At 43.6% G+C, this 142,550-nt stretch overlaps 7 protein-coding genes, 1 long non-coding RNA gene and 1 pseudogene across 10 annotated transcripts; 3 read left to right on the top strand and 6 right to left on the bottom strand.

The window, feature by feature from the left end:
• The first annotated feature begins 19,700 nt into the window (after positions 1 to 19,700).
• Positions 19,701 to 32,160, top strand: LOC127033586 (NXPE family member 1-like; annotated as a pseudogene).
• Positions 32,161 to 32,813: 653 nt separating this feature from the next.
• On the bottom strand, positions 32,814 to 40,134 carry REXO2 (RNA exonuclease 2). Its single transcript, XM_050921847.1, has 7 exons — positions 39,973 to 40,134; positions 39,160 to 39,243; positions 38,089 to 38,166; positions 37,013 to 37,124; positions 36,088 to 36,196; positions 35,660 to 35,713; positions 32,814 to 33,243 (listed from the first exon to the last, which is right to left on the bottom strand). The coding sequence occupies exons 1-7, from the start codon at positions 40,096 to 40,098 to the stop codon at positions 33,114 to 33,116; spliced, it is 693 nt and encodes a 230-aa protein (XP_050777804.1). The 5' UTR covers positions 40,099 to 40,134; the 3' UTR covers positions 32,814 to 33,113.
• An 8,745-nt stretch (positions 40,135 to 48,879) lies between these two features.
• On the bottom strand, positions 48,880 to 57,091 carry RBM7 (RNA binding motif protein 7). Of its 3 annotated transcripts, none has more exons than XM_050921838.1 (5): positions 56,909 to 57,083; positions 54,828 to 54,990; positions 52,252 to 52,354; positions 51,271 to 51,370; positions 48,880 to 50,347 (listed from the first exon to the last, which is right to left on the bottom strand). In XM_050921838.1, the coding sequence occupies exons 1-5, from the start codon at positions 57,002 to 57,004 to the stop codon at positions 49,907 to 49,909; spliced, it is 903 nt and encodes a 300-aa protein (XP_050777795.1). In that variant the 5' UTR covers positions 57,005 to 57,083; the 3' UTR covers positions 48,880 to 49,906. The 3 variants fall into 3 exon arrangements, with proteins under 3 accessions (XP_050777795.1, XP_050777794.1, XP_050777796.1); XM_050921837.1 differs by having other exon boundaries at positions 51,271 to 51,373; positions 56,909 to 57,081; XM_050921839.1 differs by lacking the exon at positions 54,828 to 54,990 and having other exon boundaries at positions 51,271 to 51,373; positions 56,909 to 57,091.
• A 23,967-nt stretch (positions 57,092 to 81,058) lies between these two features.
• LOC127033734 (uncharacterized) lies at positions 81,059 to 94,556 on the top strand. Its single transcript, XR_007769194.1, has 3 exons — positions 81,059 to 81,358; positions 89,691 to 89,881; positions 94,101 to 94,556. It is a non-coding gene; the product is annotated as an uncharacterized LOC127033734 (long non-coding RNA).
• A 5,767-nt stretch (positions 94,557 to 100,323) lies between these two features.
• LOC127033722 (nicotinamide N-methyltransferase-like) lies at positions 100,324 to 109,959 on the bottom strand. The gene is made up of 3 exons (XM_050921845.1): positions 109,776 to 109,959; positions 106,665 to 106,872; positions 100,324 to 101,702 (listed from the first exon to the last, which is right to left on the bottom strand). Exons 1-3 carry the CDS (start codon positions 109,933 to 109,935, stop codon positions 101,276 to 101,278), a joined length of 795 nt encoding a protein of 264 aa, XP_050777802.1. The 5' UTR covers positions 109,936 to 109,959; the 3' UTR covers positions 100,324 to 101,275.
• Positions 109,960 to 113,973: 4,014 nt separating this feature from the next.
• Positions 113,974 to 117,810, bottom strand: LOC127033721 (nicotinamide N-methyltransferase-like). Its single transcript, XM_050921844.1, has 3 exons — positions 117,585 to 117,810; positions 115,603 to 115,810; positions 113,974 to 114,684 (listed from the first exon to the last, which is right to left on the bottom strand). The coding sequence occupies exons 1-3, from the start codon at positions 117,736 to 117,738 to the stop codon at positions 114,249 to 114,251; spliced, it is 798 nt and encodes a 265-aa protein (XP_050777801.1). The 5' UTR covers positions 117,739 to 117,810; the 3' UTR covers positions 113,974 to 114,248.
• Positions 117,811 to 123,578: 5,768 nt separating this feature from the next.
• On the bottom strand, positions 123,579 to 125,805 carry LOC127033585 (nicotinamide N-methyltransferase-like). The gene is made up of 3 exons (XM_050921509.1): positions 125,517 to 125,805; positions 124,495 to 124,702; positions 123,579 to 123,873 (listed from the first exon to the last, which is right to left on the bottom strand). Exons 1-3 carry the CDS (start codon positions 125,803 to 125,805, stop codon positions 123,579 to 123,581), a joined length of 792 nt encoding a protein of 263 aa, XP_050777466.1.
• Positions 125,806 to 126,986: 1,181 nt separating this feature from the next.
• On the top strand, positions 126,987 to 131,407 carry LOC127033723 (nicotinamide N-methyltransferase-like). Its single transcript, XM_050921846.1, has 3 exons — positions 126,987 to 127,140; positions 128,904 to 129,111; positions 130,029 to 131,407. The coding sequence occupies exons 1-3, from the start codon at positions 126,987 to 126,989 to the stop codon at positions 130,462 to 130,464; spliced, it is 798 nt and encodes a 265-aa protein (XP_050777803.1). The 3' UTR covers positions 130,465 to 131,407.
• A 5,918-nt stretch (positions 131,408 to 137,325) lies between these two features.
• Positions 137,326 to 140,258, bottom strand: LOC127033584 (nicotinamide N-methyltransferase-like). The gene is made up of 3 exons (XM_050921508.1): positions 140,090 to 140,258; positions 138,452 to 138,659; positions 137,326 to 137,758 (listed from the first exon to the last, which is right to left on the bottom strand). The coding sequence occupies exons 1-3, from the start codon at positions 140,256 to 140,258 to the stop codon at positions 137,326 to 137,328; spliced, it is 810 nt and encodes a 269-aa protein (XP_050777465.1).
• Positions 140,259 to 142,550: the final 2,292 nt, after the last annotated feature.

Below are 142,550 nucleotides of genomic sequence, written 5' to 3'. Positions count from 1 at the left end.
TCATTTTCCAATGGGAAAATACTTCATTCAGACTTTTCTGATCTTATTACATTTTCAGCAAGCTGCCTAGGCACTAACTCACTAATCTAACAACATAGTACTGATATTCTATTTTAGTGAGAATACCAGCTTAAAATTAAGAAGCTTTGTTTATAAATTTTGGGCCAGGGGTGTGGGGGGGGGGGAGAGACTGACTTATATTCACTTAATACTTCTATCAAAGTATTTAAAAAGATTTAAATGCTGCTGTATCTGAGGTCAAGCCAGGTAAGTTCAGTATCTATAACTGCTCATTCCATCACTACCAGAGATTTTTGTCTCTAGCAGCCATATCATCATCTGCCGAGGTGTAGTACTTACTGTAATTTCATACAGTTCTTTAGACAGATATTGAAAAGGCATCTGGAAAAATTGATAGCATATCAAGCCAAAGATTTCATAAAAGTCATTTTCAGAATGCCCAGCTATAGGCACTGGTGTCTGCTTCAGAAAAACAGGGCCAAGGGTATTTCTTCTGATCTTAGAGCTCCCCTGCTAGAAATGCTTTGGGTACTACATCCAGGCTTAGAAATAGTCACCTACTGGGCTGGCCTGAAGGTTCTGGTACAAAGGAAGGGGCAAGAATACTATGTGTGTGAGTATGTGTATGTGTACACAGGACCTTGATATCTTGGCTCCTCCAGCTGCTGTTGCAATACAAATGAAGAAGAAGATCGCTAAACAATTCTATTTATTACTGTTTATTTTATCAATTTGTATTGTGGGAGCATCTAGGAGCTTCAGTCATGGACTGGACCCCGATTGTACGAGGTGCTGCACAAATAGACAACAAAGAGACAGGTCTGATCCCAAACTTCTGCCCTTGCAGAGGACAAATTTGGCCCAGCTGAAATACCCAAGAGCCGTATAGCATTTGCTGGTTTAACATGGGATGATTTAGGAAAGAAGAGAAATTCCATGGTGTATAAAATAGAACAAATGAAATCACATCTTTTATCCTTCTTCAGAGGCAAAATAAACAAACAAACAAACAAAAAACCCAGCACCCGACTGATTTTTTCCACCTGAATCTCTTGAATTGATTTGTAAGTTATTTTGGGTACCATTCTCCCCTGTGCAGGGGACCCATGCAATAGCTGTGTGATACTTATTAGTGTCTAGTCTCTACTGAAACATCCTTCAGTTCTATTATTTCATCCTTTCCTTCACCCTGCCCACTTCTCACACCCACCTGATCTGTCTATCTGTTTAGACTGTAAGCTGTCTGGGGCAGGGGATGACCCTTTACCCTGTACAGTGGGATCCCCAACTTAGTTAAGGCATCTAAGTGCTTAGCTCTGGTCCTCCTGTACCACTGACATATCCAGCAGTCCAGCTCCTCCATTGGTTACGGTCACGTGATAATTGTGGTACTTATTCCCATATGATACCAGTACATTCAATACCCTCCCTCACTGGCCTTGCCTTTCTCTTTCCTCCATTGGGTACCCAGTTCAGTGCTTGCTTAAACATCTTCCCTGTGGTGTACTTGTCTCAGTGACCTGAGCCTTCTTCCCTTGATGATATCAAATGATATCAGCTCCCTGACTCTCACATTTGTTATTTTCTTTCCCTGAAATAGGTCGTATCTTCCTCAGCCATCTGCAGTAGGCAGCCTCCAATCTCTTTTGGTTAACCGCTATCATCGGCCAACTCAGTTGCTCAGTACAGTAGCACACTTAGTACATTAGCATGGAATAATCTGACCTTTAGTTTGGTGTGGAGACCTCTTTTTGACCAGGTCTTTGTCTGAAAGTGGTGTGTGCTTTTCCTAATATCATGAAAATGTCCTTATTGCAGCCACCTTCAAATGCCATCACGCTTTCCAGATCGCAAGGTGCTCCTGCAGTAGAAATGCAATAGAAATAACTAAAGCCCTTGGGTCTTCAGTAGTGCTTTGCACTGGTGCTAGCCCCCTCTGCATGGGAGTGAACTTCCTCCTTATTACTTAAATGCTGCAACATGCTCTGGTGTGCTAAACAGCCAGGAGAACACGAGAAACATAATGAAAGAAAGAAAGATATTGGGCCGAGTGGCAAAATTGCTTTCATTTTATTAAGCTCCTAATACACTTTTCCTAACTTAAAAAAAAGAAAAAAAAGCTTTTAAAAGTGCATTTTGGCCCGTTCAGGATTTTGTGACTAGGATGCTAGCTAGGTTGCCCTTGAGCTGGCCCGCCTGCTTGCCAAGGCCAGGGTGATCTGTTGTTGCCTGTCTCACAGTTACGTGCTCTCTGGAGCACTGTCTCCGCCATGCCCTGGGCTCATCACTGGGTTAGTGAGTGTGCATCTACATGGCTGGCACAGCTGATTCTGCTGAGCTAGTGCCACTTTCTTTTGTGACTCTGCGTGACATGCCTAAGAATTTTGTCCCTACCTCCAGCAAAGGAGTGTGTGTTTACTCACTGCCTCCACCTTTTCCCTCAAGCTGCAGCAGGGCCTAATCTGCAGCTGTCCTCCTGGTCACAGCTTCTTTCCACTTGTTGCTGACCCTCCTCACCTCCTCCTTCATGGTGTCACTTGACATTTGCTTGTCATTCGGTAGCATGTATGCAGCATGGAACACCCGTGCAGCTCCTTCAGTGCAGCAGATAAAGCACTGCTTCAGCACCTAGCAATTTATACCCATCTCGTTCACATCCATCACTCAACAGCCAGCCTCAAGATGCAGAGTTGCCAAGAGTGAATGATCCTTTCCGTTCGAAGGAAGCACCATCTCCCCCACACTTTATGAAAAGCTCTTCCCCCCACATTTAAATTGATCCCTGGTTCTTTCCACCATAGCTATATGCTTGGGGCATTTGCTTCTCCTCTATAGCTCAATTTGTGGAAGAGGAGAGCTCCCTTCACTCTCCTTTGCAGGATTCTGGCATGAGGGAGTGTGTGCATGTCCATGTGTCCATCTGTCCATCCAAAAGTAGGTGCACAACACCTGGCCAAAACAGCAGCAGAACTATGCTTCATGCAGGCATTGTTCTAACAGCTTTCCAGGTAGGGTGACTATCATTGACCTTGTGAAAACCGAGGGGCAGATGCAAGTATCATAATGCGCAACTACAGAGATGATTCTGATATCATGACGGTCACCCCCAGGATACACTGCACAGCTGAGCAATACGCAAGCTCAGGTCTCTCTCTCTAGGCACCCAGGGTGTTTCCCAGTCCTTGAGGTTTTCTCAGCTGGTTCCATGGTGTTGAATTGTGACATCATGGATGACTGTGGCATCCTTGAATGTCTCGAGCCAAAGGAGCAGACAGAGCATGCAGGAGGCCAAGGAAGCGATTGTGCACACAGGGCATCGCTGTGCAGTAATGATGGGATGTGCAGAGAGAGAGACTGAGGGTTTAGTGGTGCTTGTGTCATGTGAAATATGTTTTCTTCTGTTTAATTATTGAAAGAGTATGTGATGCATTAGAAAACACCTGGAAAGACCAACTCCCAGCCCAGAGCAGCTGAGACTCTAACTCAGACAAATGTAATACACAGGCCACAGGTCAGATAGGATGAGCAGCAGTGGCAAGGTCCAAGGGAAGCTAGTTTGCAAGAGAAGCCGGGGGTAAGGAGAAGAAAGGGGATGCTCTGTAGTAGACTTTTTCCAGTAGGTGTTTTGAAGTCCTTCAGAGCACAGCTTTGGCTCTCCAGCGCAATGGACTAAATTCAGAGGACATGCCCTATGCTACTCCCATGTACTTGACAAGTTTATATGGAGGCAGAGGCCTTCTACTGGTGGGTATTTGGGCTTAGGAAGACAAACAGTGGGCAGAGAGGACAGGAAGATCTGATGTTCCAGGAGAGACAGCAGTGAATGTATCAGTTCAAGCATCGCTTCCTGCCACTGATTCGTCCACGAGGCTGACTCACCTATGACTTCTGATCCTGTGGTCAACTCACCTGTGCTACCCACTCTTGCTGCCTGCTGGCCTACAACCCTATCAGTTATTTATATTGCACTGTATATATCCACAGCATGGTGCTAATTGGTCGTTGAGAGGAGGCCCCTGTCTCAAAAGGCTGATAGTCTAAAGGCACGAGCCATGGCAAACGGTACAAGGCATAACAGGAACCTACACAGACCACAAAATGGACAACAGAGCTTGAGTGCTTCCCAGAATGCTGGTGAGTTAGTGGACTCGTGGAGGAGATCGAGGGAGCTTCACATATAGCAGTGAGCTATTCCAGGCATATGGAGCAACATGATTAAAAAGGCATGAAGAAGACAAAGAAATAGGAAGCCTCCTATTTGAGTAGATGCTTCAAACAGCAAGGCTCAGTACATGCTGCTGCAGTCCAAGTGGTGGAAGGAAAAGCCACAGACAGGGAGAGCTCTATGCTCCCCATGTTGCAGCCATATGAAAAAAGTCACAAACATCCCTCTGAGGAGCAAATGTATACATACTGATAACCATTTCATTAGAACTGAGTGTGGTTACACCCTGGATTTTGTACGCTAGAGCTACATTCTTGCCTTGGAAGGACGTCTGTCCGTTGGCCATTAAGCAGAATTTGAGGGCTGAGACTTGGACTAAAATGCTGCAGAATGGGATAAACAGCCCATGACTCATCCTCTAAGCCAGGAAACCTTTCCTACTGTACTTATTTATGTAACTCTCCCACGTATTTGTAGGAGTTTAATCCAGTGCTTAATTTGTGCCAGGGCTGAGCTCTACGACCTCTGGGCTTGGCAGGTCAGAGCCCCGGCACCTCTGGGCTTGCTGCACCAATTATGAATGTAAAGAAATTGTTTGAGCCCCGACACCTCTTTCATTACAAATTAAGCACTGGTTTAATCATTGCAAAACCTGAGCATCAAGAACAAAGTGTACAAAGCAAGTAGTTATTTGCAATGGATTGTGCTCTTGTCATCCTAGGGTTTAGCTACTCCCTTATCTCATGCATTTTCCCCTTCTTTCTTTTCTTCCTCTATTCTCTACCCCATCACCTCCCTTCCTTGCTTTCTTCTTCAGCATCTGTTCTGCCTTCCCCCCTTTCACAGCTAACCATGGCAAGGACAAAGCATTGATGGCACTTTTCAATCTCTTCTATTTTAACTGGTGAGGAAAAGGGATACCATTCATCAGTGCTCCATGTCTTTGGAATTTAATTAGATCTAATAACCAGATAAATGGAGAAGTTTGAATTGGGAGCAATGTGAAGAGGATTACGTGGTGTTATTTCTTTAGTCTTGCCTCTCACTTCCATCTCTGGCGCTGCAGTTCAAGGGAAAAGCACCTGATGAAGGATGAACCATCGTCTCAGGGGCGAGAGCCAGAGAGGGAGCCCAGGTTGAAGTCACCTCAGAATTCTACTTCCTGAGATTGAGGGAGAAGACGTCCTGGGAGGGGACAGGAGGTGCCAGTCTCTGAAAAGCCTTTTGCAGGTGGTCCCTTGGCAGTGCTGACAATAGTTTTTGAGGAAATAATAGCCCCACAGAGAGGGTGGGTAGCTGGCCCATCATTAGCAGGAGCTGCGATTCTCAAACAGCACATACAGTTTTGACAAGTGTGCTTTATCAAGTGTGTGCAGGATAATTTTGCATGTCCTTGTATTGTCATTTAGGGCACTTAAGGTGTCACTGAGATTTCACTATCCTAAAAGCTGATCTGTTAGTGTCAGAGTTATTCCAGTAAAAGGATATCATCAACAGCAACAACAGGAAAAAAAAAGATTCTGAAAGTTTCATATTCCAGATTCTCTGTGGCCCATTTTAAGTCCTTAAGGATGCACCCCTCCACCCACCAGATAGATAGACCCCTCCAGAGAATGGGGAGCAGGCTAGGGGCTAGTAATGGGTTGCCAGGAAAATACAAGCAACTCTCTTACCATTTTGAAATTCTGCCAAAATTAATTGATCTAGGGATTTTCACCCAGAGGCTCTGTCATTTCTCCTCCTGCCTTAACAAGTAGGGTGTCATTCAAGTGCTGGCAGGCTGTAGATGTGCAGTGAGGTCTTTTTAAAATCATTATTAAGCTAGCTGTTGAGCTGGAGAGTCTGGACAAATAAAGGTTGCAAAGATTTTCCAGAGGGGAAATGAAAACATTGAAACTAACTAGTCTAAAGCTAACCAAGAGTGGGAAATCTGAGGATCTACTTCTCCCATCACCTGCTCCCCTTTTACCAAGGATGACACAGCTGGGGTTATGATTTCTCATTTACACTGCTGTGAGTGGGGTGACTAGGGCAGATTGTACCCCCTTGAGGAGCCCCTATCTCTCTAGCCACATCCCAAATCTTGGACACCCCTTTGTGCAGTCTGGAACCTGGAGAAAGGGGTAGAGAAAGGGTAGGGTTGGCGGCACATCACCCCCCGCTGGCCCCAAAGACGGGAAAGGATAATACAATTCCAGGCTGCACCATCTTTACCACGTAGCCTCACCTCAGGCTGGGGAACCTACCAGGCCCCTGAGCAGGTATAGAGGCATAGGTTCTCCACACACCGAGTTTTGGGGGAGGCCTCTGCTGCCTTTATCTTGTGTGGGAAGAAGGCAGAAGCTGTCCCCTCCCAGACATTCAGTGTTGGAAACTTAGCCAGGCGAAGCTCTTCCTTATGGCTTTCTCCTTTATGTTTTTCCTCAAGAGGGCCAGAACCACAACCAGTAAATGTTCCCTGAAACTCCTCTTGGCTAGATGGAAGTGAACAAAATTAAGTACCTATAACACCTGGATACCACGGTGACTGGAAGATAGATAGATATGCATGTGGACTGCATGGGCTCGGAGGGAGGAATGGATAACCATACCTATCCATCTGCCCATCCTGTACACAATAAGAAAGATGCTTTCAAGCAAAAAGTCACCCAGTCTGAGGTTACATTTAGCCGCAGGGCCTCTTTTCTAAACAGTGAGCTGGAAAACAAACCTGCTTTGTGTGGTAAACAGATTTAATGTGCTGTTAACTATATTTATATGACTTTCTGTCCAAGGAGATGGAATATGTATTAAATGAGTTTCACCCTGGTACATGACTGCCCTGCCATATTTCATTTACATTGGGGATCCAGTGGCAGCCCCGGTCATTAAAAAAACATTGTATAAACATGCATAAAATATTTGTTGCAAGCACAGAAGTGAATAAACAGGAAACAAGATGCATTGGAAGCCCAGGGGCATAATGATCCGGGGAATTCAGAGGCAGATCACTCAAGTGCCATTTGCAACTTGCAGTTAATATAAATATATTTTATTTTCCTCCCCGATTACACCACGTGCTATTTCTCACTTGGACCAAGGACTTTGACCACCTGTTTATCAAATTGTGTCATCCTTGCGACCAAAGTAGCTTTTGGAAGCAAAATGAGGTTCTAGTTTCTTTCTGTGGCGTGAACAATAAATCTTTTGGAATAGGTTCTAAGATGGTGAGAACTGATGTTGTTCCAGTGGAGCAATTTCAGCTTACGCCAGCCAAAGATCCAGCTCATCATTTTTATTGCAAACTTGGGAAAACCTTGAGGTATTTTCCCCACTGAATCAGGCCTACACTGACCTTTCCTCTTCTCAGCACAGGAATTTCCCTGTCTTTCACCAGCTGGGAAACCTAAATAGCAGAGCGATCTGGAGGGTAATCGACAAGTAAAGAAAGAACTTGTCTGAATATAGGAATGGGATATTAGCTTAGCAGTGACCCTGTATGGGACCCCTGCCTGCTGCACAGTGACCTGACACTTACAATGATTGATGTACTGTCTGACTGTGTTCTAAGTCTTTGGGAGCGATGAAGTGACCTCTTACTGTTCACACTCTGTCTCCAGTTATCTGCCAGGGGCGAGTGCTAGATTTGTGCCAGTTTGAATCTTTACATCATCTAGCAAAAGCTCTATGTGAGCTGACAGTGGGTTTTCCTGGTTAAGAGCATTGGAAGTTTCTTTAGGTTTGCAGCACAGAGATGGTGTGATGTTGTTTCAAACCAAGGTGATAACAGCAGGAGTGGCACTGAAGGATACAGAGCACAAATGTCTTCTTACTTTTATTCTGTAAAATGTCATCCACATCTATTGGTCAGAAAGTGCTTTTAGTACTAGAGCTGGCAAAAAATTAGTTTGAAGCTTTTTATTTCATGAAAAATTACACTTTTTCCAAATTTATTTTAAAAAATATCTTTTGGGGAGAAATAGTCTGATTTTTTTTAATTTAAAAAATACCCACAAAACAAACCCCCTGCCCAAATTTTGAGTTTTCAAACATGCAAGTTATTTTTTTCAGATTTTTTGTTTAGATCCCATTTTTCATTTCTTCCTCCTTTTTTTTTCCAGGGGCAAAATGGAAAATGTTTAAAAAATAGAGAAAGAGAAGAGGCAATAAAGGGAGAAAGGGGAAGGGAAAAAACACCCCCCCAAAATTCAAATTTTTGAAAATTTTGGAAAAAATGTTGAAAAAGATTTCTCCCCCCCAAAAAAATTTGTCATGAAACACACCATGTTTTTCAACTAGCTCCAATTATGACATTATGGGTCCTCCAGAGCATGTTGGGAGTTCGTTATAAGTATGTAGATATACATGTGAAAAGGTACACTTGGCAGGGCTGCCCGGGGGAGGGCAAGTGGGGCAATTTGCCCCAGGCCCTGGGCCCCACAGGGGTCCCCATGAGAATATAGTATTCTATAGTATTGCAACTTTTTTTTAATGGAAGGTGGCCCTGAAATTGCTTTGCCCTGGGCCCCCTGAATCCTTTGGGCAGCCCTGACACTTGGGGACATTGAAAATGACCTGGGAGAGTTTCCTGAGCACTGATGAGATATATGGGCCTTTAGAGGTACATTGAAGATATGAAAATGCTGTGCCATGAGAATGCAGGAAGAGCATGTCAAGAGACATGTAGGTGTATGGATGGAGTGGGGCCAACATCGGAAACACCGAGAGGTTTAATTAATTATTATAATGTCAGTTCCTCACCCTTAACCCAAACTATATGCCTCCCACAAAAGAAAATGGCCCAGAACCCAGATGGAATGGTGTAAACCTTACCATCCCCCATGCCACTTCTTATGATAAGACAAAGGTGTGTCTGTGATGAGAAAAAACATCGCAGCAGAGAGAGAGAGAAATTCCATTTGGATGCTAGGATCCATTACTGCAAGTTCCTTCCATGGCTTCCCAAGCTCTTGTGTGTTTTCATTTGGGGAAGCCAGCAGAGGTCACTCCAGTACAGAGATCCCTCATGGAAGTGTTCCTAGAAAACATACAAACAGACCTGAATTGCTATTAATTAAAAACACATTTTAAAAAATTTAATAGCAAATTAGCTTATGACGGGAGCTTTTACAAGCACTTTGCAATGAGAGTACAGAGAAAACAATTATTCCCTAGTAAAGTCCTCCTTTTAATCTCCATTTTATTTGTCCTGTATTGCATCTTAAATCCCTCTCCTTCCTTCACATTCTCTGTTTGTTGCATGTGTGCACACATACGCACTCCTAAGTCCTCCAGACACTTAAACAGCCCTTCCCACACACTTAACCAGGGTATTTGGTTGGTGGGGTGTAGAACAATTGAAGAGTGAAATTACACCAATTTACACCAGCTAAACATCTGGTCCAATTCATACACACTCCCCTGTGGAGGCTAAAGGTAAAAATGGTTAAAAATAGAGCTGGTTGAAAACCCCCAAAACTTTTCAAGGCCTTTTTTTAAAAATCAATATTTTTATGACGATATTCGTGGAAAATTTCTCCCACCTCTATAGCTGGTCAAATACTATGAATTTTTTCAGTGACACTTGTAACTGCAGCCATGCCCTTAGTCTTTTCCAGTCTCCCTAGAGGGCTCGGACTCCCCAGGCATTTTGGATCAGAACCACAGAGAGTCTGTCTGAATACTACAGCTTGCATAGCCCCTACCCCCTTGAGTCTCTCCTGTAATTTGGACCACACTTATATTCCCCAGCAGGGTCTGAGTCACATGCTCCCATTATGTGATCCCTGGACGCATTCACCCAGACAAGCTAAACCTGGCACAGATGAAGTTGAGCCCCCAACTCTCTTACAGGGCCATGCCCGTAGAGCGCTTTGAGTTAAACCCGCCTTCAGAGAGTGCATTAGGGAAAACGCTGCCATCTGCCCACACTGACAGCTACAAGCACACTGGTGTGGCCACATGAGCAACTCTTGCAATGGCCACAGAGAGCAGTGCATTGTGATAGCTATCCCAGCATGCAAGTAGCTGCAACGTGCTTTTCAAATGGGGGCGATGGGGTGGAGTGTCACAGAGAGTGTGTTGTGTTTATGTGGGGGGAGAGAGCATGTCAGCATGCTGTCCCATAAGTTCAGACAGCAGCATGCAGCGATTCCAAAACAATGACAAGAGTGGCCACTTGACTTAAGAGGATTATGGGACGCTTCCGGAGGCCAATCAGAGCGCAGTAACGCAACACCTCGTTCACACTGACACCCGGGCATTTCAGCCAATGTGCACCAAGCATTCGTCTTCTCACCGAGGTGGAGTACCAGGAGCGCTCTAGCCCTGGAGTCAGAGCGCACTATGTGCCTTGCAAGGGTGGACAGGGAGTGAGCTAAGGCGCCTGGGTCTGCTTTAATGAGCTCTAACTCGAAAATGTAGCCAAGCTCTGCGCCGAGGGTTGTAAGCCAGCTAGCAATGGTGAGTGGGAGTTCTTGTAGTATTTTAACCAAACACTCAAAATGGGGGAGTTATTGAGAAAACACCTGGAGTGTGGATTTGGATTAGCTGTGGAAGAAGGGGAAACTGCAGCACCAGTGGGGCGCAAGGCAGGCTGGGTCAGCCCTGCTATGGTTACATGCACACAATTGTGGCAGCCCATAATATACTGACACAACAAAGCATGAGTTGCCATGTGGAATCTGGAAAGTAACAACAATGGGAAAACTTTCACTGCCTAGAAAAGAGGTAGACTAGCTACCCAGTCCTCTTCCTATAAACATATTCACAAAGATAATACAGATATCGCAAAAATGTACCTCACTGCACAATTGAACACAGATGTATCCCGAAGTCTGTTGTTCCTTTGTATCCATGGCATAGAAAGAGGGAACTGTTGGGAAAATAATGGTAACAGATATTCCCTGCCTAAAGAAAAAATCAAATGGAAACCAGTAAAAACATGCCATACAGTTATCGTCGGTTAAAATGTACATGTAGTAAAAAAAAGGAGAATGCTGGCGTAAGCAGAATGTAAATTTCACTGATGAATCAATAGCTGCTGGTGTGTTTAAGACTTTGTTTTTCCCCCTCTTTATTGATATAGCTGGCAAAGTTACCTGATATGAGAAGATATATGTAAGGCAAATAATATAGTTAAAGCTGGAGGATTCTTTTGTAACTTGATTAGCAGTAAGAGTTCTATAAAGCTTTGTTTGGTTAGTTGAAATATGTAATAAAACATTCTAAATAAAACAAGACAGATGTGTTGGGGTTTGGATGAAGGCTAGATTTGATTATTTTATGCTAAGGGGGAGTAGGGAGTTATGGTTAAAGGGTTAGAGCAGCACTGGCTTGGGACTTCAGAGGTGTGTGATCAAATCCAGGTTCTGTTTTAAACTTCCGCTGTGACCTCAAGCAAGTAAATGACTCTCTCTGTGCTTCAGTTACCCATATGTAAAATGGGCATATACTTAGGGCTATTAAAAAAAAACAATTAGAGCTTGTAAGGAAAACAAATTTCCCTATGGAAAAATTTGATGAAAATAAAAAATATATAATTTTCAGTAGTAATTTTTTACTTTTCACTGAAAAGCAGAAACATTTCTGCAGACTGTCTGATACGAAAATTTTAATGTAACTGAAAACCTCTTTTGTTGAGGAAAAGTTGGTTTTGGTTCTGATACAGCCCAACATGGTGAAAATCACATGAGGACCATTCCATGTAAAAGTCGTGAACATTTTCTTGTGAGGCTTCTCGTGATTTGAGATTTCCATGACCTGTATGACAAACCTAAACCTGAGCCCTCATCCTGATTAGATCTTGAACTCCCAACCAGGAATTTCAGCCTAATCCTAATCCAGATCCAAACAATGTCTCATTGGACCATCTCCGGTAATTATGTAACTTTGCAAATTAGAGTGACTTAAATTAGGGTTCGTAGCAGAGTGTGCCAAGCCCCACATGCAGGATAGTGACATCTGTGTGTAAAGAGTCCACCATGGTCTGCTACAGAGACAAAAAGGAACTGGCCTGAACCTCCAACCAGACCAATGGCCAAACCTTTCACTGAGTGAATTTCACCAATTCCTCTTTAAAACACCGTTGTCCTGCAGAGTGGAACACTACAAACAGTGTGCACTAATAAACGGATATCTTCATTGCTGGCATCCTGGAAATCTGCCCTGCTTGTGGCTAATTTAGACCATGAATACTTTGGGGCAGGGATCACGTCTGCCTCTTTCTCTGTTCGGGTCCTCAAAGGGCCAGGCACAGGGTATCTAAAAGATGGACTAAAGCTCTGGGATGAAGTTACCGTGGTTGGTAACTTTGCTCCTCAGACACAATGGAACTTTCTACAATAAGGGCAGGAGACAAACCTTTCCTGGGAGTTGGTCTGAGATGGTAGAATGAACTCCCCCAGGATCTAAGGTCCATCCAAAACCTTGCCTCCTTCTGCTCCAAGCGAAATGTGCTTTTTTTTTTAACTTGACTTCTCTAACGTTTGTAGATATTTCATGCAAAAAAAAAAATCCCAAGCAAAAGACTTCACTGCAAGTGCTTCCTCCCTTGGGGAGAAGATGAGAAAACAAATGTGTGACAGATGTTAGTCACATTGCTTAATGCATCCCTGGAAAGTCTCAGATATGACCATCATGGGCGCAGTATAGGAACCTAGATAGAACAGAAGTCAGTGACTAACACCCTGATGGCACTCAGTCAATAATGATAATAAATCACCCTGGAAAATGAGGAAGTTTCTTACTATCAGATAAAAAGCCGTGAGAAGTTTCTGTCAGCTCTGTTACAATGGTTATCCCCTGACAAGAACAGGGTGTCGTGCATGGGATGTTCATGAGAAGTGACAGGGCTTTGGCTCTTAGCTCGACAAAGCAGAAGTAATGTACCTATGTTGGCCATTTGATGGAATTTTTTGGCAACGGCTTAGGTAATTTTGCTGCCCCAGCTGCGCCCCAAGGCAGGCGATTCACACAAGCAGTTCCCTGTAGAGGGGTGCTGGAACACTGAACCACTGCCTTTCAACAGCTCAGAATTAATTCATCTGGAAACCAACTCGTTCAAGCCCACGGAACACTCCTGAGTGCAGGGACCAACAGCTCAGGTGCTGATAATGTGTGAGAGCCTTTCTGGGCTTGTACCAACCAAATGCTTTTCCGATCTAGTGGCTGCTCAGGGAACTTTGTGAAGAGACTAATTTTCTACTGGACAGGTGTCATCGGGAAAAAACACACTTGTGATTTGCATTAATTGTCCCCAGGTTTGGAATCTCACCTGAAGGTTCGTGAATGCATTAGACCATGGAGATGGAGGACTAATTCTGATCTCTCTGGTGTAAATCCATTGACTTCAGTGGAATTACTCCTGATCTACACCAGTGTAAATGAGATAAGCCTCAAGCCCTGAATTCCCCTTCCCCACCAGAAGGTGAGTCTCTCCAGGTCTGGACATTGATGGAATGGTGAAGAGACACTGACATGGCTGCAGCTCAGGCTGAAACAGATCTAGGGAGAAGCAGAAGACTGAGCTGCCAGTACAGCATTGATCTCACTACACAAGAGATTTCCAAGAGAGAAATGAAGTTGCGAAGAGAGTGAGACACCAAGCAGGGATGATGCACCTTTGGTCAAAAAATCATTATTTTTTTGCACATGAAGTCGAAGTGGCAGGAGCCAGAGACGCAGAGAGAAATGTGAGAAAGAATGTTTAATATGGGAATTTCAATCTTCACCACAAAGGAGTCTCCCTCATAAACAGTTGAGCTTCCTAAAGCAACACCATGAAAGACCTGGCTGAAGAAGAGGGGAAAGAAGATATTTTCCTCACATGAGCTTGTTCCACGCCTGCTATTTGTACCAAGCTCGTTTAATACTAAAACAGGTCCCTGGTGATGAAGCTACTCAAAGCAGTGCAAAAGAGACAAATTTTACCATCAGGGTATGTAAATATGTAGATGACTATTTATATGGTGATTTGGTTACATCTCATTTGTTAGTAACTTATGTGTGTCTATTTAAATCAAGATGTTAAAATCAGTGTGTGTATAGATAATTTTTCACAAAGTACCTTGAAGATTACAAATCATAAGAAGACTATGTAAGGGCTAACAGTTATTTTATTACCAGGAAACTATGTGACCCATTATTATTGCACTGGGAACTTTCAAACTCTTATACGTGTGAATAACTTTATTCCTGTGGATAATACCGTTGAAATGAATGGGGTCATTTAGATGAGTAAAGTTACTCACTTGCATGTGTCTGTGCAGGAATGGAGCCTTAGTCAGTTTCCTTTCCTTGCTATTTATGTGGAGCTTTCACACAGTCACAAGAGATGTATTTTTTTTAAAATAGGAAAATATGTCTGTAAAAACCCCACAGAAATGATCCAAGGGGACTCCAGAGTAACTATACTTGAACTGTTTTTTACCTCATTGTTTGAAGCTGATAAGTTTGATGTTTAACGTTTTCAAATTCACACAAATAAAAGTACTATCTGAGGAGACAATCCTACAGTGTATGCAGGCACAAAACTCTCACTGATGTCGATAGGACTTACAGGCTACAAGACTGGGCCCTCAGTGAAAAGATAATGTATAGCTTTGGTGGTTTTATCTGCCTTTTGCCAAGATGCATGACAAATTTGTACTAAATCAGAACCTCAAAAGATTCCAACACATAAAAACAGGCACTCTATTGCATAACTCAGGAAAAACTAGACAAAATTCACCATACAACAAAATTGCTTCAGAAGCAAGAACAAACATTATTTAAAAATGTATAAAAAGAGATGGAATATTTTTAAATGTTCTAAGAAAAAAGCCAATTAAGAAAGAATAATATATAAAAAGGAGAGAAACTAGGACAGTTCATAATTATTTTTTGCAGATTAGGAGGATAAAAGTAAAAATAAACTAGTAAAACAAAATGAAAACTCATTGAGACTGTATATTCCAACAGTAAATGCATGTGAGGTTTGTGCTGTTCTATGTTAGCATCTGCTGGTGCTGCAATGAATTGCAGTCTTCAAGTGTAGATAAACATTTCTTTCCATGCTCCTGATCCAAGTCCATTGAGATCAGTGGTGTTCTCTGTGTGGTGCACTGGCATGGGTCAACTTGCCAGATCCAGGCCCAAGACTGGACACTCTTTATGGCCCCAGTCCTGCCATTGAGTCCATGTGGGTTCCGGGGGTGTTCTCATTTGCAGGGTTGAAGCCTTAGGAGGGATTTGTCTCTTTACGACAAACGTCAGTTTCACTCCTCTTAAACACACCCACAAGTGGGTTTTTTTTTTTTTTGCTTATAAAAACAATGAGGAGTCCGGTGGCACCTTAAAGACTAAACAGATTTATTTGGGCAACAGCTTTTGTGGGTTAAAAAACCACTTTCTCTTTCATGGGTAAAAAACCCACTTCTTCAGATGTGTCTGAAGAAGTGGTTTTTTTTACCCACGAAAGCTTATGCCCAAATAAATCTGTTAGTCTTTAAGGTGCCACCAGACTCCTCATGGTTTTTGTGAATACAGACTAACAGGGCTACCCCTCTGATACCATGTTTGCTTATCTTACTCCATCAACTTTCAATTATCTTAATCTGGCTACGCAGAGGTCCCTTTTATGAAAAGACAGGAATTCTGCTTGCTCGGGCTGGTTTTCCCAGAATTCCCCTTTCTGGTATCTGCATCTTAGCCATTGCTACAACCAGGTAATGCACAAACTGCAAGATCACAAAGGTTTCTGGGACTGATAAGCAAGAAGAATTCAGAATCCTTTGAAATTCAATTGAGAAATAAACTTTAAAAAGTTGGGGCTGAATCTACAAAAAAGTGTTTTTAGTTGTTTTGTTTTGTTTTTTGCTAAGTTACTATTTGAAATCTTTACCTATGAAATTAACCTTTCTTTGAGAGACTCAGTGATAAGGAGATGAATTAAATCTTATATCTCAAAGGAAGTGAAGAAACATGTAAATCTTCTACTGACCTTGATTTTGTTTCATCTGGAAATAACAGCACACAGCTAAGGTTTTCGAAAGTGACTAGGGATTTCAGATGCCTCAATTTTCAGGAGCTCAGCTTAAGACATTTTCAAAGAGCCTGATTTTCAGGGGATGGATGTTCAGCACCTTTTGAAAATCAGGCCCTTTTAGGTTCTCATAGATTCATGAGGTCAGAAGGGACCATTATGATCATCTAGTCCGACCTCCTGTATAATCCAGGCCAGAGAACTTCACCCAGTGATTTCTTCATCAAGGCCAGAAATGCTCTCAGATCTTTTAGAAAGGCATCCAGCCTTGATTTAAAGACTTCAAGTGATGAAGAATCCATCATATCCCCAGCTTAATTATTCCAATGGCCTGAATTTGTCCCACTTCAGATTCCAGCCAACGAGTCTCAAGTTGGGAACCCCAAACTGCTAATCACTTCTCAAGATTTTGGCAAGCATTTATACAGCACCTTTATAATTATGTTTACGCCACACTGTGCAGCCTTAGCCACCGGCCACATATGCTGTTCTGCCCAACGGTGGCAGGAGGTGAAATGTTAAGCCAAAAATATCAGGGCAAGTCACCGCCCTTACAAAAATTCACCCCAAGAACCAAGTGAACATGTGCTTTGCTCAGCTCATCTTTAGCCAATAGAGTTAGGGTGCTGGGGGAGAGCAGAAGAGCAGCATTCTGGAACACTGTATGAACCCCAACACAAAAGAAGGGAAGAAAGGGGAAAGAGAAGTTGGTGTCTCCCTGGAAATAATTATGGAAGGAAGGACAGGAGCTCCAGAACCTAGTTCCCTACAGCTTGTTGAGTGCTAGGTTGTCAGGGCAGAGGACCTCATCATATGACAAAAAACTTAGCAACAGAGTTCCCCAAGGAGTTTGGGCAAGAGAAAGCCGTTACAGAGCCTCACTTTGCACCTGTCCTGTAAAACCCTTTCCTGCAGTTTTTAGGTTGGGTCAAGAGATTCCCATTTGGAGGCGCTAACCTCGTTCAGAATGAACTGTATAGCAGAGCTCACCCTTCCTCCTTGCAATTACCAGCACCCCTAGATCACGTCCCTTCCCCTCTCGCCATGACTCCAATCCAAACCCCCTCCCTGCTGCAGAATCCTTCTGCTCCCTCAGGGATGCCCTTCCAGCTCTGGAACATGACATGCTCATCTTCCCCACTCCTACAGCAATAAACTCCTCACTCTACCCTAGGCACTCAGGCACCAAGGCACAGTTGTGAAAACCTAGTTGAGATTAGTTAGAGTCAATTAATCAGACCATTATATATATAAATAAATGTGTGTAGTTTTGTTATTCTGAGTGAGAGAAGGAGCCATGTGTCATTAGAATGGTAAATATCCTAACAAGTTGCAATACAAACTATACATAATGATCAGTTTACCGTCCACTGAAATGCTGCCGCATCTGGAATGAAAGACAGCAGCTTGTTAAAAGCAAGTAGGAACAATATACAGCATGTTAAGATAGGAGTGGAAGTCTATTGAAACACCAGGAAGTTACATTACAGAATATAATGACCAGTTTGTGAACTGGAATTTGAAACAGACCCTGGGATTAATGTGTCTGGTTTTGATGAAAAATTTAAGAAGTGCTTTGAAATTACTTAGGTGCTTATGAAAATTTTACCCATTGTGCTGATAGAAAAGCCTGTCTTCACAACCTTAGTTTTACATGCCGAGTGAATTCCCCATAGCACAGTGCCCCTGTACCACCCTGTGTTATTGAGTCAGGACTAGCACAGAAGGAAGAAGACCCTCACCATTGCCCACTGTAGCACCACGGTGTTCCCTGGTACTCCACCCACACCTCAGGTGAGATATCCCACAATTGGAGTACTACAAGAACCAGTCAAGGTTTAGCTTTGATTGCTCCTCGTGTTACTCGGCAGGATATTTGCACACCATGAAAACATTTTTAGCGCTTCAAAATATTTACATTGGCTTAATCATGTTAATGATGTGCTGTGATCACAACAATCCCTATGCAGGTCATTTCTCCGAGAGAAAAGTGAGCTTGAAGGCTTTATGTGCCTTCTTCTTCAGTACATGATAAATAACGTGCTTTCTGGTCAATTATCTCACAGTGGAACCTCTGTGGTGAGAGCCTATGGCTTAATTAATTCCAGTGATTCCTTTTGGTGATGTTGATTTAAAACCATTACTGTTTTTCAGGAAAGAATAAATGGGGGCATAACTCATAAAAGCAATGAGGACTCCATCGCATTTACTCTTTTTTTTAGCAAGGTGAACTGATCACACAGTTTAGAAGCCCCTAAACAGGGAGAACATATCTGATATGAAGGGAGTCTTTAAGCTAGAAGACAATGGTGTAGCAAGATCCTGGAACTGGAAGATTAAATTAGAAAAAAATCAAATTGGAAAAAGATAGAAGTGAGAGCAATTAAACCCAGAAACAACTTATCCAGGGAAGTAGTAAAGTCACCGTCATTTGGAGTCTTTAAATAGATACCACATATCTTCCTAAGAGAGATGTTCTAGTTCAACCAGAAGTTATTGGGCTCAACAGTATTTACTGCTGGAGCAGAAGGAGAAATTCCCTCCACTGCAGGAATCACTGAATGAAGGACTCTGGCCTGGGCTATCCAGGAGGTCAGACTAGATAATCAGCATGGCACCTTCTGACCCTGAGACCTCCAAATATAATTTCTCGTTTTAATTATTTTTCCTGTTACACACCTGAGTTTACCAACTTTAGAGGTCAACATGCAGCATAAGAAGAACATAAGAATGGCCCTACTGGGTCAGACCAAAGGTCCATCTAGCCCAGTATCCTGTCTATCCACAGGGGCCAGGTGCCCCAGAGGGAATGAACAGAACAGATGATCATCAAGTGATCCATCCCCTGTCGCCCATTCCCAGCTTCTGGCAAACAGACTCTAGGGACACCATCCCTGCCCATCCTGGCTAATAGCTATTGATGGACCTCTCCTCCATGAATTTATCTAGTTCTTTTTTGCACCCTGTTATGGTCTTGGCCTTCATAAATCCTCTGGGAAGGAGTTTCACAGGTTGACTGTGCATTGTGTAAAGAAATACTTTTGTTTTAAACCTGCTGCCTATTAATTTCATTTGGTGATCCCCTAGTTCTTGTGTTATGAGAAGTAGTTATGTCACAGGGAAGCTTGGCAGTAAATCTTGCTGCCATTTAAGTTAATAGAGGTTTTTGCCATCAAGTTCAATGGGAATCTGAGCTGGCCATGGAAGTATGATGCATTGTGCATTGCAGTCTTCAATCTGACTGATGGAAACAGAACAGGAACTAAAGGATGTCCTCAAGAAAATGGATGGACTAATATCTCATCTCTCTTTCCCTGACATGCTAAGCAGAGCATGGCTGTTGTATTAAACCACATCACCGCCTACTGTGTTGGAAACCTCTTAATTATTGACTTAATCTGTATGATTGCTTAGGCAAAAGGAAGAAATATGGAGCAGATTGGTTGTGAGCAAGAATATATTTCTCCAGGCCAGAGTGTCTGAACACACTGACAATTATAACAATTGGTTAATTTCACTTGATTTTGGGAGGGCAGAGTTGCAGTTTCCCTCTTGCTCATCCACCCCCAGGAAAGGACAATTTCTGTCCTGCAGAGAGCATGGATGAAAGGGTATGAAAAAAATACCTTTCGTGGTCCTGATTGCCGGTAGAACTTTGGCTGTTCACACTGAATGTGGTCTTAATCTAACTACAAAGACTGTATTATGTCAATGGCTAGACCCAAGAGATCCAGAGGGGTTCTCCTGTATTAAACCTAACAATGAGTCTTATGAGGCTTTTACCTACCTGAAGACAGCAAAAAGCCAGATTCATATCTCAGCGTCTTGAAAAAGGGCCTCTAACAGGTATTTATATTAGAAAATAATTCACTGCATTTTCAAAGGCTTGGAGAGGGTTTAGGAGTTGGTGAGATCAGCGCAGCTAATCCTTTGAAACGCTTTGCAAATGGAGGCGGTAAGTAATGCCTGAGTGGGGCTAGGAGATCTTGTTTTAGATTCTGTGGGAATGAGGCTTTTGACAGTGCAGGAGATACTGATGGGGGAAACCTCAAAGGGTTTTGAGAGCCAGTTCAGATATTGAAAACTTATTCAAAGTTTGAAACCATTTTGTTCTGGAAATCCTGCTGAAGAGCTCATGTGGTCAAGCTATTTGCATTCTCTTCTGGTTCCTGAGATCACAGACTGTCCCTTCATCAAGGCTGAGAAACTATTTGTGAACCTTAAAGCCAGTAACTTGGCCACAGTGAGTACAATTTTCAAAAGAGCCCTCAGCTGATTCAGGAGCCTAAGTCCCATTTCCAACAGTGCCTTGGGGCCAGATTTACAGGTACTTAAGCATTTAAATCTAAATGTATCAAATTAGGATTCATACCTTTGGGGTATATTGTAGTCAAAATGTGTATGTGGGGTTGGGGCATTGTATGTACCTTTTCCAGCAGGGACGAGGGATGCTAATGAACCTCCCCCATTATCAGCCTCTGAGACCACTTCCTAGAGAGAGATGCGTATACTAGTTCAACCTGAATTCTCCAGCAGAGACTCTAGGATAAATAACCTGTGTTTAGACTGGCTTAGGGCCCTCTTCCTGACCCAGCCAATGGACAAGACTGCTGATCCATGGTGGGTCCCAATCCTTAGGCCAGGGCCCACTGAGGCTCCAGACTGGTTGCTTGTTCTGAACTGAAGCTGTGATTAACTTGTTACCACAAGGAAACCCCTAAGATGGAGGGAGCTGTTGAAGGATTTATCCTGCCAGATCCCCTGTCTGAGCTGGGCTGAAGTCTGGTAAGAGTATTAGCCTGCATGTAGGTTCTTAGTGTTTTCTCTGTTCTTAAGATGAAAAGCATTGTAAAGTAGGCTTGCTTAGAAAGAACTGTGTAGTAACTTATATCTGCCCAAACCCCCTGTGCTCAGTCTCTGAAGAGAAAGCAAGCAGGCCTGTTTAGGCAGACTGTCTTCATAGGGAAATACATAGTGAAGGCAGGGACCTGTACAGCCTGGGAATTGACTGCTCAGAAGGAAGAGAGACACAGGTCAGCCCCAGAAAGGCAACAGCTGTAGGTACCCTGAACTACAAAGGGGAATGTCACCTGCAGTAGCCCCACCCAGCAACTGAATGGCTCATTCAGAGCTCCTCTCCCTTTAATGAGCACCAGAAGACTGGCTCATCCAGACAATCCTGCTGCTGCAGTGTGATGGTTCTGTAGCCATCAAACATCTCCTATCCCCTCAGATTCTGCCTACTGCCCTGCCAGGGATGTGCCTAGTCATAAGAACCCTCCCCAGTTTTCATCCGGCCACCCCGTACTGTTAAGCAGGGTTACTTCTGAATTAAGTTCTTCCTCACCTAAGCTGTGATAGCTTCTCCAGTACATGTGTGTCTATGCCACTCCTCAGCCTACACTGCTTTCCTCACCCACATGGAGGAGCCATCTTGCATCCCTACTCTCACTGCACAGTAGCCTCTCAGATACCTGCTCTCTGCTAGCTATTCTCTCCCAGTCACAGCCATTCTGAGAGGCACCTGTTCCCATGCCCAGACCCACAGTATCCTTGGCCCTAAAGAAGGAAGCAGGCTCACTGGATTTGCTCCCAAAGAGGTAGGTTTTCCCTCTTAAGAGCAGTTTCTCCAGGGTCTGTTCAGCTCACTGAGTTGTGGGGGAGTCATACCTTTCCCTGCACCTTCCTAAATTTTTAAGAGCTGGGGAAAGGGGTTCTGTAGCTCACCAGACTCACAATACCTGCAAAGGTCTAGTATTTCAATCAGCCCTCAGCCAACCTGGAATAAGTAATCTAAGCTGGACTGGTTACTAACATGGCCAGAACTATATAGCCTACTCTAACCAGCCCTGCCCCCTTCTGATAGACCCACTGGTTTCGGAGGGAAATTAGTCTATAAATAGACTGCCTTCCACACACACTTTTTGTTTGGTGGTGTGGGGTGGGTAAAATGAACACAGTTCTTGCAATTGAAAAATTGTACCAGTTAAAGAAAGGGATCTAGGCAAGAAAGAACAGCTGGGGATAAGGGCTCTTAAATGCTGGGAAAAAGAAGTCTGTACCCTCTCTCTCTCTCTCTCTTTAACCAGCCTAACCAGTTAGGGTGTGTGGTGGAGAAACATAGGAGGGGGGGGGAAATGAAAGCATTCTAGCTTGTTCCTTCAGATAAGAAAGGTTTCAGATCTTGCTTCATCTTGCAAGGTGCCTCATGGTCATAGACCAATTTTCAGGATTAGAACTTTTGTATCTTTGGCTCTTTATTTAGCATAATAGGTAGAAACTGCAGGGAAACACAGGGGTTCCAAATCACCACATTTACTTAATACATGCAAGCTACTGAGGCCTAGCCACATAAACACACTGGTGCTTTGCCTGGTTTCTAAAACCTAGAACACAGAGGTCTCATAAACCATTTAAAGAAATATTATCCAACTCTTACATGCCCTAGGACTATTGTAAGGCTCTTGAGAGATTAACACAAGATTCTTCCTTCCTCCCATCCACCATGATTGTTCCCCAATTATACAGAGAACAGACCTGAATATACAACTAGGAGAGGAGTTTCTCCGGAGTACTGCTGCTTTCAATGGCCAAAAAAGGAAAATTGCCTGAGAAACACATGCAGGAACGTGGAGTAAAAAGTCAAATATTAGATTGTTTCTAAAGGAACTATCACAGCAGCTCTAGCTCTACCATATTGCCTGTAGTTAAACTGCCTAATGATGCCAGTCAGGTGTGGCTTGTTGGAGAGCCATTTAAAAATCTCCTGCTCAGTTCATACAGAAATCAAACAAGCAAGAATAAAAACTAAAGCCAGCTAATCTATGCACCCTTGTTTTTAACCAGCCCTCTTGGCATGGCACTCCCAGAGCCATGGCTTGACCTTATTTAGACCATAAGCTCTTTGAGGCAGATACTGTCTTATATGTTTGTATGGTACCTAGAAAAATGGGGGCCTGCTCCAAACTGGGGCCTCTGGATGCTACCATATTGCCCATAATAGGCTTGCCTGGCCCTTTACAGAGAAGTGCAAAAGATGAGCCCCTGCTCTGAGGAATTTACTGTGCTAAGGGGCGAGTGAAATGCATTGACACCAGATTTTGCCTTCCTGCAGGGTAAAAGGAAGCAAACACTCACGGGGGCTGATTCTGATCTCATTTACATTAGTGTAGACCCAGGGGAACTCCACTGAAACCAATAAGATAATACTAGAGTAAATGTAGGTTGGATGAGAGCAGCTTTTGGTCCATTAAGATGGATTCAGTTATATCCCCTCCAGGAGGGTGAGCAATGGAACCGTTTACTCAGATTCTCTGGTAGGAGAAGCAGGGCTCTTTGTCAAAGCTTATTATGTGACTAGGAGATTCATTAAAATGAGGGACTGAGTGATGACACTGCCTAGGGCTATGTATCAAGTAAGCAGCTGATGTGAAAGCCACTTCACTTAGCCAGAGCACCTCAATCCTGACCTCAGCTTTCTAATTCCAGGCCTGGGTCCTTCCTAAGGTAGCTCTGAAAGTGTATCTTAGTCTGATCCCTTGTTCTTCCAGGCCTTAATTACCACGAAGCAGCTCCAATACAGGTTACTCCTAAACCATAGCCCTGTTATTCCAGTAGACCTGTGTATCAGTGGATCTTCTTAAACAGAGACCAGACTTCAGTGATGCTTAGATCCCCGCTAATCCTGCAAAGCTGACCAATTAGGAGAATTTGCGCTTGACTTTTCGCCACTCTTCGCAGCAGAACATCAGTCATATGGGAGGTTTCCTTTCCAGATTTGCCTCTTCAGCGCAGGAAGCAGCTACGGACGACTGCCTTGAACACTGCACACACCTGCCTCCTTTTCATGTGTGGTAGATTTAGAGGAAGAACTGAAGGGCTAGAGACTTACCACTGTTTCCCAGCCCTTCAGATAGTTTTTGAAGCTGTATTGCCTGCAAAGGGTGGCTGATTTGGACCTTAAGATTTGTGTGATAGATTGAAAAGACAAGACTTGTGGCGGACAGATTGTGTTTGGTCAGGGGACTCAGAAGAGTCATTCCAGCTACCTTCAGAAATGAAATGCTTCATAACAGCCACTTAGCATGGTCTATATTGAACAAAGCTTCTTAGATCCCAAATTCTGGTCTGATGTAGATTTCCTAGTAGCAGCACCGGCTGTCCAGTCAGTGTCTGTATAAATGTTAATGGGAATTGTGCAGGCAGGGGAATAATCCCAGATGTCTCATTAAAATGAAGAATATCACCCAGATAGAAATAATCTGACTTTTGCTTCCTGTGCTTAGCAGATTACATTTATATGTTGTATTACAGATTCATGAGGACAGTGATATGTGAAAAGCCATTTTTAGATTAATTCATGTAAGTCAATACATGATCTCATAAAAGTTCAGTATGTAAAACGTATGCTGCTTATGCAGCATTAGCATATAAGTGACAGGTTTTTGTTCTGCATGGGAAGTTAAGGTTGACAATCTTTCCCTGTTCTTGTAATTCCAGGAGTCTCAAATCAGCACCTCGTGTTACAATAGTGCGTGTTGCAACACTCTAAAGTGCTGATTTCCTCTGAAAAATAACAGGATGGGGTTCCGCATATATTTTCTTTCAGTGATTTTCACATATTTACTCTGTTCACACGTCAAAAATAATTTTTTTTTCTGACCAGCTCTGTGAGCTGAGCCTGAGATTTACAAAGCTACCTTGCTCATCACCAGTGATAGATTCTTCACTTAGAACTTAGCTGACAGCTCTGATGATGTGAAAGGTAGTGCAGGTCTTGATAGTGCTAGTAAAAGCTTGTTTTTGTCGGTAACATAAGAGACATGTGGCACAGATGTGCTGAAAAAGGTACAAACATTTTTATAATGTCACTTTTCTGACCCAATCCAACATTGTTCTAGCACAAAGATCAGGTCTGCCGCTGGTGTAAATAAGTGTAGCTCACTGAGGCCAGTCTAGAAGTGGAGGATTGTTATAATTATTATTCGTGTTGAGGTAGCACCTACGAGCCCTGGTCACAGAGTGTTCTAGGAGTGACAGACTGGCCATATGCTGCAATGTCCGGGACAAAGGTTACAGAATTAAGATAAAATTTGTTGAATTAAGTTAAACCTAGTGAACTAGGTATAATAACTTTGGGTCCAGTGTGTTAAAAATACAATTGTTTGAGCTGTTGTAGGATTGTATGTAACTTGACTAATGTAAACGTTAGGAACCGCAAAGGACTCTTTGGGGAAATGCATATAAGGTAGATTCCCTAGGAAATATCTGGAGGTGAGAGGAATGCAAATGACTCACTTCAAATGCATCCTTTTTTAAGCTATGCCCTGGAGAGGAAAACCAATTGCATGCTAATTATCTGTTCTTGGAAGCCCTAGCTGAAAGTCCCCAGAACCTTAGGAAGGGGAGGCTAAACCTGTGAGGCTGCTTGTTCAGCGCTGAAGCTGTGAGGACTTTGAACCCACAAGGAAGCCCCTTGAGTGGGGCTTAGAAGGACTGCTCATGCCAGAGCCCAGGTTAGAGGTAGGTGAGCTCTAGAAAACTTATGAGCTAGTGTGTACTGTGTTCTTTGATGTTTTTGTGTGTTTTCTCTGTAGTGCTTTTACCTAAGAATAAAATAGGCTTGCATGGGAAATGCTTTGTGGTACCTTATAATATGGGTGATTACTCTGTTAGTCTCTGACAGGAAGGGAAGTAGGCCTCCTGAAGTGGAGTCGGGAGGGTGATTGATGTTCACAAAGCCATCCCACGCCTTCTACTTAGATCCCTGACCCAAAAGCAATCATCAAAGCAGAAAATACCAGGGAGACGCACATAGACATGGAGCAATACAGTGACATTCATGAATATGTCCAATATATGGCAATGACAGACATTTCTCAGCAGGGCCGGTGCAAGAAAGTTTCGCGCCCTAGGCGAAACTTCCACCTTGCGCCACCCCCCCAGCCAGCTAACCTTGCCCCACCGTGGCAGCTAACCCAGCCCCCCACCCAGAGGGGCCTGCCACCCCCTGCTGCCCAGGGAGCCTTCCCCCCCACAGCAGCTACCCCTACGCGGCAGCTAACCCCACCCAGAGAGACCCTGCCTCCACAGCAGCTAACCCCGCCCAGAGAGACCCTGCCTCCACAGCAGCTAACCCCGCCCGGGGAGACTCCCCCCATAGCAGCTAACCCCGCCCGGGGAGACCCTGCCTCCGTGGCAGCTAAACTTGCCTGGGGAGACTCACCCCCTCTGCGGCAGCTAACCCCTCCCAGGGAGACTCCCCCCTCCCCCGGTGACAGCTAACCCCGCCCGGGGAGACTCAACCCTGCCCCCACCCCCCGCATAGCAGCTAACCTTGCCCGGGGAGACTCCCCTCACCGCGACAGCTAACCCCGCCTGGGGAGCCCCACATCTGCAGCAGCTAACCCCACCCGGGGAGCCTCCCCCTCGCAGCAGCTAACCCCGCCCAGGGAGCCCACCCCGGCTCTCCTCCGCTGAGCACGCCGGCATGGCTCTAATTCTCCCCTCCCAGGCTTGTGGCGCCGACTGGAGGAGACCTAGAGTGGGGGCTGTGTGCTCAGCAGAGGAGGCAGAGCGGATGTGATCTTGGTTGGATAGTGGTTCCCCTGTGTGCCCCTCTGTTATTGCAGGCGGCTCTCCCTGCGACCCCCGCCCCAGCTCACCTCCACTCCACCTCCTCACCTGAGCAGGCTTTTAGGTGCCCTCAACCACTAGGTGCCCTAGGTGGCCGCCTAGTTTGCCTACATGGCTACACCGGCCGTTTTTCAGGGTCTTAAGGTGGGTATCATTGATGCCTGGTCTATGACTACAGCATATGCCACAAATTTCACCCACCAGATCATGTGGTTGGGAACCAAATCAATGTGTTTTAATGTACATGTGGTATCTGATATTTATCTAAAATGAAAAACAGGCCTAACTTGAGAATGGAGCACTTGATTCGAGCTGGTTGGGAGGACAAAGGGAAATTTCACCAAACCCCTTCAGCCCCCCCTAAATAATCTCCCCCCCCCAAAAAAGTTGATACTTTGAAAGTTAATCAAAAAATATGGAAAAGTTTGAAATTTGTGTAAAAACAAAAACAAAAAAAATAAAAATCATCACAATTTCAAAGATTTAATAATGATTAGCAATGACGCAATTTACTCACTACAAAAAGAATCAGATTAAAGATATCACTGTAATATACTGGAGTTTTTTCCCCCCAGCTTCTGTTAAGCCAATGTCTTCACCAGTTCTAAGATTCAGACTGGCTGGAAGAATTAGTGGTTATTATCTTCTCTTTCTAGCTTTAGTGGTGGTTATTATCTTCTCTTTCTAGCTTTAGTGGCAGTCTTTGAAAGAGAGGAGATCGGTGAAAAAATGTATAAGCAAGCATCCTCGCAGCCTTTCTATGGTAGTGAATAAATAGATCCGATCCAGGACAAAGTACATTAATTCCCCTCTGTTGTGCTGAAAACCTGAAATATTGCCATTCTAAACATATGTACCATATTTATCCTCACCACACCCGACAGGAAAAGGAAGTGCTAGTGTCCTTGTTTACAGATGGGGAACAGAGACTAAATGATTTGGCCAAACTTGCACGGAAAGTCTGTGGTGAACTCGAAAGTGGGTCTCCTGTATCCCAGACTAAAGCTAGGCTGCCGAGGTGGGGGGGGGGCAAGTGGGGCAATTTGCCCCGGGGCCCCACAGGGGCCCCCACGAGAGTTTTTTGGGGGCCCTGGAGCAGGGTCCTTCACTTGCTCCGGGGGCCCCGGAAAACTCTCTCAGGGCCCACGCCCCCAGAGCTTCTTCCACTCCGGGTCTTTGGCGGTAATTCGGCAGCAGGGGGTCCTTCCACTCCGGGACCTACCGCTGAAATGCCCAGAAGACCCGTGGTGGTGGGTCCTTCCGCCCCAGGACTCGCAGCCAAAGTGCCGGGTCTTCGGTGGCAATTTGGTGGCTGGGAAGACCCCAGGCCCCTTGAATCTTCTGGGCAGCCCTGGACTAACAGCTGGACACACCCCCCTTCCTCTGAGTCGTCTCAAATATTAGCAGCTAGTGGTATGCCACTAACAGAATCTGTTTGGTCTTTAGTTTAGTGCTGTTTATGCTGCCAAATTGACTAACAAAGCTCTGGACAAGAAGTTCAAGTAGCAGCATGCTTTTCAGCCCTTAACGCTTGTCCTTATTTCACTTCTATTGTTTTATGGATTTGGAAAGGAAGAGAAACAGTTCCCTAACGGCCCAGGAATGCTGCACTCCAAACAAACTGATGTCATGTGGTAACGTGCAGCTTCGCTTCCGTGGAATGTGTTCCAGGAACAACTCTAAACACTGTACAGCAAATGCAATAAACAGATGAGTGAGCTGTCGGCTTACACTGTCAGTGCATATTTGGAGGTGTATATTGCAGTGCCAGAGTACTGTCAGGGGAATCAAGGTGGAACATGACCATCCTTCAGATTAACCATGTGGTAGAACAGGCGTCACGCAAGACTCTGCCAATCAACTGCTGCACTGTTGTGCTAAGAGCCTAAAGACTTGTTCTGTATGAAATGGAGATGGCTGCAAGTTGACCCATCTTCTATACTGAGTAGGGTGACCAGATAGCAAGCATGAAAAATTGGGACAGGCGGTGGGTGGTAATAGGCACCTATATAAGATAAAGCCCAAAATATCGGCACTGTCCCGATAAAATCAGGGTATCTGGTGACCCTAATACTGAGGCATGGCTGGTAGAGGCTCCAAGTCCCTGCATACAATGTCCCATTTTGATTCAAGCAGCCAGTCTACTTGCCATAAGGCAGTCTGTTGAACCTTGAGCCAAACCTGCGAAAAGGGTGCGTGGGTCAGTTGGACGTCTCCGTGGGGCTGATTGATATGAGTACTAAGAGTTAATACAAATAATTTGATCGTGCAATTCCTTCAGAGTTTAGGTGTGACCATCCCTTTTACTCACTAAGTGGCTTGTCTTGTTAACAACAGACCTCCCAGAGACAGATCATAACACATGCTAGGGCCTACAATTCCACTAGCCCAGTCTGCATAAGACAACTTTTAGTCATAGTCATCGATTAACATTACAGCAGTTTTCCTGGAACAGTTTTTCTTCTTTTCACAGTTTAGTCTTTCCTTACTAAGTGCATAGCAACTTCCCAGAGCCAATGACCATACTAATCCCCCAAATGTTCATATTAAAGGGGGACGATATATTATTTTGAAAACAAGTTACTTGATTCCTGAGGGTTTGAGTAAATTAAACAAATACTCAGATTAACCAGTGCTTAAATTATCAAATAAATATGACCATATGGTGCACATATAGGGTTTTTAAAATTATTTTATCTTTGTAGAGTAGTGAACCTACTGCTTTCTAAGCACTTGATCCTTAAAACAAAAAACCTTTAGGCAATAAATAATCCCTTTGAAGTCTGGTAAGCATGTGCATACATTTTTGGAGGGTTGGGGCCTAAGCCATCCATTTGCATATGCCAGGAGTAATGGCAAAAATCACATTCAATAAATGGAATTGGAAAAGGGGGTGGGAAATCTAAGTGTGCAAGTGGAAACCATGCATGTAGATAAGGGAATACAGAAAGCCACTCTCAGCTTCCTATTCTGCACGTGACTAGCAATCTAGCTAGCCTGCATGTCCTACCAGGTCAGACAGTGCCTGGATAATCTGGAAATGAGCAAGTTATAAATTCCTACAAAGAGTGAGATCTTGTCTGTCTTTAACTTCTATTTTTCTAAGAATCCTGCACACCAGTGAAACGCCCCCACCTCTGTATTTGACACAAGCAGTAGAATAACCACTGATCAGTAACTTTATACGTCTCCAGAGCTCTTTACAAACATTAAGCCTTGTGTGATGGGTTAATACTCATTTTGCAAATGTGGCAACAGATTGACAAAGAGGTTAAGGCCAATATTTGCAAACTTTTAAGTGCCTCAAGTTAGTCACCTAAATAAGTGGTTTGATTTTTCAGGGGCTCTGATTCCAGTCCCTATGTGTGCTCAGCAGCTCTTGAAACCAAGCCACATTTTCTGCAGGAAGGTTGCCTCATTTTAGCCATTCAAGTTCAAAAGTGTTGTCCGAAAGCGACTTATCAAGAAATCAGTAACTGCAAATACGATCTGGGAGTCCTGACTTCCATTCCCCTGCTCTGACGGTTCCATCTCATGAACCTTGGCACAAAGGCTGAGTTATAGTGTGATCTAAGTGAATGTATACGCAGTAACCTTTACATAAATGCTTGAATCAACTGTTTTTACTAATGTTCTTTTGTTACAGTCACACATTGAATGGGTCTCCCTCCGGTGGCTAATATCTACAACTTCATGGGGTTTTCTCATTTGTAAGACTTCTGTGTAGACAAAGGAAGGTGCTAGGGATTGTACTGCCAATAAAATTATCTTATTAATGCCTATTTTCAACCATAGACATGACCTGCTGACATGTGTCACTCATTTTGTCAGTCAGCAAGATATTATCAAGTGAAAAATGCCAGATTAGAAGGAGATCCCCTTTCCCCAGTGGCTTTATCAGGCAAACAGGTGGAAGCCTGCTTTCTGCAACATATCTAAACGTCACAACTAGGGCTCAAATTAATAGTTGTTTGAAGAAAAAAACTGACTTACTTTATGGGAGATGCAACAGTATTACTGGATCGAGTATTTCGCAAACACTAGGTTAAACGATTATTAGGTTAAATGATATCACGCTCTGTTTTCTTAGAATCAAAGATACAGCAGTGGCTCTTTTCCTTGTCTAATAGCATTGAATTTGTTAGGCGTCTGCTTTCTGGTAAGCGGTAGCTTTTGTTTTACCCTGTTTACATTTCCTTTGAATAGCAAAACACTTGGCTAAGGAATATTTATTTTACTTTCCATTACTAATTTTAAGTGACCAATTTTACCATACTTAATGTACATTTATGTATCAGTAAAGGTATGTGACTTGTTCAGTAGAGAATTCAAAAGCATGACAAACGCATCTGCTTAGGAATTTCAAGAGAAACTTGAAATCAGACCAGGCCCACTCAAAATGTTGTTAAAAGTGGCTCACCTTGAGTAAACCGAGAATGAACAAGGCATATGTCAACTGGAGTCTGTGACCTTGTGGTTTCAAGTAAGTTTCATTTACTGAGCATGAGTTTAGCATAGCAGGGCTTGATCTTGATTGGGAGCTACCATAATACAAATAATACAGATATGGAACTCAAAGCAAAATTTGGAGGCAAAGTAAGAATTTGCGAATTGAAACAGAAGGAAGAGTTTGCACCAAACCATGAAACAAAACCACCAAATCTAGAAAGAACATAGGAGAGTACAGAGACTCTAATTTGGTACATTCATGCATGGAGTGAAAGCTGCAGTTATTTATTTTCTTAATAATTTAAAGATAGTCTGTTTATTTTTCTCCATTAGCACTTAAATATTTTGGTCTCCATGGACTGGGAAGCTTTGGACTTTGCTTGGGGTGGACATGGCTTGAAACAGTCAATTTCAATGGAAAACAACATTGACATCCCACACTCAGAACCAATGAGTAAACAGTTAAAAAAATAAATACGTTGCTCATGAAATTGACAAACTGGCAGGGGACTGTCATAGCTCTGGGCCAGTATTTGAGATCCTTCTCCTTTGATACTTCCATTAGAAGAGTGCTTAAAGTTCACAAAGCCCTAACCTCTTCTTTAGAAGCCTAAAACTAATCATCAAAGCAGAGAGTGCCAGCGAGACACGCACAGCTCCAGAGCAATTTGGGGACTCTGCCTATGGCCAATACCTGGAAATGAAGGATGTTTTTCAGTATCTAAACATTGGTGTCCCTGATTCCTGGGCTATGACTATCGACTATGCCACAACCAGTGTTCACACACGAGATCATGTTGTAAGGAATCAAATGAATATGTTTAACATACATCTGTTAAATAACACCCTAGCTTATTTATGGGTTAGCATGAACTTGTGGTCAGGCTGACAAGTTAAATGGCAGCAGCATCCTCTTCCAGTGCCTGATCCAAAGAGCAGTGAAGTCCATGGACTCATTTAGCTCTTTCCTAGCCACGGGAACAGCCTGTGAAAACTGGACATGTTCTAACCATAAATTCTTTTAAAATGAGTATTACAGGCTGACCTGCTTATCATGCCAATGCACTTCATTCCTGGCCTGCAGCCTTTATATTTTTTTATATTGAAATTTCATCTGCTTGATCACAAATCAGCTTTCTGTGCAGTTCCTCCCTAGCATCCTTTGAGCACAGAGTGCTGCCTGCATGAGAGTTTTGTTAAGTGGATAAAAGTCCACCATGGAACTAAAAAGAGCTTGTTACTTGAATTAGCTGTCAAGAGATAAGCTGATCATACCTTTGACACCACAAGCATAGAAGGCCACGGCTCATCAGGCTACATTAAGGGATGCACATGTTCAGTCTGTCTTCAAATGGCACTGTGTATTTTACAGAGGAATTCTTGTTACGCACGCACATACATGGCTGCTGTAGGATGCAATGTATTTCCCATAACATTTTATTTTGAGAATCTGAAGGCAGCTGCTCACCTTTTAGATGAACATTATATACAAAGTCTTATAACCAAGGCTGCTGCAAAAGAAAAGACAAGGTGTAAAAAAAAATCTTTCAGCAGAACTGGCTTTATTTTGTAACAAAAGAATGCATCTAGAAGTAAATGAAGAGATGTATCAAAGAGCAAAAGTGACCTGGTACATACAAACAAAGGAGCTGCTGAGACTTTAAATGGCAAATTCACAGCTCTAACATGTTAAAACAGACCCAAGTCTGAATTACTGCTGCTTTCCTAATGATTAAAAAACAAGGAAACTGAAAGAAGCCTCTTCCTTAAACACTGGTGAACAGAAAAACAACAGGAGATACATCCAGTGGATACTATAGAATGGCATTGTGAGATGGAAGATCAGCTCACAGTTTTATCACTTTCTCCATTTTCTATTAACTTTCTTTTCTTTTCATCTGTTTTCCTCTTGAAGATGCTATTTTTGTAGAACTGAAGTTCTTTGACGCTTTCCCTGATGTCATCGAGTGCTCTGCAAGAGAATTAAGGAAGATTTCAAAATGCACAAACACTCAGGCTAAATTTGGATTCTGATGCATTTCGCAAATTCCAAACTGTGTTAAAAAAAAAAAAAGTAGTAAGTAGACCACTGAGAAATATCGTGCACAAATCTGTCAGTAATAAAACCACCTTCACTAGACTGAGTAATACAGGAAACAATAAAAGTTTGGCAGGACAGGCATAAAAGGAAGTAACACATTACTTATTGGTTTGTGCTATTATGCAAAGCACAAGCTCTAGCAAGCCAGTAGATTCCATGACTTCAGAGGACTGGACTAGATGACCTCCAGAGGTCCCTTCCAATCCTATGATTCTAGTGTAGCTGAGGGTAAAGGCAGGTAAACTGAGTTGAACATGTTCACGTTGATGAATATGGAATTTAACACTACCTGGCCTGAAAACCAAAAAGGTTAGTTTACCCACTTTTGTTTTTTAAATCACTGCATGACTTCAGCTATTAAAACAAGTATTGGTATTAGTCTGAGATGCCTAACAATAGACAAGGACTCAAGAGACCCGGATTCTATTCCTGGTTTGGCCAATTAGCTGCTGTGAGACCCTGAGAAAATTGCTGTACCTCTCTGTTTCTCCTCCCACCCTTTGTCTGGTCTAGGTAACTCTTTGGGGCAGAGACGCTTTCACTATGTATTTGTACAGTGCCTAGCACAAATGGACCATGACTTCAGGTAGGGCCTCTAACGTACCATAATAATTATTAGAAAAGGACAGTTGTCAAGAACAGTATTGAGTAACAAACAAAAAATCAAACAAAAAAACCAAACAAAAAAATCAAATCAAGACCTAGATTCCGGTCACACTAAAATCTAAGTAAAGCCATAGCTAAATACCAGATTGCAGAAGATACTGCTTCCTGAAATCAGGGCACCATCAGCCAATCTTTACTTGGTGATGACGTTTCATTCCAACAAATGCTTCTTGAAACTGTGCCAAAAACATGCCAGCATCCAGCAAGCATCAGCAGTAACCAAAATGTACCTATTATCTCCCTAGCCATCTTTGTATTTTAATGCACAACAGTTTTAAACACCAATCTTTACCAGTAGGATGGAATGGCTGGGAATCACCCTCTGCAATATGCCAGGCTTTAGAAGGCAAAGGCCTGGCTATGATGCAGGCTGCTCCCTTTGAACCCTGGGCCTTCATGTGCCCATCTTACAGAGCCCATGCATCAGAGCGCTAGGGAAAGAGGTACTTGAAGGTTCAGTTACTCCTTTTTCCCAAGATTCCCATGCAATTAGCAACAACTATTCTCCATCCTTGCATGAAAGAAGTGTGCCTTATCCTAAAAAGGAGAGGTTTCAAGAGGCAGTAAAATTAAGCAGTAAAAATAACTTATGCTCATTTTAACTTTTTGATGGAAAAGGGACCATCTGCCAATGTAGTTATGTGCCCAGGGGGAAGGCATCTCTGTACTGTTCCTGTTGGCTTTCTATTTATGCTAAGTCATAGTTGCTTCATTTCCCAGTGGGAATGAGTTCAAACTGCCATCACGCGTGTTGAGCCAATAGAGCTTTATTACTCCACTTTGTATAGCAGCAACAATCTGCCAGGCAAGTTCAGTTTTCCAGATCTTTATGAAATAAACAAACAAAGGAAATGTTTATATTACAATAGTACCCAGAGGCTTAAGTCAGAACTGAGGCCTCGCTGTGCTAGGCACAGTATTCAGAAAAACATGGGGACCAATCCTGCCCCTATTGAGGTCAATGGCAAAACTCACATAGACTTCACAGGACTTTGGATCAGATTCATGGTGCTGGGCCTGCAAAGCTTACAATCTAAGAGAAAGTGTTAATACTTTCTACTACACGGCACCTTTCATCTGAGGACCTGAAAGCAAGTTATCAATGTTAACTATGCCTCGGAACACAGTTAGGTGGTAAATCAAGGTTAACCCCACTTCACAGATAGGGGAACAGGCATCAATACATCACAAACCCAATCTCCCAATTCCCAGTCCTCTGCTTTCACTACTGGTCCTCTGGTAACAGCTTTGCTTCAATACAAAACTTTTTAATGTTCTATCTTAGTTTTTTCTGAGATGCTCAGCACTGTGGTATGTAAGTGTTGTGAACATGTATTTGTCAGGACAAATATCTTGGCTTAGTAAACTGAGTGAGTCATTAATGGATAATAAATTACTTTTGTTTTCTGTATTTTTACAGAGTAACTTTTTTTTGCCATAATCTGACCTTAAAGAGAGGGATATGGCAAGGAACAATTACACAGACTTCCAGTGCCATTGGCGATAGAACTAACATGTCAGGTTTTCAGAGAAATTGCTATGCTCCATATTCTAGAAGAGAGTACTGTAGCTTAAAGATATGACAAATGTACTACATTAAAGGCAACAGTGGAAGTCTCACCTGTGAGAAGCCACCTTCTTTGGTGCAAATTCAAATTCTTCTGGATACCAGCGCCTGTATATGGAAGAAACTGAGTTTTAAATCCATACATCTTAAATACATAGTCACAGGTCTCTTTGGGTTTGCTGCAATGGGAAATGTCTCTTCAGTGCAAAAATTTGAATTTCACTGTCATTCAGAAAAGTTACTGTTATAAGCATCAAAATAATATAATCCATGTGAGAGCTAAACACCTCCCCACTCTGCATGCAGTTCAGTAAATAGGTCCTTGTCCTTTTTCTGTTTGATCCAAGTGGAATATCTAGAAGAACTAAATGGCTGCACACGGCTCTTTCCCTGCTGTCCTCCTCTCTTGTTTTAGAAGAAAATTAGTTAAATATAACTAGAGCTCCTTAGATCTTTTTACACTAACTTTGTATGGTATTTACCTGCAAAGTTCTTTGACAGTGCTCACATCAATTATCCTGTAATGAAGGTGCCTCATGAACTGAGGCATATATTTGTCAAGAAATTTCTTATCTGCATGAACAGAGTTTCCTAGAAAAAGACAAAACAGATATTTCTTTCAAAGACTTTACAAAGCTACAGTGAATTACATCTGAACTAGAGGTAGGCTATGCAGACTGAGAATCACATATGACCTCTAAATGTTTTCAGTCAGGTCATAGGTCTCATGTTCCAATAAATATGATTTTAAAGGCTTCTGTCTGATCTCCATCCTGGGAGCACTTCTGTATGGTTTAATTATATAATCTCTCTGCATTAAATTCTTCAATTACTTCCTCTACAATTTCTGTGTCACAAACCTAATTATTTCAATAAAAGTAAAAATATTACACAAACAACCAGGTTTTCCACTAAGGGTAAATAAGCTTTACTGTTTGTTTAATATATTTTCCTCAGGTCATCCTTCTGACCTCTCTGAGCCAGTGTTCTGAGTCACCATCAAGTAACAGGACATTCAGAATAGCAGCACTTAGAGGTTGATTGGATTTGTATCTGCAGTTAGTTCCCTATTTTTCTTTTGCATTCACAAAAGGCTAACAACACTAAGTCACACCAGTAATGACATACATGGATAATGAAATATTGCTAGTAACAGGAATTTAAGTTTCCTGCAGATCTATGGGGATTTTCAGAAACCCATACATAATATTTGCTTCAGGCAATTTATAGAATGGATGATACCTAATGCTAAACTTTCCCTGCTTAATGAAATCTGATTGCATGCAGATCTCCAGGTGGGAGACTAAATCACTCCTGCATTGTGCATTAACAGGCTTTTCAAAGCCCCACTGGGAACGAAAGGAGGATTGATTTTATTAGTATTAAAAATATAAGTACACATTTTACCTGCAAGAGGACAGAGGCCGGGGGGCGTTTGCTGTCGTACAAAGGACAGAAATTCATACTCCGCTTGCTGCAATGAAATTGTACTTTCTTTCACTGCCTTAGTAAGGCCAGACTGCAAGAAAGAGGCATCCATCACCAATCAAATATTTACCATTATTTAAAAATACTTCTAGCATATTTAAGTAGCAGTCAAATGTTACCTAGAAATCAATAACTGAAACAGTAACCAACTAATGGCACATTTAATGCCCAGAAACATTAAAAAAGATGACAACTTAACTCTTAAATTTAACCTTGTGGAAGGTCTTAACATTTTACCAAATGCACCAGTGTTTATCCACTTCAATCCTAGCTAAGGGAGAGATAATAGCATTGTGAACCAGACAAGATGCTGGTCAGTATAGCTGCTTAAATCCAGCACCCTGTGAGCATCAGTAGAACTACCAAGAATCAAGTCAGTTTCACACTGCTGCTCAGAGCTTCCCCAAGCAGCAGCCCCTGGTGGCCTCACTATCTTTCACATCAGCCATTGTTGATAGATTTATTTCTCTAGCTAGAAGGTGTCTAGTAAAATTTTCAAGGCCTGTTCAAAGTTGCTGCAAGTCAAGGTTGTTAAGGCCCTTTGGATAGTCTCGAAAAGAGCAGGAGTACTTGTGGCACCTTACAGACTAACAAATTTATTTGAGCATAAGCTTTCGTGGGCTTCGATGCATCTGAAGAAGTGGGCTGTAGCCCATGAAAGCTTATGCTCAAATAAATTTGTTAGTCTCTAAGGTGCCACAAGTATTCCTGTTCTTTTTGCGGATACTGACTAACATGGCTGCTACTCTGAAACCTTTAGATAACCACAAAACTAACCTGAAACAGACTAAGGCACTGGACTGGATCTATAAAATGGGGATATTTCCTTTCTCTCACCTTTTATCATCTACATTTAGAATGTAAGCTCTTCAGAACAGGAACTGTCTGTAAAGTGCTCATATAGCACCTAACACAATTTTGAGATTAAAAATTATAAAGTTGCTACTAGTTACAAGGAAACAGTGATTCTAGTACTATTACTCTAGAACCTTTACCTTCCCATGATGCTCTTTACACCATTCTGACATGCCATCCAGCAACTCATCCGGCTGGTTTATAATCAGGTTGGGACCCTGTTAATGATAAAAAATAGTAATCAAATCCTAAAAAAAAAAAAAAAATTCTAAAGCTTATCAGAGGAATCTGTCTACCTCCTGTTGACACCTCTAGCTTTAAGGAAATTACAAGAAAGCTGCCAATCTTGCTCTGCACAGCAACTGTGTGGTGGGAAATGCCTCCCCAACCTGGTATAAACTATCAAGTGATTCTGTATGGATAGTAGCCTGTGGTTCCAATTCGTCTCTCAATGGCTTCTAAGATCAAGTTTTCTTAGTCTACAAATGAAAAGGCATAGCAGTGTTCTCTCTTACACAGTCGATAACTCAATCTGGAATGTGAATATCAAGTCAGGTTCTTTCAGGCTCATGCAACATTTGATTGGATTCTGTAACTGGAACTTAATATTTGACAAGCGATGATCCATGAGTCAGAACTGAATCCAGTTGCCTCTCCCAGCACTGTTTATTTTGCAGCTTTAAGTAGTAATGAAACCTTATTCTTGTCACTAAAGCAAGAATATATGACTCATAATGTGTAGAGAGGAAGCACAGGTCTGTTCAGTAAGATACTTCCAATTTTACAGGGACATTTTCCATGTTATAATCACATCTTAAAAACAGGCATTTTGGAGTCAGCAGCTGGCACACCTTACAGTACCAAAAAGTGACATGCTACACTGTCAACAAGGTTTTTCAAGAATGCAGGATATCTGCCACTAAGATTTTACATACAGCCACAATCCAAACAGACCTCAAAAGTGTGTACTATAAATTGCTGTTTGACTTGTATTCCATTCCACAGGCTGCACTCATCTGGAAACTGTACTCATGAAAGGGCCCATACCACGCTGGCTGCTTGTTAGCCAGATGGTTCACAAAACATCAAAAATAAAAATATTCCACTCTAACTTAATGGGCAGATGAACCTTCAATTATAACAAAGTAACAGTACCAGGAGCTAGTAATCAGATGTATGCCAGTACACACTGACACCAAACTCTAACCTACCTCAGCCAAAATGTTTAAATCAGAATCAGTTATGAGACAAGCCATCTCAATGATCTGGTCCTTCTCTATGTCCAGTCCGGTCATCTGCAAAGGCAGAAGCAACACTTGTAAGAAGAGAGAAGAGCTATGTTTTATACTTTGCAAGGAATGTGTGTTTTAACAACGTTTTAATCCCCGAGTTGGGCTAACACTGCTGTAATGTTTGGGTTTTTTCACAAATGCTTTGCACTGATTCCAATCACCAGTAGAAGGGAAATAATCAGCGTTTGCCAAACTAAGAAAGGAAAGGAAGTTTTCCAAAGCTTCTCAGTGGGCTGTGCAAATACTTGGAGAGTGAATGTAGAGCAGAACTGCTCAGCCATAACTAGAAGAGAGACCTCGACAGCTGGAACCCCCAGGGCCTGAATCTGAAGGGGATGCTTCCCGGCCATCTGAAGCAGCGAAGTGCAGGCCAGCCTACAGCCTGGCGGGATCGAAGAGAGGGAAAGGCTCTGTCAGTGCAGGGAGCCGACCCAGACCCAGACCCAGGCTTGGTCTCTGAGGTGTGTTTCCCTACGCTCTGTCCAGCCAGCCAGTGCCGCCCCTGGGCAGGGATCTCCACCTGACACCCAGCCTGGCTTTCCCTTGCACCCCTCCCTCCAAGTGCGACCCCCCCGGCCCCTGCCTGACAGGGGGGACCCCTCCCCCCGGCCCCTGCCTGACGGGGGGGGACCCCTCCCCCAATCCTGCCCCCTCAATCCCCATGGAAACATCCCTCACAGCCCACCTGCGTCCCCCCAGCGGGGGGTGCCCTGCCCCGAGGCGCCCCCTCACCTCCAGATCCACCCAGACCATCCTCTGCCCCATGCTGCCCCCCGCCATGGCCGCTCCGTCCGGGACCCCGGCTCTCAGTGCCGCCAGCAGCCGGCGTCCGGCTGAGCCCAGAAACCAAGCACGCATCGCGACAGGCCGCAAAGTGTCAACCTGGAGACTACAATTCCCAGACGCCCATGCGCCATCTCCTCACTCAGTCCTGTGACAGGGTCTGGCCAGGGGCCTGCTGGGAAATGTAGTCACCCCAGGGCATCACAGGAAGCAATATTCACCTCCCCTCCCGAACAGCACTGCATGCTGGGGCTTGTAGTCTCCACACGTCCCATGTGTCCACGTGGGTACTGCTGCTTACTCTTAGGGGCAGATGGTTAAGTTTTTTTCTGCCCCAAGCATCTCTCTACGGAGAGTATTTTACACTGAGGTCTGTTTAGTTTGCAGGTTCTAGTCCATGTCTGGGGCTCCTAAGTACAATACAAATAATTTAAAAGAAGTAAATTGCATTTACTTCCTCAAGCCAGGGACCTCTAATATTGCACATGTACACAGCCGCATCATCAATACCCTGCTCTCCCATAAAACACAAAGTAAATAACAAAATAATTCATAGACTGAGCCACTGTGAAGTAAATGGGACAATCAGAAACCTGATTAGTTGTCCTTTACTTGAATTATAGTTAAGGCTAAGATTTTTGTCACAGATATTTTTAGTAAAAGTCAAGGACAGGTCATGGTCAATAATGAAAAATTCACGGAAGCCCAAGCTCTATCTCTGACTTTTACTACAAATATCCATGACAAAATGAGGTACCTGGGCAGCTGTAGACAGGTTGGGAGCTCCAGGGTCCCCTTCTGCTGGTGGCTCTGAGCAGTGGGAAATCCCACTTGCCACCCACAGTGGCCAGGAGCTCCTACGATTCTCCCTGCCACTCATGGCATCAAGGAGCAGCGGGGTGGGGGGGTCCGCCTGCTGCCTGCAGCTGCAGAGGGCTCCCACCACCTGGGGCAGCGAGGTACCCTGCAGCTCCCTGCCTCTGCAGGCAGCAAAGGACCCTGCTGCTCCCAGCTGGCGCTGGCTGACGTCACGGAGGTCTTTGGAAGTCACAGAATCTGTGACCTCCATGACTAAATTGCAGCCTTAATTACAGTACCTGGACACCACTGCACCAGGAACTGTGCAAACATATAAGATTCCTGCCCCAAAGATGTCACAGTCAAAACAGGGAAGACAGACAAAAGGTGGGAGGAAACAAAGTGATCACACTTGCCCCTTAATCCCCAGGCCCATATTTCCTTTCCATTTGCTCTGGAAAATAATTATTCATTCTCAAATTTGCATTTTATGCTCATGAAAAGTGCCAAATTGGCTGAAGCTGGAAATTGGATAATAAACTCCCCTGCCTCTAGGATGGGTACAGTATAGGCACTGCCCCCAGCAAATGTGCATCAGCCTTCATGTAGGAACAACCTCCAGGAGTGGGGACTTCAGACTCTCCTGATGCTGCCAACAAGAATGCCAAATGAGGATGGTTTTTTTATTATGCGAAGACTTGTCCACTAGAAAGTGGACCAAAACCCACCAAGTCATTTCATGTAGGGGTTATGGAAGAGCCATTAGACAGTGACAGCTGGTGGGAAAGCCATTCCCAACCTGACCTGCACTCAAATGAAGAATCAAGAGGAGAAAGGGTCTGTGCCCCATTGTCAAATCATTGAACCTTCCCTAACCATTTTTAATTTCATGTGCAAGTCCAACTTTGTTTGCTCACATGAAGCACACAGAAATGTTCTTGAGGCCCTAAAGCAGCCAGTTAGGAAGCAGAAACTACTGCACTGTGGTTGTAGCATAGGCGGCAGAGTGAAGTATGAGCCACATGTTAGGATGTTCAATTTTAAAAAAAAATAGTGCTGCTTGCATTTCCCATCAGGTAAAATATCGCCATGGAAAAAGCAAGCTTTATTTTAAATAAAGAGAGCTCCCTCCTCCCCCGCCCCACCCCCCGGTGGTTAGGGCTGTCTCATTGCATCAAAGCAATATCACAGCATGGCACTGTAGTGATGGGCACAGGATTTTTTTTTTTTTGACAGCAGTACTATGACCCTTAATTTACAAATGAATTCACCGATACGCCAACAATGGCTGGTAATTTGGTGCTTAATTGCAAATATATCTTGTTTTCAAGCACAGCACCAGGAAGTTATGTTCAAGCTGTTTTGGATAAGGGGAGCTTAGGTACACAAATGTGTGCGTTTCTCATAAATGTGTTTAAACGCTGTTTGGTAAATCCAACCAACAGCTTCTTGTGGCAGTTTCTCCAACTTCACTACAACTGTAGGTGGATTGTGGTCTCTAAAGAACTTGTGCTTTTACTGATTTCTTGAAACTAAAAACTTAGATGTTTGCTGAAAGCTGCTCTCAAGGTTCTCAGTGCTTTCCAGAGAGGAAAGTGCTGAATTTGTCTGCCTTGTTTGTCAATAGACATCTTAACCCAAAGTTAAAGTAAACTACTAACAAATTCGTCCCAAAACACACTTTTTTGTAAAAATAAACTTTTTAAAGCTTACATCCACTAGAAATGTTTGTATTTTTTTAATTCCAGAGGAAGCAGTAATTCTTCATTTGATTTATTTCAAAACAATTTTCCAGGAAATGCATTTTTAAATAAACATTAAAAGTTTAAAAAGTCAATTACACAATTTTTTGCCAGAAGCTGAGGATGGATCACTTGATGATTACCTGTTCTGTTCATTCCCTCTGGGGCATCTGACATTAGACACTGTTGGAAGACAGGATACTGGGCTAGATGGACCTTTGTTCTGACCCAGTATGGTCTGTCTTATGTTTGATATCAAAATGTTTGGGTTTGTTAAGTTTCAAAACAAACTCAAAATTGCAGAATTTCCCAGAAAACAGAAAACCCAGGCCCTATTTAATGGTCCTGGCATTCTAAAATGAGAACACCTATTCAGTACACTTGGTGCTTAAATCCAGGTGATGTACAAGCAGTTCATGGATATATGCATGAAATACCAACATTTTTAATTTCTACATTTCTAATTTCAATGAGCATCCTATAGAATCAATATCTAAATGTCCAAGCTGTCTTATGGATATGTTTTTAATATGGTAGTTTTCTGCTGTTGCAGTCACAGATCTTGCAAGTCCTGATGTATCTCATTCTGAAACAGAAGGCGCAATGTGAAAAAAATTATAGAAAAGGTAGTGTTCTAAGATATTTTTCATAGTAAAATCTGGCCCTGAGTGTTTGTTATGAAATTGTCACATTACCACATCTATTAAAATCTAATTTATGAGGACTATTTTAACACTGGATCTTATGGCCTGGTACTACTGCTGGCATTTTTAAGTAAAAAGAACATTAAGACAAAATACAAGTTAATTTAATAAATCATGTATTTTTTACACTGAAACTGTTATCCAAGCAAGAAAAGTAAATTTAGCTATATCTACACCAGTTTAAAAAAATACTTTTCCGGAATGTATACTGCACAAGGATCACAAATGCTAGTTTTCAGTGCTACAAGAAATAAGGGAGTCTGCACTTTTTCAGCAATCAGTTTCCCAGATGCTATCCCAACACTTCCATTACGATGTGTGCTTCAAAGAAATTGGTGAACTAGCAGAGAAAAAAAAATCACCTGCATGTTGCCAAACTTCCCCTTCTTATTTTTCCTACCAAATTTTTTTAAAAGAGTGTTCTGAAACTGTGACAGGATGAACACACTTATATTTACTCAGCTAAAACCAATCACTTCTTTCTTATTTACAAAAGAATTGATATTTTCTGGCAAATTGTATGGTTAGGCTCATATCCAAAATTTGTAAACAAGATGTGGTTTTATGGCTTCCCTGCAGCTCATTCAGCTTCTAATTAAATTCACTGCACCTGTTCTGAAAAACATGCTCAAAAACTTATTCCAGGGGTAGGCAGCCTATGGCATGCGTGCCAAAGGCAGCACGCGAGCTGATTTTCAGTGGCACTCACACTGCCCGGGTCATGGCCGCCGGTCCGGGGAGCTCTGCATTTTAATTTAATGTTAAATGAAGCTTCTTAAACATTTTAAAAATCTTATTTACTTTACATATAACAATAGTTTAGTTCTATATTATAGACTTTTAGAAAGAGACCTTCTAAAAACTTTAGAACGTTTTACTGGCATGCGAAACCTTAAATTAGAGTGAATGAATGAAGATCCGGCATACCGCTTCTGAAAGGCTACTGACCCCTGACTTATTCAGAGAGCAGAACAGGCCATGCTAACTCAGTATGTGAACAGCTTAACTTTCTAGAACTAGCACTACACAGAAGGAAAAGGTGAGTTAAATTATACCTGATATTTCATTCTTTGCATGTTTTTATTAAATTCAATGGATCAGTAAGTTTTTTTTTTTTAAACTTGAGTGTTATATTTTATATCTGCTAGGGAAAAGGTAACAGCAAATAGTTACTGTTTGCACAGGATTGGTTTTCTGATTGATGTAATAAAACTTGGTAGTAAAGTGTCAACTTTGCTGAGTATCTACTGTATAGCTTCCAATTTAAGAAAAAAACAACAACAAAATTTTAACTCCCAAAGGCCAAACCAGAATGGTTGAGTGCTGTAAAATTAAGGATGGAGTCTTTGGAAGACATCCATTTGTTATTCCAAAAGTCTTCTCCCAGAAGTGTTTTTTTTTTTTTTAAATCTTCCAATTATCATACAGTGAATGTTAGCTACCATATCACGTATCAAGTCCTGCATCTTTACTTCATAGGAGCTATAGAAGGCAGCCAGCCCAACTGACCACGGAGAATCCGAAGTCTCATGGGACAACCCCCACCCCTCCCGACTGAGTTAGTGGCAAATTGCTACTGTTACAGAAGCAGCCACATCCCTTGGTGGGTGCCCCACCCCCACTGAACTCTAGCCACTAAGCTACGCTGCTCTGCACCCCAAGGGTGGCTCCAATGACTCTGGCCACTAGGCTGCACTGCCCTGACCTTAGGGGCATAGACTGTCATACATGGTAGAGAATGTGGGTAACGACCAGGACCTGCTCAAAGGTCCAGGGGAAGGAATCTAGACGATGGGAGCCCCACTGCCGCCCAAGACGGATACGAAGAAGTTTCTAAAGTGGATACTGGAGAGTCAGCAAGAGCAGGTGGCCAACAGCAACAGCAGCAGGCTCAGATGATGCAGCAGCTGGCCAGCCAGCAGCAGCAGCTGCAGATGACCCAGCATCTGGAACAACAGCAGCAACTCTTTCATGAGCTGGCTGCCCAGCAACAAGCACAAGAACGCCTGGTCCAGCAAGCGGCAACTGTATTACACCCGCCAGGAGCCCCAGCCCCAACACGCATAGGGGTGGGATCTGGAGAGACGCTGGAGAGGCTGCTGATATGCCTCACTAAAATGGGGCCAATGGGCAACCCCAAGGCCTTCCTGGTCACTTCTGAGTGGGTTGCTACAGCTGCCCAGTGGCCCCTGGAGCCACCTACTGAATATATGGACACTCCAGAAGTCAGTTTACCACCCACAGACAGACGTCTAGTGGAGCGCTTTAATGGTACCCTGAAGTCCATGTTGCGGAAATTCGTGGAGGAGGAACCCAACCATTGGGATGCACTGTTGCCAGCCCTGCTGTTCGCTATAAGGGAAGTGCCCCAAGCATCGACTGGGGTCTTGCCCTTTTGAACTCTTGTATGGCAGACAACCCAGAGGAATCCTGGACCTCCTGAGGGAAGACTAGGAAGAGCAGGAGACACAAGTACTCGGAACCACCCAGTATGTGTTACACCTCTGATAGCGGCTCTGAGCCCTGGGTGCTTTCACTCGAGAGAATCTGATGCAGGCCCAAAAGACACAAGAACGGGGGATCGAGTGTAGCTCTTATTGCCCTCTGCAGAGTCAAAGCTCCTGGTCAAATGGCAGGGGCCTTACGAGGTGACTCGGCCGCTCAGGCCAGTAGATTATGAGATCCGGCTGACTGGATGATGGAGGGATACCCATATGTATCATGTGAATCTTCTGAAGGCCTGGAAAGCAAGAGAGGCCTTGTTCATCACCCTGTCACCCCTGGACCCAGAACTTGGACCCCTAGCAAACAAACACCCAGATCCAAGGTGGGCTGCGCTTGGGGCAGGACTCATCCAGGCACAGCAGGAGCAAATACAGCCGCTCATAAGGGACTTCACCAACGTTCTATCAACCTGCCTGGGATGAACCAACCTTATGCATCATCACATTCTGACAACACCCAGTCAGAGAGTGAGGGATGACCACATACCACTGCCCCTGAAGATGTAGGCCCCAGTACGACAGGAACTGGATACAATGCTTGAGATGGGGATGCTCTAGGAGTCATGAATGAATGGCAAAGCCTAATCATTCTGGTCCCAAAACCCGATGGGATCACTCAATTCCAAGGTCAACGCTATCTCCCAGTTTGAGGCGTACCCAATGCCCTCTGTAAAAGAGCTCATAGAACGACTCGGGGGAGCGACGTATTTGTCAACCCTAGATTTAACCACAGGGTATTGGCAAATCCCCCTAACACCAAACTCCCGGGGGAAAAAGATGGCCTTTCCGCCTCTTCCACTTTGTAACCATGCCATTCGGGCTACATAGAGCCACAGCTACTTTTCAGCAGCTGATGAAGAAGATCTTGCTGCCTCACGATCAGTATGCAGCAGCTTATATAGACGACATTGTAGTCTACAGTAGTAACTGGGAGGACCACCTACAACACCTCACTGGCCCACCTTAGAACAGCTGGCCTCATAGCCAAACTGGCGAAGTGCCATCAAGCAGGAAGAGGTAACATACCTCGGGTATGTTGTAGGGGGAAGGAAATTGCACCCCCTAATCAAAAGGTACAAGCCTTTATGGCTACACCCACACCTAAGACAAAGAAACAAGTACGCCATTTTTGGGACTGGTTGGGTACTATCGCCATTTCATTTCAGACTTTGCAACCATCGCCCGCCCTCTTTCTGACCTGATGAACTCTCAGCCGTGACAGGTGCAGTGGTCTGACCAGTGCAACGAGGCCTTCAAAGAGCAACTCACACAGGAACCAGTCCTGTGACACCCTGACTTTACAAAGGAGTTCATATTCCACACATCTCAAAGGTGGGCTTAGAGGCCATACTCTCCCATGAGCTGGAGGGGGAAGAACACCCAGTACTGTACCTGAGTAGCAAATTATTTCCTTGGGAACATTACTCAATAGTAGAGAAAGAGGCCGTGGCCGTGTAATGGGCTATTGATGCCCTGTGCTATTATCTGCTGGGGAACACCTTCAAATTGATCACGGACCGTGCCCCCCTCAGGTGGATACACAACATGAAGGACATGAACCCCTGGATTATGCGCTGGTACCTCTCACTCCAATCTTACAACTTCTGCATATTTCATCAGATAAGACCCAAGCTAACACTGATTTTTTTTTCTAGAGAGGGAGGGGAGGAAGAGGAGATAGCCCAGACTTGGAGGTCCTTTTTAAGGGGGAGGGTGGGGGATGGGGTCTGCTTACCCTGCACTAGCCCAGACAGGGTGAAGTCCCGCCTCCTCAGCAGGACTGGGCATGCTCCAAATGCTATAGTAGTATAAAGGGAGGAAGCCCAGCTCATTCTGGGTTAGAGGTCACAGAAGAAGGACCTTGCTGGGAAGTGACTGTGGCGGGCCCGCCCCAGCCCCTAATGATGCCAGGAATCAGAGCCTCCCCTTGCCCTCTTGAACCCAGCTGGCTAGAGGAGCCACAGGAGGCAACCAGCCCAACTGACCATGGTGCATCTGAAGTCTTATAGGAGACCCCAACGCAGGCACTGGTAGGAAGTGACCCAGAGAGGGTAACGGAGTGGTACCTTCCACCTGGGAAACCTCATTTTTTTGGTAGAATGCCCCTTCTTAGTTCTTGGAAAGGTGCTATGACAGTCTTAGGGCCCAGTGGAGTTGGGTGGGCTTGGGTCCCCCTACAGGGACAGCCACACGCCTTGGTAGGTGCCCCACCCTCATTGAATTCTGGTGGCTAGGCCATATTGCTCTGAACCCCAAGGGCAGCTCCATTCAACTTTGGCTGCTAGGCTGCACTGCCCTGACCCTAGGGGCATAGACCATCACACATACATAACAGAAAATGTTCTAAGAGCTTCCCAGCATTATAGTTAGTTCTCTTCATATCATTTGCACCTTCCATAACTGATGGTAATATTTTACTATTGTAGTTGGATGGATTTTTGTGCTAGTAAAAAATGGAGTCTGATATTAAATTGAAATCCTCTTTAGTCACACAATAGTACAAGTTCTCAAACATGCAGATCAGTTTGATCTGAAATGAAACTTTATGAACATGTTTCATTTAAGTTTTTTTAAATAATTATGGAGCCTGACCATTACAATACATGAGAACATGCAAAGACTAGGAGACAAGCAACTAATAGATTTTATATAGGCCAAGTAGATTTGAACTATTAAAATCTAGAGTTTAGTCTTTATGTCTCAGTACTGCAACTTGTCATCCATCACCAGGTTTTTAAATAAGGATGGGGTCTTTCGTGATATCTGTTCTTTAAATCTTTCAGGAAAACATTGAGCATAGTCATTCCTCTTGACAATACTGAGAATACTGGCTATTCTGTTTTCCTTATTCGGACCAGTTTGGTTTTGAGCAAGTCACTGTGACTTAATGTTTCTTATGTAAAAGACATTAAATCAAAAGTCTGAAAGAATTGGACACCTCCGTAAGTCCTCTAGTTGGTTCTGTATTTCTAATTACCGCTCAATTCTCACTCAACCATAAGTTTGATAATCACTAGCTATGTAGCAGAGACACTAAGATGCAAGCTGGAGAGAAACAGCTTACTGTAGAGTTTACTGCTCAATAATCCTTTGAAACGTCACTGAATATGCGTTTATAAAAATTTATTACTATACTGAAACATAGGAATGTATATATTAAAAGGTGATCTGGGCACGTGAATAGAGTTCAGTTATTTAAACAAGATTTCAATGCATGTGGAATTCTGTCACACTAACAGCCTCTTGGTTACTAATCTGAAAGAAAAATCAATCTTTATTACTTCTGTATACCGTAACTCAGACCACAATTTTTCAGTAACTGATTTAAAAGTTAGTATTGCATAAAAATTAGGGGCATACATCTAAAAATAATTATAAAATAGGCATCCCTGTTTCTCCTATGCATTAAACAAAAATTCTTTACATCGAGGTACAGCCTAAGTTCAGATTCTTTTCTAAAATATAGACAACATACTTCAAAAGGATGCAATCAGTTCCTGAGTGGTTTTAGTTACATAAACATAATTTCTTCAATACATTAGGCTACTGCACATAATTTTAGAACAAATATTAAAATCAAAAGGCCCAAGATTGGAACAAAGGAGAACAAATTGAGAAGTCCTTAAATACAAGAACTTGGAACACTGATATTGTTTTATCCACAGATTTTACAGGGCAATTACATTAAATACTATTCTTCAATACATTTTCAAAAGCAACATTTAATTCAGTATGAAAACAGTGTCTTCAGTATTTAAACTGTCAGATGTAATCATACCACAAGGAAATTGTTTAATGGGATTACCACCAGGACTGTTGCAGAAACTTTTTTTTATTACACTAAAAAAAAATACAAATTTTCTTTAATACAACCAAGCTGTACAACTTCACCTACCTCAAACTACAATGATTTTTTTTAAAAAAGTTGTGGCACATTTCTCTACATAAAACCCTGAGGTTAAAGGTTAATACAACAAAAATGAAGCTGCTTTTTTCTTTTAAAAAAGGTAATGGAGGTGACTTTACAAATTTTTAAAAGGTAACTTATGATGTTACTCTATACACTGTTTTAAAATCAATTTGAGACCTGAAGGACAGAGCCCATAAGTTCTTTAGAGCCCACTTTTAATACTGGCTAATGCCGGGATGGACGCCATTTGCCATCTCTGTAGTTCTCTCTTCTGTTATAGTCCTGGCTCCAGCCATCATGGCTCCTGTCTTCATAGCAGTACTCATCCCTGTTCCCTCTGGAGTAGTGATCAGATCCAGGATCATGAGGACTCCTGTCTTCATAGCTGTACTCATCTCTGTTCCCCCTGTAATGATGATCAGATCCATAGTCTGCAAAACGCTGCTCGCGGTTAAAATGTCTGCTGTCCATATGATAAGGATGGGAGTTGAGCCTGTTCTTGCGCTGTGCTGATGATCCATCTGGACGACGCTGCATTTGTGAGCCTGAAGACTGATTAAATGAATGACTCTGGTGCTGCCCCGGTGAGGTATAAGTGGACTGATCTGAATGCGGAGAACCATACTTTCCACTGTATTGTGACTGCTGCCATGTACCACTATTCATCTAGGGGGGAAAAAAGGCTAATCAAGAAAGAATTGTAGCAGAGTTGATGGATACTGAATCAGCATTTGGCTCTGCTGAGACTGGATGACTGATGGAACAGCTTAGCACTCCATGGTGCAAGACTTAGGACAGTTTTTTAAATGCTTAAAGTGCTAGGAGTTCTGCATTACCTAAATAGTAAAGACAGGGGGAATACCATGCACTATGTGCATCAGCATTCATGGCAGCCACACTCTCTCTACTGGAGACTTAATTAATACAGAATTTTCAGCCCTCTAATGAATCAGACCCGCTTAACTCCTCTCTTCTAAATGATATACTAAATAAAATTCAGCATAATAAAAAAGCAAGAGCATTTAACTTCTTTGAGCTGTAGTTTTGGTTGAAGTGATTACACTGAGCTAAGAAACAGATGACCCACAGGAGACAAAAAGAAAATATGTAACATACAGACCTATTTTTGGCTAGTGAGCATTTGTTTTCAGAAGTTTACACTCAAGCAGCATGAAAGAAACCCAAGCTGATGGTTCTATTCACATGGATGCTAAAAGTTGTCCTTTGTGGAACAATATATGCTCCGCAACTGAAAAGCTTTGATGTGAATACTTATTAACAACAGAAGGACCGGATGCAGGTTCACAGAATAAGTTTAGAAATGTACACTGATTGCTTTATCTATAGTTACTCTTTGGTTCAAAGAGTTTCCAGGTACTAAACACTTTAGTGGCAGGAACTGTAAGCCTACTGCAATTGTACTTTCAACACTCCATAAACACATTCCTGTGAATCAGTATCTGTTAAATAAGTATCCCTCAGTAAAAAGTACTTAAAATTAAAAGGAGAGAGTTCTTTCATGTGTTATCCACCTACTGCTTGTGGCCACTAGCTTTAGATTTTCTGTTTCTATTAATTTAACAGCATACCACTTGTCTCTGAAGGTTATCAGGAGATGAGAAAGACCTTTGGAGCATCTGCACGGATGTGAATCCTGTTGCTAAGGTGTTATCTGTGCTCCTATCATATCTGCTGAAGAAAGATTAGGAATTTTAGTCTTTAGTGTTTCATACCATCATTGTGCAAGTTAAAGGGGCATCAGCAGCCTAATCAGTTTTTTTCTTTTTTTTTAAACCAAGTAGTGCTGTAACTCTGTTTAAGGGCTTGCTTATAGTGTGCATCTGACAGCCCTTTGCCCACTTATTTCCCTTTTTCTGTGTGGGTCTTTCACACAGCAATGGAAAAACTTTCTTAAACAAGGAAGTGACTCAGACCACAAGAATTGGCAAGTATACTTTGAGGCAGGAAACTGCTTTTAGCTTTTCTCAGAAGGGACTAGCCATGAAGGTAACAGCATACCTTTAGCATTCTCCCATTGGCATAATTACTCCACCATGGCGAGAAGCGGAAGCTAGCCATGGGAGAGCATCTTCCATCAACATAGGACAGGTGTGGACAGCACAAAACTTGAATTGCTGAGGGAGCATAGGGGCCTTTTTCCACACCCCCTGAGTGACATCCGTTAGTTAGACTTACACAGTCGTGTAGCCCTGCCCTAAGCAGCTACAAAATTTCCCTAGACTTTTCCCAAAAGAACACAGCTCACTAGAGCACATAAAACGGAAAGCTTTAGAAAAGTAGTGTTTCACATTAGGCATACCTTTTTCAGACTTTTTTTCTTAAAAAAAAAAGAACAAACTTTTCCTCACAGTAAGTTCCTAATTTTTATTTTGTTGCCCCAAGAGATACAACTGTGCTCTGAATAGGAAGAGGGCCTCACACTCGAAAGAAGGTACAGCTGCTACTCTGCCCAGAAGCAGGACAGCACCTACAGGAAAGTCACCCTATATTAAATGACTAAAGTATATATTTGATAAGCACTTGCTGGGAGGTAGGACAGAAGTATTTACCTGTTGGAATTTGGTGTTGAATGTGGTGTGCTGGAAGGACTTGTATTAGCAGTTCCATGCTGGGAATAAGATGAATTGCCATCTTGAGATGCATGACTACTCCCTGAATTAAAACAAACATTTTTATAAGACAACCTAAAGAATGAATGGAAGTTTGGATAAGAAGTGAACACCTGTTAGAAGATGATGGAAACACTTTTGCACTGCTTAATTAGCTTTGGAGTTTCAACAGTGAACTGCCAAGTCACACACTCAGGTTTACAAAACAGGGTGTTGCAACTGTTTTAATACCCAATGGTAAAGATGCAATCAACTTGCAACATTCTTGCTAGTAAACCTAGTTTAACTGCAATCAGATGCAACTGCTACTAACATGCCAGTAACAGTAATTTGTTTAAAAAAAATACCTAAAACTAAAGCTATGAGGAGTTTAGAGCAGCAGTCCTCAACCAGGGGTTCATGTACCCTGGGGGTACTCAGAGGTCTTCCAGGGGGTACATCAACTCATCTCAATATTTACCTTGTTTTACAGCAGGCTACATAAAAAGCGCTAGTGAAGCCAGTACAAACTAAAATTTAATAGACCATGATTTGTTTATACTGCTCTAAGTATTATACACTGAAATTTAAATATAATATTTATATTTCAATTGATTTTATAATTTATATAGTAAAAATGAGAAAGTAAGCCATTTTTCAGTAATAGCAAGCTGTGACACTTTTTTGTATTTTTATGTCATTTTGTTAAGTTTGTCAGGTGAAACTTGGGGGTTACACAAGACAAATCAGACTCTTGAAAGGGGTACAGTAGTCTGGAAAGGTTCAGAGCCACTAGTTTAGAGTATCTCCTGGAGCTATAAAATAGATAATCTAAACATATAGCAGTAAACCTGAAGAGTGAGCTCTCCTTACATTGTAGGAAAGCTTATGTTTCTAAAGGCAACTTCTTTCACTAATGGTTTGAGCCTCACCTCTTGAAAGCAACTGGACTCATCAAGGCAGGGATCTTCTCTTATGCTATACCACACTAAGCACAATAGGGCAGTAATCTTAGTTGCAGCCACTAGATACTACCATAATGTAATAATAATCTGAGCTTTGCTTCTGACTCCAGTTATACTGCATTACACTCCAAATGTCTAACCTGTGCATTCACTGAACTCCATTCTTTCACCTATGTAATAGGCATGAATATATTTAATTGTTTACTGACCCCACTTATCTGGTACTACATTTATAAACCTTTTGCACGAAACCCAAGAAAATAAAGTTAATGAATTCTGTTGCCCACAGGCCGTACATGGACCACCAAGGCATTCCATAAGGCTTGTATCCTGCTTCAACACAATACGCTAACAGCCAATTTATTAGCATTTTGTCATGCTTGCATCATTTTGGTTTGCACAAGTGTGTTAAAAGGTTTTCTGTGTACAGTATTGTCTATCTAAATACATACAAAACATGCTGAACTTAAAATATAAATCAATATAGGTGACTTTAAATCTTATTAAAATATGTAGATTCTGTTTGACCCACACAAAGTTGGGTTTATGTGGGCCTCCTGTGTAATAAGGGTAGGCATCACTGATCTAAAGGATTACCACCACTTTTTGAGGACTCTTAACCAAGAATTCCAATATTTATTTCCTTCCTCTTTTCAGGCATGACAGTCAGTCCCACTGGCAAACCCAGGCATTCACTTAGACTCTATACTGTTGCTTCTAGAACATTACACAACCTCATGACTGCGCCTCTTCAAACCTCATTCAGCATCACAGGTGAAAAAAAAAAAAAAACTAGAAACAAAAAGATTCCCCTCTTTCTGAACATGCAAATTCCAACGCTCTTGAATTTGTTCGATAGCAGCAATTTATCCCTACTTCAGAGATCTTCATTTGCCATCCTATCCATTTCCAAAATATCTTCAATAAGTTGCACCCTCTGTATCTTCCTCTCTGGCAAACCTTTTTACTCCCTGTACACTAATACAAGACCTCACTGCTTGGTCAATAATCAAAACTGAGGTGAGAGACTAGGACTTCTGTGAAAAACAAATCCCATCATTTGAGTCTGAAGCATTTCTGCTGTTTCAATGCTACTAAGACAACTTTGGGTATATAGTCAGCTACATCAGAAGCTCTCCCCCCCCCATACTCTGAATTTGAACAGCCTTGAGAAAATGTAGAAGTTCTCTAAATACATAGATGTAATCAATTATTAAGATTACTATAGTCACCATTCACACAATATTTGCAGTGTAAAAAACAAAACCTGAAATCAAAGTTAACACACCAAAAAAAAGCAACTTATGTTCAGGCAGAACTGACAGACAAGTCTCTTGCTGCAGGAGAAGTTAATAATAATAAGGAAAGGCTAGTGTACCATCTGTTCTGACACCTTCATTTCACAAATACACCAACCATTAGAAAAGTGAATGACAATTTGATATCCTGCAATGAATATCCTTTTTATCTACAAATATTAAATATAAATAGTCACTTTTTGTGAAGGGGGAAAAAGATAACTCCACTTTGCCTAAAACAACTAGCTTGTTTAAATGTTTATTTCATGGATACCTGATCGGAACTGAATTTTGATGGGCCTTCCAAAAAGTTTGATCCCATTAAGCAGACTCATTCCATAAGGAACAGATTCTTCGTGTTTGAAATTCACAAATGCAAATTGCTTTGGTTTACCATCTCTATCCTTAGGTATTTTAACTTTAATTACTGGACCTGCCTGCAAATCAAGAAACAAAAAATGTTAAATAAAAATGGAGCAAGTTCAGAAGAGTTTTACTCTTACAAAGAAATGGAAAAAAGGAAATCAAGAAACTCATAAGCAAGCACACAAAGAACACCACACACATACCAATTCTGCAGAGAGAGGTTACATGCATCTGTATTTAAGAGAAGCTGTTTGGGGCAAGGTGTATCTTTTTATTATGCATGCATACAATGTCGAGATAATGTCCTGTAGGCACTACAATACAAAGAGATGAAGCAGTTGTAGTTATGCAAGCTACCTATCCCACTCTAAGAACAAAACGCGTACTGCAATAGAAGGGTAAGACTATCTCAAATTAGAAAGACACCAAGGAAGAGGCTCGATCAATACTGTCAGCCACAAGCAATCAAAATAGTGACATTGGTTTAAAAATCATGACATCTAACAATAATAACTTTTGGTTTCTGTGTTTCCTGGTTTGAGCCTTTTGGTCACCACTAGGTCACATTTCAAGCTTTCCTTCACAATTATGATTTTTTTCAAGTGTTAGTTGATGGTTCAGGGGTGAGGCACTGGCCTATCCTAATACTTGGGGGACTGGAGTTCAAGACTGGTGACTTCCTGTATGATATTGGTTAATTCATGTGGCCTCTCTGTGCCTCGGTACTCCGCCTATAAAAATGAGAATATTCCTCCACCTCAGAGTATTGTGGACAATATATAACAGTGTGGTGAAGTGCTTTGAGGTCTGCTAATATAAAGTGCTTAATAACTAGGTGGTATTATTATTCAATCTACTTCAGCAGTTGTGCCTTCACAAAACCACACACTATCATGAGCTTGGGAACAAAATTGTAAGAGTTTAACAGTGCTGATGCAGGATTTGATGTGCAAAATTCTCTGATCTGCCTTTTGCAGGAGGGCAAATTAGACAGGGTTCTTAAAGTGTCGGTCACAACACCAAAGTGCGTCATAAGCCTGTTTTAATGGAGTCGCCAGGGCTGGTGTTGGACTTCCGGGGGCCTAGGACCAAAGCCAAGGGCGTCAGGCCTGGGCAGTGGGGCTCACGTTACAAGGCCCCTGCCTGGGGCTGAAGTCCTGGGCTTCAGCTTTGCTTCCCACCTGCTGCATGGGGTGGTGAGGCTTGAGCTTTAGCCCCTCCACCCGGGCGGTGGTGCTCAGGTGGGCGGAGGCTTTGATCCCAGCTCCTGGGGTTGTGTAGTAATTTTTGTGCAATGACGTTTGAGACTCAGTGAGCTAGATAATCAAAATGGGTGCTTCTGCTTTAAAACCTGAGTCTGTCTACACAGCACACCTAAGCCCAAACTCGGAGTCAGGTTTGAGCTGAGGACCCCCCTCTTGGTCCAAGTCAATCTGACTGAAGCCAGCAGGCATTCAAGGGCCCTGGGTGGGCACCCAAGTCCTGCTGTGACAGCGGGCGGGGTGGCTGCAGCTCAGGGCCTCAGGCCCCGGGCGGGACCCTGCAGTGTGGACGTGGTAGCAGGGCAGCGGGCCCCGGCTCCCGGTTATACAGCGCAGGGTGGCGGCTCACACACCCGCCCTAGAGCAGGGCGTGGCGCGCAAGGCAGACCCCTCAGCCGGGCTGCCCCGGGGGAACGGCGTGTGCGGCCCCCTCCCCGCGCCCGGGCCGTGGGGGGCTCCCAGGGTGACCACAGTCCCGCTTTGGGGGTCTCTCTTACATAGGCTCCCATTACCCCTCCCCCCGTTTCACACTCGCTGTGCGGTCACCCTAGGCTCGCCCACCCCGTGCGGCCCGGCCCGCGGGCGGAGCCTGCCATGGGGGCGGGGCTGACACCACTGGCAGCGCGCGCCCGGGTGGGGGCGGGGGGGGGAGGCTGCTGCCGGGAACAGCCCCAGTCTCTTCCCGCCTTCTCAGACCCCGCCCCCAGGAGAGCGCGGCAGCCGCTACCTGGTGGAAGAGTTCGAAGATCAGCTCCTCGGTCACGCGGGGGTCCAGGTTCCCCACGAACAGGGTCCGGTTGGCCTCGGCCGCCGCTGCGCCCATCTCCACACACGGGCCCCGACTTACTGCGCAGGCGCCGGGCGTGCATTGCGCAGGCGCAGCCGTTTGAGGGCGAGATGTCGCTCGTCGCGCGCTCGCCGAGGCGAGAGCTTTACGGTGGGAAGAGCATGGGGGGAGAATCGCCGCTCTGCGCATGCGCAGCCTTAGGAGGAAGGGTATAAAAGCTACGTGTTCCGTTGCTTAACTGTCTTTGTTCGGGTTGCCTTGGGAGGAGGTGGAGGGGTAGGAGTACTGTTGGGGGAGTGGCTGCTGCTAAGGCGGGAGAGGGAAGAGGGGGACTAGGAAGTGAGCTGCAGCTGCACTGTCTGCTAGGCATAGTCATGCAAAAATATCATGAGGCTGACTTTAAAAATAATGAAATTTCAAAAGTACCGTGGTGAATGGGGGGTGGCTTTCTTTGCCTTGCAGATGTTGAGTCTTTCGGTCATAGTTCAAGCGTTTCCCCTCAACTGGCAGGGCTTAGAAACCTGTTTTTTGTTAAGTCTCACATGATCATGTGACTCCAGAAGCTGGGGCTTCCAGAGAAACACCAAGTATTGTGAGAGTTGGCAACACTGTAAAATGGCACAGGACTCAGTGGGTGACTTGCTTAGCAGGAGCTCAGCCTAGAGGATCACTTTGGACTTTTACAATTTGTGTGCCTGGGATGTGCTGTTTAAACATATGGGGGAAAGGAAAGGCTGTAGAAAGCACAAGTCCTAGTATGTGCCATGTTGTTGAGAGAGAGTGAATGTTTCCCAGCAGCTGCAAGGGACATTTGTTTTGCAAGAAACTAACCACATGGATAACTGAGGGGTGTGACACAATGTATTATGCCCAATAACACCGAATATGAAAAAATGTAAGAAAAATGCTATCACAGACTATCAGGAATCCCAAGGTTTAGCATACAAAAAAAATCTGTGCCTTACCTTGAAAGATGGCATTCTGTTATGTAACAATCTGCTAGCTGATCCAGAATGGACAGTAAAAACAAATGGGCAGAGAAACTTGTCCCCCAAACTCAATATGTAATCCTATTCTGAGTGGGCGATACCCACCTCTGACAGATACCTGAGGGGGTGTGACTTTCTCTTGCACAGTGGTAAGAGGTACAGCTGAAGTCTCACTGAATTTAATTCAGTTGCTCAGTTCTGGGGAGTGGAGGGGGAAATGCCTAGCTCTGGGAAGAAGGAAGGGACAGAATAAAAGTGAGGACCACCCATAACCATATGACACAAAAGAAGGCAACAGGCTGATTCCCTGCAGACTCAGGGACACAGCCAGGCATTGAGGCCTGCAGAAGGATGTTAATCAGTCAAAGTGAAGTACAGTACACAGGGTAGAAATGAAAACATGGCTGCTGCCCCCAGGGGCATACAATCTAGAAGCAAAGATCAGACAAGGTGTTCCAGGAGATTCTGGCAACGGGTAATTTTGCGTATTTTCTTATTTATAGGAAAGTTAAGATTCTGCAGGAACTGATAGGAGCATCATTTAATCAACAAGAATGATTAAAGATCTAGAGAACATGATCTATGAAGGAAGGCTGGAAGAACTGGGTTTGTTTAGTTTGGAAAAGAGAAGACTGAGAGGGGACTTGATAGCAATGTTCAAGTATCTAAAAGGGTGTCATAAGGAGGAGCGAGAAAACTTGTTCACCTTAGGCTCTAAGGATAGAACAAGAAGAAATGGGCTTAAATAGCAGCAAGAGAGGTTGAGGTTGGACATTAGGAAAAAGTTCCTAACTGTCAGGGTGGTTAAACACTGGAATAAATTGCCTAGGGAGGTCGTGGAATCTCCATCTCTGGAGATATTTAAGAGTAGATTAGATAAATGCCTATCCGGGATGTTCTAGACTGTATTTGATCCTGCCATGAGGGTAGGGGACTGGACTCGATGACCTCTCAAGGTCCCTTCCAGTCCTAGAATCTATGAATCATGGGAAAACCAGTTCTGGTAGAAACTGATCATGCACACACATACCCAAAAAAGCTTTCCAGTGCCTAGATACTATGGTGCTGGGTTGTACAAAATCTTAATGCCCTGGCTGTGAAGGTTGAGGTTTTTTGTCTTCCCCCCTCCTTCCCCCCCAGTGGTGATACATTCATGCACCTTCAGGGATGCAGCCCTCATAGATATACTACAATGGTGTAACACAGGATGTCTGTAGTTACAGCAGTTTAAATTTCTCCACTTTAGTCAAGCCCTAAGGTAGTTTTGTAAACGCTTGTCTCTTTCTAGTGTTAAAAGTTTTCACAACACTAGGGGGCTTTATAATCATGGTTTCTCCAAAATAGTTAAGGACAGATTCACCACCAAACTTCTGCTGAGAGTATTACTAGATTGCTGTACACAGAAACTGCTGTGAAATTCAGCCTGTGATCCATGCCTGAAGTTTACTGGAAACTAGTGTGATTATTTAAACATTTTTTAAAAATAGCCTTGCATGTCTTGTTTTTCAGCCCATCATTATGAAAAGACAGATGCAAAGTTGCCCCATACAAAAAAATAAGCAAGTGCTGCCATTTCAAATATAACTTTCTGAGGTTTCCTGCTCCCCTCCTCTTTTTTAAGTCTTTATCTTGTGTTAGGGACTTTAACCCAGACGGCAAAGTTTGTTGTTTGACCGCGAGAGAGACAGGCAACACCAGCAAGGTTTGATTTTAAACTAGATTATTTTATAAAAATATTAAACACAAAAATTTTGGCCACAGGACAAACACCACAAGACAGAACATAGAACACAAAACATAATTTTTATTGTGCCAGTAAATGCATGGTACGTTGAATGCTGTTTAGCTGGCATTAGTTTTTTTTTGATTATTTGAAAGACAAAAAAACAGAGGTTTACCCCCTTTGGGCAGACAATTATTGCTTAAAATAGACAAATACCCTTGTTGATTTTAGGAAAAACGGAGGAATTATATTATATTTTATGTGTTTTATAGGCAGCCCAGGTTTTAGTGGCTTTTACCTTATTAGTTAGATAATTTGCATGAATACAGATGCTTTTTGGCTTGCTTTTTACTTTTAACTTTTGCTTTTAAACACTGAAAGAAAACATTATTACTTATAGTGCCCTTACAGCCTAATAAAATTTTAATTACATAGCACTATATACATTTTTTAGCTAATTTAATTAAATTTTAAATAATTGCAATTAACAATTTTTTTGCCTTAATTTATTTACAAACATTTTAAAGACACCAAGAACTTTTTTATTAGCATTTTTACAAAGTTTAACTGCTGTTTTTTTTAGCAACTACAGAGTTAACTTTTTATTTTTTTTTAAATTACTTGCTTGTTTTTTAACAGCCACTTTTATTAACTTAAATTATTATTTTAAGTAAGTTTTGGGTATTTGAAATTTTTATGCTTATACTTATTTACTTTTTTTTTTTACTACACCCTTAAAGTTTTTTAATTTTTTTGTTTGTTGCCTGCCCGCCTGGGCCCGATTTTGCTTTTTTTATTGAACCGTTTTTTTTATAGGCACCAACTTATTTGACTACCAGTTTAGCTAGGAGGGTGGGCTTTTTAACTAGCCCCCCACCCCTTTTGGTTTTTTTCCCTTAAACATTTTTATTTACAAGACTACCGGAGTTCTTTTTTATGAGGCTTGCCACCTAGACGAAGACACATGGCCCATTGGGCAAAGGCCATTTACTTAACATATAATTTCAAGGACTATTTTTAGAGGGTTTACCCAGAGACTCATTTATTTGTTTGACACTTAAACAGAAAAGAGAATTACACAGAGAGCAGAGGGAATTACAGTTTAAGCCAGACTTTTTTACTTTTATACACTGACCGCTACAGGAGACAGGACAGAAGGATCTCAATTTAACCTCAGAGCTGTCTCGCACACATGGCTTCCACTTCGAGGAATTACGAACAAGAGGTTTAGTTTTACCCACACTTTTAACACCCAAATGAACAGAGAAAAAAAACAACAGTAACTGGTTAAATAGAACAGAACCAGAACCAAATAGTGTTTTTTTATTTTATTAGGACTTACTTTTACTTATGCAGTTTTTAGCATATAACACCAACAGTACCAAGCAAAGCAAACACAAAATAACAAGGGTAAAACAAATAGATGGTGTAAATTTTGCAGGGCTTTTTCCTTTTTAATTGCTTACCAAACTGTGACAAATTTTTGTTACCAATTTATTTCTTATGTTAGATGATTAGGCTGACACTACAGGATCGTTGGGGGAAGATAAAGAAAACACACCATATAACTGAATTTTAAAGCTTTATTTATAAAATAATAAAACAACAATGGAGAGTGTTGGGAACGCTTTCACATTACTTAGGAAAATATTAATGCCCCAAGCCCGAAGCTTTTTTTATACTTACACATGTACGTCCAGACTGGCCACTTTTGTGTATAATGTTTAGAGGAGGGGGAGAGGTGGAAGGGAGATTATCCTGTATACAGCTTGTTTAGAATTTTTAACATGCTTTTGCTTTTGCTTTTGGGAGGGCTGTTTTTTTACACCCTGGAATTTTCTGCGGCGTCTCTTTTAGAGATTTTAGTCCAGGTTGGCTGTTTGTGGCTTCTTTGGTGTTACCAAGCCACACCGACTTCAGGGTTACAAAGGCACACTGTTGGATTTTACTGGACAGTTAAGCTTTGCAAATGTAATTTTAGTTTTGTAACTTGTATTTTTTTTGCTTTGCCTTTGTTTATATTTTTTTTTTTACAGCCAGCTGGGGCCAAAAGCAACTCCTTCCTGCACCAAGCACAGTCCGCGCCGATTCCTGACCCTGAACGCAGAGCACCCCCCTTCTTCCAGCCCGGGGCCAAGATGATTTTTAAATTAACCCGTTCCTTATGTTTTTTTTTTTGTTTTTTGTTTTTTTTTTTAATTAAACATTTTAGTAGCAATGCTAACTACTTTAGACAAACTTTTTTCTTGCGTACCATTTGGATGCTTTTTAAATTTTTTTGCAATATTTTTTGCACATTGTGACATGAAAACCATTTTAACCATTTTTTTTTTATGATTAGTTTTAGGATTTAAATTTTTATGCTTTTTAACTTTACAAATTAGTTGAGCACAAAAGTCAGAGAGGTGCTTATTTGGATGCTGAACACAAGCAGTCACCTTGCTCCAATTTGGAGTAGCCTTCCCTGCATTTTTAATACCATTTAAAACAGCTTTTAAAAATCCATCCAACTTTGTCTTTTGAGCTGGATTATTGGGATTTCAGTTAGGGTCAGTAATTAGCCAAGGTGCATTTAAATGAGCTGCAGATTTTTTTTTTACTTTTTGTTTTTTATTTTTTGTCATGAGAGTATTTAATAACTGATTTACATTTGCCCAAGTGGGCACATGAGTGAAAAAGATTGTGCAGAACATTTTTTTCACTGCCTTAGGATTGTTTCATAAGTGAGGCATAGTGCACTGCCAGTTAAACAAATTTGAAGTTGCAAACAGGGTATGGGTAAAACCATTTCATGTTCCCCAGCAACCAGTAGAACTAGATAAGTTTTTAATGAGGCTTGTAATATTAGAGGTGTCTTAGAAACATTTTTTCTCATGGAGTTAAGTAACCTAGTGGGGGTCCACAAGGGCTGCTGTAATATTGGGGGTGTTTGAAAAGCAGTTTTTGACCAAGTTTGCAAAAGGCTGGCTGGAGGCTGCACAGAGGGGGTGAGGCTGCCTGATTCCTCTGAAGATGAGGGAACATCACTCTGAGCTCCCCCTTGATTTTCCTCTGTCCCTGAACTGTTTTTAACCTGCTTTTGAATTTTTGCACTCCATCAGACGGGGAAGAACAGGAACAAAATTGTCCTCCTCCCGATGCGGCTTTGGTGCATATGGTGGGTGATTTTTTTACAAGAGCTTTTCATACAAACAGCTTTAAAAGCTACCCATCCCTCCATGGGTTTATAATTATACCATACAAACAAGTAATTCATTTGTCCTGGCCTAAGATCAACCAAAATATTTTTTAAGGAGTTCATCCTATTTGTGGAAAAGGTTTTACCCACCGGCCAGTCTCTAGTTGGGGACAAATGAAAGGTAAATGATGGCCATTGGATTTAACATAGATTTCTCATTTTAAATTTAACTGGATCAGCTGTTTTAGAAATTTTTTTTCAATTTTTAAGTATTAGAGACAACGGGGCATTCCCCGGGCACTTACTGCCAACTTGTTTTATTTTAATGAAGGGACTTTAACCCCTCTTCATGAAGGGACTTTAACCCCCACCTCCCCGTGTCGAGCGCTCGCTTACCTCTCCAGGGACTTGAACACCTGGACTGGGACTTAAACCCAGGCTGGGACTCTAACCCAGACAACTTGGATTCTGTGCAAACCTGGACTGGGACACTAACCCAGACCTAAGTAGTCAGGGACTCTAACCCCAACAACCTGGACCCTACTCAACGGGTAGGTGGACGTTGCTGGATTTCTACGAGTTTTAGCTGGTTCACAGAACACGCCTTATCACCAACGCAGAGCTCAGATCACCAGGCAAGGCTCCTTTAAACTGGAGGATGCGTGCTGCGTTGCCTCAGGGTTCGATCCCCCGCCGGAAAGTCAGACGGGTCCCGGCAGAGTCGCCAAAGATGTCAGGGACTTTAACCCAGACGGCAAAGTTTGTTGTCTGACCGCGAGAGAGACAGGCAACACCAGAAAGGTTTGATTAAAAGCTTTTTATTGACAAGTGCACGCATTAATAGAGAGCAGCTTGTTTTTAGAGAGAACCAGCCTGCTTTTTACATTTTAGTATAAGCCTATATAGACAGTTTTGTTGCGTTATAAATTATTTACTGGAGCAACCCACCCCCTTTTTTTAACAACTAGAAACTAGACACCTTTAGTATACATGCATGCCTAAAGTTAGAAATGTAGGGGAGTTAAAAACAAACAAAGAACAAAACCAGGGAGCAAAAACAAGGAGGCTGGGAAACTAGGACTTTTATTAGTTTTTTGAAGGAGCTGCCCGAACACAGCACATTTGGTACTATGCCAGGAATGCAGCTTTTTTTTTATTTTACTTTTTTTTAGCGCTTGTGAGACATGTTGCTGCTTTTTAGTGTTTTTCACTCAGGGATTACCCACAAACCTTTGTTAGCCTGACTTTGGTTAGGTTGGCATACCTGGTTTTGTCTGCTATATTTTTATTTAGGCCTAACACTTGTATTCTGTGTCTTTTTTTATAACCCGAAAAATATGTGTGAGTGTTGTGACCTGACATATGAGCTCACAGCACCAGTCTCTCAACTTTGTCCCAGCCAGTCCCAGTCGTCATGACAGAGAAGCAGCTGGGCCAAACCTGAGCAGTGCTGCAATCCCATGAAACAAGTTGCACTTAGAACGTGGAGCTAACCCCAGCCAGTCCTGGGGGACTAGAGCCACACTCTTTTAGAGTAGGGTGTGGGAAACATCAGTTGAACAGCTAAGGATTTTTTTAAATGTATTTCTGATATAGATTTACAGAATTGGGTTTCGGGCTGTGATTTTATTTTATTTAAGGTAGAGAATGAGAGCATTTTTTTTGTGAATATACGAAAAAACTAAAAAGTAAATGACAAAAGCAGTCATGGAAGTAACAAGTTCTTGACCTGATCCAAAGCCCTTTTGAAATCAATGAGCCTTCTTTTGCCCCTCTGTTAACTCAGCTTTGCAGAAAACTGTTTTCAGCTAAATGACAGCTGGGCAAAGGTTGAGAACTTACTCCATCCACTTCATCTTTCTGAGGTGAGAATTCAGTCATCCCAGGAGCTCATTGATCTCACTGAAGGGTTATCTTCAAAGCCTAGTTAAACTATTGTACTTCAATTGACTGATGGGAAAAAGGACAAAATGTTGCACTTCAGGAACACAGATACCCGATAAATATAAAAATAACTTGCCTAGTAAAATATTATTCAAAAGCCATTAAACATTTCTACAAGAGGAAAACAATATTACTACATGATTATAAACCTAAACTGATCTTTTTTTAAAATGAGACATACTTCCTAGTCCAACTTCCCTCTCAGAAGCCTTTCAGGACTTTGGCAATACCATTATTGCTGTATTACTAGGATTGGTACTAATTTCCGGTAGGCAAACTTTTAAATACTGTTTTTAAATGGTCTTAAATTTTAAATTGAGTAAATAGCTGCAGCATGTTTACAGCAATCCTAATGTACCGAGTCAACATAAATATGCAATTACTGACCATTATAGGCATAGTCTCATTTATAAATATGTCATGCTAACCACCCTAACACACCTGTAACATGTCACGGGGAAGAGCCTTGGTGTAAATTGTGATAATAATTGTCATAATTGACCTTAACGGAGCTAGGACAGTTTACTCCATCTGAGGATTTTCCTCCATGTGCTCACATACAAAATTACTGCCAAGTGATCACTGTTCACCTTGTCAGTCACCACAGGCACTATAGCAATGTGGGAATCATTGGTGTGAAAGATCCAGTGATGGAAACAGTCATCCCACAGTCTACTCTACAGGGGTCAAGTTTGCCAGATGCCACTTAGTTGTACAAATAGTACAGCATCCGCTGTGGAGCCTATTTGCATGCTATTTTTCCAGTGATTGACCTTTCTTGCCAAGCCAGAGCAAGAGCTTTGTGTGTATCCTGGTATCTTGGAAATGGCCCCTGTTCCTGGGAGTTGTGAGTTTACCAGAGGATTCTGGAAGCTTGGCTTCTTCTCCCCTGGACTTTCAGAAAGCCTTTAAAAAATCTCCCGAAAGTTATTTCAAAGAACTCTTCTGGGAATAGATACTTCAAGAGTAGTGTAATGGCAGTGGTGTAGTGTAATGCAAAGCCCCAATCCTGCAAACGTGCTTAATTTAGATTGGGGTCCAAGTGTGGACATAGGGCAAAACTATACCCAAAATGGCTAGGTACACACACTTCTAACAGCAGTGCTGTCCCACCAGTTCAATTATCAATTCATTTCTTTGGGCATGGTATACATCTAAACTTAGGTCGACCTAGTGACATCTCTAAGGGCGGTGAAAAATTTCATGCCCTGTGTGATGTAGTTAGGTTGACCTAACACCCACTGTAGATGGAGCTAGGCTAATGGAGAAACTCTTCAATAGATCTAAAAGGAATGGATTTACTATAGTGACAGAAACCCCCTTTCCATTACTGTAGTCAGTGTCTACACTGCACTACTACAGCTGTGCAGCTATAGAGCTTGTAGTGTAGACGTACTCCTAATCTAAATGTAGCCAGAGAGTCTTGTATAATAAATAAGGAAATGCATATATGCAAATAGCAAGAGAATGGAGCATTTCATTTCTTCATTCGACTTTGTTGGTGTATATTCCTTTTGATGGCCTCCACCGTTTACTATATTGCCTCTTGCAATGACACTAATGAGGAACATGTGACTTTGTGTTTCTACTTTAAACAGCTGGGTTGCTCTTTAATATGAATATGCTTTTTGTGTTTTTATATTCGTGCAGAGTTCTGAACAGTCAGATCTCTGACTTAATTGAGGTTTCTTTTGTGCTTTGCAAAAACAGTTTCCCTTCCTACATTTGTTTCATTAAATAGTAAGTACAGTTCGTGTAAGAAAATTTAGCCCTCTGGATATTTCAGAACATGTAAGACGTAGAACACACATTTTTCCATGTGGAAGAAAATTTGAAAGGGGAAGTTCAACCTGCATTTTTCATTGGATTTCAGTGCACCATGGAATATCCTATTTTCTTGTTAATTGTTCCCTTTTCATTTCCTTCAGGTCATTACTTATTATTACCAGACCTAGAATTTATATTGATTTTTTTAAATCGTGTTTGGCTGGTTAAATTCTAAACAATTACTCATTCAAAGCGGAAATTATTAACCAGCTCTGCCAGGACTCTGTTTGGCTTAATTTCTCTGGAGACTCATTTAGTTTTCTTGTTGGATCCCCTCAGATTTGCCTAGCAGAGTATGCGTGTGATATTTATATCAATAATGAATTTCTCCATGTGTGATAGAGAGAGTCTTAGAAGCAAGCTGCCAGAGGACTCTATTGTTACTTACTTTTGGTGATGAGACATCAGGCTAACTTTCTTGGTCTCCTGGAGTCTGACCCAGTCCCAAAGCTTGGCATCTACAGGCTAACGTCCTGATGCTGTCAGTTACTCCATATGGTGCTGCTCCCATTCAGAGCCCCACTGAAGTCAATGGCAATCTGCCCATGCAGAGGTAGTTGCATAGTCAGGGCCAAAGATTTGGTCAAAAAATAACAACAAAAATTCATGAACATTTATGAAATTTTCAAAAAGGATTAATTTTTTTATTGTTTTTGCAAACATTTACCAGTTTTTTTGTTTTCATTATTTTTATTTTTTTCTCCTTTTCTCCCACTTTTTTCATTTTGCTACTGAAAAAACAGACACAGGAAAGAAAGTAAAAATAAAAAAACGTGTTTCCCATCAGGGGAGGAGAAAATTTTGATAAACAATTGTTTTTTAGCAAACTTAATTTTCAAAAAAGGACATTTTTAAATTTTTAAAAAAATAATAAACATTTCAACCACTTCTACTTGTGGGAACCTTTCCACTGACTTCAGTGGGCTTTGGATCAAACCATTAATGATTTTTTACAGTATACACTCTTCCTCCCCATTAATTATCATTTATGATGTTGTGTGAAAAGATTTGAGACTACAACCCCAGTAAGGCAGTACGTTCCTGGTTGTTCTGAATACCACTCGCATACTTCTGAGCACTTGTGGTCATTAATTACGTAGAATTTGGGTACAGATCTGAGGAACTACAAATATTTCTGAAGAGCTGTTGGAGCTGAAATCAGCAAGTACTTCATTTGAGACAAATGCTCGTAGAATTTGAATTTAAACTATTTTTGTTTTAAGTAGTTCAGAAGTTTATTTTGTTTTGCTTCTAAAACCTTTCCAAGTTCAGCCATGAAGAGCTTACTGTAGAACAGAGAGGCTGACCCAGTGTACAGGTCATGCTACTGCAGCTTCACTGCTCTGGTACTCGAGCAAGCTAGATTAAAGCTAGCTCAGGTATATCTACACAAGCTGCAGTCACAACCCATGACTGCAATGTAGCCATATTTTTAGTCTGTCTGGATGTTAATCCCCATATGGAAAAATGAGGACTGTAGTACTTTCTTACCTCGTAGGGGTGTTACGAAGATAAATGCATTAAAGACTGTGAGCACTCAGATGCTATCATAATCATAGCATCATAAAAAAGCAGGGCTGGAAAGGACCTTGAGAGGTCATCTAGTCCAACCATCTGTGCTGATGTTGTACTCAAAGTACTATACAGGATCTTTTCAGGGGGATTAAGGCAAAACGCCACATTTATTAGTAATACAGGTATCAATTAATACTCTATGATATGCATATGAGATATATATCACAGTCACACATTCACACACGCACACAGACACAAACACACTCCGTCTTGCTGCTGTTACCAACTAGTTGCTCCCCTTAACTGCACTGGCCAGGTGAGTTAGATGGGGGAGGGGTAGAGCCGGGCTTCTGCCGATCCGGATCGATGACCGAGGGTGACAAGACGAGACCCAGGGTCCTTCTGCAAGACACCTTGTATTTATAGCAGCTTCCCTCTTAGCAAATCTAGACCAGATTCAAAATCTGGGTCTGTGTCCATTGGTCTTTGTGCTGCTTTTCTTTGGGTGTTGTCCCAATGCTGCTCAAAGAGGGTGTTTTCTAAAGAAGGTGCTTGCTTCTAATCCCTGAGGCCGTCAATATGTCTGCTCTTCTTTATTGGGCCCACTTGACAAGTTGTATTGTCCTTTGCTCTGGCTCCCATTCCCTCTTCAACTGTTGTAGCTGTCTGGAGGTGGGTGTCTTCCAAGCCTCTCTGCTCAGACCCTATGCCACCAGCACTCCCAGCTATCTCCGCGACACCACTGATTTCCTGAGGAAACTACAATGCATTGGTGACCTCCCAGAAAACACCATCCTAGCCACCATGGATGTAGAGGCTCTCTACACAAACATCCCACACACAGATGGAATACAAGCTGTCAGGAACACTATCCCTGATGATGCCACAGCACAACTGGCTGCTGAGCTCTGTGCCTTTATACTTACACACAACTATTTCAAATTTGATGACAATATGTATCTCCAGATCAGTGGCACTGCTATGGGCACCCGCATGGCCCCACAATATGCCAATATCTTCATGGCCGACTTGGAACAACGCTTCCTCAGCTCTCGTCCACTCACACCCCTTCTCTATCTACGCTACATTGATGACATCTTCATCATCTGGACCCATGGGAAGGAGACTCTGGAAAAATTCCACCATGATTTCAACAGCTTCCACCCCACCATCAACCTCAGCCTGGACCAATCTACGCGGGAGGTCCACTTTCTTGACACCACGGTGCAAATAAGTGATGGTCACATTAACACCACCCTATATCGAAAACCCACCGACCGCTATGCCTACCTTCATGCCTCCAGCTTCCATCCCAGGCACATCACACGATCCATTGTCTACAGCCAAGCACTGAGGTACAACCGCATCTGCTCTAACCCCTCAGACAGAGACCAACACCTACAAAATCTCCACCAAGCATTCTCAAAACTACAATACCCGCACGAGGAAATAAGGAAACAGATCAACAGAGCCAGACGTATACCCAGAAGCCTCCTACTGCAAGACTAACCCAAGAGAGAAACCAACAGGACTCCACTGGCCATCACATACAGTCCCCAGCTAAAACCCCTCCAACGCATCATCAAGGATCTACAACCCACCCTGGACAATGATCCCACACTTTCACAGGCCTTGGGTGGCAGGCCAATCCTTGCCCACAGACAACCTGCCAACCTGAAACATATTCTCACCAGTAACTGCACACCACACCATAATAACTCTTGCTCAGGAACCAATCCATGCAACAAACCTCGATGCCAACTCTGCCCACATATCTACACCAGCGACACCATCACAGGACCTAACCAGATCAGCCACACCATCACCGGTTCATTCACCTGCACATCCACCAATGTAATATACGCCATCATATGCCAGCAATGCCCCTCTGCTATGTACATCGGCCAAACTGGACAGTCTCTACGGAAAAGGATAAATGGACACAAATCAGACATTAGGAATGGCAATATACAAAAACCTGTAGGAGAGCACTTCAACCTCCCTGGCCACACTATAGCAGACCTTAAGGTGGCCATCCTGCAGCAAAAAAACTTTAGGACCAGACTTCAAAGAGAAACTGCTGAGCTTCAGTTCATCTGCAAATTTGACACCATCAGCTCAGGATTGAACAAAGACTGTGAATGGCTTGCCAATTACAGAACCAGTTTCTCCTCTCTTGGTTTTCACACCTCAACTGCTAGAACAGGGCCCCATCCTCCCTGATTGAACTGACCTCGTTATCTCTAGCTTGCTTGCTAGCACACATATATATACCTGCCCCTGGATATTTCCATTACATGCATCTGAGGAAGTGGGTATTCCCCCACGAAAGCTCATGCTCCAAAACGTCTGTTAGTCTATAAGGTGCCACAGGATTCTTTGCTGCTTTTACAGATCCAGACTAACACGGCTACCCCTCTGATACTTTCCAAGCCTCACTCATTCACACCTCATTCAGTCAATAGGGCAATTGATTACAGAATGGGGGGAAGATCTTATTCTACTTCTAGCAAAAAGGCACATGTTTCTTTTACTTTAACTATACTATCCTTAGTGGCTATAACATTTGATAGAAAGTTTTCTACCAATTTTCTATATAGGGATCTAATACAAAGTTGTATGAAAATAAAGAGGCACAATGCCAAGTCATATGAAATACAAGATAACATCATGCCAGATGCAATGTCATAAAGATACTTAATACAGAAAGTTACTTAATATAAAATAACACAATGCAACGTTATACAGATTTATAGAGATAGTTAATACAGAGATTTCTCTACACTGAGGCAGGACCAAATAAACCTAGACTATACCTGACAGGTGTTTGTCTAATGGGTTCTCAAAATCCTCCAGTGACTGGAATTCTACAACCTCCCTTGGAAGCCTACTCCAGTGCTTAAATATCCATATAGTTAGAAAGTTTTTCCTAACATCTAACCTAAATCTGTCTTGCTGCAGATTAAGCCCATTACTTCTTGTCCCAGCTTCAGTGGACAAGTGGAGTTTAGTGGAATTAACTATTTTCTCTCTCTCTCTCTCATACCACACCACACACACACAAATTTACCTAGCTATTAAGACCCAACCATACTCCCAGAGCTATTGTAGATAGCCATCAGTTATGCTACTAACTAAACAAATAACTAAACAAAGAGATTAAAGAAACTGTGGTGAGGACAAAAATTCTGCCCAAATTTAAAGTGGAAACAATTCTAAGTGAGTAGAAAAATGTAGCTATAATGAAAACAAGTAAAAAGTATTTAAAATATTTGGCACTGCCTTTGATGGTTTACGTTTATTGTGGCCTTTACATCTGATGGACTGTAATTGTGATTCATTCTGGTGAACAGGAACATATGGTCATGATTTCCTGTTGCACAACTTTCCCCTTGTCATCTGTTTATCCTGCTGTGGCCATATGGATTTCTTGGACATAAACAGGGTTAGAACTTGGAATACTCCTCCAAAAGTTGTCCTATTATTGACCTCTCTATTCATTAGGGAGCTTGTTTTAAGGATGTACAGATGGATAAGAGCTGGAACAAGCTAGGGTTTTGTTCTTTTTTGGCTGCTTCTGTGTTCAAAAAGCTGCGTTGGCTGAACATGCATACATATGGGGTTGTGTGTTTAGTAACTTTAATTTTGGGGGAGGACATGGATCATATGTAAACACTCGTATGTAAACAAATGATCATTTGCTTCAGGAATCTGCATAATTGATTAAATTTATGCTCAAAAGCCAGAGTCTTGATCCAGCTATCATGGAATTTAGTGGAAAGACTCTCATTGACTTCAATATGGGACTTGTCTAGATCTCCCAGCCTTGTTTTAAAAAAAAAAGTGTGAGAGGTGATTTTAAAGGCCTACTGCCAGTAACAGTATAGTACAAAGAGTTAGTACAAGAAAGAAAATCTCTGCCTTTTTCTTGGAAATTGGAGACATAGTTTATAGTGATACTTTGGCAAAGCTCTACCAGATCCTCTGATGACTTGGCTCTAACAAGTGCAGCCTTCCTACTTCTGGTAAAATAAATAAATATTAGACTGGTTATAAAGGTGGTGAAACAGCAATACCAACAAATTATGCACCTTTCCCAAGGAACAGAATCTATGGATATGTCTAAGCTGCGCACTAAGCCCGGGCTCTGACTTAGGCCATGGCTACACTGACGTTTTACAGTGCTGCAACTTTCTCACTCAGGGATGTGAAAAAAACACCCCTCTGAGTGCTGCGAGATACAGGGCTGTAAAGCGCCAGTGTAAACAGTACCGCAGCGCTGGGAGCACAGCTCCCAGCGCTGCAAGCTAATCCCCATGAGGAGGTAGAGTACATGCAGCACGAGGAGAGCTCTCTCCCAGCGCTGGCACTGCAACCACAGTCACACTTCAAAGTGCTCCCGCGGCAGCGCTTTGAAGTTTCGAGTGTAACCATACCCTTAATTTTGAGCCTAAGCCACCTTTATGTCCACACACAAATTAGTCTGACTTGGGTCACCAAGCCCCCAGGACCTGAGTCCTAGGACCATACTATGGGGGTGAGTCAGAGTATGATTTGGGTCCAAGACCTGTCATTTTGCAGTGTGGACACACACAGGTCAATGACAGATCAGGTCAATGGCTGGCTCCTTCAATTGTAAACCCAGGTTTACAATGCAATGTGAGCATTGAAACACTGGCTTGGAAATGCTGAGTCCACGCGCCCAGGTCCCACAACTCCTTCTTAGTCCCTTGTACTGACCAATAAATTTCAGTCCCAACCCATGTTTGTATATTATGTATAGAGAACACAAAGTCAGGTTGCTTAAGTGCACTATTTTTAATTGTCTGTTGATCTTACACAGGAATTGTTATGCAGGATCAGACCAGTAGTTGACTTAATCTGATGATCTGTCTCTGACACTGACATTATCAGAAGGTTCAAAGGATAGTGCATGAAACTTTATAATGGACAACTACGAAACACTGCCCACTGGGAAACTTTTCCCTAGGCCCTCTGATTTGGAACATGGGTGTGTTCAGAATCACTATCCCTTCAGACAGTTTTATTGTCTCTAATGTATCTGTGGATATTGTTTATATTAAACATCTAGTGCTTTTTTTTTTAATCATACTAAACTTTTGGTCTCAGTAATACCTTGTTGCAACGAGTCCAACAGGCTAATTATATGTTAGGTAAAATGCGTATTTCCTTTTATCAAAGGTTGAAATTTTTCAGGCAAAAACACTGATTAAGTAAATGCATCAGAGAGCTTCCAGGCTTGTACATTTTATTAGGCTGTTTTACAGATCAATATTCTAAAGTTATTGATTCCCTAGGTACTATCTTCTACATGTAGGTGCTAGACCTCAGACTGTATAGTATTCTAAACTTGGCAGGCATTCAAAAGCGAGGCCTGTCATTTATATTACTGATATGCAGCCTCTGTCTTCAGAACTGATTGCAGATGTCAGCTGTATCTTCCTCCTTGCCTGATTGCATTCACATTCCACAGGTTATTCAGCTGCTTCAATGACTTTCCCATCCAGATGACAATCCTTTCAGCACTATGGTAATGGGGGCTACACAATGAAAAGTGGATACTTGAAAATTCTCTGTGCCCCACTATCCTACCAGAAAACGCTATCCTACCAGAAAATGGTTACCCACAATTACACTAAATGATAGAGAGATCAGTCAGGCAAAGTCACTGCAAATGACAGTTATTTCACCAGAGAGCCTAGAAGAACAGATGACACTTGCTAATACAATAACTGTCCACCTTACCCCTGTTCGCAATTTTCATTACTGCTATTGAACATCTGTGGGCTGATTGACATCTGTACAAAGAGAGAGAGAAAGGCAGAGAAAGATGACAGCTGCCATCTCTGCTGAATAAACTGAACGCAAATGGTCTTTCTGCCTCAATTCCTCAGCTGCATATTTATATGTGCAGGGGAGGAGCGACCAGGAATAAGTCACTGAACTGAAATGGAAGAGACAGAACATAACACAGAGGGCAAGGAAAAGAAAAGGAGGCAAGAATGATGAATATGAAAGCAATAGGAGAGAGAGAGATGGGGGAGTTCTTGCCCTTTGTATTCATTTCCCACAGTTAATGCTCTTATTATACTGAATATTGTTTGATAGTCAAATAAGTTAGCCTTGCTTGTTCCTTTCTGGGGACTTTTATTGCTCTATGCCATTCCAGCACTCCGGTGCCCTCAGTCTTTTATAAATAACTAACAAATAAACCAGCTCATCAGTTACTCCACTCTCAAATCAAATAACATCTCCCCCACCCGCAATATAAATATAACAAGCTAATTAAGATCCCTCATAAAGTCCTCATGGCACTGCTACTCGGCTCTGCCTATGCCCGTCCACTCATGGCTAACAGAGAAGTGACTTTGCAGCTTGCCTAAAGGGTAACAAACTTGAGCTCTTACAAATCAAGGTGGGGAAACACATTCCAAAGGCCTGTGGTCCTAGCAGCGAGTATCCTGAAAGCCATGCTTTATATCTAGTATAGTGGCATGAAAGGAAACATTAGTGTATCTGTATTAGGTACTTGTATAGCCTCCATCACGTAGTATCTGAGCCACTGTAGCCCATAGGGCTAGCTTGCCTTTATTATATTCACTGCTTTGCATTATATTCAGCAGTAATGCAAGGAACCTACAGCCCTTTATCCTGTAGGACGTAGGCTTCAGCAAGTTATCATAAGGCTTGAGGCCTATACATTTTGAACAGACAAATAGAAAACCCCAAGTACTGGGGAGCTGATGAGAGTTTTTAAGGGGAATTTCCGACCACAGGAACATGACCCAGCTACATGAGTGTCATGGTATTGAAGTGACCTATATAACAGATCCACAAACTACACCTGCAGGTACCTAACCACAAGAGGGCTGTGGTAACAAATTGATGTATATCAGGGATCGGCAACCTTTCAGAAATGGTGTGCCGAATCTTCATTTATTCACTCTAATTTAAGGTTTCGCCAGCCAGTAATACATATTAACATTTTTAGAAGGTCTCTTTCTATAAGTCTATAATATATAACAAATATTGTTGTATGTAAAGTAAATAAGGTTTTTAAAATGTCTAAGAAGCTTCATTTAAAATTAAATTAAAAGCAGAGCCCCACGGACCAGTGGTCAGGACTTGGGCAGTGTGAGTGCCACTGAAAATCAGCTCCCGTGCCGCCTTCGGCACCCCTGCCATAGGTTGCCTACCCCTGATGTATATGATAATAAGTTGAAAACGTTGATATGCTAACCTATAGGAGAAAGATCCGCCACCATCAGTAAGATGAGAATATACAAATCAGGAAAAGAGGAGAAACCTCTACTGAATATGCATCATACATGGGGGCATCAGCGTATTATAATATGAAAGTAGCATCCCAGCCTAGAGGCAGTAAGAGAAGGAGGTATCAGAATGATGGGCACTGGTGATGAGGGGGAAGGTGATAGTGATGAAGATGACGATGGCTAACAAGGGATGGTGTGAGTAAATGGATGTGCAGATGTACATTCTGTAGTATCTCTATCTACCTTACTGAGTTGGGATATTTGTGGCTGTGTGAAATGTATTAATACATTATTTATAAATATAGAGGATTTCCTATAGTGGAAGTGTTGCAACAGTGCACATTGGGGTTCCAACAATATAATAAGCTGAATAATACTGGGCCTGATCTTGGGACAAGAACCTATCAACCCTCAAAGTGATAACTAGGGATTCTTAAGTTATCTATCTATCTTTCTATCTTCATACACCCCCTCTATATATCTATCTAGGCATAGATTGGGCTACACCCCTCACAATGTTTAATGTATATGTCCTGAGGTATGAAAGTTCTATTATCCCCACTTCACAGTGGGGAACTGAGGCCCAGACCCTCAAAAATATTTAGACTCTTAAGCTTCATTGATTTCAATGGGAGTTAAGAGCCTAAATATTTTTTAGGAGCTGGGCCAGGGGGACCAAGGGTATGTCTGCATGACTCAGGTTAGCCAACCTGAATTAGCGAACATAGGTTAAAATAGCTGTGAAGACACAGAAACTCACCGTCTTTGGGTTAGCAGCTCAAGTTCAAGCCTCTAGGAGTTTGTCCACACTGCAGCTGAGAGGTATTATTTCCAACACCGGTAGACAGACTTGCACTATCTGAGCTCGAGCTAGCGCACTAGAAATAACAGTGTGGATGTTGTGGCTGTAGTAGTGGGTCATGGTAGCTGCTCAAACCCCTGGATCCAAGCTTGGGTGGCTGGCCGGCCCAAGATGCCTGTAGTGGCACAATATCCACACTGCTCTTTTTCGTGCACAAACTCAAGTTGAGCTGGTGCGAGTCTGTCTTCCTGTGCTGGGAATCAGACACCTCCCAGCTGCAGTGTAGACCTACCTGAAATCAACCTGGGGTTGAACTCCAGCAGCTAGCCTGAGTTAAAAGCCAAGCTCCTGTGTCAGTACTGCTATTTTAACTTAAGAACACGTTTTTTGTGTGCAGAGTAGGCATATCTTAAGTGACTTGCCCAATGTCATACAGGAAATCTGTGGTGGATTGGGGCATTGAACCTGATTTGAACAGGGTTGTTGTGAGGGTAAATGCACCAATGAGTGTGAGGCGCTCTGACATTATGGTAATAGGTTTCATATAAGTGACTAGACTAGCATCTCTTTTTAATGGATGGGGCCTGGTTGTCCTCTCATGTATGCTGGTTATGCAGTGCTAGAACTCCATTGATTTCAGGGCAGTTACCTCTACTTTACACTGGTGTAAAGAGGGGGAGAAACAAACCCACAGTCTCTTGAGCCATTCTTCCTCCTTTGCAGTATCCCTGATTTGTATCCTTTCTCCCTGACTCCAGCAGGAGCCACCCCTGATTTCTGTCAGAGAGCTCAAAAGGCAGAGTGCCTCCCAGCCTACTAGCTGGAAAAGAACTCTCAATTAGCCTGGCAGCCTACAACAGAAGGGTAATTGTAGCTACACACTTCGCAATGTAGGGAATCATTGTGCTGTTTAAACAGACCATAAAAATCTCCAGCAATTCTGGTGTTCAAACAGTTAAACAGCCACTAAAGACACCAGCAATACAAGACCTCAGCATGTTTTTTTTCAAAAGAAATGCCTGCAACAACTATGTTCCTGAACTTATTTTCCCACAGTGAAATCCACAACGGTCTTTTTGGAAACAATAACATTATATGCAGGCTACGTAGTGAGTGACAGAGCTGCCAAAGTCACCACAGTTGATATAAGACACAGAGAGAATCCCTTCTGATCCCTTTTGGTTTTCATCTATTGCCAAATCATTTCAGTGGGTATTAGAGCTGCAAACCCCTGCTGGAGTCATCCAACACAAGGAAGAGGGAAGGCAATAAGTAAGTTATTTACATTAGAGTAATGCCAAGAAGCCCGTTATACTAGGTGCCATGCAGATCCATGGCAAGAGACACCAAAAAGTTTCTAAAATATAAACTGAGAAGCCAGACAATGGGAGCATTATCATTCCCATTTTACTGGTATGGAACTGAGACACACAGAGGCTAAGTGACTTGCTCAGGGTTACACCAGGAGATGGGAAATGAATCTGTACCTCTTACCTGGTTCCTGGATCAGAAAACCAGCCTCTCTCTATGTGATTTCACTATGTTACTTACATGAGTAAAATCTTGCAAAGATCTAACATAGAGGCTTGCTCCTCAAAGTCTTTTGTCATGGAACCAACAGTGAGAGTTGAGCAAAGTCCATAAGCCCCTTGTACCTTGATGGGGGCATGGGCTCCCCTGACAGTCACTAAGTGGAGTAGCTATCAGTGAAAAGCAAGATCTCCCTCCCCCCACCTGTTTTTCCTGAACAACAGAAGAAATGTTTCCAGACCACTAGTGCTGGCAGTGCTGAAAACTAAATGTTTACTTTGCATAATTCGTCCAAGGTTCTGCTTCCACTCTTACAAATAACCTTTGATTCCAAGGAAGAGGGAGTGCTGTTTGGATCCAGCAGCTCAGGATATTAAGGACTTTGCTGTGAAAGTCAGTCGAACGCTGGGAGGTAGAGAGGCGCAATGAAATGGTTTTTCTGGATGTCTTGCACAGGACTTTTCAGATAGCATTGAGAAAAGGTTTCACCAAGTCATTTTAAAGAAAAGAAAAACAACAGCCTTGTGCTCCCCACAGCCATTTGCAAACTCACAGACGACAGACCTGATCTGGACAGCATGTCACAGCCAGCCCATTTTTCTAGTGCAAGTCTCCACTTAGCTGGGATCTGAAGCACTTGATGGCACAACCTGGGAGCTAGGAGCCAGGAGCTCCTAAGGACTAATTCCAGCTCTGCCTTGTATGACTGAGTCACTTTGTGACCATAGAAAAGTCATTTAACTTTCTGGCTTTAATTTCATCATCTGTTAAAACTGGGATAGTATACATAAAATTATTAAAATAGGGAACATGTTTTTACCATTAGTCAGTAGTATTTACTTGACTGCTGGCTGTTTATGAGAGGAAGGATGGCTTTGTGAGCAAGGCAGTAGCTTGGGACTGCAGAGAGGTGGGGTCAGTTCCTCCCATACTTGGGCTAATTGCTTGATTTTCCTCTGTCTCAGCCCCCATGTCAATTACATGCAGTTAATAATGCTTCCTGTGACAGGTTCAGTCACAGAGACCCCTTCGGACTGCCACCTGATGTGCTGAGACTACCGCTCAGCCCATTTTCTCTGCCAGTTTGGGCCTAATCCTTTTCAGACCAATGTTATAGTTTATGACCTGGGTCCAGCAATCACTCACACCCCCATAGTTACTGTCCTTTGTTCCAGTTTCTTTCAGGCATCTCTTCGGGGTGGAGAGACCATCTCTTGAGCCAGCTGAAAACAAAATGGAATGGTTTCTAGGGCCTTTTATATTCTCACTCTTGTGAGCGGAAACCCCTTTTTTCTCCTGTGCAAAATCTCAGCTACAAGATGGAGTTTGTAGCAACCTGGGCAAGTCACATGTCCATGAATGATTCAGCTTTTTGCAGGCCATCGCCATTGATTACATGTTAGTTTGAACATTCCCAGGAAAGCTCAGATGTGGATTGACGTCTCCAAAATTGTCAGTTAAGTGTTTCTTGATTGGGCACTTATTGAGAATAGTTCTTTTCTCAAGAAGCTGATCAAATGCTTCACTCACGCTACTTAGAATCAAACACATTGTGATACAAGTACATAGCCAATATTCATAACTTCAAATACAAAAATGATACACACATACAGACATCATAATCATACCCAGGAAACTATGACCGTTCCATAGACACCCCACTTGACCTCCTCTGTACAAGACCTGATGCAACCATAGGACCCTGGTTGCAACAATGATCTATAGGGTCACAGTTCATGTCAATAATGTCACACTTCCTTTGTTCCATCCAATGGCTGTCTTGTCTGTTGTTGTTGTGGGAACCAGGCTGCTGTCATGGAACTAGATACCACTTTAAAATATTCCTTCCTTCAGTTTGACTCTGCACCTTGTCATGGAGAGCCTCATGTTACTTGTACTCCAGACTACTTTCTATAAACATCTCCTCACACTGCCCTTTGTAGGAGGAAGTATACTTGGCATTTTAAAAAAGCAACAATCATTTACACATTTCTCTAACCAATTGGGATCTTTCTCATCCAAAACCCATCGTGGACCAAAATGTGCCATACTGAGGATAAGCATTTAGCACAATTTGAGGCTGAATTCAGTACAACACAATATATCTTATAACAATCAGTCCAACAGTCAGTTTGCCTGCTGTATTTGTAGTCATTGTTTTTTAGATTATAAACTCAAGCCAGTGACTGTCTCACTGCATGTCTGTACAGTGCCTATAATAATGGGGGGCCCGCTCTCGGTATTACTAATAATGAATTAAGCAAACCAAAATATTTTCAAAGAGAATCTCATGTCTAGGAGAAATCCAGGGTCTTGGGCTTAGATTTTTAAATGTACCTAGGCATTGCTTCACTCAGCATTGCAAGGCAAATGGTATGTTTATACTGCGGTTTACACCCAGGGTTCAAACTCGGGCTCAAATCTAACCCCACTTCTATCCACAAACAAATTGTACTAACCCAGGGCTTGGACCCAGGGCCCCAGAATCCCACAAGGATGGCAGGTCCAAGCCTGAGTCAAGCTGGGACGCAGGGTTCAAGACCTGTTGCCTTGCAGTGTAGATGCAGCCCCACTGGACTCATGCTCTAAGAGTCTGCCAAAAATATCCCACAATTTCATGGGCTGCCTTTCCTTGTCCTCTGGTCAGGTCAAGTTTGGACAGTCAAGTTTTCCCACGCTGCACTGCAAACAAAGGGCTAGAGCAGCCATATTTTGATAGCACACTAGGAAGTTTGGGATATGAGTGAGTGCATCCATGTGGAGTGTGAGGGGCTGCCTGCACAGGAGGCAGCAGAGAAGATACAAGGGCTAAAAGGTGGCAAAGTAACTGAAAACTGCCAACCTGCTTGCAGTGGCAGTGAGTGGGTCCCATGCACTGGGGAAAGGGTTAAACAGTTTCTTGTGAGCTGAATGAACCTGCCAGGTGTTTGCCATTATTGCAGAAATTTGCCTGAGGGCCCAGCCAAGACAGGGAGCATGTGGTTGAACTCAGCTGGAGCAAATTATCTGTGAGACCTTAAAGAGAGAGGAGTGTGTGCCACTTTTATTCTGGGTTTGGATTTTGCTGGGAGATTAGACTTGTCTCAGGAGGATGGGTATAAAGAATCTTATTTATTTGATTTGAGCCCTGTGTTTTTTGGTTGTTGCTTCTTTTCCTGCCCCTGAGTAACCTAAGCTGTAGTTTTTTGAGACCATGTAGCTCATATTTGTAGCATGGGTGTTTGGTAAATGCTTCAGTTGGGCTGGGAGAGGGGAAGGTTGATGCAGAAGCAAGAACATAATTAGAAGGGAAGACTGCTGTGTGCATTGATAAGAGGAGTAGAGCTGACTGAGCAACAACATAAACTATATCAGTAGTCTCCTTTCCTAGCATGTGATGAATAGAGGAAGGTTAGAAAAATTCTCCAGGGGCCAGAGTGAGAAGGAGAAAGGAGAGTGAAATGCAAACAGAGGGGCTGAGTGATGATTGTGGCTATGATCCTCAAGGGAACAGGGACTGTTTCTGCAAGGAAATCTGCATGATTGTGCTCTCAGGGGAGACAGAGCTGCTACCTACAAGTACCTGAGGGGAGTAAGCCCCAACAAGGGTAGGGGAATATTTATCTAATTATACAAAGGAGGGCAGTGAAAAGGCAAGGGGAATAGCAGAGCAGACCTGAGATAGAACAGGCAGTGGGGGAGTCTTTCAGCAGAAGGAGGGGGAGCCCTGTCAGTGGCAGCCTTAAAGCATTGGCACTTGTGCTGTAGGGAACAACTCTGTCCTGGCCTGTGGGTAGGGAGAGATGGACTGAATGTTATGTTACTAGTGGCTCTCTTCCAGCTTTCCTATAGTTCTGTGCCCATGAAGCTCTGTCCCTTGTGTGCTTCTAATGTGAGCCAGAGGAAATCAATGTACAGGGCATGTGCTTACTATTCTTTGTGACAGAAACAAATATTTGGAGCTGCATGTATTTAAAAATACTCTAAATTGTCAATAATAGGAAGCGCGGGGACTAGGAATGGGGTCAAGAGCCTTCCACTTCTATCCTGGTAGTGGTGGAAGTGGTTTCACCACCTCCAGAGCTGTGAGGCAACATGTTGCCACCGCCTCCTGTGTGAGGGATCCTTGTTGGTGTTAGCCCCTAATCCTATCAGCCATTCAAGGACTCTTCCCCTGGGCTATAGCAGCCCTGCCTTTCCCCTGTAGGTTGACAATAGATGCCCCTTAGCCTCTTCAAAATGTCCTCTGGTGGCGTCTAGCTCCTAATCACTGGATACCCACAGAAATCCCAGACCCTTTGTTGCCAAAGGGACAGTGTACCCCAGTTTTACCTTAGCCCAACCCTCCTATATCACATGCAGCACTTGAGTTCAATTACGGTAAAACAAAAGGAGAGTTATTTAAGAAAGAAGAGATATTCTAAATAGAAAGGAACAAGTGTGGGGGATGGAAGCAAATGCTTACAAACAAAACAAAATAGTAAACCGCAACCTAGGGCCTACCCTTTGCCTTTACAGTCTAATAAAGTTGATTCTCACCCGCCCCCAGTTCAGTGTTTTGCTGCATTTTCTGGCCCCAAGGAGTCAGAACCCAATTTTTCCTGAAGCACCCCATACCTCAGTGAATGGACACAGAGTGTGTCTGTCTCCACCATGATATACTGAATCAGCCTTTTGTCTCTTATTCACAGATAGGGGATTCCACTTGCTTCTCGTCATTCCTTTTCACTGCCAAGTGCCTTTAATATTTACAGTTTCTCTCTGATGGTTTTCCACTGTTCTGGGTTGTTGCTATCATGGACAGTTGAACAACATATCACAAAATCAGCTGGCCGAAGAGGGGTGACAGCTACCCCCTGCCCACTTGAATGGGCCGGCAACCAGACATATGATGCACTGTTGACCCATTTTCATTTCCAGGTCCCAAGGCATAATTTTCAATATAGTTACATTATCCCATAATATCAACCATGCCCACATCTTGCAGTGATTTTGAACATTGATAAGTTACATGCTTTCAGTAAAGACCTCACATGCTACACTTTAGGGATAAATGTCATGAAAGCCATGTATTCCATGTAGTGAGTTTGTCAGGTCTGAGACAGGGGTTGCATGTAAAGAACAATGACCAGCCTCTGTGAAATGAGTTTGGTGGGACTCAGCAGCAAACAGGTGTCCGTATAACTGAAGCTACCACAGCTGGTACTTCATCAGAGTGGCCAATGATCAACTCAGCCCTGGAGAATGAACTTCTCCTTGACTTTTTGTAGTGGCTTTTTCATGGCAGGGCTGTTGCACATCAACTGGAGGAACTTGCACTATGTCATAACTGCTCTGTGGGTAAAGAGCGGACTGCAGTTCCTAGGGCTGTCGAATTATGGCCTTTCATAAATAAAACATGCCAGAAACTCCAAAACGAAATAACTAGCAGGGTGCAGCTGTTCCAGAGGGAAGGAGTGTTATCCTCTATTCTTCACAATCAGCCCAATGCTCCATAGCCCTTTTTGTCATCTCACTCTTTGGTTTCTCTTATCCCTTGTATTCTGCTGTGGGGAGGATGCCATGTCTTACCTCTAGTTTGGTTTTACTGAAATGCAGACTTGCCTTTCTGAGGCAGGAGCCTGGGGAATTGCTCTATTGGCACTGGAGTTTGGAATAGAGGTAGCCAGGATGTCTGTCTTTGCTGTTTCAACTCAGATAGGAAAAGCAGACGTGAAAGGGTTGCAGCTGTGTTTGAAAAGTCAGTTGTGTCACAGAGGCAAGGAAAGGAATGTGCAATTTCTTTCCCTGTTCCTCTTCATGCAGCAGATTGTAGAGATTTCTTGTGCACCAAGCCCTAGCATGGAAGAGAGAGACTAATTCTCTGTATTTTTCAGGAGGGAGCCCCTGAATTAACTGGGTTCTTTTGTCCCCATGTGTTTTCTGGCTAAAGTCTCCTATTCCTCATGTGCTGTTCCAGTTGATAAATCCCTGTCTTGTTGAGCCATGTTTTATCTGATTAAGAAAAAGATCATTGTCTGGGCAGACTTGGAGCTGGGATGTAATGATGTTACTGTAAGCAGAGTCAGGATGAGCTCTACCCTGACATCTGGTGGTGAATTATGAGAAGTGTGGACAGAATTTCAGGAAATGTGAAATCTCAGGTATTTGCATGGGCACGCCCAGCATAGCCCAAGGGATGGTTATTTTGACAGCTCTGGGATCCCCAATTTCTTTGTTATTGGGGCAGGATAAATAAAGTGTTGCCACCTGGTTATGTGAATGAGGAGCTACGAGACTGCTTTATGACAGAGATGTCTCAATATAAATTAAGTGACACTTGCTAGACAAAGGACATGGGTTCCAAAACCCAGTGAATTGAGAGAGGTTGGGGACTGGTGTGTGTACCTGATGGTATGGGCCCCTTGTGAGTGCCTGGAACACCAATTGCACTTCCTCCTCTCTCCACTGTTAAAGAGTAGTGCTAATTTTGATTCCATTAGGAGTCTATCTAGAGACTGCTGAGCTGAATTCATGTTGGGCCAATGGAGCACCAGAACCAAGGCTCCCCAACTAAGAGCTGAAATCACTGAAAGAGCTGAGCTGAGATCACTGAGTGCTGTGTTAACAAGTGGGGGAGCCTGAAGACCTATCATTAAGCGGCTGGCAGAGCGGAGCAGTTTGCAGCATGTTGGAGCAGCCCATGGAACAGTCAGCGGAGTGAAGAGGTTTGCAGGGACGGCTGGAGGAGTGGCACAACTGGTGTAGTGGAGCTGGTTGTGGTGAAGGCTGCATCAGAACTCCACGGAGAGGTGGAGCAGTTGGCCCTGGCCCATGTAAGGTGCCCCTTAACACCTTGTGTGGACTTCCCTCCCCCCACCATTCCACCCAGGCTGAAGGGGTAAAACTCTGCAGATAAACTTTTGAATTCTGGGGTGGCACTGACCAGAGACTTTTGGGGTGTTGGACTTTGGGGTGATTGGGCTTAAGACCCTAAGGGGGAAAGGACATTGCCAAACGTACTTGGAGGTGGGTTTTTGCTTATGGTTTGTGTTATAATCCTGTTTGTGGTGTTTCTCCAATGGGATGCTGCATTGTTTTCTTCCTTTATTAAAAGGATTTTGCTACACTCAGACTCCGTGCTTGCGAGAGGGGAAGTATTGCCTCCTAGAGGCGCCCAGAGGGGTGTGCTTTGTAAGTGTCCCAGGTCACTGGGTGGGGGCTTGAGCCGGTTATGCATTGTGTTATTGAAACGGAACCCCTGGATACTGAACCCAGCCCTTGTTGCTGCCAACTCAGAGGGGCAGAAGGGTTATATTACAAATACGGAGATGTAATGATTTTATAAACTGTATGTGACCAGGTCAGTGAGCAGGGGTTATTGTATATTGGGCTATTAGAATCTCCTGTATGAGTGTACTGATCTAACTTATATTGGAATATTTATTATGTACCTACAATGCTCAAATTCAATGGGAATCTGTGCAGGGAAGCTACACAATTGCTTTCCAAATAAGACCAGCAAAACTCATTCTGGGAAGACCATGGGGCAAACTATTAGCTTCTAGGATCCCGTTTCCAACAAGTTGCAAACATTGCTTTGCAAGACCTGGGAGTTACCACATGAAAAGGGCTATAAACAGTGGGAAAAGTGACTAGATTCCTGTGAAGGAGAGTGAGTTGCCAGGGGCTGAGCTCCCTCAGGAAGAGAAGCTGACACTGAGGTGAGAGGTTCTGTGGAAGAGTTAATGAGGATTAGTTCTCTGAGGATCCCCATGTGGAAGATGATTAACCAGCCAGGCATATAATCTGTTTTATTGTTGTTAAGATCAGTTTTCTCTGAAATGCTTTGGTTATAAATGATTCTTGGTTTTGATCATGGATTACTACTGTTATTGCCTTGGAGGGAACAGAATTGCAGGGTTTGGACCTGAGTCGGACCTGCTGAGGCTATCATGGTTAGCATCAGGGGACTGCAACCCAGGGCCCAGGCAGAGAGTGGGAGTATTGCATGATTCCACTCCAAGAGACAGGTGTAGCCTGAGATCTAGCAGGGTTGTACTCACAGAGACCAGGAAGGGTCAGAGGTGACGGCGACGTTGTCCCTTTCAATAACCCTTTCATCTCTTTCACCTCTTCTGAATGTTACTCTAATTCCCTTCCTTGCAGCAATGCTTTCCCATTGTAAAAGTAATCCCTATTTTGCTGACTTGTCTGCATTTCAGCATGGGATACAGCAGGCCTGGTTCCCTGGTGAGCGGGTAGATGGTGTGTGCGGTCTGTGACGGGGACGTCTATGTCTCCATCCCTTCTCACTCACTATCCAGATTCCACCAAGCCTTACACCAGTGGCAATGGGAGGGGATGCTAAATAGGGATTAGGAGATTCAGTACTTAAAATATTAACCTCTGCCTTCAGGCCACCTGTTTAAATCCATGGGGTTTTTCTAGATTAAATTTCTTCTTGGGTACGGCTATTTGTATGTCAGTAAAGAAAACTACAGTGACAACTTTTTGCAGAGGGACAGGAAATCTCAAAAACTCACATGTACTGTAGATGGAAAAGCCCTATTAGATCAGTCTAGTCCATGGGCTACTGTGCGATTGTCACCCTGTCTGCTCTGTCTAGTCCCGTTTTAAATGACATTGATGGTGCCAGTTAGTTGGAGACTGTTGCACATTCTGAGATCTTATTAAGGCATTCTGGAGATCTGTCCGGGTTATAGCCATTAATGGCCAGCAATACCTTCCACTGTAGATAGACTTTGCTTGTCTTGAAACTCAGTCACAATCAGAGTTGAGCAGAACCCAAGGCAAAATCCTAGCAGACAGTCAATCACTTGGCCTGCTTATATCAGGGACTTGCATAGATGCAGCTACCATTGTGATGAAATCTCCAAGGCCTTAGTTTCATCTCATTGCTTCAGTGGGGAAATAAGTTTATGAGGATTACAATATCAATCCTTGCTGAGGCTACAGCCTTTGACGGACTCTGTGGAAGTGTTGACCGTGCAGCATTTGGCCACGACAAGCATTCACACGGGCATGGACCTGTAGTATCACTCCTAGATCAAGCTGCAATAACAATGCCTGCAGCCAAGCAATGTTCCCAGCATAGGAAGGGGAAGATTCCCCCCGGAGAGGGGAGTGTGCTGACTATGGGTCAGAACAGGAGCACAGTAGGTTGCCAGCACACAAATCACATTGAAGAGATGCAGGAGCAGCTCAGCAGTGAAAGGCAGGACAGAGCCAAAGTACTTGCTTAGATTCCGTCACAAAGATGTTCCTCAGGTTTTACTCAGTCATCAGTAGCTGCACCAGTGCAAACCTCTAGTTTAGACAGGGGCTCGCTGCATTGTTTACAAGTTGTTTCCTCCTGCTTGGAACCCACTCTTCTCTTGGGGAGAAGGGAGGAGAGGAGGTCTTAAAAACCTGGGTTTTGTCTACTCTGCATGGACTTGGTATGTTTCATGGGCACTTTCATGGAGGCAGAAATCTGCCCCAGTATCCTTGGCCAACATTTCCAATTCCCTTCACTATTGTGCAGGATTCTGACTACTATGCTCCACTCCAGAGGAGGCTGCATTTTGTTGGAGAAAAGGGGAACCGAGTTTTTTAAGTTGTGATCACACTCTGAGTGTCATCTGCCTGGAATTCAGGTCTGTAACACTTGCAGCTTGTTTAGAAATCTGGGATGAAAGGGGCTATGGAAATTTTAAACTAGATGTTAATATATGAATACAACAGCCATTAGCTGATTTCTGTGACATTGAATCTTTCAGCCAGCCAAGCCCCTAGAAAAAGGGGTCTGCAGAACTTCCAAGCACAGCAAATCTCCACAGGCCCTTCCCTAGTCTCCTCATTCAATGTCAGAAAACTCCACCTTGCACTGTCCTGGAGAACAAATCCCACAAGGGAATTTCTTGAGTTCAGAAGACTACAGCCCTTCCTAGAGCCTTGGGAAAATGAATCAGGAGTCTTGCCAAAGCCAGGGGGCTGTAGAGTTGTCCCCAATGCCTATGTACCTCATGCAGTGGTTGCTCTGTTATATTCCTCTGAGCATTGCTTTAGCTGCAACCCATTTTGCCCCCTCCTCTGTGAGCAGAAGGCATGTCAGAGTGGCATTTAAGACAATGCTCACTTGTGTGTGCTTTTATTCAAAGAGTTGGGATCAAAGATCACTTGCTCTGAATATGCATGCCCTGAAATCCATATCAGAGTGTGATTGGAGGGCAGCCAACCAGTGCGGTGTTAGGTCATGTAATAAATTCTCTGAGGGCTTGAGGAACTGTAAGGAGCATGCTGGTGTGGTGCCGTGTTTGTAGGATTTGTTGTTGCTTTCCAAAAGACAATGGGACTTGTCAGCCTCATTTGGACATGTGCCATAATGCAGTAGCAGTTCCTCTGAGGCTGGCACCCACGCGCTGTGAATGATTCAACACATGGTCACAGTTAGGCATGTTCTTTCTCCCTAGCTAGGCCAGTGGGAGTCGGTGGGTCAGCTGGGAGGAAGAGCAGTTTGACGCTCATTGCCCCCCTAATATAAATATACATTCATCTCAGCAGCACAATGAACACAACAGCCAGGTTGACCTCCACAGGTGCAAAACTTCACCCCTGCCAGCCTGAGGGTGAGCCACTTTGCTGTCACATGCAGTCAGCAGGAGCCCCCATAAAGTACAGTTACAGTCTCTTGACATCTCATGGTAGCATCTGCATCTTAATGTTGAGCTGCTACAATTCAACATAATCATGTACTGGTGCATGAGCAAGACACGATGTTCTTATCTTGACTGCCTTTCTCTTCCTGCTGTTAAGTGGTTGAGGAACTCTTCCGTTCCTCAGGAGCACAGGAAATAGCAGAGGGAATTGAAGGAGGAGGTGGGATGATGACTGAGTGGGTGAGGAGTAGCAGTTTTATGGGTAGGGCACTAGACAGGGACTCAGGAGATCTGTTTTCGGCATCTGCTTTGCCACAGATTTTCTGGTCAAGTCACTTAATCTCTCTCCACCTCAGCTTCCCCTCTGTAAAAGGAGAACAATAATATTTCCTTTCTTCCCTCCCTTTGTTTTGTCTTTTGAGATTGGAAGCTCTTTGGAGAAGGGGCTGCCTCTCAGCATGTGCCTTTGCAGCGTGGAGCACTGTTGACCCTGATCTCAGTTGGAGCCTCTAGATGCTACTGTAATATAAAGAATAACTCATGGCTGCTTGAAACCAATACTTCCCCGCTGGTTGCCAAGTGCCTGCTCCCAAAAGAAAAAGAAATGCTCAAGCCACAGGTCATGATGGGTGGTGTAAACCAGAAAAAAAAACTATAGAAAAAGCCCTGGTAGATAACTTGCTGTTAAGTCTGTGAGGAGGACGGAAATTCCATTTTGCAAAGGGGTTTTGCGGTGTTGACATTTGGCTTTCATTCCAACTTTGAAATTCTCCACAAAAGAAATTTTTTGGCTTTTTCAATGTATATTATAATCTATCTTATAATACCAAACAACAAAAAATATTGAAATGGAAGCTAAAAATATTTTGTTCTACAAATGTTGAAATGGGACAACTTCCCCCTCCCCCCTTGTATTTTGAGAAGCAGTTCCATTTTGATGGCACTGGCATCTCTGATGGAGAATGATTCAGCTGAAGTTTTTCTGAGCAGATCTACTTTTTATATCATAAGACAGCTAGAAGCTGAATTGCCCACTCCTCAAGAACAGGGTTCTGTTTTACACTATCAAGAGTTTATTAGCAGTGCAGTCGCACCCCCAACCCCCATACAGGATTCTAGTCTGAAAATCCTACTAGATTCATCACAAATTTAATTTGAAACAGATATGTAGCTTGGTTACAAACTCAACCAGTAGTTGATGGGGTGGGATTGGGAAAGGAGTCTGTAAACCGTGCACGCAAGTGCATGCTTTGCTCAGCACTATGTTTCCCTTGGTTACTCTCCCCTCCCCTATTGCAAGATTTAACAGAGGAAGCAGTGATACTATTCTTCAAAGCCTTCCTAGCTTCAGCAATAGAGAATTTAAACAGGAAGCTTCTGAAGATGGAGACTACTCAAAGAAATGTCCCTACTTACCTTGCCCTGTCGATCTTCAACTTGTTGTGTTGCTGCCTCCCGCTTGGAATAGCTGCTCTCATCTATTCTCTCAGAGTAAGTTTGGCATTTATTTAAGTATATTTATTTTTTCGTTGATACATTTCCAAACTTTGATTTTCAAATATGGTCTTAAAATGTGTGTTACAGAGAGTTGGAGAAGCTAACCCTAATTTTCAATGCAAAGGTGTTTAAACTTTTGGATTTTATTCCCAGAAGCTATAGGGAACAGTGCAATTTTCCTTTAGCAATTTTCTAGGGCTACTTTAAGCAAGTTGTGGGAATTGTTGCTTCCAAAGTTGAATTGACTGGAAATTGACATTTCTCTTGAACTGTTGCTTTGGTGGTGGTGTTGGGTGTAAATGAAGGATATGCGTGTGAGCACTGAGTGTGGGCTGTTTGTGTGCCTTGTGAGTGGAGAGACGCAGCGCTGACTTCTGTGTCCAGTGTTCTGACCATTAGCTTCAGGATGGGGATTTTTGCCTCCTAGGGACAGCATCTGAGGACCTTTGCCCTGGGGGGAATCAAATTCTGCCATGGGTGTCCTTGTGACCAATGGATTCTTAATCCTCTTTCTGTGTATTCACATCACACAACTAACCATGTAGATAGCTCCACAGTTATGAATATGTGCTGGGACAATTCTGTGCGTAAACAGAGGACATCAGTCCCTGACAGCCCAGCTTCTTTCCTGAGGATTCATTAGGAATTGCATTTTTGCATCTATACAAATCATTTGTACTGTTTTTTTCCCAGCTCTCAAAGATAGGGAATTTTATAGGCAAATCCGTCGGTGAGCTGAGGTACTGAATAGGAAAATTCCTCTACTTGAAACCTTTGTCTGTGAAAGGTCGTTTTTTTTTTCCTGTTTTATTGAGATACCCAGCTGATGTGTATTTTCTTCTGAGCAATAACCAAGTGATGTGTTGAAGCTGTCATTGCCTTAAGAGACTTGTTGATCGATGAAGTAAATACACAGGGATGAGAGCATGGCCACTACAGATACTCTGGTGAGAAGTGTGCCTCCACTTTACTTAGCCTTGCAATCTCTTCAAGCAAAGACCAAGTGCGTGGCTGGGTTTCAATGCCAACATATGCCCAGTCCATGAGAGGTTTGGTGACTGGCCAAGTGGAGAGGGGGCATGTGACAGGTACCTAGCCAGATCTGCTGCTTCCCACTAGAAAACATGGTTTAAACTGGCAGCAGCCTCTCCCACCAGACTAGAGAGTAAGGTTATCTCATCAGAGAGAAGTCCTTCCCATGAGGAAGAACACAAACCAGATGGCTATGGAATTTGGGGAGGGAACAGGAGGGGAAGAGGTTTAAAGGCATTTGAAAGGTTAGAAGTCAGGAAGGGTGAGGGGCAATATTTCCAGTCACCTTCATTTTTTGCTCTTTTCTCATGGCTCGTCCTTGGCCTTACCAGCTGCCATTATAGCTGTGCTAAGGATATTTTACTGGGTTTGATCTCACGTTCTTTTCCAGATAATAAGGGCCTTTAGAAGACTTTTCCGTGATATCTAATCTAAGGTCACTTTCCCAGGAGAATCAGTTTCTCTGTATGCCTGGGTTTCTTCCTCCTTCATGGATATTTAGGGTTTCTGCAGTGGAGAATACTTACTCCTTATTTAATTCCAGTGATGGAAACAAAAGTTCCTTTTGCAAATGTTGATTTTCAGAAGAAGGAATAAATATGTACATAGCTCATGAAACTGGCGATGACTCCATAGCATCTGTTGTAGCAAGGTGATATGTTAACTGTTGCTAAAAGCCAGATTTACAAACATATTTAGGCACCTAAAGATTCAGATAATCACCTAGTGGGATTTTCAGACGCACCTAGACAACTTACTCCCATTGAAATCCTAACTATTTTTTAAAATCTGCCCTGAGTACTTACTCAGCAAGAAGATATCTGACATGAAGGCTATCTTTAGGCTAGCAGAAAGAGACAGAACAAGGTCCAATGGCTGGAAGCTGCAGCTAGAAATATTCAAATAGGAAATACTCAGTCTTTTAGCAGTGAGGGTAATTAAACATTGGAACAGCTTACCAAAGAAATGGTAAAATCACTATCTTAGGAGTCTTTAAATAGACATTGCACATCTTCCTAAGAGACATGCTCTAGTTCTGCCACAAGTTATTGGTCTCAATAGTGTTAACTTGTGTACTGAGAAGAGCAATTTCCTCCGCAGCAGGAGTGACAGGGTGAAATTCTCTGGTCTGTGTTATACAAGAGCTCGGACTAAATGATCAGAGTGATTCCTTCTGGCCTTAAAAGCTCTGAATTATTTAGAAAAGGGGTAGATCACATTCCGAAAACCACAAACGTTCAATGAGCTGCCTACAGCTGAGCAACACATCACAAGTTATTCACAAAATTATCCACCCAGTAACTCCAATAATGAAATAACAGCCAGTCTGTTTACAGGGCAGTCACAGACCAGAGGAGTAAAATTTGTGGAATAAATCGTATTCCGATTGTACTTCCCCAGCAGTATCCAGGAATGCTCGTTCTGTGGAGCAAAGTGTTAAGCCCCAATTCTGCACAGGCTTAACACTGTGAACATGAGTAGTTCTACCAGTGTCCACGGGGTTACTCTGATGTGTAAAGCTATGTGCATGCTGTAAGTCTTTGCATGATCAGGGCTTTAGTCTTGAGGCCTGTCAAATTTACTTATAAAAAACTCAGAATCTCTTAACCTTTTATTTTCTTTTGGTGACTGAATGATTGAATTTCCTGCTCTGTATTATTCCTTCCTCCCTTACCACAGTGTGATGCAGCAAAGAGGGTGTGACAGGAAGATCCTGAAGAGAGCTGATTAAAAATAAAAAGACCTCCCAAAAAAAATCACAGGAATTTTGATGAATATTTTTTTAATGTTTTCCATCCACGCTTTGACCAGCTGTCATCCTGCATGTCACTGACCTCCATCCGGAAACCTAACCCCCTTTCCTCTTGAGTGCTCAGCCTCCTCCTGTGATGGTCTGATGGAAAGGATGCTAGCCACCCTGTGACTTACTTTCCCACCTGTAAAATGGGCATAGCAACTCTCCCCTACCTCACCGGAGTGCTGTGAGGATAAATTCACTAGTGACTGTGAGGGGCTCAGTTACTATTGTGATGGGGACAGATAAAGTACCTAGGATAGATGGATTCCCCCAGAATTTGTTGAACCTTAAGGAATGCTGGAAAGCCCATCTCTTTGAATGGGTATGTCCAAAGGCTAAAACAGCTAATGGTGGGATTTCTGACTGGTGGAAAAGTGCAACGTGGGAGGAAAGATCTTGGAGACATCGCGGTTAGTTTGCTGAAAACATCTGGTCAATTGCAGTGGCAGTCAAAAAAGCTAACAATGTTAGGAGCCACTAGGCTAGGGATAGAAGAGACAGAAAATATCATCATGCAGGTATATACATTCATGATACGCCCACACCTTGAGTACTGTGTTCAGTTCTGGTTGTCTCATCTCAAAATATATATATATTAGAATTAGGGGTCTGGAACAGCTTCCATCTGAGGAGAGATTAAAAAGACTGGGACTGTTAAACTTAGAAAAAAGACGACTAAGGGGGGACATAATAGAGGTCTACAAAATCATGAAGGTTGTGGAGAAAGTGAATAGTGAAGTGGTACTAATCCCTTAACACATAACACAAGAACCAGGGGTCACCCAATGAAATTAATAGGCAGCAAGTTTAAAACAAATATAAGGAAGTACTTCTTCACACAACACACAATTAACCTGTGAAACTACTTGCCAAGGGATGTTGTAAAACACCAAAAGTACAACTGAGTTAAAAAAAGACTAGATAAATTCATGCAAGACAGGTCCATCAATGGCTAACAGCCAAGATGGTCAGGGATGCAACCCCATGCTCTGGGTGTCTCTAAACCTCTGACTTCCAGAAGCTGGGAGTGGACGACAGGGGATAGATCACTCGATAATTACCCTGTTCTGTTCATTCCTACTGAAGCACCTGGCACTGTCAGAAGACAGGATACCAGGCTAGATGGACCATTGGTCTGACCTAGTATGGCTGTTCTTATGCGTTTTAAGCTATGTTGGTCATGTGACAGTTAATCAAATAAGATGTAGTAGGTGAGAGGAAGACATGCAGCTGCTTTTTGATTGTTTCTTTGTAATTTCTGTGTCCTTGTGTATAATGACATCACACGGCGCGTTGGACTGGAGCCCTTTGGGGTGGGGTTTTATAAGCCTGGAATTTAAATAACTGTTTTGATGAGTGGGGTGGGCTGTGCTTCCCTTCCAGGTAGAGAATGCAGCTGAGACAGGTGACATGCAGCGAGCGTCCCAAGCTTCCCGCACTGCCCGCATACTGAATATCATCGGGATTGTCATAGGAGTAATTTTGCTCCTCATCATTGTCATTGTCATAGTGGTAGCGAGAACAAGTGCCAAGTGATAGAAGCCAGCATCACCTTCAAAAAACTCATCGGTGCTGGGCAATAGCCATGTATCCAGTACGAGCCCTCCTACCTACTCAAAGAGTCAGCTGGGTGCAAAAAGCCCAAAATGGGAGTTCTCGGCACCACTGAGACTGCCAGCCAGAAGCTGCATCATGCACAAGCACCAGTCTGTCCTTTTTAGAAGCGTTTCTCCATAATTAATTGCTTTGCGCTTTTGAATTAACCAGATTAACATGTTGTTCTCTATTGGTACGCAAATACATTGTAACAAGTTACAATAAAAAAGGATTTGTATACAAGTGTCTCCCTACAAGTTTGTTCCATGTTGCATTAATATACGAGGCCAAAGAATCAAAGGTGTTAATGTAACCATGAAACTACCCAGTGTTAAACAAGGTTCCGGGTTTGGTGTACAGAGACCTCAGCCTGTTTAATACCATGGCCAACACACCACTAAAGATCCTTTTAAACTGTTTAAAGATGCAGAAACAAAAGGAAAAGTGTTGCAAAATATATGGTCTTGGCCAGCTAAGCCATACTATTATTAGACAGAAGCGAAAAGGAGAGGGATAGGAAAGAAAAGAACTAAGGTGCGGGAAAGGAAAGGGCACATACTCCTATGTGAGGCACTAGTTTCGCGTCCCAGGGCGTGCTCAGGGGTTAGCCAGATCTGGTGGGCATGGTGAGGTCGTCTGAGGTCCCTCTCTTTGGCCTGGTCTGGTCAGGACATCTCTTGGGATTAGGACAGAAAAGGCACAATGGAGTCACACTAAATCCCAGAAGACCGTGGGGGTGGCAGCCATGATGGTGACGCTCACACCTTCCCCTTTTCTTATCTTCCAGTCAGCTAGCATTCATATCTCTCCATCCCTGATTTTCCCTCAGAAGTCTGTTTTTAAAGACCCCAGAAGGAACTAATGGGTGGAATAGCCCATCCTCTCATTTTTTTGTCAATCAATTTGGCCTATTTTCCAACACACCAGATTGGGTTCATTGATTTCCCGCCCTACACCCCTTGTTTACCAGACATGATGTTTACACAGTCCTTGAGTTCTATCAGGAGATCTTTTTGGTTAGACTAATTCAGTCTTTCTGTTTCCCTTTTGTACCTTTTCCGATTAACATTCATTGTTACAAGGTATTGGAACAGTTCTTAAACTTTTATCCACTGTCCCACAGATGAGCTCACAACTTGGGTCAATTTATAGGCCCAGTTTTTACAGCAATGCTGACATGAATGGTAAGCGACGGCTCCTGTATTTGTTTCCTGCTCTGCCATTGGACAGATGCCCTTTTACTATGCTTCCTACTTTGTAAAGGTACAGAATGGTGAGGTAGGTGGTATTAGGGTTGAATGCACTAGCCTGATACCTCTGGAGAGATGAATTCAAATCCACTCTTAGATCCTGATTTAGGAATATGTTTAAGCTCCATTAACTTCAATGGGACTTGAGCACATGTTTAAGCACTTTACTGAATCAGGGACTTAGTTTCATTAGATTTTGGATTTAGAATCTGATAGGAGTCTTGCCACTGGCTTCAGTGGGAGATGAATTGGGTTCATAGTTCACAGGTGGCTAAGGCCACGTCCACACTACACAGTAAAATCGAAATTAATAAAATCGATTTTATAAAACAGGTTTTATAAAATCGATTTTACGCGTCCACACTAGGGCACATTACTTCGGTGGTGTGCGTCCATGGTCCCAGGCTACCATCGATTTCCGGAGCGGTGCACTCTGGGTAGCTCAGTAAAAGAATGGGACCAATAACTTCGATTTCCGTCCACACTAACCCTAAATCGATATAGTAATATCGATTTTAGGGTTACTCCTCTCGTTGAGCAGGAGTACAGAAATCAATTTTAAGACCCCTTAAAATCGATTTTAAGTGCCTTGTAGTGTGGACGGGTACAGCATTAAATCGATTTAACGCTGTTTAAATCGATTTAACGCTGTAGTGTGGACCAGCCTGAGTCTGGTAGGTCTCATCCTAATCACTGCTTATTTATATCCCAACCACCATCACGGAGTTCATCCAGGAGTTGGAGTGTCAGGAGGTGCTATTGGACTGGACTGAGGTACCATCAGCACAGTTGGAGAGGGCCAGGACTGTGGTGTGACAGGTGGCAATTTCCTGGACAAACCTTAAGCTTAATACATTTTGGAGTGCATTGTATTAAAAATGCAATTGCTTATGTGCTATTGTGAGATTGTGTGCAACTTTTCTAGGAGGAAGGGGTATGCTAATATATTTCCTCCAGTTATCAGCCCTTTTGAAGCTTTGCCCTGGCAAATCCATTGTCTGGCAGATTACCTATTCACGTTTCTTCCAACTGGATTTTCCAGGGACCCAGCAGACAAAGAAAGGATTCTTGAATAAATAGCCTGAGTTTAAACTGATTCAGAGCGGCCTTCATTCTGATCCAGCAAAGGGACAAGGCCTCTGGCTCATGGAGGGTCCCACTCTTTAGGGCAGGGTTGGAAGGACTGATATCAACTAGAGCCCTTGTGGCGAGGAGGGAGGAGGTGATCTCTGGCAAGCTTATTAGCGTGCATGCAGGTTCTTTTAGTGTTTTTAATGTTGTGTAATACCTTTACAGTAAGAATAAATGTGCTTGTTTAGAAATAACTGTGTGGTTATTTATAACTGTGGGAAGTTACACAGTTATCGTTCTCGGTGGCAGAAACAAAACAGGCCTGCTTAGTTAGACTGTCATTTGCTGGAGGTAACACAATGAAGTCCAGGAACTGTTCAGCCTGGAAATACCCGAGTCAGGACGGAGACAGAGGCAGGGCTCCACCTAAGAAAGGCAACAGCTATGGGAGGGTTAAGGGTGGAAGCCCCATATGCTTTCAGAAAGATAAAAATTAAGTAAACACTTTTTTGGCAACATCAGCTTGATGCAGTTATCTTTTACTCCAGCTCTTCTTGCATGGCTACCAAAGAGAGACGCCCAGAGCAAAAAATGGTGAGATTAAAGTGACTGCACGCAATGGAATATTACAGCTGATTCTCTAGCTGCCGTTACAAGGTGTGGCTATACCTATACCTATGGTATCTTCACATTCAAAAGAGCCAGAAACGAGCATTTGCAGCATGTTTGTAGCTTCCATTGTCAGTTAGAAGATGGTTGGCTTTTTCCATATAAAAATCTTTATTTTTAATCAATATGCAAGGTGACTTGTCTAACCAAGAGACCCCTTCTTAGTGGTGCTCTCGTGTTCTAGGATTTACAGAGCTGAAGTACAGAACCTGGGATCCCTCAGGGTCCAGTAAAACTCTCCCTGCTCCTGCCATCAATGGAAAAATCTACTGGGGTCAAGTCTTCAGTCTCAGATCCATTTTCTTTTCAGGGCATCTCAAAATCTTTCACTCCACAACACTTTTCTTTCAGAGAGCAGAAAATCCCTGTGCTCTAATGGAGCCCCTGCTGCTTGGTAAACATTCAGATGGGGAAACTGTATCTCTGTTGCAGTCACTTTTTCCTATGCTCCAGGAAGCGTGTGTATTTGTCTTTCTTTCATGAAGCATGAGTTACAGTAATTAGAAACTAGGGGCCCTAGTCTGTATGGTGGGAATAGCCTGACTCCATTGAAAATATTGCACATAAGAATCTCCCCATTCCCAGTCCTTTCTTTTCAGACTATTGTGAATTACAGTAATGTGGAAGAGAATTTGGGTGCTGCTGTGTGTGTCTGGGAGGGACCTCCCCCAGGCAAGCTTTTGAAAGGGTATTTACAGAGGCTGGAGGTATGTGTTTAATATTTTCACAGACCCTTGGGACTGTTTGGGGCTGCTCCTTGCCTTACAAGCCTGTTTAACCTAATGAAAAAGCCCCCTTGTGGGCAACTGGCTGGCTCTGGGGATCAGTAGTGGACTGCGGTGCATTTCCCAAGTATAATTCTGTTTGCCTCAGGTCAAGAGTAACCAAAAGCTGCTGCTGCCCACTGTGAAATCATTTGATGGATCTCAATACAGTTACCAGCAAGCTAATGTCCAAAGCCAAAGGCCTCCTGGCTGCGAGCCCTAGTACAGATTGTTTCTAGGACTGTTTTCTAAGTTCTTAGGCAGGAAAGAGGGGATCTATGTATGGGGAAAGATCTGAGTGCTGCTCACGTAACGTTGAACCTTTTCCATAGATAGAGAACTCCAGTAAATACCCCAGGGCTGCCTCGCTGGCTCATCTCCCCAGCACTAATGCTCCTTTGCCCAATCCCTGAACCTACTGGCTACAGTTCTGCACAGATGGAGAACGTGAGGCAAAGGTTGTTTTGAATACAGCAGTTTCCCGTCAGGCTAATCATCTTTCCTGTAATGCACTCCCAGCCCAGTTAATGGGAGCCATGTGTGGGCACAGCCATAGCCAGCCCAGTGGACCTGGTCCAACTAATTCTAAACAAAGCCGTCATTTCTCTCCAGATTCCACTGGACTGGGTGACACCACTTTGAGAGTGTCACGCAAGAGGGTGGGGTGTTTTTTCCCCCCACAAGTTAGCATTTGTAACTTGGAAAGAACAATCTGCTTTTGATTGGATAGACAAGGAGAGCTTTTCTCAAGCTATTCGCATCTCTGGTGTCAACAACTGCTCTGACTTGCAGCCAGGGCTTAAAGCGGCATGAAAAGAATGCGTGGCATTGGTTGGGTTTGTGACTCCCTTGAGGCACCCCCCCTCACCCACCCACACACACTTTCAGCACTGAGTGTAGCTGAGCTGTGATAGACTGTGACCTCCTTAGGTTTCATAAACTAAGCAAGGTGCAGCCAGCACTGTCCTTGGATGAGAGCCCTGTAAAGACAATGAGAAGCTGCAGGCAGTCACCTGCCTCCCCCTCTGGGTTATAGAAGTTAGAAGTATTTGTTCAGGATGAATTAATAAAGGTCAGATGAAGCTTGGAGCCTGGATTAGGCAGTGATTTTGAACCCAGATGATCTGCTTTCTGTTGATCCTCACCTTGGACATCCCCAGACCAGTGCTCTTTGCTATGCCCTGAAATGCTTTCCACATCTGCTCAAACCAAATATAAGTCTCTCCCTCATGGAATTGCAGAGCGCTACTGCTCAGCCACCCCCTTGCTAGGTAGCTTGTCTAAGTTCACCTGTTGCCACCAATGGAAATAGCCAACCAGTTCAGTTCAAGGCTTGGCTCAAAAGATTGGAATTGGCTGCCTACTTTCTGTTGGAATCCCAGTTCCAAATAATGAATTTTGAGGTTCTCTGGCCATGCTGAAATATATTTTTAAAACATTTGTTTGGGTCGACCTGAAAAAAAATATTTTGCTGAATTTTTGGTGAATCAAAAAGTAAAAGAAAATTCATTTTGGGTCAAATGGAATATTTAGTTTGACAGGAAACTGTGTTTTCTCTAGATTTTGAGTTTTGTTTTTATATTTCTGTATTTTTAAGTAAATTGAAGGACATTTGAAATGAAAAATCATTAAAACTTTTCATTCTGAAAGTATTCCAGGGTTGGAATAAGTCAAAACAGCAGATACTTTGTTTTTTTCGGTCAAAACAGTTCAGTGAAACCAACACAAATTTGTGACATTTTTGATATCACCAAATCTGTATTTTTCACCAAAAACAATTTTGGCCAAATTTTTTTGCCCAGCTCTACCTGTGAACTCCATCACTTGAGACATTTAAACCTGGACTGGACACCGCTTGGGAAACTGTACTCTAGAGAGCAGCCTGGGATTGGCAGAGAGGGCTAAAGGAATGGGATAGCTGCTGCTTGTATTGTGACACTTCCTTTGGGGACCCTTGCCACTGCCTGCCCTCAGTGTGAGGAAGTCTTGTCTGTGCCCGCAACGTGAAACCACTAGTCTTGGGCAGCACAAGCACGCCGTCCTACCCTTTGTAGGTCTCGCTTTCTCGGTACAGGTTACTGATAGGCACATACCGTCCCCCTGAGCTCTCAGAATGACCTCTGGCACGCCCAGCCCATGTTCCACTGAACAGTCACAGAACTCTCAGAGCTGCTATTCCCTAAAGGAAAAACACATACCAGCTTGCAAAATTCAACTGAGGATCACCACTCAGCTCAGCACACTTCAATAGATACATAGAGCAAAAACAGGAATAAGTTTATTATCAAAACAGAGATACAAGGACAGCAAGTGAGGATATTGCAAAGCAGTGGTTACACGCAAAACAAAATCATAACATGCTTTCTAGAGCTGACACTTACCTAATAAGGCATTCAAATATTTCCTATGAGATAGCTCACCCCACATCCTTTTCTCAGCATTTTCAACCAGTTTAGCTGAGATCACTTCTCATCAAATCAATCCTGCTGGCAGTCCTCACAGACTAAAGGAATAACTGGAGGTTCATCTGCACCCCAGATAGAGTTTCAAAAGTTCATTGCCTTATGCCTAAACAAGATAACCCCTGCTGGCTTATTTTTTCCTGAAGGCCCTGCAATCAATTAATTAGAATTTTGCTCAGACTGTAAATGGGTGTCCTTTGGGAACCACAGAATGCTCAGTTTGCACATGATGAGCCAGAGTGAAATATGCATCTCTGTCTTGCATGACAGAGGTATGTGGATCACCTAGTGGCCTGCCTTAACTCACAGTCTGAGGGAACATAAGTTTTAGTATATATCCATAACTATTCACATGTTTTCCATACATACATCTTGCAATGATTATGACGATCAGTGTGACACAGACTTTCGTTAGAGACCTTACATGACCCCTTTTGATGAACCCAGGAGATCCCTCTACATCTATGTACTCAGCGGCCATCTGCCGCTTGGTGTCAAGGGGTCCTTGGGTCACATGTCCCATCTCTCAATTCTATATTCTTTGATTAATGCAGATGCCAATGCAAAATCACGTGCAGGTTTGGCTTTGAGAAGCCCCCACCCCAGCTCCCTGTGCTCCCTGCCCCCTACAATTCCGTGCCCCTCTCAGAGCCAAAATACAAGTCTGACCCAGGTGCTTTTTTCCCTAGGGCCAGCCCTGCCCTCTCCCTTGCGCCAAGGATCTTTCCGGCTCATTTTCAGCAGGACTAAGCAGGTCGCTTGCACGCAACCAGACTCAGCACAGCCTCAAAATCTGAAAATGTGCTTTCGGAAGGGTTTGGGGTCACCTCAACACACTGTACGTCATACCCGGCCTCTCTCAGGGCTTCCTCCACCGACTCCTGCTCCAGGTAGAGGCAGGAGAACCTGCGCTGGCCTACCATGTAGTAGGTTTCTTTCAGGACTATCACCATCACCAAGTGGCCTCCTGGCTTTAACAGAGAACTGATGTTCTTCAGTGCTGCACGATAACTGTTCAGGTCTTTGCACGCAGCTTCCAAGCACAGTGTGGAGAGCAGGCAGTCGGCCTGGGGCAGAGACACAGGGGCCAAGATGTTGGATTTGGACACATCGCATTTCAGAACCTGCTTGACTTTCTTTCTCAACTTATCTTCCTTCTCAGCCCACTTTTCCCTGCAAGAAATGTTATTTTGTGTACTATTGCATGATTTTCAGTCTGTCCAACAGATCTCAGCATGGGGATGTTCAGTGGACTCGAAAGGCAGCACATTTAAAACTAATAAGAGGAGACACTTTTTCCATACAGCACGCAACTAACCAGTGGAGCTCATTGTCACAAGACACCGCTGAGGCCAAGAATTAGACAAAAGGATCTGATATTTACATGGATAATAGCCAGTTACATTACAGTAGGGATTAACCATAACCAAGACCTGAAGGGCTATAAACCCTCCTGCTTCAGGGCATAAGTGAACCCCTGACTAGCTGGAGTTAGGAGGAAACTTTCCCTGGGTGTTAGGCATTTCACAATTGGCAAACTGCAGAGCAATGCAGCAGTAGCAAGAAAGGATATTGGTGTGACTCTCCATTCCTACTGATCCAGGAGCATGCAGAGCTTTGGACAGCTCAGCATTTTCTCTTTGCATAATACCTTCTGCGCTTCTGATCTATGGAAGGAAGGAGGAGGCTCCAGTGTTTAGCATGCTAACCCAGAACCCTGGAAACCTGCAGTCAGTTCTGTGCTCTGCCACAGATCCTTCTGTGTGGCTTTGAATAAGTCACAGTCGCTTTGTGCCTCAGTTCCCTCTCTGAATAATGGGGGTAATGTCACAAGGGTGTTAAGAGTCAATGCATTAATAAAAATAGAGAGTCTCTCAGATACTATGGCAATGGGGGCTGTATGAGTTTCCAGATAAATAGTGTCTCATGCCTCTAATCTGCAGCCCTTCTTCCCCCAACCCTCCATCATTCCAGTCCTCGGCTGCATCCTTCAACAGCTCTGCCTGAACAGGCCCCTTTCTGTTCCAGTCCTGGGCTCTCCCCACCCCTCCAGCTTTGCCAATGCACCTCTGTCCAAACCTGTATTCCCTGACCCTTACTATGCCAGTCCTGCTCCCCCTACACACAGATACATGGCTCTGCTGATGCCCCTCAGTCCTAACCTACTGCTTGCTCTTCCAGCCTGGCACCTCTCCTGAACTGAGACTGCCACCGGTGTGGATTTCAATTAAAATCAAGTAGCTAAAACTATTCACTGCCTTCTGAAAATATAAGGGCTGATGTACTTGGCAATATTTATGTGGATGTTTAGCTCTGGAGAGAGATTCAATAGCAAGTCTCGGCAACACAAAGCCCCACATCAGACTGAAACACCATCGCTGCCATACATAGAGACAGCTGCTTTATCTAGATACAGCTGTTGTTTTATTATTGATCAGTTTTGTTACCTCATTCACACCATGGCCATTTGCAGACCTGTGTAAAGACACGGGCCCTTGTTCCAAGGACCTTGCTCTCCAGGCTAACTAGAACTTTTTATTCTAGACAAGCTCTCAACAAGGTCCCGTGAGAGGCCCCTGCTGGCCCAGAGTGGAATTTTACAGACATTACACGCTATTGGGAAATAGTTTGTGTGGTTTTCCAGGTTTCAATTTCCTGTTTAAACCATAACCTCACAGGAAACTAAAAAGTGAGACATCCTCATTCCCTGCCTTGGCCCAACTGCAGGCTGCAATGACTGAATCGTATTCAACCAGAGTCGAAAAAGGACGAATTGAGAGAAGCAGGAGTGGGATCAGTGTTTGTACAACTGCACTCACACAGTTGGCAGTAACTACTTGCACGCCATTGAATGACTGTCCTGGGAGGGGTAATGCCCAGAACTACAAATTTGGAAATTACCAAGTAAGGAGAAACTCTGACATGGCACAGCAAAGGTGATGTGTACAGAAACCTGCTTACCAGAACTGGGGAATTTAAGTAAAGGTCTCTGTTCTGGTTGTTCATTTCAATATGACTTTGGATTCAGGTTTCAAATCCCTCCACATATGCTTTTGAACGACACACACTGAGTCCTTTCCATCTATGGTGGGAGCAATGGCCATGTAGTCTAAGCAAAGACCTGTGTTCTAGTTCTTACTCTGCCACTGACATCCTGTGTGATCTTGGGCATGTCACTTCCCCTCTCTGCACCTTAGTGTCCCCATCTTTAAAACGGAGATTAAAATGCTTCCTTATCTGTCTATGCAGTATAGTTGTATCCATGTTGGTCACACAATATTAGAGTCACAAGGTGGGTGAGGTAATCTCTTTTATTGTACCAACTTCCATCCAATAACTTACTCCAACAAAAAAAATTACCTCACCTACCTTGCCCCCTTATCTGTCTGCCAATGTATTTATGCTATGCCCATCACCATGGTATTTCATCTTCCAGAGTTGTTATGAAGCTAAATTCACTAATGTTTTTAAAACTCACAGTCAACCTCTGGAGCTCGTTGCCAGGGGATATTGTGAAGGCCAAAAGTATAGCTGGGTTCAAATAGCATTAGATAAGTTCATGGAGGATGGGTCCATCAAAGCTTATTGGCCAAGACGGTCAGGGACACAATCTCATCCTCTGTGTGTCCCTAAGCCTCTGACTGCCAGATGCTGGGACTGGACAACAGGGGATGGATCACTTGATGATTGGCCTGTTCTGTTCATTCCCGTTGAAGAATCTGGCATTGGCCACTGTCAGAAGACAGGATACTAGGCTAGATGGGGCTTTGGTCTGAGCTGGTATGACCGTTCTTATGACATGGAAGGTGATTGAGAACTGCAAAGTATTAGTACGTATTAGAATACTTATTTCAGTACAATAGTGTGAAATTTAGATTGTAAGCTCTCTGGGGCAGGGACCTTTTTGATGGATGTTTGTACAGCACCTAACACAAGGGTATCCTGATCCCTGGCGATGCAGGGGTGCTGGAACAATTTTTATAGTGAGGATGCTGACAGCCATTGAACTTAATTTGTAAACCCTGTATATAATGCAATCAACTTCAAGCCGGGGGTACTGCAGCATCCCCAACCTCCTTATTTCCAGCACCTATGTGTGTAATGCATCATGTTACCTGTAAAAGTCTCCGTAAGGTGGATCCTTGTGAAATAGAGGGGTTTCAACATGAAATTGTGTCCTGAGAATTATTATTAAAGCCTCCAATCATGAAAGGAAAAATGACAAAATCTATGCTCAAAGAAAATGTTTGCTCTAAATTTTCAAAAGTGACTAGTGATTTCGGGAGCCTCTTTTTGGGTGTCCAACTTGGGCTACCTTAAACGGAACCTGATTTTCACTTGGAAAGTGCTAGATTTGGGCCTCTTTTACAGCATCTCATTTAATGCACCCAAAAAACTAGTCATCTGGAAAAATGTGCAGAATTGGTCAGAAAAATGTCCAAACCAAAGTTTGATGGAAAATGATGGGGGAAGTTACACAAAGATGTTGTCATAAACAGATAGCTAAGGGTTAATGTCCCTTACACCTGGAAAGGAGTAACCTGAAACACCTGACCAGAGGACCAATCAGGAAACAAGACTTTTTCAAATCTGGGTGGAGGGAAGTTTGTGTCTGAGTTCTTTGTTCTAGTGTTCTGCCTGTCTCTCTCTCGGCTATGAGAGGATTTCTGTCTCCCGCTTTCTAATCTTCTGTTTCCAAGTTGTAAGTACAAAGATAGGAAAACCATAGGTTTGTTTTTTTGTATTTACATGTCTGTAGTTGCTGGAAGGTGTTAAATTGTATTCTTTGTGGATAAGGCTGTTTATTCATATTTCTTTTAAGCAATTGACCCTGTATTTGTCACCTTAATACAGAGAGACCATTTTTATGTATTTTTCTTTCTTTTTACATAAAGCTTTCTTTTTAAGACCTGTTGGAGTTTTTCTTTAGTGGGGAACTCCAGGGAATTGAGTCTGTAGCTCACCAGGGAATTGGTGGGAGGAAGAAGTCAGGGGGAAATCTGTGTGTTAGATTTACTAAGCCTGACTTTGCATTCCCTCTGGGTGAAGAGGGAAGTACTTGTGTTTCCAGGACTGGAAACGGGGAGGGTGGAGTCCCTCTGTTTAGATTCACGGAGCTTGCTTCTGTGTATCTCTCCAGGAACCCAGGGAGGGAACACCTGGAAGGGAGAAGCGGTGGGAAATGGTTTATTCCCCTTTGTTGTAAGACTCAAGGAATTTGGGTCTTTGGGGTCCCCAGGGAAGGTTTTTGGGGGGACCAGAGTGCCCCAAAACACTCTAATTTTTTGGGTGGTGGCAGCTTTACCAGGTCCAAGCTGGTAACTAAGCTTGGAGGTTTTCATGCTAACCCCCATATTTTGGACGCTAAGGTCCAAATCTGGGAATAGGTTATGACAGATGTCCATGATTTTTTGTTTGTTTTCCAATCAGCTGCAATTACTGTAAAAAAAAATTTGAAAAAAGTTACTTAAGTTTGAGAAGCATGCAGGCTTCAGCCCTTTATGAGGAGTATGGGGGGCTTTCCTGATAGCAGCTACAGGGAATGTGTGACAGTTGTTCTGTTTGCAGCACTATTCTAGTCAACATTTTTACACAACACAGAGATAAGCCCTAGGCCCTGATCCTGAAACACTTATACACTGCTTCACTTCAGGCAATGTGGTATTATTTATTATTTGTATTACTGCAGCGCAGGGGTGCTGGAACAATTTGTATAGTGGGGGTGCTGAGAGCCGTTAAATCAAACTGTAAACCCTGTATATGATGGAAACCACTTCAAGCCAGGGAGTTCTGCAGCACCAGTAGTTCTAGCAACTGGCTTGTGGGTACTATGGGAATTAAGATAATATCATAATAATTATAACTAATTATAATAGTGACACATGACCTACAGGGTTCAGCTGGCACCTTTCATACATGGCAGTTGGATCCATGAATGAGAGCTTCCAGGAGATTCCCATTTCTTGAGCCTCCCTGTGTCTGTCATATGTCAGCCTGTTGGTGTCCTAGTCAGTTTGTCATTGTGTTTTTACATCATACTCTAGTAAGAGGTCCCCTCCCCTGCAGGGGTTCATTTCAGTGACAAGACATGTTTTTTCTCACTGGATCATCAGTAGCCAGGTCTCCCTCCCTCACCTGTCTCCTTCAAGCTCACACACATATTTCACCACTGGAGTCCAGTCGAATGCTCCTGGATCATTATTCAGCCATTTCTCCAGTTCTTGGCTGTTCCGGTCTGTATAGTCCGAAGCGATGATCTCCTTAAAGTTCTCGCAGGCGGAGAGGAGCTGATAAATGGTGGGGCCACTGCCAATGTCAATCAGGGTGTCGCCTTTCACCCCACCTGGTTTAGAACGTTGAGGAACGAAGTTACATTGGCGCGTTGCATGACCCATAAATCAGAGAAGTTGTACTCACTGCTGATTGGGGTTTGGGGGGGGGTGTTTGTTTTTTTATTTGCGTCTTTGACGCCTCATGTGAATGGTATGTAGGATGGAGCACTCCTCCAGCAACAGCCTCATCACCTAACGAAGTGTGTCCTGGTTAGATCCTTTGCCTAGGACTTATGAAATCTGCCACAGACTTGCTGTGTGACTTTGGGGCATCACTTAATCTCTCTGAGCCTCAGTCCTTCATATGTTAAGTGGGAATAACAATCCTACCTTTGTACATCTTGTCTATTTAGATTATAAACTCTCTACCGAGGCTGAAGTTGCTCCTTATTCCCAATTCCTTGTTTGTGGTACTAGCTTCCTATCCATTGTTCCTAGTTGTGTATTTAACCTCCACAATTATTTAAAAATATGTCAAGGTAAGACTAATGATTTTTAGAAATTTCATCAAATGTAACAAAATTTCAGGTCAGCCAGCAGTGCGCCTCAGTTCCTTCAGAATAGTCTAACCGTGGCAGGGATGTCTCACTTCGGGTGACCCAAGCCTAATTTTGTCATGTTCAGCCCATCAAAACCCACTTCCTTACTTCCTAAGTAATCGAATAATCAGATCATTATCTTTTACATTTGTATCAGTTCAATCGCATTGATCAATATATTTTTAAATCATTTCGGCCTGTGAATAAGGATCTCGGAACCATGAATAAGGAACCAAGAATAAAGACTTCAGTCTCAGAGTTCTCTAGGGTAAGGATTTCTTATGTGCTTTTACAGCGCTGAGCACAAACAGGGTCCCAATCTCTCTACTATCGCAATAATCATTCTATGACACTCATTATCATAGCTTTTCTGAGACCATGATCCTGAACATGCCTTAAAAATGTTGCTAGATTAGATTAAAAAACTAGAAAACCAGAGTAGGGAACCAGCGGTGGGAAGGGTAACCCAGAATAGTTTAGTTATAAACTGCTTAGCTGTGAGCCCAATCATATGCTATAAGTTGCTGTGGAGAAGTTGTCCAAGGTTTGTCGTAACATCAGTAACTCCTAATCCATTCCCAGGTTTAGAATCCAGCTGTTACTTTTTGTAACATATAGCAGGAAAGAAATCAGATTAATTTATGAAGAGGCGGGATTTTTTTTTTAATTCCTGTGATATTAAAGGGTTTAACTGCTTGTGCAACAGTGAAGACCATTCCAGATTGCAACATTGATCATAGTAGGATGCAGGGTGTTGTCAGAGGTGTGTTGTGCTCTCTCTGTTGGTATCACTCGGCTGTGTGTGTGAGCTCTCCCTGTGTGCTGCCCCAGCTCTGCAGATAGCTGATACAGCTGACCCAGCGAGAACCCCCAATGACCACAGACTCTAGTAAGGTGCAAAGTCACGTCTGCTAGGTTTATTGCGATCTTGGACACAATGGCAGTTCCCTGTAGGTTTCTTAGCCTAACTCAGGACATACTACGAGAAAGTGCCTCTTGGCAATGGACCCCGCTCAGTCAGTGGCGGGACTTTCCACTGCCCCCTCGGCCGGACAAAGACATCGCCCCAGGGATACATTTTTATACACAGGTACAAATAAGTTACACATCACTCCTGACGTATTGAGGTGCAGCCCCTCTACATAGTAAGGTACAACCCCTTCTACGTAGTAAGGTGCCGCCTCTCACCTTGTACATGTTGGTTCGATCAAAACAACTCTATCCATCATATTACCCTTTTGCCCCTGTCATTGGGATGGGTCAGTCTGTTCCTTGTTATCTGTGTGGAATGTGCAAGTATGTGAATGTTCTGATCTCTAGTGTTCAGTACCTTTTAGGTACGTATCTTCTTGCAGCATCAGCCCTTTCCTTGCCAGCTTCTGTGAGCAGGGCCTGCCTCTGGCTCACAGCTTCACTTTGCTTTATGTTAGCAAAGTCTTGGCCATTATTTTAGTTCAGGCCTCAGGCCTCATACTGGGCCTTTATCAGGGCCTTCACTTACTACACAGGGAACCAGGTCACCTGCTCCTTTTACTAGTTGCAATTTCCAGTCCATCCAACTCAGTGATTTGAATTCTCATGGAAGTCTGGGGTTGATGACACAGATGGCTCCCTACTCTGGGTCTCCCATCCTGACTCAGCCATTCCAGCCTTGGGCCTCACCCTCAATTCTGCCAGTGCATCTCATTATTGAGCCGCAGCTTCCACTCGCTCTTTGCCTCCTGGTCTTTACCGCACGCAGCTCTGCTAATGCAGCTCAATCCTGTACCACAATATGCTTGTTATTCCAATCCCGAGCTCCACTATACACCACTCTGCAGACGCTCTTCAGTCTTGACTCACAGTCCCTACCTTTCTCTAGTCTAGGTCTCCTCCAGCCGTAGCTCTGCCAATACCTCTCAATCCTGACCCACGGCACCTCCCATTATTCCAGCCCTCGACCTCTCCAAAATTGAGATTGCTACTGACGTATGGATTTTAAAGGGAAAAATCAAGTAGCTAAAACTAGCTGCAACACTTAGAAAACAAAGGGGCTGACATACTCTGAAACACTTTCGGTAGCTTAGTGTGCGTATGTAGCTCTAGAGATTAGTGTATGTGACATACAAAACCCCACATCATGCTGAGCCATCATGGCCTCTACAGCTGCTAATTACCATTGGAAACCCTTTCAAAATTATTTATTATGTGCATGCCCCAGACATGCTATGAGTATGAAGACAAGACTCCTGTCCCAAAAGCCTTACTACCCTTATAGAGCCTTGTTGTCTCCCGTCACAGACAGCATTATTACATGAGCGTGAGATCACAGGACAAGGGAAAAGCTGAGAAAGTCTCAGCCCTAGTGCACTATGCCCACAGGACACTGTACTCACGTGAAGTGAATATCTTAAACAGGCTTCTCAGGTTTAATTCCAGAATTTCATTCCCTTGGCAATGACTGGAACTGAAGGAATAGTAGGTCTTCAAATACACAGTAGGGTCAAAATCTTTCTGATAAGCTTCTCCCCCTGTGAAACTAGCTGGAGATTCCATCTTGCACAAACAACCTCTGCTCTGTATTTGTTCCCAATGGAGACTGATAGCTCTTCCTGTTGATACTTTAACCCCTTCTTGTACTTTAAAAATTTCACTTTCACTTCAGACTAAGAAATTTTTCAGGCTGCCAGATTTTCTCAGGCCACAGAATCGAAAGAAGCAGCAGCAGAAAAGAATATACGAGGAAGACTGTGTCTGAGGTAGGGTGACCATATTTTCCCAAAGGGAAAATGGGACGCTGGGTGGGGCCGGCCCGAGGTTTCCCTGTATGGGGCCAGCCTGAAGCCCCCTGCCACTCGCACGCATGGGGCTGGCCCAGCCCAAGCTGCTCTCCTAAGCCTTCCCTCCCTTCTTCTCAGGGTTGGCGTTGCCGCTCTCTCACCTCCACCCGCACATTCCTCCGTGTCCCATGGGTGGTTGCACCACACTTTTTTGGCCAGACTGGGCATTTGTCCCATTTTCTCTTGCCAGCTGATGCTCAGTTGGCAAGAAGAAATGGGACAAATGCCAAAAAAAATTGGGGATGGTTGGGACAGGGCTTAAAAAAGGGACCGTCCCAGCCAAAATGGGACATATTTCACCCTACTCTGAGGCTATGTCTACACTAGCCATGGGATGATGGTCTGGTCAGATCTGGTCTGGTCCAGAGCTCAGTCAAATGCTCCCAGCTCATTCTGCAGCCATTTCTGCATCTCCTGGCGATTCTGGTCCATCTAGTCTGTGGCAATGATCTCCTGGAAGGTTTTGCTGGTATATGGTGGGGCTGGTGTGCAGATATCAATCAGAGTGTCCCCTTTATTATCGTCAGATCTGAAGTAAACATTCCCAACTTCTCGGGACATACAGCAGCAGGGAATGGATGATATAGTTGGATGGATAGAGATTGAGTTTAGCAAGCTTAAGGATTTCTTATCTACATTTCTTAAGGGTTTCCAGAAGGCCATTGCCCATGAGAGGTAAAATTCAATGAAGGACCCTGTATACAGCATTCCCCTCACACAGGGATGTCTGTAAAATGCTTTGAGATCGGCATGTGCAAGGTCTATTGTGACAATGAGCAATAGATACAACAGTCCAAATAGATGTGATGTAACAGGCTAAAAACTGTCACTTGGGCTTGCTTGAGCCCCGTTCAGATGAGAACGTCAAGGTCTGGCACAGTGAGGTTGGAAGAGTCACCTTATATGCCCTGCTGCTGGTCGTGGATAGGCAGCCCTTGACTGTAGTGCTCAGTGGCTGTACACAGATGGTGTACTGCCAAGAAACAGGGCATGACTATGGCTCACCTTCCATCCAACATTGCACGTAGACGTACCCTGGCTCCAAGGTGAGGGAAGAAATAAAGCAGCTGTGTTGCATCAGCTTATCATATTCATTGTGAGTTTCACAGTATTTGGCTTTTTTTTTTTACAGCCGGAACTTTAAGTACCTTCCAGGTGGCCACTTGTCCCTGGAGCATGAACAGGCCGGGACAAACACCCACTGCGAGTGGCACCATGGAAACTCATGACAGGCAACTCCTAGCTTGATGGCCCATGCTGGCTTCTTTAATATCACCAACTCATCCTTGCAATTCTGGGACTAGGGCTGGATGGAGGATTGCATGGGATGAGGATCTGATCATACCGCTAGAGAGACTGTAATCTAGGCACTGGGTGAGATGGGATAATTTACGCTGCCCTGATTTGTGCAGTGAGCACCATCTCCCATGCTCTCTCTGACACCTGCACCCTTTGACCTGAAGAACCCTGCACATGTGCTCACCGTTTCTCTCTTCTTTATCCTGTCATGCTGCCATGGCCTGGTACTGTTCCATCTCCTCCAATGTTGCTCCTTGAACTCTGAGCAGTCCCATTTTTATGTTCCCCCTCCCACTCCCCCATTGACTATGGATACCCCACCTGACTCATGGGCGCGGTCCAGTGCTGTCACTGCACAAACTGGAGTTACTGGTCATTTCTCTGGAGGAAAATGTTACTCTCAATGCAGCTGTGCTGATAGGCTCTGTTAACAGGAAACACTGACCCATCCCGTTCTACCACCAGGGGTGAAAGGTAACTAAGAAAATCTCCTTTGATAAAAGATAAATCCAGGTCTGCAATCATATTTCAGTTAAAATAGCTCCAGCTGTAATGCAGCATTGGTGTAGACAACGCAGAGCACAACCTAAGAGATTCACCACCTACCAATAGCTAATAGCCTGCTAGTTAGGGCAACCGGGGAGTGGGGGGCATGGGAGAAGTTTATGTCACTGCTCTAAATAAGGCACAGCAGGAGCTTGACCCTGGTTTTCCCAGGTGAATACCCCAACCCTCAGGCTACTGGCTAGTCTGGGCTGCGTCTTTCGCTCCTGCTAGTTATTGGAGAAAAACTTGAAAAGTCTCAGGTCCCTCACAATGCAGAACAGGAACATTTCTGAAATGTCGTATGTTTGGCCATGACAGGAAAGCATCTCTCACTCATCTCTATGCACTATCTCCTGCCTACGTCTGCTAGCTTAACAGGGGGATAAACTTATCTGGACATTACATCTTACACAATGGGTCTGTGCCCTGCCCTCTGATCCTGCTGGATACCGGTAGCCCTTCCGGTTGACACTTTAACCAATTATTACACATGCAAATTGCATTCGTCAGGTAACTGTCGGGGGGTTTTATTCTTCACACTGAGACAGATTCTTGCAGAACTCACAGGAAGCAGAAAAGTATTTGTTGATGGAAGAGAGGGGGCATGAAATATACCTGAGTTGGTGTTTAAGGTGAAACTTCAGGGGCATTGGAGCAGGGCACGTGAGCAAGCTACAGGCTCTCACTGAGCCGCTGTTATCATTTTTGGTGATGTGTGATGGATCCCCAAGAATGCATCTGCCAAATGCGCAGTAATGGTATCTGCAACATCTTTTCACTTGTTTTAGATGTATTCTGCAGCGCTGGCAGGTGTACGTTGGCTATGATTTTCCCTTTTGGGGAGGGAAAAAGTGTAGTGGTATTTCACTCGACTTTCCTTTTACATTCAGCACTGAGCCTCTGCTTTAGAGGGTTTTCAGGAGAGAATTTAGAGCCTTTCACTTGTGTCCCCTAAAGAGAAGAGAGGACTGACTCTGGGTATGTCTACACAGGGGTAAAAGAGCTGCGGCATGGTTGTGGCTGGTCTGGTTCCAGAGCTCGGGCTTCAGTCCAAGCCCAAATGTCTATGCAGCAATTTTTCAGCCCTGGAATCCAATCCCCATGAGCCCTGGTCAGCTGAGCTGGGCCAGCCTCAGGTTTTTTATCCTTGTGTAGACACAGTGATCTAGTTTTAATCCAGATATATTAACCTTTAAATCTCCTTCTGCAAAGGTAATAATAAGACCTGGAAACACAGACTGTTGCATATGGGAAACAGATCTTTATTAGGCAAGCACCGATTGGTGGAGATTACGATTATTCACCAAAACAAATCATTCATCCAACACCATGGGCCAGTGCAGCTGTCAAGCCCCAGCCAATCACTTCAAACTGCTCAATGTTAAAATCACAGCGAGGTTATTGCCGATGATGTGTACAGTGTGAGCCATGTTGTCAATGCCGGGAGACAAGACTCCCAAGGAGGCATGCTGCCTGCATCAAGCAGTTCACAGTCTAATGCAGATGGCATAGAAAGGCACAAAGCTAAACATGTGACATAGGTGTGAGCGGCAAAATTTGGGTTAGAAAGGAGTAGCTCAACCCATTATCAAATGTAGCTATTTGCGGAATTTGAATGTGGAGTCAGCTCAGGTGCAGAACCTCTGTTCCTAAAGGTCTGCAGTGGTTAGGCCTGTAGATGTGTTTTGTTCCTCTTTCTAAACCTCATCCATCAATAATTCCGAATCCAGCACTGATTGGGCCCTGTGCTGCACCACTGAAGCCAATAGGAGTTTTGCCACTGAATGCTGGGAGCAGGCTCCAGGCCATTAGCAGTGAGAAGGACTTTATATGATTCATTATGTAATTATTATTAATTGCACAGCTGCAGCATGAGACTAGGCAAAACACTACAAGAGCAGGGAGAGGATGAAGCCCGGGAGGGTGCAGCTGCACTGGATAAAGCACCGTGGGGTTGGAGGCCAGGGAGATATTATGGCAGCTCTGAATGGGAAAGGACAGGGATGAGGGCAGCTTTAGTGGCACAAGAAGGGGTTCAGGCTAGTGCACCCTGAACAAACAGGTTCTCCAAGGTGCTTGGAGGTCATTGAAGCTCCATAGCGCACATTGATTTTCAGATATACCAGCATCTACAGCTAATCTATTCTGCTTCTCTACTTGCCTTGGGCTGATGTATTTTTTTCTTTAATCTTCTTTGCCTTTCCCTTTGGAAGCAACTAGGTAAGAGACTCCCTCATGCTCTACCAAACTACTAGGATAGCATATGGGAGTCATCTCAAACTTCAAAATATCAAAGCCAGCCTCCTTCACTGCTTCCTCCAGACACTCCTTCTCCAGAAAGAGGCAGGGAAACTTGTGCTGGTCAATTACAAAATGACTACACTTCATTGTGGTCACCATCAGCAAATGACCCCCTGGCTTTAACAGGGAGCTGACAGTCTTCAGGGCAGCACGGTAGGTACTCAGGTCTTTGCAAATTGCTCCTAAATACTGGCTTAAGAGCAGGCAGTCAGCAGGGGGCAGAGAGGCAAAGGTCGCAGGGTTGAATTTGGTGACATCACATTCCAGAACCTGCTTGACCGTTCTTCGTAATTTCTCTTCCTTCTCAGCCCACTTTTTCCTGGAAAGATAAATATAACACTGAAGACAAATGTGCTATTGTTGTGCCAAAGAGCCCTTCCTATCTTGGACCAGTGCACACAGTCAATGTATCTGCAATCGGCTCAGTGGATGAGAGTTACATAGTCACACAAAATCTCTGCTGGGTGGAATTCACCTGCTTAAGGCCAGATTTTCAGAAGAGCTCAGCTCCCATTTAGCCAGAGTTGGTCACACTTTATATGAAGCTCCCATTTATAATAGTTTTATAATGGTTACTAAATGACACAGGCATCTTACAGACACAAATAATATGCATCATAAATATTTGGTTATAAGCAAATCTGCAGAAAATGGTGTAAATCCCTATAAGCTATCTATTGATCTGTTGGGCTGTGTAACAATTTTGAGCAATAGACTAAACCCTTATTAAAAAATGTTCTCACTATTTATTCACCCTTTACAGCCTATTCATATAAATGGAAGATTATATAAAGTGTGGCCAATAATCTAAGGAGCTCAGCACCCTGTGTGCTCAGCTGTTTAGAACATCTGGCACTTACGGCCCATTTTGAAGGCTACAACGAGAGTGAAGGGGGTTCTAATTCAGAAATGTTTGCCACTCTGCCGGGGGAGAAATTACCCTTGTAGGAGTAAACCTTCCTCTTGTAAGCGTTGCAAGTTCAAGCTCTGAGTCTGCTAAATTCATAGGAATCCCTTGCTGGGGTCGCTGGAGGGGAGTGCTTGTTCCAGACTTCTCTTAAATTTTTCCTTTCCTTCAATCCATTTCTTTCTTTTTATATGTAATGAACACCACCATAATACATAATAATTATTAGGAAAAAAACCACCCCAGAGAAGGAAGATCAACAAATTAAAAAGGATTTTTACATTTTTTTTTTTAGTTAAATTGTAACAGAACTACGTCCCCCTCCCGTACCTGTCTTCTTCCAGCTCACACACGTATTTCACCACCGGAGTCCAGTCAAATGCTCCCGGCTCTTTCTTTAGCCATTTCTGCACTTCCTGGCAGCTCAGATCCGTATGGTTTGTGACAATGATCTCCTTGAAGGACTCACAGGCAGACAGCAGTTCGTAAATGGTGGGCTGAGCACCAATACGAATCAGGGTGTTGCCTTTAACGCCATCTGGTTTGAAATGCAAAATACCTGTGTATCAGCACAAACAGCAACAGAGGATGGGAGAGGAGGAGGTTTGGGGGGCTAAGGGTTCAAGCTGGACAATTTCCTCTTTGGGTTTATAAAGGGTTTTAAGAAGACCAGTTCCAGGAGAGAGAAAATGCAGCGAAGGACCCTTTACTGGTTTCAAGACTGAGCTTGGTAAGTTTATAGAGGGGGTGGTATGATGAGGTTGCTTCATAAGTAGGTTGAAAAGGATTTGATTTGTATCAGTAAACGTCAATAAAGGTTGATTTCACCACACACACACACAAACTGACTAAAAAGCATTTCCATTGATAATATGTGAAATACACAGCTAGATAAAGTAAGAGAAATCCTGCTCCAGGACTTTGTTGACTTGGATCTGAGGCTATTTAGCTGTAATATTTTGACATGTGATATTGACATTTGGTGTTTTAAAGGTTATAAAAAATTTTAGCTTTTAAATCTCAGTGTCTGTCATTAAATAATTGTAGTCTGACTCCCCCCACCCAAGTGTCATATAATTTCCCACAAGTGTGAAATTCTAAATCAATAAAAATAAAGAAACGTAAAAATAAACATTGATCTTATCCACTGAAATTATAAAAAAACATTAACTTTGAATTCTTCCAATCCTACCTGTAGGTCAGATTTTTAAGCCTTCTCTCTCTCTCTCTCTCTCTTTTTTTCTGGGGGGGGGGGTTTGCTCTCCCCTGGGCCCTCTGTGATTTGTCCGTGTCTTTCTTAAAGCTGGCACTGGGAGATCTCATCTCATCTTTCATTTGAATAAATAAATTCAATTAAAGCTAGTTTCTACCCTGAAGAGTTGTGAAGAAAGCTTAAAAAAAAAAACAACCCGAGGAGCTCAAAATCCAGAAGGCACCAAAACAAAACCCAAGATGTTATTTTTAAAAATCTATTATTTAAGCTCACTTGGTTTGGAATTAGCAATAACCACACAGCCCAGGTAATTTTAAAAGTACATCCTACATGCCCACAAGCCTAGGTATATGAACAGCTTGGGAGAAAGTCCTTCTTTCGGGGACAGCTGGGGAGCTCCTTGACTAGCAACTCCTGACTCAATGGCACATGCTGACTTCTGATCTACCACCAGCCATTCGTCAGCGCAATGCTGGGACCAGGGCTTGATGGGGAATGGCACAGAGCTCCACTGCATGGGATGAGGAGCTGATCAATCTTGTAGAGAGACTGTACTTAAGGCACAAACTAGTCAAGGAGGATTTGCTCTGTCCTGGTCTATTCCATATGCGCTGTCATCAGTGATGTTGCCAACCACAGCACCCTAAAGGACCATGTGCACAAGCACTGATGCAGGCTCTCCACCTCTCTCTCTCTCTTCTCTCTCCTCTTCCATGCTGCCACGATCCAGGCGCACCTTCTCCGCTGTTGATTCTTCAGCCTGTAGTGGGCTCCATTTTATGCTTCATCTCAGACTCTCCTATTGACTTTGGGAGACTCATCTAGGTCATTAGCACAGCCCAGCGTGGTCATTGCACACACAAGAGTTATTATGCTAGAGGACAAAACTACTCTCAATGCACCTATTGTGGCAGGCTTTTGTAATGAGGAAGACCAACTGTGACCCATCACGCCATAAAGTAGGAGTAGAAAGATAATTAGGGAAAATCTCCTCTGCTAAAAGAAATCCAGATCTACACAATCATGTATACAGCAACACACAACCCACTATAAAACCGCCTTTGTGCAAACAGAATGGCACAAAACACACCCGACTCACCCAAAATGAAGGTCTTAAAGAAATTTCTCAGAAGAAACATCAAAATATCATTTTTTTCATTGCTTGTGGAGTCAAAGGAAGAATATGGTTTCAAACACTCTTTTGGATCAAAATGGAATTCAAAAGCTTCTTTGTTAGGGCAACTGTGGTCCATTTTCTCTCTGAGTTTGCAAACCTTCAACTGCCCGGCTGTTCCTGATCTGGGTTAATAAGGGGTTCCTCCGCTCTTCCCGGCCATGGCTCCACCTTCTTTTGTCCAAGTATCAGATTACAGCCTTTCTCCACAACTCCCTCACATGCTCCTGTGATCCAGGGTGCCTGGGGCTGCCCTCACTGAAAATGCCAAGGTCAGGGCAGGCTGCAGAAGGGGGAGAGCAGAGACTCCCCAAACTAATGGTTAACAATGAAGTTAAACTCACCAACCAGTCACAGACTGTGCTTCTGATCTCCCACACTGGTTATCAAGAAGTTCAAAAAATTGAAATCCCCCCCAGCCGCCTTACTGCATCCCAGTTCTCTGTCTCCCAATCAGCACCTAGCTCCAGTACAGTGAGAAGTTATTTAAAAACTCTGCTCACATACACCAAACGTCCTTCTGACCCCATAGGGTCAGCCACGTCACCAGGGCAATATTAGTTTGGAGCCTACCCAAAATACCGTGCTGCCAACCAATCCTTTTGTCTCTAAAGAGTTGTTAAATGATAAAGCACTCAAATACATTCAGAGACTTCCAAGTCCGTATATCATGTTCTTAGGAGTATTGGTGAGTTTGCTGGCTTCGAAGTCCCTCTGGAACACATCCACAGCTTGGATGGGTCTTTCAGTACTTTGCTTTGAGCTTTGTTTGTAGAAAAGTTACTCCAGTTTCTACATGCCTTGCTGACTCATAAGGTGTATCCCCTGCCTTCTCTCAATGGGTCTATTGTACAGCCGATGATCCTTGATGGACCATCGAACAGGCAAGGCAGTGCTGTCGCCAGACTGGCTGGGGGTGTCACCCAGAAACACAGCACAAGTTTGGAAATACAGATATACCCTATATATCTATTGGTCACAATACAAAGGTGATACAAACATATAAACAAGGTTATCAGACTTGGCAAATCAAAACATGTTCACTGATACCTTACACAGCATATCTAGCATGATTCATTCCAATTTTATAACATTGGTGTTAATAATATCATAAATGGTCACCCATATTCCATACAGCATCACAGCTCCCAACTCCAATGTGTCCCCAACCATTCATGAACCTTCAACTCTTTTCTCCCTGGGCTGATTTTTCTTTTACTCGTGCTTGCTTCCCCCAAGAGAAGGACAAAGTGGGATTCCATGGCCTTTCCTGTGGACTCTGGCTCCACTCTGAGCCCTGGCCTTCAGCAGAGAGGAAACTGCATCTCTAGGTACTGGACAGATACCATTCATCCCAACATGTCTCTGCTTGTAGGTTCTGATGTCACCATAGCCTATGATGTGGCACTGCTGCAAGATATCCATGTGCACCACAATCAAACCAGGAACAAGCCGTACATGGAGGCAGAGGGGATGTTGTGGTGACCTGGTTGCACAGTTCCACATATTCTGGACAGCGCCCAATATGCCCCGCATCGGGTGGCTCATGTAGCCTCGAGTAGCAAAGCACCACTCAACCCAGCCAGCTGCCTGATTGTGCCACACCTTTTCTGGTTCGTGTGACAATGTGCCCCTTGATCCAGCCAGCTGCTTGACTCATTTCAAAGGTCACACATCTGGAAGGTCTGGTGGGGGCTGCATTATGATTTTGACACACATCAGAGAGAACGCTCATCTCCTGACAACCTGCTCTGGGCATAATAGACACAGCCTATCTGCCCCATCTGGATGAAAAACCTAGTTTTGAAAAAAAGGTACAGTATAAATAAAATTAATTTTGTGTGTGTTTGTCCTTTATGCTGTGTAACATAAAATCTTACACCAGAGAAATTTGTGCATAAAGCTTGTACAACGGTTGCTCATTACAAGATTTCAAAATAATGATAATTCTCTCTGAATCTTCTGCCACATCCATCACAGCTCCTTTCTTTCCCAGCCAAGTTTTCCGAATCTAGTAAAGTGAACACTCCTCAGGGAAATCTCTGGACAGGCCACATTTTATAAAAATTCCTCCTGATTTAAAAACAAATTTTGGTGTGTGTTTAAATACAATCAATAACAGGAGCTCCCCTGAATAGTGTCAATACTAATGATGGGATATTTCTGGGATAGATGAATACAGTTACATTGCATTAAAAGGGTTTATATGAGTATATTGACCTGTAGGTGCTTCCTGGTACCTGTCCTCTTCAAGCTAACACTATTTAAGTATTTATCCAAAATGGAACAGGCACTGGGCAAGAGGGAGCAGGCAGCAGAGGGACTTGTATCTAAACAGTTTTATTGCTCTTCCGCTTGGTACTTAACCCCTCATTTTACCTCAGAGAAAGTGGACTAGGACTACGTGCCACTAAGCCACTTTCCCTTCCCTGACTCTCTTGGGTAATTTGCAGTTAGTTTGTTTAATCTCCGACTCATCCTCGTGTTACCTTCTGAGATAAACAGGTTCCACTGATGCTCTGAGGACACTTCAGAAGGCAGGGTTCTGGGTCAGGGGTGCAGGTGACAATCTGACAGGAGTACATACATTCAGAGCCAGAGTTAGGGGCAGGTGACTCAGCTGCCGGGATTGGGAGGGTGCTGAGCTCAGGGTGCTGTAAGCTATTCAAAAGTTTAACAAATGTGTGGGTGGGTGGAGGAGGCGCTGAGGACACTCCTTACCTGGGGCACCATTTGTTCTAGGGCTGGCCCTGCATCCCTTGGCTTCTGTGTTCCATCTCCTCCCTGTGGCCCCATCATAAGGTGAGCTCGCCCTTGAAGGGAGCTCGAGCTGTCCTGGTTTTCCTCTGAAGGGTGGGGCTGAGCAGATCCTGGTGAAAACCTGAGCAGGGGGAGCACAGGCCTGCCTAAGAGCATGAGATTAGGATCACCTGAGTCCAGGCTGGGAGCATGCCTGCTGTAAAAAGGGCTGCCCACACTCTCTGTTTCTGAGAGTGCTGGCAAATGGGAACCAGGTGGGGAAGTTTACACATTAACTAGGTGAATGGCTTAGAAGAGACTTGCTGGGAAGGGTAGCAGGACTATCTTGGGAAACCCTAACGACAAGGGAAAGCAGTATGGCCAACCCCAAGCATAGAACACCACAAGGCCCCAAAAAACACGACAGGCTTAAAAATCAAGGGACTTTAAAATAATAATAATTATATATGCTGGGTCTTTTTTCTTTGCTGGCTGAGCCTGTTGCGTACACTCAGGTCGTGTATTTCAGGGTTCCCCACCAAAACCATGAAGGCTAGAAACTTACTTGCCCCCCTCCCCGCACCCCTCAAAATAACAAAAGCTGAGATTCTCACATCATCAGGTGACTCCAGCAGGTGGGGCTTTAAGTAAACCCCAGATATTGTGACACTCATGTTTAAATTGCAAAGAAGACAACAAAACAGATTATGCTTAGCTGAGCCAAGTGAACTGGTTGTCGTCTTTTTGTTTCTGGTTCATTAAAGCAGGGATCAAGGGTGTTAGTGGGAGATTAAATTGAATCACCTGTCATGGGTGTGTGAGTGTCTCGGGGGGCTAAGAAGGAGGGGAACTGAGGCACAGTATTGCCCCCCAGACTAGGGTGCGTCTGGTGCCCAATCCCTGCCCCCCACACCTACCCCCCGCACAGGCTCTTTTCCAAGGTAAACCTGAGAGGCTCATTCAGGAACTGCCTTATCTGTGAACCACCCAGGTTGCTCTGCCCTGTAGAGACCTGTTAATAGTAGAAAGTTGGGAGCCAGAGGGAAGGTACCCAAGCTGGCTGTGGGGCCGTGAATGTGATTTCCGTGGAAAAGACAAAGACAAGAAGACCTGCAGCTGAATCTCGTGTATGGGCAGTATAGCTCTGGGTGAGGAGCACTGGAGCAGCAAGAGTAGCTGTGGGTTGAGACTGAGATGTCCTGGCCGAGTTTTGTGGGACCCCAGTCCCTGGACCAGCTGGCAGTCTGCTCACAACCAAACAACATGTTCACTGTGGACCTCTGAGGGTCTTAAAAAGTGTGAATTGTGTTAGCCTCATGCCTAACAAGGACACCTATGGGTTAGTTCTATTTTTAAGGCATCCAAGAAAGAGAAGAACAAAAAATAAAATACTGAACAAGATTTCTAGCTCTGATTGATTGGTACTTAGCCAGTAACAATTTACAAAACTAGCTTGCATATTATACTGGCTGTGAAAGAATTTCTGACATGATTGAAAGCAAACTATTCAGGATTCAAGCAGGTGGAATTAATATTTAGCTGTTTATCTGAATAATTTTTAAAAAAAGCAAATTACATCCTAGAAAACTAAATGATCCCCCAACAAACAACTAACTTTAACCCATCTCCTCCCCAAATGCCTGGGATTTAAAGGTGGACTTTGCAGTGTCCTCGAGCTGAGATCTGACACACCAAACAGGGGAGAGAATGCCAAAACAAAGGACCTCAAGTTCTCTGGGCTTTTTTGCGGGGGTGAGAGGAAGGGGCTAGAAGGAAAGCTGAAAGGCAACTGGCTGTGGCGGTTCCCATTGGAGGTTTCAGTTCATCAAACGTCCCGTTGAACCTGCACGTTGGTTTGCCTCCAGCCCCTACCAAAGGAACTCTTGCTCTGAGCCCAGCCCCACCACCAGCACTCTGCATACCTCCGCTCAGGCACAAAGAAAAGATCTGACTTTCAGTCGCATGGTTAAGACCTGGAATCATGTTTGGCAGCTCAGGCACATCTCTGAGGAGATCTGACACGACCAGGTGCTTAGGCCTGAAGCTCTGAATGCCCCTCCCAGCCCTAGACCTGCAGTCCATTCAGATTCTTATCTGGAATTCTGACCTATCTGACCAGTCCAGCCGGTGACCTCCTACTTTGTGAGAGCAGCCGCGAGAAACTGGGGAGCATAAAACCTTGGTAAAATCCAACAACATGTGGCCCAGACCCATAGAACATTACAGAATTATATGTAATATTACAGCTGCATTGTGCTTTGCTGGTAAAATAGTGTGGATGATACATGTGGCAGAGACTGGACCATGGTGGGGGTAATGACCAGACTATCTCTGGGTTCCAGTATTCCTGGCTACTAGAACAGTCCTTTGCATGCTCTTACTAGCCTGTGCAATTTAGAGTTGCCCTGCAGTTGCTCTAACTTTTGCAAAGGACTGACCTGGCCGCCAGTCAGTTAAAGGATCAGGAGGTAAAGGGGTGGGGGAAAAGGAGGAGGAACAAAGACACGTTCGTCTCTTCACTTCAGTTGGGTGCTGCCTGAACACAAAGTGGCTGGACCCGAAGACCAAGCCCATGTTGTCGAATTCTATTTAAAATTACATTTCTGGAGAAACCTGAACTAGGGGACAAGAAAGTAAGATTAGAGCCCATGAGCCCATGCTCATTAAAGCAATGGAAAGCCATGCACATTGGACAGGGTTCGAACAGAGTAAATCCCCCTCAGTATCCTCACTGACAATATTTAAGAAGGCTGGTTTTTTTTCACAGGAATAAAGAACAATTTTTCATAATGCATGTTACTACTGCTGGGTGTGTTCCTACCTGTGTGCTGGTGAAAGTGCAAGACCGGGAGCATGTCTACAGCTTGACACAGCATCACAGGGTGAGTGGGAGTCCAGGCTGGTGAGTTGGGAGGCTCAGTGGTACCCCAGTTCCAAATGCCACCCCAGGGGAACACATCACACCTCTCACTATGTGGCTCATAGGAACGTTACTTTGGTAAATGTGAAGAACCGAAGCAGAACTTGGGTAAAAATTGTTCAAAAATTTTCTCTTGGAACTTTCATCCTGCAGGGAAGCATTTCCTCAGTTAAGTTCATCCTGCAGCAGCAATTTAGCTGTTTATATTCTCCTTCATTTATCATGGGCATTGTGTATTTCACAACAAAGGGTTAATGTATTTAACATTGATGGAGAAAATACTGCATTGGTTTAGGGCCAACCATGTAGAAACTGCAGCCCAGAACTCCACTCAGCACCAAGTGCCCTCCTGGCTTCAACGGGGAGCCGATGTTCTTCAGAGCAATGCGATAAGTGGTCAGATCTTTGCAAGCACATTCCAAGCACAGTGATGAGACCAGGCAGTCAGCTGGAGGCAGGACGATTGGATTCATGGGGTTGCTTTGGTGGACATCACATTTTAGAACCTGTTTGATGATTTTCCTTAATTTTGCCTCTTTCTCAGCCTCCTTTCCCCTGTAGAGACATACTCATATACAATACAAGATGAACCTCAAATGGTTATCTGCAATTTCAGTGTCTTCCTATGATATAAGTGTGCGTTTTAGAAGGAAAATATTGTTCACTAGAGTGATATCTGTTTGTAGGACCTTGTGTTAACTTTATCTTTAGTTCTCTTTCCACGGGTCATGCTTTAAGATATGCTGGAATAGCAAGCAACATTAAGTCCTTGCTAACACATTTTACTCAGAATTCATCCAACTTTTTCAAACAGGGGCTTGAACTCTGGGTACTTTTTCAGTGAACCCTCTGTCTACATTTTGGATTTTAAAAAAATCTGCAACCAGATGAATTTATCCTTGCCTCTGCATTTCAGACGGGAAAAATGCCAATATCAAATGATAGCTCTCTCCAAGATCTTTGATGCTGAGACCTCTTGGGAACTCTACACAAACTCCTACCATGACTGAACACCACATTCCCTCTGCTCTTTATTTTCTCCCCAAAATTTCTGCCTGTATTCACCACTGATTATGTTGCAGCTTCCAAATGATCAGTATAAGTAGATGATGCTGCATAGACAGACTTAGCAATATACCAGGGATTTAGGCAATCTGCTTTTTCCAGTCCTTGTACCTGTTTCCCTCTAGCTCACACACATATTTCACCACTGGAGTCCAGTCAAACGCTCCTGGCTCATTCTTCAGCCATTTCTCCAGTTCCCAGTGGTTCCGGTATGTATAGTCTGAAGCGATAATCTCCTTAAAGGACTCACAGGCAGAGAGGAGCTGGTGGATGGTGGGGCCACTGCCAATATCAATCAGGGTGTCCCCTGTCACCACACCTGGTTCAGAATACAGAATTCCTGGAGCTCATTGCACCTTAACCAGACTAAATGCAACTTCATCTCCATTATACTTAGTTGATTTAGTTTTAATACACCTAGCATTAATCTTGCTTCCATTGAAGGCAATGTCCAAACACCTAGTGACTTCATTGTTACCTAGTTTGGCTGCAAGTCCTCAATGCTTCTTGACATTCAATTTAACATCAGATACCCTTTTTAATTCTCTTTCATTTCTATTCAGTTTGAGTTTTTTGTAATGTAAGATCCTCTAAGTCTATTACCAGTCCCCTGAGCCATTCAATTTCCCCTTACAAACTACTGAGTTTAAGGACAATCCCCAGGATTATGCATGTATCTATATGGTTGCAGTAATAGTTAATACTAGAAAAATAAAGTATGAGGCAATATGTATGGCTCTTTGAAATCAGAATTTAAATTTCCATCACATCTACTTCGTAATAAGGGATGCAAGCAAATATATTCAATCATTTAAATGCTCTATCCTGGTCAGTGCCATAACTGCTGTCACTGTTATTGTATATGATTCTCTTCAGACTCGGTGGTTCATTCCAGATGGGGCAGATAGGCTGTGTCTATTATGCCCAGAGCAGGTTGTCTGGAGATGAGCATTCTCTCTGATGTGTGTCAAAATCATAATGCAGCCCCCACCAGACCTTCCAGATGTGTGACCTTTGAAATGAGAGTTAAGCAGCTGTCTGGATCAGGGGGCACTTTGTCACACGAACCAGAAAAGGTGTGGGACAGTCAGGCAGCTGGCTGGGTTGAGTGGTGCTTTGCTACTCGAGGCTACATGAGCCACCCGATGCGGGGCATATTGGGCGCTGTCCAGAATATGTGGAACTGTGCAACCAGGTCACCACAACATCCCCTCTGCTGCCATGTACTGCTTGTTCCTGGTTTGATTGTGGTGCACATGGATATCTTGCAGCAGTGCCACCATCATAGGCTATGGTGGCATCAGAACCTACAAGCAGAGACATGTTGGGATGAATGGTATCTGTCCGGTAGCTAGAGATGCAGTTTCCTCTCTGCTGAAGGCCAGGGCTCAGAGTGGAGCCAGAGTCCACAGGAAAGGCCATGGAATCCCACTTTGTCCTTCTCTTGGGGGAAGCAAGCACGAGTAAAAGAAAAATCAGCCCAGGGAGAAAAGAGTTGAAGGTTCATGAATGGTTGGGGACACATTGGAGTTGGGAGCTGTGATGCTGTATGGAATATGGGTGACCATTTATGATATTATTAACACCAATGTTATAAAATTGGAATGAATCATGCTAGATATGCTGTGTAAGGTATCAGTGAACATGTTTTGATTTGCCAAGTCTGATAACCTTGTTTATATGTTTGTATCACCTTTGTATTGTGACCAATAGATATATAGGGTATATCTGTATTTCCAAACTTGTGCTGTGTTTCTGGGTGACACCCCCAGCCAGTCTGGCAACAGCTCTGCCTTGCCTGTTCGATGGTCCATCAAGGATCATCGGCTGTACAATAGACCCACTGAGAGAAGGCAGGGGATACACCTTATGAGTCAGCAAGGCATGTAGGAACTGGAGTAACTTTTCTACAAACAAAGCTCAAAGCAAAGTACTGAAAGACCCATCCAAGCTGTGGATGTGTTCCAGAGGGACTTCGAAGCCAGCAAACTCACCAATACTCCTAAGAACATGATATACGGACTTGGAAGTCTCTGAATGTATTTGAGTGCTTTATCATTTAACAACTCTTTAGAGACAAAAGGATTGGTTGGCAGCACGGTATTTTGGGTAGGCTCCAAACTAATATTGCCCTGGTGACGTGGCTGACCCTATGGGGTCAGAAGGACGTTTGGTGTACGTGAGCAGAGTTTTTAAATAACTTCTCACTGTACTGGAGCTAGGTGCTGATTGGGAGACAGAGAACTGGAATGCAGTAAGGCAGCTGGGGGGGATTTCTATTTTTTGAACTTCTTGATAACCAGTGTGGGAGATCAGAAGCACAGTCTGTGACTGGTTGGTGAGTTTAACTTCATTGTTAACCACTAGTTTGGGGAGTCTCTGCTCTCCCCCTTCTGCAGCCTGCCCTGACCTTGGCATTTTCAGTGAGCGCAGGCCCAGGCACCCTGGATCACAGGAGCATGTGAGGGAGTTGTGGAGAAAGGCTGTAATCTGATACTTGGACAAAAGAAGGTGGAGCCATGGCCGGGAAGAGCAGAGGAACCCCATATTAACCCAGATCAGGAACAGCCGGGCAGTTGAAGGTTTGCAAACTCAGAGAGAAAATGGACCATAGCTGCCCTAAGAAAGAAGCTTTTGAATTCTGTTTTGATCCAAAAGAGGGTTTGAAAACATATTGTTCCTTTGACTCCACAAGTAGTGAAAAAAATGATATTTTGATGTTTCTTCTGAGAAATTTCTTTAAGACCTTCATTTTGGGTGAGTCGGGTGTGTTTTGTGCCATTCTGTTTGCACAAAGGCGGTTTTATAGTGGGTTGTGTGTTGCTGTAAACATGATTGTGTAGATCTGGATTTCTTTTAGCAGAGGAGATTTTCCCTAATTATCTTTCTGCCCCTACTTTATGGCGTGATGGGTCACAGTTGGTCTTCCTCATTACAAAAGCCTGCCACAATAGGTGCATTGAGAGTAGTATTGTCCTCTAGCATAATAACTCTTGTGTGTGCAATGACAACACTGGGCTGTGCTAATGACCTAGATGAGTCTCCCAAAGTCAATAGGAGAGTCTGAGATGAAGCATAAAATGGAGCCCACTACAGGCTGAAGAATCAACAGCGGAGAAGGTGCGCCTGGATCGTGGCAGCATGGAAGAGGAGAGAGAAGAGAGAGAGAGAGGTGGAGAGCCTGCATCAGTGCTTGTGCACATGGTCCTTTAGGGTGCTGTGGTTGGCAACATCACTGATGACAGCGCATATGGAACAGACCAGGACAGAGCAAATCCACCTTGACTAGTTTGTGCCTTAAGTACAGTCTCTCTACAAGATTGATCAGCTCCTCATGCCATGCAGTGGAGCTCTGTGCCATTCCCCATCAAGCCCTGGTCCCAGCATTGCGCTGACGAATGGCTGGTGGTAGATCAGAAGTCAGCATGTGCCATTGAGTCAGGAGTTGCTAGTCAAGGAGCTCCCCAGCTGTCCCCGAAAGAAGGACTTTCTCCCATGCTGTTCATATACCTAGGCTTGTGGGCATGTAGGATGTACTTTTAAAATTACCTGGGCTGTGTGGGTATTGCTAATTCCAAACCAAGTGAGCTTAAATGATAGATTTTTAAAAATAACATCTTGGGTTTTGTTTTGGTGCCTTCTGGATTTTGAGCTCCTCGGGTTGTTTTTTTTTTTAAGCTTTCTTCACAACTCTTCAGGGTAGAAACTAGCTTTAATTGAATTTATTTATTCAAATGAAAGATGAGATGAGATCTCCCAGTGCCAGCTTTAAGAAAGACATGGAGGAATCAGAGAGGGCCCAGGGGAGAGGAAACCCCCCCCCCAAAAAAAAAAGAGAGAGAGAGAGAGAGAGAGAGAGAAGTCTTAAAAATCTGACCCACAGGTAGGATTCGAAGAATTCAAAGTTAATGTTTTTTTATAATTTCAGTGGATAAGATCAATGTTTATTTTTAAGTTTCTTTATTTTTATTGATTTAGAATTTCACACTTGTGGGAAATTATATGACACGGGTGGGGGGAGTCAGACTACAATTATTTAATGACAGACACTGAGATTTAAAAGCTAAAATTTTTTATAACCTTTAAAACACCAAATGTCAAAATATTACAGCTGATTATCCTCAGATCCAAGTCAACGAAGTCCTGGAGCGGGATTTCTCTTACTTTATCTAGCTGTGTATTTCACATATTATCAATGGAAATGCTTTTTAGTCAGTTTGCGTGTGTGTGGTGAAATCAACCTTTATTGACGTTTACTGATACAAATCAAATCCTTTTCAACCTACTTATGAAGCAACCTCATTATACCACCCCCTCCATAAACTTATCAAGCTCAGTCTTGAAACCAGTAAAGGGTCCTTCGCTGCATTTTCTCTCTCCTGGAACTTGTCTTCTTAAAACCCTTTATAAACCCAAAGAGGAAATTGTCCAGCTTGAACCCTTAACCCCCCAAACCTCCTCCTCTCCCATCCTCTGTTGCTGTTTGTGCTGATACACAGGTATTTTGCATTTCAAACCAGATGGCGTTAAAGGCAACACCCTGATTCGTATTGGTGCTCAGCCCACCATTTTCGAACTGCTGTCTGCCTGTGAGTCCTTCAAGGAGATCATTGTCACAAACCATACGGATCTGAGCTGCCAGGAAATGCAGAAATGGCTAAAGAAAGAGCCGGGAGCATTTGACTGGACTCCGGTGGTGAAATACGTGTGTGAGCTGGAAGGGGACAGGTACGGGAGGGAGACATAGTTCTGTTACAATTTAACTAAAAAAAAAATGTAAAAATCCTTTTTAATTTGTTGATCTTCCTTCTCTGGGGTGGTTTTTTTCCTAATAATTATTATGTATTATGGTGGTGTTCATTACGTATAAAAAGAAAGAAATGGATTGAAGGAAAGGAAAAATTTAAGAGAAGTCTGGAACAAGGACTCCCCTCCAGCGACCCCAGCAAGGGATTCCTATGAATTTAGCAGACTCAGAGCTTGAACTTGCAATGCTTACAAGAGGAAGGTTTACTCCTACAAGGGTAATTTCTCCCCCGGCAGAGTGGCAAACATTTCAGAATTAGAACCCCCTTCACTCCCGTTTTAGCCTTCAAAATGGGCCGTAAGTGCCAGATGTTCTAAACAGCTGAGCACACAGGGTGCTGAGCTCCTTAGATTATTGGCCACACTTTATATAATCTTCCATTTATATGAATGGGCTGTAAAGGGTGAATAAATAGTGAGAACATTTTTTAATAAGGGTTTAGTCTATTGCTCAAAATTGTTACACAGCCCAACAGATCAATAGATAGCTTATAGCGATTTACACCATTTTCTGCAGATTTGCTGATAACCAAATATTTATGATGCATAGTATTTGTGTCTGTAAGATGCCTGTGTCATTTATTAACCATTATAAAACCATTATAAATGGGAGCTTCATATAAAGTGTGACCAACTCTGGCTAAATGGGAGCTGAGCTCTTCTGAAAATCTGGCCTTAAGCAGGTGAATTCCACCCAACAGAGATTTCGTGTGACTATGTAACTCTCATCCACTGAGCCGATTGCAGATACATTGACTGTGTGCACTGGTCCAAGATATGAAGGGCTCTTTGGCACAACAGTAGCACATTTGTCTTCAGTGTTATATTTATCTTTCCAGGAAAAAGTGGGCTGAGAAGGAAGAGAAATTACGAAGAACGGTCAAGCAGGTTCTGGAATGTGATGTCACCAAATTCAACCCTGCGACCTTTGCCTCTCTGCCCCCTGCTGACTGCCTGCTCTTAAACCAGTATTTAGGAGCAATATGCAAAGACTGGAGTACCTACCGTGCTGCCCTGAAGACTGTCAGCTCCCTGTTAAAGCCAGGGGGTCATTTGCTGATGGTGACCACAATGAAGTGTAGTCATTTTGTAATTGACCAGCACAAGTTTCCCTGCCTCTTTCTGGAGAAGGAGTGTCTGCAGGAAGCAGTGAAGGAGGCTGGCTTTGATATTTTGACGTTTGAGATGACTCCCATATGCTATCCTAGTAGTTTGGTAGAGCATGAGGGAATCTCTTACCTAGTTGCTTCCAAAGGGAAAGGCAAAGAAGATTAAAGAAAAAAATACATCAGCCCAAGGCAAGTAGAGAAGCAGAATAGATTAGCTGTAGATGCTGGTATATCTGAAAATCAATGTGCGCTATGGAGCTTCAATGACCTCCAAGCACCTTGGAGAACCTGTTTGTTCAGGGTGCACTAGCCTGAACCCCTTCTTGTGCCACTAAAGCTGCCCTCATCCCTGTCCTTTCCCATTCAGAGCTGCCATAATATCTCCCTGGCCTCCAACCCCACGGTGCTTTATCCAGTGCAGCTGCACCCTCCCGGGCTTCATCCTCTCCCTGCTCTTGTAATGTTTTGCCTAGTCTCATGCTGCAGCTGTGCAATTAATAATAATTACATAATGAATCATATAAAGTCCTTCTCACTGCTAATGGCCTGGAGCCTGCTCCCAGCATTCAGTGGCAAAACTCCTATTGGCTTCAGTGGTGCAGCACAGGGCCCAATCAGTGCTGGATTCGGAATTATTGATGGATGAGGTTTAGAAAGAGGATCAAAACACATCTACAGGCCTAACCACTGCAGACCTTTAGGAAGAGAGGTTCTGCCCCTGAGCTGACTCTACATTCAAATTCCGCGAATAGCTACATTTGATAATGGGTTGAGCTACTCCTTTCTAACCCAAATTTTGCCACTCACACCTATGTCACATGTTTAGCTTTGTGCCTTTCTATGCCATCTGCATTAGACTGTAAACTGCTTGGTGCAGGCAGCATGCCTTCTTGGGAGTCTTGTCTCCCGGCATTGACAACATGGCTCACACTGTACACATCATCGGCAATAACCTCGCTGTGATTTTAACATTGAGCAGTTTGAACTGATTGGCTGGGGCTTGACAGCTGCACTGGCCCATGGTGTTGGATGAATGATTTGTTTTGGTGAATAATCGTAATCTCCACCAATCGGTGCTTGCCTAATAAAGATCTGTTTCCCATATGCAACAGTCTGTGTTTCCAGGTCTTATTATTTCCTTTGCAGAAGGAGATTTAAAGGTTAATATATCTGGATTAAAACTAGATCACTGTGTCTACACAAGGATAAAAAACCTGAGGCTGGCCCAGGTCAGCTGACCAGGGCTCATGGGGATTGGATTCCAGGGCTGAAAAATTGCTGCATAGACATTTGGGCTTGGACTGAAGCCCGAGCTCTGGAACCAGACCAGCCACAACCATGCCGCAGCTCTTTTACCCCTGTGTAGACATACCCAGAGTCAGTCCTCTCTTCTCTTTAGGGGACACAAGTGAAAGGCTCTAAATTCTCTCCTGAAAACCCTCTAAAGCAGAGGCTCAGTGCTGAATGTAAAAGGAAAGTCGAGTGAAATACCACTACACTTTTTCCCTCCCCAAAAGGGAAAATCATAGCCAACGTACACCTGCCAGCGCTGCAGAATACATCTAAAACAAGTGAAAAGATGTTGCAGATACCATTACTGCGCATTTGGCAGATGCATTCTTGGGGATCCATCACACATCACCAAAAATGATACCAGCGGCTCAGTGAGAGCCTGTAGCTTGCTCACGTGCCCTGCTCCAATGCCCCTGAAGTTTCCCCTTAAACACCAACTCAGGTATATTTCATGCCCCCTCTCTTCCATCAACAAATACTTTTCTGCTTCCTGTGAGTTCTGCAAGAATCTGTCTCAGTGTGAAGAATAAAACCCCCCGACAATTACCTGACGAATGCAATTTGCATGTGCAATAATTGGTTAAAGTGTCAACAGGAAGGGCTACCGGTATCCAGCAGGATCAGAGGGCAGGGCACAGACCCATTGTGTAAGATGTAATGTCCAGATAAGTTTATCCCCCTGTTAAGCTAGCAGACGTAGGCAGGAGATAGTGCATAGAGATGAGTGAGAGATGCTTTCCTGTCATGGCCAAACATACGACATTTCAGAAATGTTCCTGTTCTGCATTGTGAGGGACCTGAGACTTCTCAAGTTTTTCTCCAATAACTAGCAGGAGCGAAAGACGCAGCCCAGACTAGCCAGTAGCCTGAGGGTTGGGGTATTCACCTGGGAAAACCAGGGTCAAGCTCCTGCTGTGCCTTATTTAGAGCAGTGACATAAACTTCTCCCATGCCCCCCACTCCCCGGTTGCCCTAAATAGCAGGCTATTAGCTATTGGTAGGTGGTGAATCTCTTAGGTTGTGCTCTGCGTTGTCTACACCAATGCTGCATTACAGCTGGAGCTATTTTAACTGAAATATGATTGCAGACCTGGATTTATCTTTTATCAAAGGAGATTTTCTTAGTTACCTTTCACCCCTGGTGGTAGAACGGGATGGGTCAGTTTCTTGTTAACAGAGCCTATCAGCACAGCTGCATTGAGAGTAACATTGTCCTCCAGAGAAATGACCAGTAACTCCAGTTTGTGCAGTGACAGCACTGGACCGTGCCCACGAGTCAGGTGGGTTATCCACAGTTAATGGGGGAGTAGGAGAGGAAGCATAAAAATGGGGCTGCTCAGAGTCTAAGGATCGATACTGGGGGAGGTGTTGGGTCATGGCACCCTGTCATCAGCATCTCACCTGGGCTAGCTTGGGCAGCTCCGTGCTTTGCATTCGGGAGTTGGTGGCTCCCATTCGAAGGCGCCTGTCTCTCCCTATTCATTGCATTGGTGGATCGCCGTGTTGTTCCTGTGACTTTCTGGCTAATTCCCCTGAGAGAACTGCCCCAAAATCTGTGACACTCAACCCATTCTGGCAAAGGGAACTGCTGACCTGCGGCGATCCCCATGATTGAGACAAAGGTCCCAGGTAGCCACATACATGTACGTCCAGCTCGGCTGGGAAGGATCATTGGGCTAAATTCTCTGCTGGTGGCGTTGTTGTACTCAAAGTACTATACAGGATCTTTTCAGGGGGATTAAGGCAAAATACCACATTTATTAGTAATACAAGTATCAATACTCTATGATATGCATATGATATATATATCACAGTCATGCATTCACACACACACACAGACACAAACACACTCCGTCTTGCTGTTGTTACCAACTAGTTGCTCTCCTTAACTGCACTGGCCAGACGAGTTAGATGAGGGAGGGGTGGAGCCGGGCTTCTGCCGATCCTGATCGATGCTCCGATGGTGACAAGACGAGACCCGGGGTCCTTCTGCAAGACACCTTGTATTTATAGCAGCTTCCCTCTTATGCAAATTTAGACGAGATTAAAAATCTGGGTCTGTGTCCGTTGGTCTGTGTCCATTGGTCTTTGTGCTGCTTTTCTTTGGGTGTTGTCCCAATGCTGCTCAAAGAGGGTGTTTTCTAAAGAAGGTGCTTGCTTCTAATCCCTGAGGCCGTCAATATGTCTGCTCTTCTTTATTGGGCCCACTTGACAAGTTGTATTGTCCTTTGCTCTGGCTCCCATTCCTTCTTCAACTGTTGTAGCTGTCTGGAGGTGGGTGTCTTCCAAGCCTCACTCATTCACACCTCATTCAGTCAATAGGGCAATTGATTACAGGGTGGGGGGAAGATCTTATTCTACTTCTAGCAAAAAGGCACATTTCTTTTACTTTAACTATACTATCCTTAGGGGCTATAACATTTGATACAAAGTTTTCTACCAATTTTCTATATAGGGATCTAACACAAAGTTGTATGAAAATAAAGAGGCACAATGCCAAGTCATATGAAATACAAGATAACATCATGCCAGATGCAATGTCATAAAGATACTTAATACAGAAAGATACTTAATACAGAATAACACAATGCAACGTTATACAGATTTATAGAGATAGTTAATACAGAGATTTCTCCACAATGTAACTCCACCAAAGTCACCTGAGCCCTCGGGGCCTTTGGCCTCATGTCCGAAGAGGCACCACTTCCATTTCAGCCTTGCCCAGGTCAGCGTCCCAGCTGCACGGAAGGGAAGGGGTGAAGGGAAATATGTTGTTTATCGAAGCACTGCCCTGACATCTCTTGTATCTAAACAGGTTTATTGCTCTTGTGCTTGATATTTAACCCCTCATTTTACCTCAGAGAAAGTGGACTAGGACTACGTGCCACGAAGCCACTTTCCCTTCCCTGACTCTCTTGGGTAATTTGCAGTTAGTTTGTTTAATGTCCAACTCATCCTCATGTTACCTTCTGAGATAAACAGGTTCCACTGATGCTCTGAGGACACTTCACAAATCAGGTATCTGGGTCAGGGGTGCAGGTGACAATCTGACAGGAGTACATACATTCAGAGCCAGAGTTAGGGGCAGGTGACTCAGGTGCCGGGATTGGAAGGGTGCTGAGCTCAGGATGCTGTAAGCTATTCAGAAGTTTAACAAATGTGTGGGTGGGTGGAGCGGGCACTGAGGACACTCCTTACCTGGGGCACCATTTGTTCTAGGGCTGGCCCTGCGTCCCTTGGCTTCTGTGTTCCATCTCCTCCCTGTGGCCCCATCATAAGGTGAGCTTGCCCTTGAAGGGAGCTCGAGCCTAGCTCGAGCTGTCCTGGTTTTCCTCTGAAGGGTGAGGCTGAGCAGATCCTGGTGAAAACCTGAGCAGGGGGAGCACAGGCCTGCCTAAGAGCATGAGATTAGGATCACCTGAGTCCATGCTGGGAGCACGCCTGCTGTAAAAAGGGCTGCCCACCACTCTCTGTTTCTGAGAGTGCTGGGGAAAGGGAACCAGGTGGGGAAGTTTACACATTAACTAGGTGAATGGCTTAGGAGAGACTTGCTGGGAAGGGTAGCAGGACTATCTTGGGAAACCCTAACAACAAGGGAAAGCAGTATGGCCAGCCCCAAGCATGGAACACCACAAGGCCCCAAAAAACACGACAGGCTTAAAAATCAAGGGACTTTAAAATAATAATAATTATATATGCTGGGTCTTTTTTCTTTGCTGGTTGAGCCTGTTGCGTACACTCAGGTTGTGTTTTTCAGGGTTCTCCACCAAAACCATGAGGGCTAGAAACTTACTTGCCCCCCCTCCCCGCACCCCTCAAAAAAACGAAAACTGAGATTCTCACATCGTCAGGTGACTTCAGCAGGTGGGGCTTTCCCAGATATTGTGACACTCATGTTTAAATTGCAAAGAAGACAACAAAACAGATTATGCTTAGCTGAGCCAAGTGAACTGGTTGTCGTCTTTTTGTTTCTGGTTCAATAAAGCAGGAATCGAGAGTGAGGGATTAAATTGAATCACTTGTCGTGGCTGTGTGAGTGCCTCAGGGGGCTAAGAAGGAGGGGAACTGAGGCACCAGACTGGGGTGTGTCTGGTGCCCAAGCAACACCCCCCTCACCCACACACACAGGTTCTTTTCCAAGGTGGACCTGAGAGGCTCTCTCAGGAACTGCCTTATCTGTGAACCACCCAGGTTGCTCTGTCCTGAGAGACTGTTAATAGTAGCATGCTGAGAGCCAGAGGGAAGGTGTCTGAGCTGGCTGCAGGGCCGTGAATGTGATTTCCTTGGAAAAGACAAAAAGACCTGCAGCTGCATCACATGCTGGATTACTGAGTTAGGTTTGCTTGATCTGCTATAGTAATATACGAGCTGAAAGGCACTGAACAAAAGCCAAAGCAAAAAAAACCCGAAGATCTCTGTGGAAGTGGAGAAAGAACTGACAGGGATTTGTAGGGGATCTTAATGCATGACAGTCTCTGTTAGCAAGAGTCAGGCTAGCTGTAACCCTACTAATGCGAGATTTGTAGAAGCGAGGATTGTTTGAGGCGAGTGGGAAAGAACTGTGTGAGAAGTTGTTGCGACCTTGTGTCGATATAAGGAATGTAGACTGGCGTCTAAATAGAAGTGAGAAAAATAAGATATCAGGATGGCCTATGTATAAACAAAATGCAGCTGTTGCTTATTATTGTATGTAACAAAAAGTATAAATGCTGCTGGAATTGTTTACCTGTAGAGAGACCTGCCTAGGACTGGGGAAACCCTGTGTCCTAGCACACTCCCTACTCTATGCAATTGCTTGAGAATAATAAAGTATTTGATTTTGCTGCACCCAACCAAAAAGTGAGAACTGAGTTTTTCTCCGACAATAGGTACCCAGCATTTGCAGTGTTAGTATCTGTACTGGTATTCCAACAGCAGCCAAGTGGGCTAGGCATTGCACAGACACAACAGGAAGGCACAATCGTTGCTCTGAAGAGCTCTCAGTCTTAAAAAAACCCAATAAAGAAACAAACTGTCCAGGTCTGTCTGTCTGCCTATAGACACTGCTTTCAGATCAGCTCTGCACACTGGTGCCTCCTACTGTTCAGAAAGCAGAAGGCATGTCCTGAGACATCCTGTGAAGTGAATTTCGGGGTGGGGGGAATGTGTCAAGATTTTCCCTGATGCACCATGGGCTTCAAAACCCATGTTGAGGAAAAGCTGTTAGGGGGATATAATTAGTGGAGCTTAGGCACTTGTGTGATGAATGCCACACTTGGTATGATGGAGATGTATGACCAGCATAGCTCTGGGTGAGGAGCACTGGAGCAGCAAGAGTAGCTGTGGGTTGAGACTGAGATGTCCTGGCCGAGTTTTGTGGGACCCCAGTCCCTGGACCAGCTGGCAGTCTGCTCACAACCAAACAACATGTTCACTGTGGACCTCTGAGAGTCTTAAAAAGTGTGAATTGTGTTAGCCTCATGCCTAACAAGGACACCTATGGGTTAGTTCTATTTTTAAGGCATCCAAGAAAGAGAGGAACAAAAAATAAAATACTGAACAAGATTTCTAACTCTGTTTGATGGGTACTTAGCCAGTAACAATTTGTCACTGGCATTGTGTATTTCACAAAAAAGGGTTAATGTATTTAACATTGATGGAGAAAATACTGCATTGATTTCATTGTTATGTTTATTGGTAATATTATCTCACTTTATTCAGGGAGGGTTTCCTTTACCCGTACTCCCCAAAGGATTTATATTGCTTCCTCTTTGCGAGCGAGAATGAAGAACTTTCCAGAAAAATCACAGCTGTCATCGGTATTATCATCCCTGACGAGAACCTCAAACTCCTGAATGATGAAGCCAGTGTCACTGAGGGCTTCCCTAAGAAATTCCTCTCCCAGGACCAAACTCGAGAACCTTTTAGGGCCAACCATGTAGAAACTGCAGCCCAAAACTCCACTCAGCACCAAGTGCCCTCCTGGCTTTAACAGGGAGCTGATGTTCTTCAGAGCAATGCGATAAGTGGTCAGATCTTTGCAAGCAGCTTCCAAGCACAGTGATGAGACCAGGCAGTCAGCTGGAGGCAGGATGATTGGATCCATGGGGTTGCTTTTGTGGACATCACATTTTAGAACCTGTTTGATGGTTTTCCTTAATTTTGCCTCTTTCTCAGATGCCTTCTCCCTACAGAGACATACACATATACAATACAAGATGAACTCTAAAGGGTTATCTGCAATTTCAGTGTCTTTCTATCATATAGATGTGCGTATTAGAAGAAAAACACAATTCTCTAGAGTGATGTCTGTTTGTAGGACCTTGTGTTAACTTTATCTTTAGTTCTCTTTCCACGGGTCATGCTTTAAGATATGCTGGAACGCCAAGCAACATTAAGTCCTTGCTACCACATGTTGCTCAGAATTCATCAAAAGTTTTCAAACAGGGTCATGAACTCTGGCTACATTTTTAGTGGAACCTCTGTCTGAATTTTGGAGTATTAGAAGAACTTTTTCAGTGGACTTCGTCTCCCCTCCCCCGCCGGCTGTCTGAATTTATGATTTTAAAAAATCTACAACCAGGTGAATTTACATCAGCCACATTTCCCTCTGCATTTCAAACTGGAAAAGTGACAATATCAATTGATAGCTCTCTCCAAGGTCTTGGATACTGAGACCTCATGGGGACCCTATACAGACTCCTACCATAACTGAAAACCACATCCCCTCTGCTCTTTATTTTCTCCCCAAAATTTCTGCCTGTATTCACCACTGATTATGTTGCAGCTTCCAAATGATCAGTATAAGTAGTTGATGCTGCATAGACAGACTTAGCAATATACCAGGGATTTAGGCAATCTGCTTTTTCCAGTCCTTGTACCTGTTTCCCTCTAGCTCACACACGTATTTCACCACTGGAGTCCAGTCAAACGCTCCTGGCTCATTCTTCAGCCATTTCTCCAGTTCCCAGTGGTTCCGGTATGTATAGTCTGAAGCGATGATCTCCTTAAAGGACTCGCAGGCAGAGAGGAGCTGGTGGATGGTGGGGCCACTGCCAATATCAATCAGGGTGTCCCCTGTCACCACACCTGGTTCAGAATACAGAATTCCTGGAGCTCATTGCACCTTAACCAGACTAAATGCAACTTCATCTCCATTATACTTAGTTGATTTAGTTTTAATACATCTAGAGTTAATCTTGCTTCCACTGAATGCAATGTCCAAACACCTAGTGACTTCAGTGTTACCAAGCTTTGGCTGCAAGTCCTCAATGCTTCTTGACATACAGATTATTGCACTTACATTCCTATTCAGTTCTAGTTTTTCTGTAATATAAGATGCTCTAATTCTATTACCAGAACTCTGAGCCAAGCAATTCCCCCTTGCAAGTTACTGAATTTAAGGACAATCCCCAGGATTACACATTTATCTATGTGGTTACGGTAAAAGTTAATACTAGAAAAATACAGTATGGTGCAATATCTCTGGTTCTTCCAATCCAACAGCTTTGTAAACAGAATTTAAATTTGCATCACATAATAAGGGATGCAAGCAAGTATATTCCAAAATTTAACTACAGGGTGATTTTTGAACAGAGTTGGAGCGCTTCATAAAAAAACTAATTTCTACTCCCAGGAGAAGGCTATGGGGAAATGTGCTAGATAATAACTAATAATAACCTACTTTTCTGTCTAGTGCTTTACATTTATACAGCTCCAAGCACTTTGGACCGGAATACTAATGTCGTTATCCCTGTTTTACAAATGAGGCACAGAGCAGTGATGTGACTTGCCCAGGGTCAAAGGGAAGGTCAGTGGCAGGCTTGAGAACAGAACTCAGGTGTTGTGAGTCTCAGTCCAAGGCCGTACTGCATGGATGCTTGCAGAAAGAGGAGGATGGGGAAAGCTTCCTGAGGACCTGTGGTACTTCCAAAGGCTGAACAATAACATTTAGCCTATTTAATGGGCTTTTTAGCTAGAAACATTCTCTGAAGGGTCCTCAGCCCCCCTGTGCCGCAAGGTGAGATTTGATGAACTGCCCTAGCATATTTGTTGCACATCAGATAGGAGTGACCAGGGAAACCAAATAACTAATGCATATTGCAGGATTCTTCACCACAACCCAGGCCAAAAGGTGCCGCGACAATAACCTGATTTCTTATGTCACAGACAAGCATAGTTGCAGGAATCAGGGGTGCAGGAGGTGCTGCAGCACCCTCAGGTTTTATGCAGGGCTCTGCTCCCGGCCCCGTATGTGGGGTCCTGGCTGCCAGACCCACTCCCAGGCTCTGCTTCTGGCCCCCCAGCAGGTTCCTGGCGCATGCCTGGGTTCCCAGCTGCTGGTCTCAGCCTCATCCCCCATAACTTCTTCAGGTTCACCCCTCCCGGAGACACGGCTCTGCTCCCATCCTTAGCTCTTGTGTGGGGCATGGGCAGGGGTGAGTGAGCTGTTCCAGCGTCACGGCAGACAAGGATAGACAAGCCAGGGATGAGTCTCAAATCCCACCAACAGGCCATACCTGAAGTGAAGGTTTTACAATAATGTTTCAGGGAAAAGTTAAGATAGTCCTCTCCGAAGGTGTCTTCTCCAAATTTATAATGTCTGAGATAGGCCTTTGGATCAAAGTCTGCCTGGTAATCATCTCCTCCGGTGAACTCAGCCATGGTGCTCCCTCCAAGTCTGCACATAAACTATGCTGGTTTTCCCAGGGTTCCCTGCCCACAATGAGCTATCCCTGGTGACGCACATCTGATCTTTGCCTTTTAACACTTCCATGTGCCTGCAAAAAGAGTGCTGCTGTGGAGCTCAGCCCCTACACTCTTCAGTGTTAGATGTACAACTTGGTGATGCTTAAAAACTTTTTTTCTTAATCCCATTTGCTTTTCACAACTCCAGGGCAGATTACAGGTCCCTAATGGAATCCCAAGCTGGAAGCTGATATAAAGTTCTATGAATAGTTAACAGCATTCTGCCAGCCTCTGCCCTTCTAGAGCTGAAAAGCAGACATATGCATAGTGAGAGGGCTCTGAGATTAGGGCAAGGTCCTGTCACAGACTTCAGGGCGCTAATGCAGAGCTGTAACTAGGCATTTTAGCCCTCGGGGTGAGTTGCTTATTTGCGCCCCATAGCAGCAATGAGTAGAGGCAGGATGGCCGGTCCCATCAGCTTCTAATACACAGGCTCCTGTCTTAAAATCTCTGTGCTAAATGGAAGGCAGATATCTGGGAGGGAGCATGTGAGCCTGGGTGGCCCCTCCATGCACTTCTCATTTTTCCTTCCCCAGGGCTTTGCATCCTGGGCGGCTTCTCTGCTCACCTCACCCTGGTTACAGCCCTGGTCCTGGAGCTGGAATCTGATGCACCAGACAGGGCAGTGAATGCCAAACTCAAGGACCTCTCATGGACAATGCCCTCTATGCAGGCTCCTCCTCTTTACAGCAAGGGTTTCCAGGCCACTAGAGCTTTATAAGGAACCCCTTGGGAGCCACTGGCGTGATGTGATGTCACTCCACTTAGCAGATTCTGGCATTTTGCACAAGCTTCAGTTTCCCAGAGGTCTCAAGGAGTGGCTCTATGTGAAGCAGGTGGCCGCAACCCAGTTTCCCAGTGACATAGGTGTGGATCACCGTGGAGACTGATCAATAACAAGACCGTCGTCGCTGAAGGTTGTTTCCTTAAGCTAAGGCTGCACTAATAGCTTCTGGATTAGTATGTGTCAACCTGCCCCAGAGCTGACGGTCTCCAGCCAGTAATATCCCTGATCTCCCCACTTCGGCCTTCACAAACTGAGAAGACCCTGGATCCAGCACACAGATTCTAGCAAGAGCTACCACCGCAAGAAACACTGGCTGAAACCAAGAGAAAAACTCAGTGTCTGTTCCATCGAGACACTGTCCCATTTCTACGCTAGTAGACGATACTTAAATATTTTTTTTTAGTATTGACAGATTTTAGGATATCATCTTAATCTATTATCTTCATTATTATACACACAAAATGGATAGTGCTTTGTACTAACTCAATACCTTTCACCCCAAGATTGCAAAGTGCTTTATCCAGAGTATTGTTTATATATTGCTAAATTCGGTCTCTGTTCAGACTCGCTCATGCATCAGATGATGCAAAAACCATTGCTGTTCCTTCACATTCTAGACAGGAGCAACCTTCTTACCTCTATGTGATTCCTGCCAAGTGCACAAATATTCTGTATGGGTGTGTGTCTGTATAGGGACCATTGCTGGGCCATAAGGCACATACGGACACAAGAATCACTGCCTTACGCCACGCCTTGAACTGTCTTACTGTGGTTTTTCAGGACAAAGGCCTGCAGAGAATGTGGTTAGCAGCAGCCAAAATAGGTTGGCCATCCTAGATCTCCCCCTGCTGGGTGTAGCATGTGTGCAGATGCCTCTTTACAATGCCCTACCAGAATTTAAACTTTGGGGAGATTCCCATGCAGAGTTTAATTTACTGGCTCAGGTGCTTGTGCATGAAGATGTGGCCTCACCACTCGTCCCCAGGACTGTGTGCTGTTCAAATTCTTATCAGTAATTCCAGTCCATCCCAACATACCAGGCTGGAGCATCCTGCTCAGCAGCATCTCTGAGAAAGCAGGGAGGACAACACCTTGAGAATCCAAGAGTTCAGGGACAAAGCCCATGCAATATGTAGATAGACCAGTATATAAGTGCATTTTGTGTTTTGTGGCTGACACAATTAGATGGATTAAACAGAGTATGGTCAGTCTGTTGTCTAGCTAAACTCTGTTCCATGGGGCCACGACCAAATAACACTCCAGGGTTGCTCCCACTTGATGAAATTAAGGTGCCAGATTCTGGATCCCACTATGAACCCACTGTGTTTTTCTCATGTGGAAAGGGTTCCGCAGTCTGACCCATTAACAGCTCAATACAATATTGGTCAAACATGGAAACCATTTTGTATAGACCTGTTGAATCCGAACGACAATGATCTTTTGAC

Source organism: Gopherus flavomarginatus, chromosome 13, assembly GCF_025201925.1.
Source record: "Gopherus flavomarginatus isolate rGopFla2 chromosome 13, rGopFla2.mat.asm, whole genome shotgun sequence".
NCBI lineage: Eukaryota > Metazoa > Chordata > Testudines > Testudinidae > Gopherus > Gopherus flavomarginatus.
The sequence above is the reverse complement of the archived record's forward strand: the minus strand, read 5'-3'. Positions and strand labels throughout refer to the sequence as shown.

Coding starts and splice junctions, on each gene's coding strand:
- LOC127033585 (XM_050921509.1), bottom strand. CDS start 125,805: ATGGCCTTTCCTGTGGACTCTGGCTCCACTCTGAGCCCTGGCCTTCAG. Junction 124,703..125,516: donor CCCCGCATCGGGTGGCTCAT/GTAGCCTCGAGT, acceptor ATTCTGAACCAG/GTGTGGTGACAGGGGACACC. Junction 123,874..124,494: donor TGTGAGCTAGAGGGAAACAG/GTACAAGGACTG, acceptor ATGTCTCTACAG/GGGAAAGGAGGCTGAGAAAG.
- REXO2 (XM_050921847.1), bottom strand. CDS start 40,098: ATGCGTGCTTGGTTTCTGGGCTCAGCCGGACGCCGGCTGCTGGCGGCA. Junction 37,125..38,088: donor GTAAAGAGCATCATGGGAAG/GTAAAGGTTCTA, acceptor TCTTTCTTGCAG/TCTGGCCTTACTAAGGCAGT. Junction 35,714..36,087: donor ACTGTCAAAGAACTTTGCAG/GTAAATACCATA, acceptor TTCCATATACAG/GCGCTGGTATCCAGAAGAAT.
- LOC127033722 (XM_050921845.1), bottom strand. CDS start 109,935: ATGGAATCTCCAGCTAGTTTCACAGGGGGAGAAGCTTATCAGAAAGAT. Junction 106,873..109,775: donor GTTTAAGATATTCACTTCAC/GTGAGTACAGTG, acceptor GTTCTAAACCAG/GTGGGGTGAAAGGCGACACC. Junction 101,703..106,664: donor TGTGAGCTTGAAGGAGACAG/GTGAGGGAGGGA, acceptor CATTTCTTGCAG/GGAAAAGTGGGCTGAGAAGG.
- LOC127033584 (XM_050921508.1), bottom strand. CDS start 140,258: ATGTGCAGACTTGGAGGGAGCACCATGGCTGAGTTCACCGGAGGAGAT. Junction 138,660..140,089: donor TTGTAAAACCTTCACTTCAG/GTATGGCCTGTT, acceptor ATTCTGAACCAG/GTGTGGTGACAGGGGACACC. Junction 137,759..138,451: donor TGTGAGCTAGAGGGAAACAG/GTACAAGGACTG, acceptor ATGTCTCTGTAG/GGAGAAGGCATCTGAGAAAG.
- LOC127033721 (XM_050921844.1), bottom strand. CDS start 117,738: ATGGACCACAGTTGCCCTAACAAAGAAGCTTTTGAATTCCATTTTGAT. Junction 115,811..117,584: donor CTTTAAGACCTTCATTTTGG/GTGAGTCGGGTG, acceptor ATTTCAAACCAG/ATGGCGTTAAAGGCAACACC. Junction 114,685..115,602: donor TGTGAGCTGGAAGAAGACAG/GTACGGGAGGGG, acceptor TTATCTTTCCAG/GAAAAAGTGGGCTGAGAAGG.
- LOC127033723 (XM_050921846.1), top strand. CDS start 126,987: ATGGACCATAGCTGCCCTAAGAAAGAAGCTTTTGAATTCTGTTTTGAT. Junction 127,141..128,903: donor CTTTAAGACCTTCATTTTGG/GTGAGTCGGGTG, acceptor ATTTCAAACCAG/ATGGCGTTAAAGGCAACACC. Junction 129,112..130,028: donor TGTGAGCTGGAAGGGGACAG/GTACGGGAGGGA, acceptor TTATCTTTCCAG/GAAAAAGTGGGCTGAGAAGG.
- RBM7 (XM_050921837.1), bottom strand. CDS start 57,004: ATGGGCGCAGCGGCGGCCGAGGCCAACCGGACCCTGTTCGTGGGGAAC. Junction 54,991..56,908: donor TCTTCGAACTCTTCCACCAG/GTAGCGGCTGCC, acceptor CTTGATTTGCAG/GCAGGTCCAGTAATTAAAGT. Junction 50,348..51,270: donor ATAACCTTCAGAGACAAGTG/GTATGCTGTTAA, acceptor TTTCCCCCCTAG/ATGAATAGTGGTACATGGCA.